At 40.0% G+C, this 134,091-nt stretch overlaps 3 protein-coding genes across 4 annotated transcripts; 1 reads left to right on the top strand and 2 right to left on the bottom strand.

Moving 5' to 3' along the window:
- Positions 1 to 17,920: 17,920 nt before the first annotated feature.
- On the bottom strand, positions 17,921 to 79,488 carry STXBP4 (syntaxin binding protein 4). The gene is given in 26 exon segments (XM_066332150.1): positions 17,921 to 20,821; positions 33,298 to 33,355; positions 50,096 to 50,226; positions 51,340 to 51,388; positions 51,889 to 52,006; positions 54,215 to 54,391; positions 60,017 to 60,082; positions 61,136 to 61,222; positions 61,879 to 61,991; positions 63,283 to 63,379; positions 63,874 to 63,956; positions 66,454 to 66,532; positions 67,526 to 67,576; positions 67,578 to 67,623; positions 67,625 to 67,673; positions 67,676 to 67,713; positions 68,078 to 68,184; positions 70,271 to 70,310; positions 70,312 to 70,401; positions 70,965 to 71,094; positions 71,705 to 71,811; positions 73,779 to 73,853; positions 74,626 to 74,695; positions 75,665 to 75,760; positions 75,954 to 76,027; positions 79,406 to 79,488. Coding segments are annotated over 26 exon segments (2,211 nt in total). The 5' UTR covers positions 79,474 to 79,488; the 3' UTR covers positions 17,921 to 20,709.
- Positions 79,489 to 84,948: 5,460 nt separating this feature from the next.
- COX11 (cytochrome c oxidase copper chaperone COX11) lies at positions 84,949 to 88,656 on the top strand. Its single transcript, XM_066332149.1, has 4 exons — positions 84,949 to 85,208; positions 85,274 to 85,429; positions 86,474 to 86,599; positions 87,099 to 88,656. Exons 1-4 carry the CDS (start codon positions 84,972 to 84,974, stop codon positions 87,279 to 87,281), a joined length of 702 nt encoding a protein of 233 aa, XP_066188246.1. The 5' UTR covers positions 84,949 to 84,971; the 3' UTR covers positions 87,282 to 88,656.
- Positions 88,657 to 89,472: 816 nt separating this feature from the next.
- TOM1L1 (target of myb1 like 1 membrane trafficking protein) lies at positions 89,473 to 112,411 on the bottom strand. 2 transcript variants are annotated; one of them, XM_066332152.1, is made up of 15 exons: positions 112,211 to 112,411; positions 112,045 to 112,129; positions 109,835 to 109,913; positions 103,740 to 103,889; positions 103,365 to 103,484; positions 101,774 to 101,881; positions 101,078 to 101,194; positions 98,075 to 98,208; positions 95,638 to 95,698; positions 94,161 to 94,275; positions 93,313 to 93,409; positions 92,776 to 92,854; positions 91,869 to 91,956; positions 91,524 to 91,596; positions 89,473 to 90,583 (listed from the first exon to the last, which is right to left on the bottom strand). In XM_066332152.1, exons 1-15 carry the CDS (start codon positions 112,266 to 112,268, stop codon positions 90,523 to 90,525), a joined length of 1,425 nt encoding a protein of 474 aa, XP_066188249.1. In that variant the 5' UTR covers positions 112,269 to 112,411; the 3' UTR covers positions 89,473 to 90,522. The 2 variants fall into 2 exon arrangements, with proteins under 2 accessions (XP_066188249.1, XP_066188250.1); XM_066332153.1 differs by lacking the exon at positions 91,524 to 91,596.
- Positions 112,412 to 134,091: the final 21,680 nt, after the last annotated feature.

The raw sequence follows: 134,091 nt of genomic DNA, 5'->3' as shown, positions 1-134,091 counted from the left end.
GTCCCAGCCGTGTCTAAGGGAACTGGCCGTGGGCTCTGCGAGCGTTTCCCACGGAGCTCCCTCTGCCTCTCTGCCGTGTGTCACCCCGGGGTGACAGCGCTGTCACCGGCACGAGCAGGGTTCTTGCCATCTCACAGAACCCTTCGGGCTGAAAGGGACCCCTGGAGGTCACCCAGTCCAACTCCCCTGCCCAGGCAGGGTCACCCGGGGCAGGTGGCACAGGAACCTGTCTAGGTGGGTTTGGACTGCCTCCGGAGAGGGAGACTCCACAGCCTCCCTGGGCAGCTGTTCCAGGGCTCTGCCATCCTCAGTGGAAAGAAGTTTTTCCTCACATAGAGGTGGAACTTTTTGTGGTTTAGTTTACGGCCATTTTTCCTTGTCCTGTTACTGGGCACCACCAAAAAGAGTCTGGATCCATCCTCCTGGCACCCACCTTGGAAATATTTATATACATTGTTGAGATCCCCTCTCAGTCTTCTCCACACCAAACAGGTCCAGCTCCCTTCAAACTCTCCTTGTAAGAGATGCTCCAGACCCCAAATCATCTTTGTGGCCTCTGCTGGACTCTCTCCAGCAGCTCCTTGTCTCTCTTGTCCTGAGCAGCCCAGGGTGGGACAGAGCACTCCAGATGTGCCTCATCAGGGTAGAGGGAAAGGGCACACTCTTCCCAAAGCACCCCAGGACCCCACTGCCAGCTCATGGTCAGCTTGTCATGCACTAAGACTCCCAGGCCCTGTTTTTACTCAAATGGGCCTTTCCTCCTCACTCACCATGATCCTCATTCAAGCACAGTTCACTTTCCATCTGCTCTGGACCTCAGCCCATGCAGGCTGTGCAAGAACTGCGTTCATCCCAGAGTAACTTCACCCTTCAGGTGCCTGTGGGCATCTATCTCCCTTCTTCTCATTTGGGTTTTCTTTTGATTGCATTTTGCAAAGTTTTACCATCTGTGTTTATTTGTGACTCTTTCTTCAAAAGTCAGCTTTTAACCATCAACAAATATAAATAATCATAAGTATTCACTAGAAGCAAAATAAAGATAAGTTATCTGCATAAACTGCCCAGTATTTAGAAATAAAAGCTGTCCGAGGACAGCTATGGTCTCCCTTTACGTATCTACTTACCACCTTATGTATCTACCATGTGTATGACCAGGAGCAGGACTCAGGAGTGGCTGGAGCTGTGCCAGGGAGGGTTAGGTTGGAGAAGGTTCTTCCCCCAGAGGGTGGTGGGACACTGAACAGGCTCCCCAGGGAATGGGCACAGCCCCAAGGCTGCCAGAGCTCCAAGAGCACTTGGACAATGCTCTCGGGCACAGAGTGGATTCTCGGGGTGTCTATGCAGAGCCAGGGCTTGGACTCAGTGCCCTTGTCAGTCCCTTCCAACTCGGGATATTCTGTAATTCAATGATCTGTTATTGAATCTGTTATTACAAGATCAGTGTCTTGTTAAATGATCTGCCTGAAACAAGCAACTGATCAAAGTCCAAAGTACATTCAAATCAATAAAACTGCATTGGCACAACCAAAACCATGAAGACTGGGGACTGTGACCATCAGGCCCCGCAGAACAAGTGACAGGAACGGACTCAGGGCATGGCCTGAGCAGGTCTTGGGAGAACCTTGGGATGCCACAGATGCCACATGGTTCACGACTGGAGCAGGGTGTGATAGCAGCAGCACAGGAGTTTTTAATTGTCACCTAAGCAAGGAAAAAAAAGCTTGGATTATTAAACAACAGTACACGTACCAACGTTGCCTCAGACAGCCAAATTGCTGGTTAGTGGAAACCTTTAATTACAAAGGTACAGATGAGTGAAACAAAGATTCGGGTGATTGCCAATCCATATGCACATGTGGTACAGAATGTTTCTTCTATACTGCCTAAAGAAAAAGACATACATTTAGGAGATATGATAAGCAGCAAAGACAAGTAAACAGAACAGAAGATGTAAAAGTAATGGGAGTATTGGGAAACACCAGTAACAAGATTAGTTTCGGATGGAAGCTCAACTTGAGCACAGCTACTTGTGTTTTTATGATTATTGACCCGACTCAACAGAAAGAAACAGCATTTTCAACACCACAGGACGGGAAACCTGCACTGCTTCATTGCTTGACACTGAATGGGGTAAATTATGAGTAGATCAGTGTAAGTGTGGAACAAAAGGAAGCCTCTCTGAGCACTGTGTCCATTACAGACTCTGCATTCCCAACATGCAGGAGCTGGGAATTTCCTGGATGAGAAAGCCAAAATAACTCTTCCTGATTTATAGATGAGCCAGCAAAGCTGAGCAGAGTACCTGAGCAGGGTGCTGGAGCTGTTACTTTCAGTCTCACACAACAGGAACAGTAATTTAACTCCAGCCATGCTACACAGGCAGGTTTCATCCCAAATAGCCCAAATTCCAGGCTGTCAGGACAGCGTGTTATTGTCCGTATGTACAAATTACTGATTTTTACTTGCTGCATTTTTCCAAAGGTGGCCCCCAATTCCTTCGTGCTGTTTTGACCACTGGATGACCCCACACGGTGCATTCCAGGTAAAGCAACCAAGACAAAACAGAGCTAATAATACACTACCTGAATTTTTCCATTTTTCCAATTGCAATACAATTTTCATATTCTTAGCTTACCATTCACCCATGTTTATTTTATGGCTTATGAAGGACTATGCAGTTGCTTAGTTTTTGTACTGAAAATATCTTGATGGGTGCCTCATTAAAAAAAAAAAAAATCTCAACCCATGCTTATCTATCTGCTCATGGTTGTTTCCATCACTGGGATCATTTATACAGCCTAAAAATCCGATTCTTTTCAAACCAAGTACCCAGTGCTTAATGTACCGTTATGATTTTATTTCTTTTACTGTGATTATTACCTTCAGCAAAGACAAGCTGCAAAGCCATTTAAAAGTCGAAAAATCTTCCTACTTTTCAGAGGTCCTTCTACCAAGGTGCACTAAGGACATGGTGATCCCCACCCTGGGCCATCGCACCTGGGGTCCCAGGGACACCGGCGGCCACTGCGGATGGGCTCAGGGGATGCTCAGCCGGAGCCCCACGGGCAGGGGCCGGTTTGGACCGCAGCGGATCCCCAGCAACGCGGGACGGCCACGGGGGGAGACCGCGCACCCCGACACTTGCAGAGCGCCGGCCGCGGTGCCGGAGGCTCGGCGGGGGAGGCACCGCTGGGTCCGTGAGGGGAGGACACGGACAAGGGACGGCGACAAGGACGCGACCCCGCTCCCCTCACGGCGCCCCCGGGGCCCCGCCCGCCGGTCACGCGGCGCGGGGGGCAGCGCGCGGGGCCGTCACGTGAGCGCGCGCGCGCGGGCCGTGACCTACTTTGGGCCAATGGCGGGGCCGGCGGCGGGCGCGCGCTCAGCCCCCTCAGCGCCCCCTCAGCGCCCCCCTCAGCGCCCCCTCAGCGCCCCCGCCACAGCCGGGCTGTCCCTGTGGGGAGCAGGCTGTCCGTGTGGGGAGCGGGCTGTCCCTGTGGGGAACGGGCTGTCCCTGTGGGGAGCAGGCTGTCCCTGTGGGGAACGGGCTGTCCCTGTGGGGAGCGGGCTGTCCCGGCCTGTGGCGGCGGTCCTGCCGAGGGCTGCTGTCCTGCCGGAGGATGGGCTGTCCAGGCTGGGAGGGATGCCGTGCCGTGGGCTGTTGCTCTGCCCTGCGATGTGTTCCTGCGGCCTCGGCGAGCAGCGGCTCCGGCCCCGAATCCATCATTGCACCCCATGTCCTCCCCACCTGCCGCCCGCCGCCGTGTCCCGTGTCCGGCCCCGGGGCACCGTGAGGGACGTGGCCTCGCTGGGGTAGGGCTGCCCCGGGCCCTCGGGAGCTCCGGCGGCCGCTGGAGCTGCTCACGGAGCGCTGTGGGCTTGGCCAGCCCTCGGTCCTGCCCTTGGATCTGAATCCGTTCGTCTCCCTTCGCTGAAAACTCAATAACCTCCCCCGCCCTGCTCGAAGTTATTTTAAACGCGTTTTACAAAGGAGGGACTGCAGGTTTTAGGTAAAAAATCTCCAGCACGGTTCATGAGATGCATTTTCCCCACTCTTTTGCAGCAGTTCCCATTCTCCTACACGTTGCCTTGGCATAGCCTGTAATGGAAATTGGGAATTCTGTTCTGAAATATCTCCTGGAAACGTGTCTGCTGGGTTTTTTCCTCATACAGAAAGTTGGAGTGAAAGTGGTTTTTTTAAGGATCCAGCTGACCAGTATATTCCAAGGGACCTACCTGTATTTTCTCCTTAAACATGGACAAAAGTGCGGCAGGAAGACAATGCAATAATCATAGCTCAGCAGAAATATGGTTACTGATAGATGGAGGGACACCCACGCTGGTGCTGGGAGACAGGTATTGTACAGTCAGCTTGTGATCTAGAACTCTGTGTATTTAAATACAGACTGGTCTAAAGAATTCAGGTTTTTCTCTTTCTGTCTCAGGATTAAATGGGAGCCAGTACTGTATATGCAGTGTGATAGAGCTTCAAACCTGAGCAAAGCTTGTAATCAGGTATCTGTATGGTCACAGCTGAACTGCTACTGTCACTTCATTCCCTGTTAAATATGTTCTGTCTGGAGAAAAGAGTTGCAAAAGTAGGCGGGCAGAGAACAAGCTGCAAGATGGAGAGGATAAATAATGCAGAACAAGTGTTCGGGTCAAGGCACAGGACAGACTGAAAAAGCAAATGGTTTACAGTACCCTGAATATGCACTGCTTCATCCACTGAGTGAATCTCCACCTCTGCCCTTTGGGAGCCAAAACAATGGATAAAAGGGTTGAGTGAGATGAAAAAAAAAAAAAAAAAGAGAGAGAGAGAAAAGCAAACACACCCCCCCCCCCCCCCCCAAACCCACCTCAAAAAACCCAAAAAACTAAACAGGAGAGAATCGAAGAGGCGTGATTCAGCCTTTGTTTTAGTCCTGATTTGTCCTAGAGCAGTGCAAGTTCCCAGGCTGGCCTCGCAGGGCAGCGCGTTTCCAGCTCTGTGACGCAGAGTGCGGAGGGCCATGAAAAGCCACATGAGAACGCTCAGATACACACACCCAGCTGAGCTGAGGAGCAGCAGCTTTTGAAGGGAAGGTCGAGAGACACCGAGGAGCAATGCCTGCTCTCCCCATCCCTCCTCTCCACAGAGGTTCTGGCCAGAGCCCTCACTTGGCTTTCCAAGTGCAAGCCACAACCCACAGCACTGAATCACTGAAAAATGGATGTTTATTGTCCCGGTGGGGTGCAGCTGAGCGAGCTGCTGGGGCTCCTCACAAGAAGAAAAATGCCTGTTGAATGAACCATGAGCCGCCTCTGCCTTTTTTTTTTTTTTTTTTTTAATTATTATTATTATTATTTAATTTTTTATTTTTTTATTTTAAGTTTAATTGAATGTGGGAGAGACAGGTTTGGAACTGCTTTTGGGTGATGGCAGAGGAACTTCTCCGAAGTAATCTGGGTTGGTTCCAAAAGGCATTCCAGTTCTCAGAAAAATAGGTATTACTAGTCATTGCTTATATGCTGTGAGTTGAAAGATTAATAATATTCTCTGCCAAAGTTTACAGACAGCTTTTACCATGACAGGATAGATCAAATACATGTTCTTGCCTGGGTAGCTGACCTGGTTTGAACTCAGTAAGTGTGCCTGTCAGTGATGACTGCAGTTTTGGAAAAAATTCTCTGCTCTGCTTTTTAAAGCCACCTTCCCCCTGTAAAGCATTAACCAGACTCTCAAGGCCATTCCAGGCACCTCGTGCCTTTGATGCTTTGGCGAATTATTTAGACCCAGTAGGTGTAGGCAGCCAAATGACAGAACTGGATTGAGACGAGAGATAAGGGAGTAGCTGGCCCGTTTTGCAGTCAGACCTTCCCCTGAATAAGGACAACTCCCAGCTGGTGCCAGTGGGAAAAACAACTTGATCCTTCCGTTTATTCCTCTGCACTCCATTCCTCTTCCTTTTTCACTCTTGCGTGCTTGCGTGCTGCAAAAAGACGGTTTAGAAATAGCTGTTCTTACATGCTCAGGCTGTTTGATTTTGGAATTTGGCATTGGTTTTACTGGAGACAGAAGAGCACCCACGAGCACAGAATAAAACAGCCCATCCCCAGGCAGAGCTGCAGCAGAAGGGAGGAGTAAAAGGTGCAGGAGCTGAGCATCATCCCCTCCTTAATCAGAGTTTCTATTGAAGTCAATGACCCAGATTTCTCTGACTTCAAATGGCTGCTTTCAGAGAGCTTGCCGGAGGCACGGTGCTGGGGAAGGTCAGGCAGAATTTCGCCTGAAGAATTCCACATGCATAGGCTTATCAGCTCGGGATCTGTGCAGCTTGATACTGTAAACCCGTGCTCTCTAACGAGCTCCCTCAAAACCACTAAAGTGATTGCTGCCCTGGGCTCCAGGCTTGCTAGGCTGCCCTAAGCTTGGGATTTCTTTCTGTGATTAGTTCTGTGGCATCCACCTTGCTCCCAGGTTGCCCTCTAGAAAAAACAAAATGCAGAAAGCACAGACCAGTTCTTAATCATACGGGTTTAAATTATTAAGAACCCAGAAATGTGATAAATGTTTCTTATCCTTGGCAGGAAAGCCTGACCTTCTGTGGAAGATTGGGAAAATTCCTACAGACAAAAATCGAGCTTCTAAACATAAAGGCATTAAAGTCATGCTAGGTCTTCTTATGAAAGAATTATTATAACAGTAGGAAGTGGTGCAGAAATGCACATTATTAACTGTATGCAGTTTGTCCTGCAGGTTTAGATTCATTAAATCTTGTTGATGAGACTGGGGGTGTTCTTTTCCTCCTCTTTTTTAATGCATTTCCCCTCTCCACACAGTACCTGAGCAGATTCCTGACACTGCTTCCAGCCCATAGGGCCCTTCCTGGGTACCCCAGGTACCCCAAACCGGGGCATTCTGCTAAATTACCACCTCTCTTATGGCCCATTTTATTCTATTTAAATCTCTCATCAGCAATTTCAGCTGGTAACTAGTTGCCATATCATACCAGAATATATTAAATACCAGCCTACCAGGATTCCCAGGTTTTTGGAAACCTACTTATGCAAATATCGATGCAACACAAAGACTGAACACTGTCTTAAGAGGCAAATGCACCCTGGATTTTGTGTGTCTTTATCTCCTTAGTTTATTTGATACAGAAAGTCTGATTTGACCTCTAAAGATTACTGTTTTAAAGGGCTTGGAAAAATAGGATATTAGTAAGTTGGACTTTCTTTAAATATATATTCCAACCCAGAATCAGCTTTATTGATGGATTTCAGTGGCACGGCTGGGTGTTTATCAGAAGGAAAAAGAGGTATTCTCCAATGAATGGAGTTGGCTTTGTCTTACCAGTGTCCAGGGTGATGCAGGATGGAGCAGCTGCTCACTGGGGACTGTGCTCTGAGGGACAGATCAGAGCCCTCCTGCCTCTCCTCTGCTGGAGTCAGCAGCTCTGCAGAGTCCTGGTGGCTCCTCTGCAAGCCCAGGCTCATTGCTTGTGTCTCCTGTGAGGACAGAGGTGCTCAGAGACAATGCACACTGAAAGACACACCTCGTGTTTGCCATTTCAAGCAGCGCTCAGCTTTGTAAAGTTTTTCTGCATTGAAGTGAAGTGTTGAAGTTAATTGAGATTAACATGAATACAATGATAGCTGGCAGCTGTATCATAACAACCCCTCAACATATACAGGCACAAGGAAGCAGAGCAGCCCTGCTGTTGTTTGTTGCTTTATTCTGCCTTTGACTTTTTTTTTTAATGCCATGATTTCTTTTAAAGTTATCTTCTCTTATCTGCAGCAATGTGGGTGCATAATTGACTGTATTTGGACTAAAGATATTCTTGCCTGTATGTTTTCTTGGCCAGGCATTTAGACTACTGTATGGAAAGCATCAGGCAGAAAGTTATGCAGAAAACATCAGACAGAACCGGTTTAATATTAAACCAGCTTTGTAATATTTTTATTCCCATTAATTTTTAAAGCCTTTAAAAAAACCCTTTATTTAATTGGCTTGCAGAATAAGTGGGTTTTGAAGGCTTTACAACTGGCATTTTCATAACACGTTTCTTAGGTTTGGGGTTTTTTGTTTGTTTGGGATTTTTAACTGCCAAAGGGCATTAACATACCATTTTCTATAGCCACCTGACAGCATCCATGGAGGGAAATAAAGATGTCCTCCTCCTGTATTTTCTCTTAAATGACTTTGACCTGGAGAATACATTATGTTGATTTGCATGAAAAAGAAGGCTGTGATCTTATTTTTACTGTTTGTTATAGTGGCTTCAAACTTATCAAAGAAAGAAATAGAGGGTTTTTAGATGGCTGCTTGCCAACAGCCCTAATCAGAATTTTAATGAGATTTTTGAGGCCTAAATTAGGCCTAATTAACAATATATAAAGCTAATGTATAATGCGATAGAAGGAAGTAGCCTACTGCATATAGGATGGGTTGTGATCTCTTTACAAATAGAAATGTTGAACAAAATGCACATTTTTATGCAGGTTTGAATATATGTAGTTCCCTTCTACTGTTATGCCTTATGAACAAATTGCCTTTGGAAAATATGACCCTCAACTTTATAACAACTTTGGCATCCCTGCAGGGGAATAATGCACGTTCTAATGGCGGAACCCCCTGTGTGGTTTTCAGTGACTGACACAGACTCCTGGGCCCTGCAGTGCTCCCTCTGCCATCCTCCTCTCTCCCTATGGCCCACATGTTCCCATTGTTTGTGGAAGAGAACTATCCTGGGACTCCCATTTCCCAACCAGCACTAATGACAGGGTTATATTTAGTCCATACACACTGTTTTTCTCTAAGCATTTAAGACAGAAAATTATTAACTCCAAAACGTCATCCTCAAAGCACAGCCTTGTTTCTGCCCCCAAAGGGTATTTTGTGCAGGGAGGGATGAACCAATAGGATTTTTCTCTATACAGGAGTTTGTGGTATTTATGGTACCACAATTCAGTTCTCTCTTTGTCTGGCTGAGCTGTTACATATAAACTATTAAAAAAAAAAAAAAAATCTTGAATCCCAGTTGCTCACATGAAGCTTAATGCAATTAAACACCTCCAAAGTATGGAATTGCTGCTTCTGCCTAAGTAAACATTTTTATGCACATACTCAGACCATTAACTGGGAACCCTCTTGCAAAGCCTCTTTCCAAATTTCGTGTCTAGTAAACAAATCTCATTTCTTTATGCCAGATAAATCAATACCTCTTCTGATTCATTTAGCTCATGAAAGATGACCAGCAGCAGTAACAATGGGGGCAAAGAGCCCACTGAAACATGCCAGAACAGGATGAATATAAACCCCAAAATAAACTCTGCCCCTCTCACAAACTCAGGCTCATCAGTTTTGTGCTGTTGGGCTAAAGTGTTCAGAACACTTGAGTGGAACTTTAGGTGCTGTTCCAGAACAGGTTTATCTGCATTATCTTGCATTTATCTGCAAAGCTGTAACCAGAGCTTACGTTAATTAATAGAATCTGCAGTTAATGAGGCAGTCTGTCAACTGACCATAAACGTTGAACCAACATCAGACACACTCCAAGGAAGCTTAAATAGCCATTTCAGATGTGTATTTCTTGAAGTGTTTAAATAAATATATTCACATCAAGTTTAAGGAAAGAGCCAAACCACAGGGCAGAGGGAGCCAGAATCATTTTGCATCTGTTACAACACTCAGAATAATGTTTGGGTTGATTTGTAGGGGAAATATTTGTTTTTGAGCTGAAATTTTGGTAACTCAGAACAGATGTTCACAGTGTTGAAATGCTGTCTGCCCATGCAGCTCTGTTAAATCAAGTGCTGTTATACATTTAAACTAATCTAGGGAAAAATTAATATACTGTGAAATCGCTAATCTTAACAACAGGTACATACTAATGGGATTCCAATTTAATTATCTTTCCATTTTATCACAATCTCAAGCTATACAATAACACCTGCAAAAAATTACCAGAGCAGTGAGATTTCATCTGGTTTGTGACCCTGAATGGAGAAGAAGTGTTTGTCTATCGCTATTTTTTTTTCAAAGTGTTTTCCAGTGTTGAACCAAATCAGCTTTCTGACTTTTTTACCACCTTCGCTGAGCCAGGGGATGTTTAAACAATGTGGAGGTTCTTGTAATATGAGAGAGAGTTATTTGTGCCTCCTAAAAATCATTAAGAATTGGGTATAATATTTTTTAAAGTCCTATTTCTATCTGTTAAAGACTTCTGACTGCAGAGCAGCCGTGAACGCAGCTCTCTGATTGACTCACACCCATCACCCGGCAGCCGGAGGAGTCTCCACCCTGCTTCCCTCGGCCGGGGGAGCAGCGTGGTCTGACACCCACAGATGGCTTCGCATTCTCCCCAGGGGCACTGAGCTCCCCAGCTCTGAGTAAATGGCACTTCTCTCACCTTGGAGAGGCTGATTTTCCCCTTTTTCCCTAGGCAGGCAAGCTGCAGTCTCCTCTGCAGCATCCTCCTCTCAAACATCCCGAACTATTGGCTGATGCCAATTCCAATCTGCCGGCAGAGCTCTGCCTGATGTCTCTACGAGGGCTGCGATTCCTTCTAGGAACTTTCAGTTATTCTAGTGCCGTGTTCTTCCTTCCCAGGAGAGATCTAGGTGAAGTGGTGTGCAGCTGTTTAATGGCTATCCCATTTGCAATCACCTCTTCCTCCCGTGCCATCGCTCTGTTTTAGTGACCTGCCCGTGCCAGGGGCTTGCTCCTGAGTGAAGCAAACATTTTGAATTATTGTAAGCTGGGCTCTTGCCCTTGTACCCAGCCATGTCCCCTCCCTGCTTTGGTGCCCTCGTGGCGTGGCATGATCCCTCCCTCAGCCCGGGATGTGCTGCCTCTTCTGCCGGGTGCGATATTCCCTGAGTGCTGCCAGCCGGGACAAGGGGAGGCAGAGCAGGGGGACTCTGGTTCTCTCCTCTTCCACACCAGTGTCTCATCCTGAGGATGCGCCGGGAGAAGTGGAGCCTCAAGCTTGTCGTGCAAACGCTGTACAAATGCAGATTTTACTCGAGTGTGCTCTGTGCAGGCAAGTTCGTATTTATGAGTCACCTCCTCAGCTACCATGGATACAGAGTCCCATCCGCTGGCTCCATTCAGCACAATCAGCCCCTGACAATTCTCTGTATTTGTGCTTGTACGACTCAGGGATTGTTTTTCTCCTTGGGGAACTCCTTTCTCTTTATCCTGGAGCCATCGGGCAGGGCAATGCCTCCGTGGCTAAGAAGCTTCCATGCAACAGAAACAAAACGACAGCTGCTGCAGACTTTTCGGCAAGAATTTTGGAACATTTCTCTGATGCTTTGCTCAAGCATCATTATTTTATCTTGGTCATTATCTAACTGACTTGTCAACTATTCTGTTGTGTAAATTCTTTCCTGGAAAATTTGTCCTTTCTGCAAGAAGCTCATATTGTCTTATTATTTTTATTTTATTGAGCAGGAGATAAAAAAGTTAGAAACTGTTATTTTTGAAGAGTAAAATTTTCTTATAATTGAAACCTTTATACTTGATCTGGAACCTTTATTTATTGAGACAGTTCAGTGCAGGCTGGTGCAGAAGCACCAGGCCGGTGACCTCTGCTCTCCAGCGCCTGCCACCACCTCCTGCATGACCTTGGATAAGTCACTGAGCTTTCATCAGTGTCATGTCTCTCTCTGTCCCTCTTTCCTGTAGGATCAGGCAGGGGGATCTGAAGAGGGTAACACCTGTACACCAGGTGAATATTTGCCAGAGTTAATTAACTGTGTGATTTCTTAGATATATAAGGTAACATGGCCTGTTATGACTTCGACAGGTTGCAAACGTCTTGTACACAGCAGCCAGATACTTGTTTCCAGTAAGAAGTCTTACAGCAGTACATTAGATTTGTCTGAACCTCACAGTAACATCCTTTTTGGATGAAGATCCTCCATCTCTCAAGCCCTTCACTGAGCTGCTCACAGGCTGCTCAGCAGTGTCTGCTCAGTAACAGCATCAGCACTGACCTCAGCTATTTCAGATTTCTGCACAAATTGTCTTACAATTGCTCCTCATAGGAAAACCGAACTGCTTAGATCCCAGTTGGATTTGGGGGTGTTGATCCTGATAGGTGCTGGTGGCTGTTGAGAGCTGAGCCACCCTCAGCCCCTCGGAGAAAGTGATGAATGTGGCTGGTAGGGATCCATCCTGGGACAGGGACACTGTGAGATCTGTCCTGCAAGAAAACACCTTGAGTGCTCTGTGTTGTGAGTAGGTGAAACTGATTTACTTAAGAGTTGCACTGAGGTCCTTTGGAAGTCAATCAAAGGCTTTGTTATGCTAAGATTAGTTGCTCTTGAGTAATCTCTACAAAGGCTTTCCAGCTTTATAATAGTTAACAGGAGATGCGATTTCTTTTTAATATTTTTAGCACTTCCCCTCAAAATTACAAAACTCAGGCTGGTTTTTGTTGCAGGTGCTCCAGGCAGAGGACTGCCTACAAGAATTGAGCACCCTGGCAGCCTCTCCCTGGCTCATGGAGTGAGGCTGTGACAGAGGATGGCAGGAGCTATTCTGAGCTCAAAGTCCTCCCTAATGTCACTTTCCTTTCATTCAGGCATGGATTTCTCTTTTCTGTTCCGCTAGCTGCTATTCCCTTTTACAAAGAAAGATCTCAGCTGGGTTTTCTGTAGCAGAACTTGCTCTGCTCAAGCCGTGTGTGCCAGCAGTCCCCTGGTTTTTAGATGCTGTTTTACAGCTGTTCAAGTGGCTGCTGTAAAGACCAGAGGGACAGCCTGGCACCAGGCTAATCCATCCAAATATTGGGTTTTTCAAGAGCAGTAAAATCTCACTCCAGCTCTGGATCTCACCAAAGCAGATGAGGTTTACTGAATTTTTGTGCCTCAGCGTATGGACGATAGAAGACAATGTTTGCCTGCCTTGAGAGCTGCAGAGGAATGACGGCGTTCCCAGGAGGATCAGCCTTGTTGGGAGCACAAGTGAGGCTTCCCTGGAAATGTGGTGCCATTTCAAGTGGAGACTCCGGGGAGAAGTCTGCCAGCAGCCTTTTCATCTTCCTGCACCCTGACTCATGAATAAACATAGGCGGAGAGGGAGGAGATGAAAAGCAGCCAGGACCGTGCTGCTGCAGAGCTGTGGATCTTCCCGGGCAGTGCCTATAAATGCATGCCTCCTCTCTTTCGGGGCTGCCCAGGGTTTTAGCAGGTGTTCCGGTGTCTCCCTGAAGGGAAGCAGAGCAGCCCATGGCACTCACGTGCTAAAGCAGCTCCCACTGATTTTAGGTCACATTAACAGCAAATCTGGGGATTTGCTCTGCTCCCTCTGCTGCCGCGGCTCCAGGCATCAGCCGCGTTTGATCTGCCTTCAAGGGAGGCTGGAATCTGCTTGAATCCCACTGTTACCTACAATTTTAACACGGACTCCACCTCCCCAAATTGTGTGAACTCGCACAGCGCTATCATGTGCAATAGTCTTAAAAATCTTGGCAGGTTAACTTTGAAGAAAATCTCTGGTTAGGCAGTAGTTCCTGATAGCAATTACCAGGCTTTTATCTGTAGCTGTCAGTACACTGTAAAAAGTGGCTGTTACTCCCATTTTATAGAAGAAGCAGATGTTCTAGGGACAACTGAATAGATTTAATGCAGAAATTGCATGCCTAAAAGGTGTTCTAGAAAATCCCATCATTATCACATGACTGATTTTATTCAGTGCACCCAGGAATTCAGATCTGCCGGCTGTGCTTTGCCTCTCTTATTTGCTTTAAAGCAATAGTTCTGAAGTTTTGTTTTGTTCCCCTGCTGAGACAGAGGAGCTGGAATGAGACTACTTTTATTTTTTTTTAGGCAAACTTTCAGGTATGGATTTATTCAAAACTTCCTGAGGTTTAATTTGGTTTTGTGATCAAGAAGCACAGAAGTCACATTTGTGAAATCCAATTAGGCTCCAGCGCTGGCAGAGACACATGACATGAGGCACGTACATCCATCAGAGTCCCTGTGCCTCTCTGCTTTTAAAGCCCTCAGCCTCCGTGGCAGAGCTGTGCTTCAGTATCTCAGGTATTTGGGATTACTGCAAACTCAATTTACCCACTTGAGAGCTATCAGAGCACAGTCCTCCCCTTGCAAACACGGTAGTGACAGGGAGAGTGAGCTGAGCACTGCTCTGCCTCAGGGGAGGGATCACCATCAGAACTGGGTAGGGCAGGAGAGCTGTAGATGGATGGATCCAAGAACAATTTCTGGATGCAGCAGGCACAGAGGGAGGAGGCTGAGCCATGGCCTTAGCTTTGGCAAGGAATTACAGCCTGCTCTGCACGTCTCTGCTCGTTCACCTCCCTGCCTGCAGGTGCAGCTTGTTGGTGCCTTTGCAGAGCACACTGGATTTTGGATCCAGAGCTTTCCACTACAATGAGCTACAAGTTTTCAGAGCGAGGAAGAGCTCCCCTGGTAACACTCCCTAGGATCCAGCTCCCAAGCTCAGGAAGGTGCTTATGCCCCTGGCAGGATGCTCCTGTCCTCACTCCAGCCTCACTCCAGCCCCAGAGCCCTTGGCTCACCTTTCCCTTCTGGCTACAGCAAAAAAAAGGAACTCAATCCTTCTCCTTACCTGGAGAGCTGTAATTTCCCTCAGCCACATCAGAAGCTGAATTGCTAATTCCTCCCATGCTCCAGGCAAGTGTCCCTGACCCAGAACAGCCCCCCTGGGAGCAGCCACTGGTGCTGTTCAAAACTTCAGTGGCTGAGTTTTCTTATAAATGAGAACCTGCATTTTTAAGAACGTGGTGAAATTACCAAGGCCTTTCCCTCTGGTTTCCTCTAAGTGGGTTAAATTGTGTATCCAAAACATCGAGACAAGAAGCAACAATAACAAACCTGGTCTGAAACAGACTTCAGGGGTTTGTACCAAACAGCCTCTTAGCACAGCAGCAAAACACTTTTCTGTTATCCTCAGCCAGCCACAGGAGTTTTCCTGTTAGTGAACATTTACTATTGATTCCATTTTTGGCCTTTGTATCATTCTCTGCAGGACTCTAAGTGGTTACTGGAAACAGCAGAGTCTGCAGGACTGGGCTGCTTCTGCCAGAATGGGTTAAGCATATCCATGGAGAGTTTAGGCTCAAGGGACTGGACTGCATTACCAAAGCTGAGCAGAGAAAGGAGTGAGAGATTAATTGCATTCACACAATTTCAGTTAATACCAAAATTATTTCTTTTGGTTGCATCTTCCAATTAGCCAAGTAACAAAACAACCAAACTTCAACAGTTAAGGCCTATTTCCTGATCCTCTATATCTTCATTATTTACAACACTTGTGCATTTAATTGAAGGAGTAATATGGTCTGAGGGCGCCAGGCAGCTCCTTACTGGGCCTCTGTGCTCCTGCTCATGCCATGCCATCAGTGATGAGCTTCAGCTTGGTGTCATAGCACAGCTGGCCTGCAGCTGGACAAGACAAATCCAGCCATAACACAAACCCAATTGGGTTCTAGAGAAGAAGAAGAACAAGTCCCTGGGTGAGCAATGATAGGATGGGTTTGGACTCAACCAGGGGCCTCAGCCAATCCTGTTCAATCCAGAATGCAGACATCTCATTGGCCAAGGGGCTGGGCGGGGCCAACACCCCGGCCAATCAGCTGTTCAGGCCTGGGAAATTCCAACCAATAGGAGAGGGATCTGAACAATAAAACACGGTTTGTCTCATGCTCATCCCTGACATGAGTCATGACTCTGTCCCCAGCCTAAGATTGGAACACGTAACTCCCACAGTGACTAATTACGGACCCTAACGATGGGTCCCCAGTGGTTTGGTTTGGAGATTAAAATGTGCAGCTCAGCCAGGGCCTGAGATCCCCCGTCCCTGGAGAACCCTGTGCTCCTGCTGTTCTCAGGAACAGTGGGGTTGGAAAGGAACAGGGATGCATTACCAGCCTTTGGAGTGAAAATGAAAACATCAGCAGGAACCCCAATGCTTTGCTTTCCTAGGATCCTTTCTCTTTCCCATATAAGTACTGTTACTGGTATATTTCTATTTCAGGCAAGAGACATAATTTTATTTCTTTTTCCATTTCAATCATGTTGTAATGAGTTCTCTTCACATACAAGAGCAAGGATAGTTCTTGATGGTAATAATAATTGGACCACAGGGAAATACTGCCTGTGGGTAGCTGACAGGCAGGGTTCTTCAGAAGAGATCAAGACATTTCTGATCAGAGTGTAGCTTTTGGGGGTCAGGGTGAAATAGTGACTTATCTGAAACAGCAGCAAAACTGCTGATTTTTCATGGTTTGCTTTTACCCAAGAAGCCCCACAATGAAACCAAAATTCCCCATAGCGTCTGGCTGGAGAAACTGGATCCTTCCTCATCAGGATGAGGGATCATTTCAGCAACCTCCCTCATTAGAGCCCTCAGTGAATAATAAGGTTCATGGAGCTGCATTCGAGTGTGTGCTTTGGAAAAATGCTGGACTAAATTCTCTGGAGTCTCGAGCGCCATTGTAAACACCAAACACAAAACTGTCCTGGCTGGTGTGCTGAGAATTCCTGAGCTGTGAGATATGGGCAAGGAAATACCCTTAGACAGCAGTTAACCCTGCACATACTTAACCTCAGCTACTCCTGGAAGTTGTAAATAGAGATTCTGATCATGGACATCAGATCAAACATGGCCTTGTGGCTTTAGGGCCAGCATTTGCAGGGGACAAACCAACATCCCAAAACATACCTGGGAGCAGGTGGACTAAAGATTTTTTTTTATCCACTTTCTTTAAATGATAGTTTTAATTAGTTTGGGTTTGACTGATACTGTACCATGGGGACAGAATCAGCATTGGTTATCAGATTTCAACTTCCCAACTTCATACTAGGAAACATGAGGCTCTGTTTTTAACAGATCTTTGGCCCATGCTATTTTTTTCAACTCTATTGATGATTGATACAAAACTAATTTCATCTTTGTGGGAAGAGAATTTAACAGTATTATCTTGTAATAAATATCTTAACTGAGTGCTGTGAAAATACCAACCTATTAAATCCATGCCAACCTTAGCCACTGTTTGTGGAAAAAATCTAGCATGAGCAATAAATAATCAAGCCACCAGAAAATATGAGCAGAGCCTGGATGGTACAACCTGTGATCTGGCTGATATTTTTAGTGGTACATGAAAACAATCCCTAGGGAAAGGCAAAGCTGGTTACAGAGGACAAAGGTGAGGCTTTAGTCACTGGTATTTGATTTTTGGTACACTATCACTGCAAGCAGCCAGGAGAAAGATTTACTAAGGTATTTAGGTACCTAAACATGCCTAGCAGCATTTATAGCAGCATCTAAGTAGGTTAGGTGCCTAATTCCCATTAACTCCACGAACATGTTTAAGCTGCTAAACATCTCTGCAAAGTTGGCCCCAGTGCCTGGGCTGACAGGTGCCGCTCTGTGTGACTGGGCTCACTCCACTCCCTGCAGGCTGCTCCTCGGGGAGTGTTGGTAACACACCAGGACCAGGAGCACAGGACTGAACAAAGGCTCCTGAGCCAGCTTAAATTTTTGCTGCTGACTTAAAATAGAGCCACACAGAATTCACCCAGAGCAGCACTTGCAAAAAGGCCACTGAATTTTGGAGCTTAGTTTTGGAGTCCTGTGTGTCTTGAGCTGAGGGTTAAGAATCCCATCAGTTCCCAGAAAATGAAACATTTCACAAGCCAAGCCAGAGCAGCATTTCTCGAGCTCCTGGAGAGCCTTGCCCACAGTCAGTCCTGCACAGCCCAGCCTGTTCCACAACCACAAATATTTTTCTTAGTGAATTTTCCTTTCCTTACCTCAGTGACATCAGGCACCTCCTGAGTGTTAGAAAGAGACTTAAATAAATGAACCAACCCACTCCTAAAGCAGCCTGTTACAAGAGGCATTTCAACAGATGGAGAATGGTATATGGAAGATTCATTCCAATATAAAGGTGTAGTTTTATTAATTTAAAGGCTGTAACATGCACTTTAATATCTTTTCCACTTCATTTTTTAAAATTCAGGAATAAAAATGAAAATTTGCTGTTTACAGTGTTGCATATGTTGACAGCTCTTTACAAATTCTTTTCCAAGTTATGCTAGAACCATTTTCTCAATATACAGAGTTCAGCTTAAGCAAAATAATTTTCACAAAACTATTTCACAGAAAGGAAGAGACAAGGGGAGATCAAGAGAAATAACCTAGGAAACAAGTATGCCAGTGTACAAAAATAGATTGGAACATTTGGAGATTGTAGGTAAGAAAATGTATTCTCAACCCCAGAGAATGTGAGCTGGTGGGTTATCTGAGGAGGGAAACACTCACTGGAGCAGCTGAAGAGGTGCAGAGATTTATTTCTAACATCTTTAATTTCTAGGCAAGTTTATAAGAGAGAGAGGAAGAGGCTCTAGGTTTGCGCCACACTCAGGTCTGTGGGTGGTGGCAGTGAGAGGAGCAGGCAGATTGTCCCTGTGCACAGCAGGCTGCACGCCTGGGAAGGACAGCATGTGCAGAGCTGTCCCCCTGCAGCTGATCCAGCAGAAGGACATCTTTGAGCTGCTCTCCATGGAGCCCCTGCTCGTGCAGAGCCTGCCTGAGCCACAGTCTCCATCCCTAAATAGCTGCTCCTCTTCGGAGCACTCAGCTGGCTGACACACAGCCACAAGCAGAACGAATCGAGGCAGCAAAAGGCAAGTGGTAGCTCAAACCTCTCCTGAGCGGAACTGGGGAGCAGGAAGCTGTGTGCAGGCTGGGTATCACTGAAGTATGAACAGAAAGTGCTGTCAAAAAGCATCCAAATGACTACTAGGCTACAGCAAATACCACAAGGAATTCAGAACATCATGTATCTTCTGTAGGTCATGAGTCTGAGCCATTCTGAGAAAAGGGATTTAAATAAAAATGTTTCTGGAGTGTCCAAGCCTGAAACTGAAGCACTGCTCCATCCCTTTGGTCTGAGTTCTCCAGGAGCACAAAGGAGGCTGTGGGGCATGCAGGAGCCACTGGAGCAAATATGGCTAAACCATTCATGTGTTACTGCTAGGAGAAGTTTTCTTAGAAATATAAGTTACTGTGGGTCTGCTGAGCAAGCTTTTATTCCCTAATCCACACCACCTGTGTAGATTCACAGATAATTTGGGTCTAACCTAGTTAAAAGTACAAAACACATTTTTCCTATTTGCTTATTCAATATACCCTGACATCGACTTCCTGCAAAGCCTGTGAAGGTCTCTTTTGTGAGCTTCAGGAAGAACATTTGGTGATGTGCTCTCCAGCTCTCAGGCCAGGCACAGGAGATTACTGAGCTGCTATTCAGAGGCCTGACTTGGATTTCAAAAAAATGTGAATTATTTTGGTTCAAAAGGATCAACCGTTCCAGTGAGCCTGACCTGGCACAGCTCTGCAGTGCTGAGGACAGAGCGTGGTCGAGGCACCAGAACTGCCAGTGAGTCTGCTTTTGATCTTCATTCCTCAGAGGACAAGGCTTCTTAACTCCAATGCCACACCTGCTGAAGACAGACCTCAAAAAATGTGATTGCAGCCTGTGCCTTCCTCTCACTGCCACGATCACCTTCTCCCTCCTGGACTGAAGCAGAGATAGAGATTTCCTTTGGCGTATCCATCAGTGCTTCTGCAGGTTCAGGTCTGTCTCACTCATTAGTAACACCCACCATTATATACACAACACACACATAAAGAGCCTCCAAAAAAACGTAGCACAGAATCATACATTTGACAAAGCTGACATCAGACACTGTGAATAATGAGATTTAAAATATCCTGTGCTATTGAGGTACACAGCAACCTGTTCATTAACTTGCACTAGCACCCCCCATCATTTCCTTTATCCTCTTTAAAACATCACCCATGTGTACAAAATGATTTTGTTCTACTTAAAAGACCAGCTCTGAGGAGGTGACTGATTTCTGCTGATCCTGGAGGTGGTTTCACAGGTTTCATTGTACTTGAAACTTCACAGCTTCCACTGAAGTATTTGATGTGTGTCTGTATCGGTTTAGCAGAGTACAAAAGTAGAATAATTTTCATAGTGCCTCATATTGTTGTCAGAGTATGATGTCCTCTAGGAAAACCTTCTTTTTACTTGACAACTTGTCACATTTCATACATTTTTCTAAAGCTCAACAACCAATCTTAATAAGTGTTTGTTTAAACAGTCATCAGGGCTCCAATATTTGTAATAAATCACTAAATTTCTAGTAGCAAAACTTATTTGCAGATTTCTCCCATTGAAATTATAATTTTCAGTCAAGTCATCTACATTATTCTCACTAGCATTGGTTCAAAAACCCCACCTCATTTTGCATCTCTCAGTCAACCATCAACTGGAATCTACCACCAGTGGTTCTGTTTTAAATCTCATGTTGCTTAAAGCTGTGAAAATTTCAGCTGACCTGGAAAGTTCAGCTTCAGGTCAGGGCAATTATGGGTCTTTGGGGAAATCATGAAAAAACTGGACTGAGCCTTAAGGTGAGACTGATCTCTGGCACACCAAAATGGGGCAGATTAAGGACTCCTGTGGCACCTGCATCCTTTGTAACACACATCAACAAACCCATGTGAAAACCAGCAGAACTTCCTCCAGCTTGGTGGGGAGAAATGTCACCAGGTACTACTACATCACACTGGAAAATAGGTAGGTTAAAACCTGTTCATCTTCTTACTAAGGGACTAAAACCAGACAAACTATTCTCTGTCCACAGCTGTCCTCAGCTCTTGGGCCCGGGAAGGTCTCTGATCCCATCCTCCTCCTCCTCAGAGCAGAGCAAGCTCAGTGCGCTCGTGACGGGATGGATCCAGGACGTTGTCTGTGTCACGTGGCTGAAAACCAACAAGAAATGCTATCAGCAACCCAGAAGAGGCTTACCCATCCCAAAACAAGGAATTCCAGGCAGAGTCTGGAGTTGTAACAATCATTAGGACACCTTCAAACACAGACCTGTCTTCTTGCTAACTGCAAGGTTTTTAAAAACAAAATGTGGAGTCTTCAGACAGCCAGAACCTGGACTGGAGGTTCCATTTCCCAGTGCAATGAAGAGAATGCCTTTGTATGAGATTCCTGATACAGACTGGTGACATTTCTTGTTAATTACTGGAGCTGCAGACAATTAACACAGCAGGGTATTAACATGGCCATCTCACTGGTTACAGCCTGAGGGAAGCAGGGTGGTCAAGAGCAGGTTTAGCAAATGTGGAATCATTGTCATAGAAACACACTCAGCTCTTTAGAACGTGAACCCTGGAAGTCCAAGGCCAGGCTGGATGGGGCTTGGATCAGCCTGGGATAGTGGAGGTGTCCCAGCCCATGGCAGGGGGTTGGAATGAGGGGGAATTTAAGGTCATTTCCACCCAAACAACTGTATGATTACTATTTTAGCATCATTAAATAATTCCTCTTCTTGCAGAAAGAATAAATAATAAAAAAAAGGTTTTTTACATGTCCTCTAGCCCAAATTCTGGACATGCTCCCACAGCCTTTACACACGCAATAAAAGGGCATCAGTGCTGATTTTTAAGGTTTAACTGTACACTTGACACGCAGGCTAAGCTGCTTTATAGTTTCTGGAAAGCTTCTGTGTGAATGGAAAGAGCTCAAGCAGGGCTCAGTAGGGACAGACACATGGACAGGTTTGGAGTCTGTGGTGAGAACACTGCACACCTTGTGAGTGGTGTGTGCATGTGAGCCATACTGTGTGTGGGCAACACACTGCCTCTTCTCCCTTCTGGAATAATGTGTTCTTGGGAAAGGAAATAGCTTCTTTTCACCTGAAAAAAAATTCTTGCTAATAAATTCACAGCTTTTATAGTCAAGTCAGTGCAAAGATTAATTTTGTAATATAAGTTCACTACAAGAACAAGCTGAAAAATATTGTAGGTATAATAAATGCCACAAAGGATGAATGGCTCTTCTTCAGGGTCCTGTCCCTGAAGCCAGGTCTGTGACCACTTTCCAGCTGCAATGGTTTAATTAAATTTGAAGGAACTACTCTGGATTTACCTTTTCAAGTGAGAACAGGTTTTGTCTTTCTCTGTATGAGAACACTCTCTTGAATAACTGATCACAGAAACAGATATATTGAAGTAGGAATTCGAGTCAATGTTCCACCACACTGAGTGATGGGTTTGGGATCACTGTTCCCATCAACATGATCATACCATTCCCACCTGTCAGCTGAGTGCACTGAGCTCACAATCAGTTGGGTGTGATGAGGATGATACTGTTCACCAAGAGGTAAATATGATCCTAGTGTAAATCCCAGCAGGAGCTGCTCTGAACAGGTAACCTGTGAATTCAGGCACTACTTCAACTGAGGCAATGCCTGAGCAAGGACCACACAAGAAAGACAAAGTGCAATATAAAAGCCATACCCTTGGTTCTCATACATTATAAAAAAAACCCAAAACCCAAACGAACAAAAAATCAATTAAAAAAAAAATCAACCCCCAAAGCTCCAGTTATGTGTAAACCAATTCAGAAGTACTCTTTTGTTGAGAGCAGGACTGGATAGATTCTGTTCCTTCTTTTCTTACAAAAATGTGCATTACTGGGGTTATAGGATCAGTTTCACAGGAGTTAAAATAAAAGGATAAATGAAAAACATGTTCCTACAGAAAATATACTGCAGCAGACAATGGCCACTCTCAAGGACAGTAATTGTTTAATTCTAAGAAAGCAAATGTACTTTTTTTACTAGGAATAAAAGCAACTTGCCAAACATTTCCAATGTTTACCTTTAGAAAGTCAGGTGACAGCCAACATGAAGAACAGGAAGAATTGTTTTACAATGTTTTATGAGAGACTTGTGAATAAAGTATGTGTAACCAATAACGTTGTTCCCATTATTCCACAACACTGGGAAATGTATGCATTCATATTTATATTATGAATATATTTACATTTGTTAATATGCTCAGAAAAATATCTTTGAGGCATATCTCTGTTTTTTATAATGTCAGGAAATGCCTTTTTTCCCCAATTAAAATATTCAGTCAGTGAGGCTTAGGACTGGAGATGTGTTCCAGATTGAAGTCTCAGCATGTGATTTATTGGTATAACAACACAGAACTTCTTCCAATACCTGCAGAATTACAGGAGCTGAATGAACTGGATTCCATCCATTCCACCTCTGCCAATGCAAGATTTACTGCCTCCAGCACTATTTTAAGTGCTTATATTGCCTACTTTTATCAAACCATTTCTGAGCAATCCATTGCTGAATTTAAATAAGAACAAAATGATTTTAAATTTTGTTTCTTTTTCCCATCTGACTTCCTCATGTGGCCTGCTGTGTACCTGAAGCCTTGGCTCCATTTTCTCCTCAGCATGCAGTATCAACCCTGTGAAATGGGAGAAACTGCACAGGAGTAGAACAGTTACAGGGAAAGGCATCCACAGGCCTTTGATGTATCCAAGTAAAAAATTCTTTGTAAAGTGTTTCTTCTTCAGAAGATTTTTCTCCTACATACTCCAGGGCCAGGAGGCAAATGACAGCATGCCCAACTTTCTGCTACTGCTCTAAGAACTTCAGTTTGCTCTCACACAAATTAAATGCACAAAATTCTCAGTGCAAAACTGAGGCACTGAAATCTGGGTTACGATTATCTGTATTTGATGGCACAAGATGGTTTCATCACTGGTAAGAAGGAAAAGAACCAGTTTTCATCCATTTTCAGAACACACGAGGCCCAGTTTTGCTCTGTTGTCAAGCTGCTGCTGCAAACGCTTCTGATTTGAACCCATCTCCTTTCAACTTGCTCTAGACTTTATCCCACAGGTGATTCTCTTAAGAGTTTTGGTTTAAACCCTTTGCCAAAATCCTTCCTAGGAAAAGAGCTCTTATAAATAACCATTAAGTCCAGATACCATGTCTCACATTGTAGACAGACACACACAATACGTGCAGATTATTTAGGTAGAGAATAAATGTATAAACCCTGCTGCTATTTATTTTTAGCTCTCCAAAAGTGCTGTGACTAAAGAGCTTTGACATAATCAGTCTGAAGAGATAATCCCAGATTTACTGGTTTGGAGAACATTCTTGTATTAGAAATGCATCCTCTCTGATTTGTGTGTTAGGGCCAGCAATAAAAAGTGAGAGGGAGTCCAAATCTACCTCTAGGTTTTGCTTAATTGGTGCAACTGGTTTGAGTATTAAAGGAATATTTGGAAAGCCAGCATTACCAAGTCTAAATTCACAACATTTTCCATTCGCAAATGTTCCTGTTCAAAAGTCTAATTTAACATTTTCAGAGCAATTAGCAACATTTAAAGAATTTTAGGTTTTCAAACAAATCACTGCTATCGGAGGGCAGCCAAAATTATTGCTAGAAAACAGAAACATTTCATCTGGAAATATGTCAGTAGATTAGTCTGTCTTTTTAACATTAGCAAACTGCAGGACAAATTTCGGAGCTTGGGAAAACAAAACATGAGAACAGAGGGATGTTTTGGCAAAGAAATAGTAGCAGATTATTTCAAATGCCATTATAATTACTCTCCTTATGGCTCTTCCTTCTTCACATGGAAAATTATTTCTCATAAAATTACAACCTCAGACAATCTTTTAAGAAAAGAATAACTCAAAAATTCAGAGAAAGGCTAATGGTAAAAATATCTGCACATTTTTTTTTAAATTTTAAGAATTATCAAGACATCTTTTTCACCTTAAATTGTGCTCTCCAGCCAGGGCCAAACTCTGGAGCCTAAGAGAGAATTGCAAAATCTTGCAGACACCACAAGTGCTGTGGGTCTCCTTGCAGGATGTTGAACTACAAACCTGACATGCAGCATTCTTCAAAGTTGGTTTTCCCCCTGCTTTTGACATGGGATGACATTCACAACACCTGGCTCAATGTTCCAACTGCACCAGGGTTCCTGAGCTTTAAAAGGAGCCACCTTGTGCAAGACCCATCTGTTTTGTGATCAGTTCAGGAGAGGAGATGCCACCTTAAGCAATTATTCAGTCAAACTCTCCTAATGAATAGGGACCCTTACTCATTAGAGGCTGAAAAGGATTTAGCTGTATCTGAACTTAAAAAGCCAAATTCTGGCCTCAGATGAACCTTATTCTTCTCTACCAAACTGAGGAGTATGGAGATTAAACTCTGCTCGTGTAAAACAACATAAACACCAAGTTTTCCTCCTTAATAAGCACACCCTATAAACTAAATCCACGTAATCCATAGTAGTAATTTTGCTAAACTTTTAATCTGCCTTTGCTTTTTGATTTCCCAGTCTTCACTAGCCTTTTAACATGCAATAGTGCTCAGCTGAAGAATACTGATTCTCGATGAAGCTGTTCCTTCTCTCTGCACAAAACCTTTGCAAAAGCCTGAGCCAGGGGCACTGCACACCCTGAGAGCTTCACCCTTTGGTGCTTTCACTGCTGCTATTGCAATAATCATTTTAACATGCAGCAACTAGCACTGCTAGATGTAGATGCAATGGGTTTGATGGGGACGTGCTCTGCACTACTCAGAAATAGATTCCACATTGTGCTTTGGTAGTTTTTAGACTTGCATGCATGTCCCCGTGGGAAGGGTTGGAGTTGCTGTGAAAGGAGTGTGTGCCATCTGCCAGAAGACTGGGAACACCAACTCCTCATCCCCTCCTTACCCGCTGGCAGGCACTGCTGGCTTAGAGGCTAATGAGGGCAATAACTAAAGGAAAATAAAGCACAATGCCCTTGAATGAAGATCCTGAAACTTCATGCTTCATACAGAGGCTCTGCCATCCTCCCTGCCTGCTCTAGCACATACCCTGTGTCACTGTCTGTGTGGACCCCACACGGCTTCACAAGATTTGCTGGAATTACTGCCTTTGGCTCTTGTTTCCAGGGCTTTCTGTTCTTGTTCCCCCTGTGCTTGGGACAGCCCTTTGCTTTGCAAGGATCCTTTTTCCCTTTCAAACCCACTGTCCCAAATTTCACACCTCAGAGGAGGTTCTCAGCTCTCATTCTCATGCTTCTCTACAGCAACTCTCTTAAGCCATGATCAGAATTCCTTGGGCATGTTTGAAAATGTTGTATAATTAGAAAATGTACAATCAAACACAGATCCTGCACGAAAGTGGAGCCATCCCAGCTTGCAGCAGCATCTTGAGGACCTTCACATCCTGGCAGGGAGAGAGAAATCGCCCTTCCCTATTACAGCAGGTCACAATGGAGCATCTACAGGAGTTACAGGGAGTTCTGCTCCTGAAGGCAGTCCATGGGGTCATGGCAACAGCTGGCCTTTAGTTACAGCCAGACTCCCTCACATGGCTGTGGAGGTTAGATAAATACACCAAGATTTGGGAGGCAGGATGGTCAAAATGCTCTAAGTGGGTTAATTCTAATAATGTTGCCCTCAAATCTCTACCAGCTTCTAAATCACTCTGTAATTGTACGTGGAGCTGCTGGTCCTGCACCTCACACACTTTGGGAATGCACTCTTGAACTACTCCTCAGCTTTCCAAAGCCAATGCTTTTAACACTTTGCTGTTGTCCCTTATGTATTTAAAGTTGGTATTCACTTTTTGTTTCTTCAGCTCTTGGAGCCAGCACACATCTGCAGAGCCAGCCAAGGTGTCTGTCGTGGCTGGAATCCCCTTTGGAAAGGCCAGTGGTTAGAAAGCAGATACTAAATGCTGTCAAGCACTGGAAAACTCTTTCTATTTTGAAGAGCTAATGCTGGGAAGATCTGCAAGGAATAACTTATTCTGAGCTGTAACTAAAGCCTTTTAATTTAGCGGGTAAGCAATTAGAGCAAAATAAAACAACTGAGTGACATTGATGCAAGTATAATCTATCAATCCATCAATCTTGACAGCATCTAAGGATGACAGTTTCCAGACATGATTCCTAAAGGCAGCTTGGGAAGGGTTTTTGCACTGCATTTATCAACATCGGATTATTTGAACTGAAACATTCATTTTTTCTTTTTCCTTTTCGTTAGAATTCATTTAAGCCTGTACCTTCTTGCAAGACATTTCAAAAGGAACATACAACCCCTAATAGTACCCCAGAAGATGCTGGGCAGGTCCTTGAAAATGTCAGTGACCTTAATTTTACTGGCTGTAATAAGATCAAGAGCACATGTCACCTCATGGAGCTGTGTCCTGAGGCAACATAAATATTTCTTGTATTTCCCTCAGGGACTGCAGATTTTGCTTGACTATTAATTAAAGATTGAGGGATATAAAGTGAAACCCCAGAAGACAGTCTTGCTATTTATTCCTTGATTAAACCGATTAAACCCTTGTCTACTCAGAAAAAATCTATAAGGCATTTTAGAGGGCAGTAATCACTAGGAAGAAGATTTATCCAGCCAAATAGCATGTGCTGCATCATTAAATATTGTCAACAATAAACAAATGGCCCAAACTAAAATAAAATCAGTAACAACAGCAAGATGTGAGCCACGGCTGAATCAGAACTAAGGTTTGAATGACAGCCCAGGCACTTCTCAGCTTGAAAGCACTACCTGAAATCTGTCTCCCCCAGTGTCAGCCAAGTGCTGTTCCTCTGGAAGTGCTGGTTTAATGTGTGCAGTTACTCACAGTCCTGTCTCTAAGTGAGCTGAGTAAAAATTCCGGTGCTGTGGATTTGCAAATGCATCAGAGAATGTTCAAGGCTTTTGTTTAAACTCCTCGTGCACTAAACTGACGTGAACCTGGAGCAGTGACTTTGCTCCGGATGAAGCACATCCCGAAAAACCTTGCTGTGTGCTTTGATCTGCTTCTGATGGCCCACCCAAAACCCAGGGAGCAAAATAATTTGCTTTCTTGTGTTTTCACACAGAAGAAATTTTAACAGATGCCTTCTGTGACAGGCCAGAAGCTGGACAGAGTGTGCAGTATTTGTGGAAGCTGAAAAAATGTTTCTCCATTTTGGTTCTTGATATTAAAAAACAAACAACCTCTCAGGAAAAAAAAGATTGCCCAACCAAAAGCAGCTTAAGGTCTTAACATTCTTGTATTACAAGCTCATGTTATCATAAAATCCAATGCCAAGTTTCCTAGTTCTACATCTGAGATTATTTTCCTTATAGTCATGCAAAATGATTTCAGTGAGAATCAGAGAAACTGAATTTCAAAAATTCAAGAGAAACATGTTGGGATTACCCAGATTCACATGGCTGCATCAGAAGGTGTGTGAACTGATGCTGAGCTGATGGATGGAGGCAGCTTTGGATCCCTGTACATTAAACAGCAGTAATAGCAGACAGCACTTCATTACTGCTCAGCCAGTACTGTTTAAATATTTGCTACTTCTTGTGACTATGTAACTATTCTTTATTTTCATTCAGGAGAATTTGAAGATGACAGGTAAACGGAAATATTTTCAAAAACAACCTTTTGTTTTTGTGTGTGTGTGTGAAATGTAATATAGGAAAGGTCCAAATTTTAAGAGATGCAAAGTAACTGCAGCTTTCTTTGAACTCAGTGGAACCGGCACTGCATGCCTCAAATTACCCATCCCTACCCACAAAACATCAGAGTTAAGATGGGGACACCTACAATGATGATTTGATAACTGCTAATTTTGGTGCAAGTAACTTGCCTACTGCTTGCCAAGGAGCTGGGAGCAGAGCTGGAACTGGAATCAGTCCAGGGGAATTTCAATTCCATGCTGAAATCAGTATGGCAGATCATGGGTTTTCTTAGTTTGCTGCTCTGAACTGACTGAAAATTAAGTGGAACATACAGAAGTTTACTTCTACAGAAGGTCTGTCATGATTTGAACTTAATTGATTTCTCCTAGCAAGGGCCATAACCTCTACTAGAGATAACCTGCAGATAACAGATAACCAGGATATTGTAATACACCAGAGTATTCTGGAATGAGCTGAACACACTTGAGTGTGTTGGGGTTTGCATCCTTCATTTATAAAGCAGCAGAAATGTGCAGAGAACATTTAGAAAAGGAGCAAATCTATATTTTCAAGTTACCGTGCAGTAAGTAAAATCAACTGTGATTTATTTTCTTTTATGATGACACCTTTAACTCTAGTGTTGTAAAACATCAGTGTTTACACTACAGAAGTTCTCCATCCATCACACATGCTCTGCTATTCTTAGCTCAGCTACAATGATAAACAGTTTCTATGAATGCCCAGTTTTCAGTTAAGTGAGTGGTGTCTCTTTCCCAAGCAAGACCAAAAAAAGTAGAATTTTATAGTATGATGTGTCTGCTTTCCAAGCAGAAACATGACTTGTTAGGCATGATTTAAAAATCCACTAGAACACATCATGTGTGGTTGTTATTAGTCTGTATTTTATAAGTATTGACTTTAAGCTTATACTTAACCTGGAGCAAATTCTCCACCTTCCAATGGAGGAACCTGAAGTACACAATACCTCCATGAGAAACTCCTGATTTTTAGATAAATTGCTGAAAGATAACCCTAAATGAAGCATTACTGTTTCCCCTTTGTTGTAAGACAGAAATCACAAGCCCTAATACATCTAAGGACAAAGATGCCAAAAGTTTTAAAATACTTGAGAACTTCTATTTGTCTTTTGTGAAAATTTAAGATAAGCATTTTTGAGGAATATAGCTGTTAATGTACAATATTTGGGAATCTAGTCTTGTTAAAATGCTAGAAAAACAGTGTTTACAGGGGCAAAATTCACAGCTGGTCCTTACAAACCACATACATATGCAAGTAGTGGGTGGGAGTAGGAGGGAGCATAGCAAGGGCCTACCTAATTTTAGGTGCCAGCCTCATGATACTGAGCTGCCTTATGTTAAAGGTGAACACAGTGGGAGGATGGAAGAGATTAACTAGAATGGGTTTTCTGGGGAAAAATTAGTGTGTCCCAGCTATTCCCTATTTACAAAACTTATCCCATCCTAATGCCTCCCAGCTGATTGTAAGTGCACTCACATTTGTAGATGTGTAGATGATATTTTATGAGAGCTCATTAGCCCCTTTTTGTGTTTCTGGGACTTACAGATGAAGTTTGGGACAGAAATTTCTATTAGAAAACCTGTCACTTAAAAATGCCTTTCTCAATCATCTCATAAGTAAAATTACTTAATGAACCTTTTTACCTTATTACATGGGGTCCCTTCAGTACACTGATCCTCCAAGTTCAAGACAGAGACTAGAAAAATGGGGGAGGATCTACAGGAGGGTCATCAAGATGATGTGGGGGTTGGAGAACTTGGCACAGGAAGCAAGGTTGAAGGAATTGGGTTTGCTCAGCCCACTCATGAAAGATGTTGGGCACAGACCAGAAGCAATGAGCACAAGTTGCTTCAGGGGAAATTCTGTCTAGATTAACAAAATAGTCTTCCCTGTGAGAACAACTAAACTTGGAATGGGATACCCAGCCAGCATAAAAAGGATTGAAATTCCAAATGTAAAATGGTGGTGGGAACAGGCACCAGTGCTTTGTTTCTCTTGATGGGGCATGAATCTGGTGCCAGGTGTGAATGGTGGTCCTGCTACATAAAAATACAACAGTGCTTGTCCTCTGTTATTTTAAAATACACCAAGTTATCTTTAAACATATCTGGGTGCAGATTCCACCTTTACTGCCTGGCAGGAGGGAAGTTACATTTGCAATGAAGCTGATCCCTATCGACTGTTGTAATTTTTGTCCTCTTGATTACTGTTAATTTATTTCATTTTAGTAAGACACTTGACCTTGCTTTTTTCCTAGTGCACACTGAGCTGTAACTCAGAGAGGCTTCCATTCCAGTTTGCTATTCCATGGTAAAGCTGTAAAAATTAGCTTAATGCCCAGCCCAGGCTCAGGTCACTTTTAGCAATCTGAAGGGTGGTTTCTCACACTTGCAGCACTGACCAGTCTGACAATCTAGTTCAGTGAAAATAATTTACTGAGGCTGAAATGATTTGCTGGATAAAAGTGGTGATTTCAAAAGCTGTCTTAAGGTCAGCATTCATGGACAAGATGCTGCTTTCCCTGGTAGGTACAGGGAGCTGCTCAGCCCCATGTAAATGTTTTATTCATGTCACTTATTCACATAAGTGGGTTTCACTTTAGTGTGTAACACAAGCCAGCTGGTTTGCTTCTTTTAAACTCTGATTTCTCATGCACCTCATATTGCTACACCCCTTCAGAGATATTTATGGAAATTTCACAGCAAGCTGTCTCAAGCTTATGTGCTATTAAGATTCCTTTCTGGGGTGTTTACTGCATTAGATTTATAATGTATAGATTTATGGACTCAGCTACTTGATAGCCCATAAAGCATGTTGGAACTGAAGGCAACTGCTAATTAAAAAAATATTTGATTGTATATTTGGATACAGGGAAGTGGGCTAGTGCTGAAATACCCTTAAGCCCCTCATGGCTTTGGCTGGGCTAAAAACGAATGAAAGGATTCTAAAGTAGAATAAAAGGATTGACATTCACAGCCAAAGGGAACAAGAAGGTTACAGCATTAGTACCAGGGCTGTGAAGTATCAACTATTCTGATAATCCCCATTTAAACAATTAAGATTAAATCCTACTGGAAAGGATCAGCTGATAAAATGGCCCCTCAAGCTAAGTTCCTTCTAGAAAAAGGGTATTTTCCATGTTGGTTTTCACCCTGAAATCTCCACCATTTGGTGTTAGAAACAAGGGACTGTGCACGTTGTGCTCCTTGCTCCAAACAGTTAACTTTAACAGCTGACTTCATATACATTACACAGTGTAGTAAGAGGTATGGATTGCCAAGCATGCAAACAGCCTGCCTTACACTCTGCAAAGGCATTTGGAAACTGTGATGAAAGCAAAACAAGGAAATAGTTAAAAATAATATTAATTACCGTGATGTGTTATTGAAATGCTCAATTAATTCCATTCTAATGAGCTGCATTAAGAACTCTAACACCACTTTAGTGTGGTGACTCCACACAGAAATTTTTAGCCAGTGGTCATAAAGGGTGATTTCACACCCTTCTCTGCCATTAAATGGAAAAATTTTCCTTGCCTTCCTTCCTCACAAAGACTGACAGGCAGAGCTTTTTAAGACAGATTACAGAAGGTAACAGCAATGGAAAACCTGAGCACTGTAACCAGGAGCAAATGAAAATAGTTACTAAGAGTGAGATCTGCAAAAATTCCCAAAAAAGCGTTTTCATGTGAACTCCTGAGTTCCAAATCTCTGGTTTCAGCAAGTGGGGATAAGAAACAAAACATCTGGTGCTTTCTGCAGATTAGGTTTGCACACCTAGAGTAGCTGAGATTCTACTGTTGCTAATAAGCATGTGGTTGTCACATTTGCCATGGTTCAGCATCCAAGTGCAGAGCTCAGAAAGTGTCTGCACATATCCAGCAGATCCAGCTTTCTGCTGAGTCACTGAAATACATATCTGCATGAGAAACACAGGAACAAAACCAAAAAACCCCCAGAGGAGATGCTTCAAGAATGTGTCATTTCTTCTGTTCTGATTCTAAATTTGACTTGCTATTATTGATAATACAATCTTCAAGCTCAGTTTCCTGTCACCCAGGTACAAACCCAGAGTATTACCAAGAAAAGAGTCCAGCATCCACCTTAACTTCCCAACTGTCCTATTATGGCTCCCTGCATGAACAGAGAGCCCAAGGGAACAGTGCTCTTTTTTAATAGCTGCTCTTGTATTTATTTCCATTGCTATGAAATTGGCTTTTAATTCACTTTCATTTCCTAAGCTATTTTTCTACTTTTTTTTTTTTTTGTATAAATCTCATGTAGTAACCTATATCTGTCTGCAAATAAAAGGCACCCTTTGATTAGAGCTGGAATGCAGGATCATATGCAATGTGTTTGGAAACCTCTGCAGAAAAAACCATGTCTGCTTTAATACATCTCGCTCGAGGCAGCACAGGGTGAGGCAAGGACAACTGAGCAGTGTGCTTGAAAAAAAAAAGAAAAAAACCCTCTGCTTTTCTTGGCCAGTTAATGCATCAACTTCAGTGTTATTTATATGACTTTTGGAAGAGTTTGGGATAAAAGTAATTTATCTGCTGCCCTTCCTCTCTTTTAGGAGACAGCAGAAATCCACCTGCAACACTCTGTGTTTCTGGCACCTATAAGAATTAAACACAGTGGAAATTTCAGCAGCTAAAATAACTTACTATTAAATAGATCATAATATATATGGAATGGAGGTGAATTATATTTTTCCCCATTTCCTTCAATCTTTAGAGGGAAACCCTCCCCTGTTATATAAATTAATCTTCACTATACTCTACAAAAATCAGTGCATACAGTGCAATGTGCAATAAATTTTTCCATTAATTCTAGTACTGAAAATGTGTTTAGTTTGATGTGCCTCTATTTCAACTGTGACCCGTTTCCCCCAGAACTACTCACTTGATGAAATATTTGATTCCATCAGCTGTATAAGCTTCTTCCCATCCATAAGGCAGACCTAAGAGGAGATAAAGAAATAAGAAGTCTCTCAAAACTCAAGTGACACAGAGAACACAGTTTTGAGATAGTGCAAGTTATAATGCTGTCATTTCAACCAATGTCATTAAACAATCATAAATCAATTCCTGCTTTTCTAACAGATAATAATATAAACAATACAATTTAACAAATACTTGCTGTGCCTCAAAGCTACTAGCTTTGATGATTTGATGATACATTTATTAACAGATGATATTTTTTGATAAGTATCATTTGATGACACTTCTGTTACTAGAATGATGACTAATACTTTTTGTAGGGTACTGTTCTATATTCCTTTAAAAATTAATTCTGTCCTAGCAAATTTTTACCTTTGTAATAACTGTTCTAAATAACTATTATAACTGTTATTAATAACTGTAATATTTGTTCAAAATTAACGTGTTGTAGAGTTTGAAAAGTGCTGGAGAAAGAAGCATCAGTCACTGTGTAAAAAAGCTCCTGCTTTTGTGATACTGTAATGTAAAGTACATAATGACAAGAGCAAGGTCCTGAAAAACTGTGGGGTTTTTGAGATTAGAAATACGTATTAAATTTAAACATGCAAGAAAAACTGTTCTTTGTTTTGCCTGAAACTCATCTCGAAATGTTAGTGTCTTAGGAGTTAAACTATTTTTGTTCATGTCCCAGTGTATCTCAAAGACCAGCTCATTAGAACCATCTGTGAGCCTGCTTTTGGTTTAAAACTTTTATTTGGAAAATGTGCTGGACTGCACGCACCATCTGAGCTTTGAAAGCTGCCTCCTCCCAAGGACTGCTCTAAGTGCACATGTTTATTTTTTTAATATTTTTTTTTAAGGCTGATTTTCTTCTGTTGTCACACCTTGGTCTCGAGTGTGATTCTTCTTAAAAGTCTGGAGAGGGATAACTTCAGTTCTCCAGTATAAACAGAATTAATTACAGCCACTGAATCAGGACTGGGCACACTGGAGCTGGTAAGGTATATATATATATAAGTATATATGCATATATTATATATAAGTATAATTCCCCTGGGAAGGAATTATACCTGTAGACATCAAGAGAGGAGCAAAAAGTAACCAAAACTCCAGAACTCAGGGAGGGAACTTGAGAACTGGGTGCACTAGAACAGCATCGTGATCAGTAGTACAGCTTGAAAAAGAAAAATCCCATTGGACTGATTTTTTTTTTTCTATCACTTTTACCCCCATTAGTCACTTATCTCAGGCTTCTTCCCATTTTCAGCTTAGATCAGATCTATACAATCTGCTCCTCAAAACATGCCACCCACCACCCTTCAAAGAGAATAATCCACAGCTACTTCCCTTTAAACACAAGGAAGCTGCTGCGTAGCAGTTCTCAGGCTCTGACTCCATTATGAAGGGAGGAAGAAAAGGATGTTTTAAGCTATAAATATGCTAGACATGCTCACTGGTTCTTCCTTCCTCTCCCATGAAAGATGGGCCCTTTATTCAGCATGGGTATTTTCTGATAATTTAAATGGCAATGGGATTCATTCCTCAATTGCTTCCATCTGTCCTGGCCTTTCCTTTTTCCTGCATGAAACATGCCTGTCCAAATAAATGACAATGGATTTGTTCAATTATGAGTAAAGGCCCAGCATCTCCTCTGTACTCACATGGATCCCCTACATCACCTGTTTAATTTATCAGTGATAATTACACTTTTTCCCACTGGTGATTTGATTAAAATTATGGCTTTTTTCCTCTTCTAAATGGAGAAGTGCACATAGGTAGCAATAAATGATGCTCTGTATCTTCCCTTACCCACTGAAGACTTCGCTTTTCAAAACCTCTGAACACATTTGGCACCTAGAAATGAAACTCTGGAAATATCTCCTGTGCTTTATTTGCCTTTTTGACTTTGTATGCATTAGATTGTGTATCCTATCCATTCTTTATATGCTTCCACATTCCACCTACATTGGTAGGTTTTTTAATGCTTTTATTTTTCACATTTTTACTAGTTTTTCAGTGCTGTTCCCTTTCTTTCCTTCCCTTTCAGATTTTACTTCTATTTCTTGTATTTCCCCTGGTAGCTAGGAAGCTCTCATGTTTTGCATCGAATTTCCCCAGACATCATCTCCACTTCCTCCAAGCTCACTGTCTCCATGAATCATTCATAAGCTGATCTACTTCCTCCTGCTTTATTTTTTCACACCCTCCAGGGTCAAATTTGTTGTCTGTCCCAGGGTCAAATTTGTTGTCTGTACCAGGACTTGTTTTGAAAGGCTGCTAAGCTCTCACCTGGAGCAGATGGGAGGTAAAGAAACTGAAAAAGTCGGAAAAAGAGTCTGAAACATACAGGATTTAGCCTACATAAACTCCAGCAATATCAGCTTTCCTGCATATTTATAATTTCTTGTGTGAACTGCTACAGTCTCTTTGATGAATCTTCATAAATAATATATTTGGCTGCAGCTGTCTGCATAGATCATCCTAAGAAATTACAGATTTACAGTATTTAAAAACTGTAAAAACTAGTTCATTTCAGCAGAAAATAAAGGGCTGCTTGCAATTCAAATACTTGTGACTATTTACCTTCTGCAAGGTAAAGAAAAGATAAAACTGCAAAAGCAATTGTGCATGCAAAAGGAAGAGCAGCCTCCTGAGAGAGAGCACTTCAGTCAAAAATACACAATAACCTAACCAGCATTTTGTTCTGAGTATATGTATTTAATTAGGGTTTAATGCCAAAGAAATGTCTGTAACTGTGAAAAACACAACCAAGGAATCAGTTGCTGTTGTTTGTGCCCCAGCACTGCTGCAGCCGGGCAGGGTCCCTGGGGACTGCTCCTCCTTCCCTGAGCTGCCTGCTGGGATAACCACTGCTTGGAGTCACACAGAGCTGAGAGCAAACGAAGCCCTGGGCAAACAGAACCTTCCTGATCCCTGAGAAGTGTGGAGCTCATCGATCTTCATCACCTCCTTGGCTTAACAGGACAAAAAACTGCACCAGCACTGACACTGTGGGTCCCAGAAGAAAAAAAAAAAAAAAAAAAAAAGAGATGAGCATCAGCCTGATATAAACCTGTAGGAAGTGACAGACATGGAAGACTTTGCCTGCAGCTCCCAAGAGAGAATGTGTGTGCTCTCCCTCAATAACACTGCACATGGCATGATCCCTGTGTCTCTAAAGGAAAAAGGGGGAAATACAGGTGTGACAGGAAAAGCCTCATTTTCCCAGGCTGTTATCAAACCTAGAAACTGCAGTGATGTAACTGGGTGATTTTTTTCCCCCTAAATAATCTAGTTAAAAATTATTAAAGAAAAAGATAAATGGAGATCAGCAGATGAAAGTAGTAAAGCAGATACGACAGCAGAATATTGAGTTGATTCAAAACTGCAGTCCTGACATCAAAATAACTGCAGTCCAAACCCACTCTATTTTGCTTATTTTTTGACAAAATTAATCAAAGGAAATGAGATATTTAGAGCCTACAGTAAGGAAAAAATGCACTGTGCACTAGGATTCTATCCAGATTTGGCCTACTTAGATGCTCCAAGACCAGTATGTCCTTAAGTGCTTTCTTCTGGCCTTGGGGCCAGAGTTTAAAACCCTCCTTCCACTACAAGCAGGCACCAAACATCTCTGATGAGCTTGTAAGGAGTGCTTAGGGACATATGCTGCTCAGAGGTACTAACCTCCCCCTAAGTGCTCTTCTGTGAAACACAAACTAATTTCCAGCATTGTTCACACCTTTGTTATCCACCATTACAAGGGTATCTGGCTGCAATTCCCTTCTTGTTATGGGTTAACAGTCAGTATCTGGAATTAATATAAAGTTTAAGGGGTGTAATATCTATCTGGAATGCTAAAGCTACACTGGACACATACTCTGTTCCACAATGAACCATTCTTTGATTAGCAACAGAAATAAGGATGTCTTTGTTACATATCCTTTTATGACTTTTTCAGTTGTGCATATTTTTTATTCACTAGAGTATGGGCCAGCTCATACCCCTTATTTATCTCCTGATAATTTATTTGTATTTAGTATCAGTCTAAAAAATTATGTTTTTTTTTTTTTTTTTCAGAAAAAGGAATTACCTGCTAAAAGGGTTTCTTATACAGAAGATTTGATAAAGGGCATGAAAACCAGTTTTCTCTGTCACTTGATAAATGTGGTTTTGAACTCGGATCTCTTTTCAATAGCCATCAATTTCAGCTCTTATCAACATTTAAACCTTCCTCCAGTGGCTTCAGTAATAAAGGAAAAGGTGTTAATTTAGATCCCCAAGGCCTTTGGCTCTTCTCTTCTGAGCTATTTAAGCAGTGCAAAGAGGATGGAAAGCTGAAGGTCTGATCTGCTGGTTCTAAGTTGCCTGGTTTTGGATTTCTGAGTGCTACTGGAATGTGGGAATATCCCAGGGATGAGCTATCCTGGTGTGAGACCAGCAGGGGAACTCCTCTGTGACTTATGTAATTTGACACAGCTGAAGCAAAAATCTATGGAGAAATACCCACCCTTGTTTGCCCAGTGTTCAGCGGGGTGCAGGCACTAAATGGACTTTTATTTTTCGAGGCCACCAATAATATGAGCTGTATTTTGCTGCTTTCTTGTGAATTAAATTATAAACAGGTTTCAGGAAAACAGCTTTCAGAAGTGAATATGCACTTCTGGCATTTGCCTGTGTGTCACTTTAGATCATTTCAAGTGCTCTTCCCAAAACCAAATATACTTCCTTTCATAAATAATACTCTGCTGAGGGGACATTCCATTCCTTTTTTTCCCATATCAAATTCCATTTTAAAGAAATCATTTCTTTTGTTGTTGGTCACTTAATAAAACAAAGATGGACTCAGCAGTCTTCTAGTGGAGACATCTGGGAAATAGCAGCAACTGAAACTTCTGATTTGGACTATGGTTGGCAGACTGGCTTGTGTCCCTTCAGTCTGTTCCTAGAAAACAGGCTTCAGGAACAGTATTTGACTTACTTTGGACATTTAGGGCACGGTGAAAGATGAGCTTGTGTTTTTCCACTGCCTATTAATCATAACATATTGACCCATCTATGTTGGCAAACTCATTAATCTTGGATTAAAACAATTACAGCTTACAAGTTAGAAGGAGTTATTAAATAGTTTGTGTTTCATGCTGAAGGATTACATGAACAACTTTTAGATCCTTTTGGTAATTCTGAAATTACAAATTGTTATAAATGTCTTTTTTCTATTTTAATACTTGCCTGTGAAAAGCTTAGTACAGTTAATTAGAAACAGTTTGAATACAAGAGCAATTGCAATTTACGAACAATGACCAATCAAGTGACTAAAATTTAAGGAAATAAGAATGACCTCAAACAGCTCATGTGGTCAGACATTAGTACAGACATTCTCCTCTCCTACCTAACAAGGAAGGAAATCCAAAGTTAGAACAAACTGCTGAGTGTGAGGTTCTTCAGAAATGAGTGAGAGCTACAGTCACCTGAGCAATGAGGCTCCTGTTACGTGTCTTTAAGGATAAAGAATTACCTTTAAAACTGTACCTTTTCAGAAGCTGAGTATTGGAAATACAACAGAAAAAAAAAACCCTAAGTAGATATTTTTCAGATAAAGACTAATTATCTACTTTCACAAAACTCTTAGTGCTGCACGTTCCAAGCAATTTGAACTGTTAACAAGATGAGAAGCAAAGAGAGGAACTGATGCTCATTTTAATTTGTGCAGGAGGTTAGTAGTAGTCAAAACAATATAAAGTAATCACCTCTTGGAAAACGTAATTCTTTAGCAACTTAGATCAAAAAAATCAAGCTTATTTCAATATGCTTTTAATCAACTGGCTTCCAAAGTCTTTCCACATCACACATTTGATAGTCAGATGCTCAAAAATGGATTTTGAGGAGGCCAAGATACCATGAAGCTACTTGTCCCTCAGTATTATCACATTCCAGTCATGGGTGCAATACATTTGTTTAGGCATTAGCTCAGGAGAGCATAAACCCTCAAAAGTGAGGGATAATGAAAGCTGGGAGGGGTTTCAGACCAGCTTCTTCTGACCAAACACTGGAATTTGCATGATCTGTTGCCTCTTATTATTTGCTTTTAAAAATGCATTTAACATACTGAGTATCTGACACTGATTTTTGCATTTTTCACCTACACTGCTTCTTTCTAAAATGCTACTGGCTGTCCAGTGAAAATACGAAAGGATGCAGTGATGAACCACTCCAAATTATTTGGCTTTCTGTGGTCTGTTGATAAGGTGGAAGTGATACAGAAAAATCAGAAAACTGCAGAATGCAGAAATCCACCTCTTTCACAGGAAAGGCTGCAAAGAAAAAGAAATCATACCAGTGTTCCATATCCTCCAGTGGCTCCCATCTGTTTAGTTTGCCAAGTTAAAGATGTTTTGTTTTATTTTAGTGTTAAAGGCTTCTGTAGCCAAGTCTCAGTTAGTGACACAGTGAGAGAAATGCAGTACCCGAGGATCACAGAGCTGGTTGTGCTCCCTGCTAAGGTTGAAAAATGGTAAAAGGATGTTCCCCATTACATTTTTCTCAGCCTCTTCCAGTTTTTTTTTTTTATTTTTTTAATGTTCCTTTCTATTAATTAATTGCAGACTTTTTTTTGCAGTTTCCCACTACTGATTGTTAACATGACGCTGTCCACTTGGGATGAGTCAAGAATGCATTATTGCTTCCACTGCTGACTGAACACACTGCAAGTTACAGAGTAATTTTTGAAGAATATTTGCATAAATTAAATTGAAATTAATTTTGTTTATACCTCTGAATCTTGAACTGCTGAAGAGAAGACAGGGAACACATTATTAATTCTTAAATTAGAGAAACAGTCCTTCACTGGGGAATTTTACACCAATGCCATGTAGGCTAAAGAAACTTAAATTCATGGAAGTACTCTCTGGGGGACATTCTTGTTCTGAATTGGTGCAAGCCACTTTCAGCTGATTAAAAAGAACCTGGAATAACCCATTCCTATTCCAGAAATACAAATCCCTGCACACAGGACATTCACTACTAGAACCAGGTAATTAGGAAGAGTCTGGAATACCTCCCTGTATGTCCCAAGAAGTAATTCTGTTTCCCTCCTTTCTTGCTCCCCTGATTCTTCTGTTCTGGAATTCAACCATCTCCTTTCCTGACTAGATCAACTTCTCTTGTCAGCATCTATTGTGCTATCCACCCACTTCCATCACTGTCAGCTCCCATTGCTCACTGACGCATGCGATCATTAAATGCAAGTTTAATTAGAAAGCATTCATTGGTAACAAATTAAAATGACTGCCTAAATTTAGAATTGAGCAGAAATTGTCTGAGATTTAAAAAGCAATAGTATTACATGATATGCCTTTCTTGCTAAGTAATATCTCACTTTTTTTGCACTGATGATGAAATTAAACTGCAGAAGGGGCTGGCACAAACCACCTACATTTGAGAGACAGAACCACTCTCTGCTCAGCTCATCTCACAGCAAGGACTGACCAAAGTAATAATTTTTCCTTTTGAAGCAAGAATTGTAAGAATACCATCCCTTTAGCCTGATATCAAAAAGCCTGTAGCTACACATAGGTAAAAGACAGGGTTTTAGAAATAATTTTAAATATTTTAGGAATAACGTTCAAAGTTCTTAAAATCTAAGGCAGATTTTCTTTTTTGTTATAAATCCAGAGGGGAAAAGAAATCACTAAGTGCCTCTATTTAGCATACTGAACTTCGACTGAAGTGTAAAAGTAAAATTTACAGTGAAAGGAAAATTTCTGTTACCAAACACGATACCCACAGCAATCACTAATGCAAGGCAAAGATCTCCCTCAGCTCCCAGTTAATGATCCATATGCCTCATGCCACGAGGTAACACATCTAGTGTGAGCCATAGATAAATCCTGTACCTCCTTTAGGTCTCCTTTACAAGCACCAAGTAATTACATTTTTCTCTAGCAAATTCTCCTCAAAATGCACTTTTAAAAAAGCTTCCTCTCTCTCATTCTTGGCAATCAACTTTCCTTGTACTTCTCTCCATTTAAATGAACACACTTGCATGCTGTATATGTCTGAAGAACTCTGCTGGCCCTCAGCTTCTCACTCCTACCTACTGAGGAGAAGTGAAAAAATGTGACAACTGCAGGAGCTGACAGCAAAGCCTACGAGCCCTCTGAGACAAGATGAGGCCTGACAGCTTCAGCACACACTGATTTCCCAACAAAGGGAATGCTGCTCATCCCCCTTCCCCTTGTCAGCATGAATCCAGATCTCTCAGGATGCTCAAAGAAAATTAACTCAGCACTGACTGCCAAAAGCACACACACTGCTTTGGATCAGCAGCACCGCAATGGTCACTTTGGTTTTGGTCACCTTAAATGGTCACTTCCCAACAGCCAGACCCACAGGGAGACACTGGGGTATCCACCTCTCCCCACAACCAGCTGGCTGAACCTGAGCTGTCCCTGCCAGTCACAAAAGAAGGATCTGGGACTGACTCCTCCAGGATAAATTCCTGTCTCACCAGGGTATTTTCTGTCTTTCAGACACCGATCTGGGGCCGAGACCAATTCCTGCCTCCCTTGTGTTGTATTTTCTCTGACTTGGGAACAATTTGCATCTCCGTGCCACAGAACTTCAAAGTTTGTTTCCTCACATATGTCAAAACATCATGCTATAACGAGGGATTAATATATCAAAATTCTAAGCATTTTGTCAACAGACATTAACAGAGAGACAGTTTAGGAAGTATTTACCATCCAGTAAAATTGTTGAATCTGGAGAGTTTTGACTTCAGTCTCCATAGTTACCAAGAGCAAATACAACTTGTATGGGAAGAGGCACAAAGTCAACTAATTTTTTCATAGAGGGGTCACAGTCTGAACTAAACCAGTCTATAGGCTTTTAATGAAGTTTTTTTCAGAGATGCTGGAAATTATCCTAATGAGACTGCACTAATCTTGTTAGGTCATCTGTATTTTAAGATATAATAATATCACTTGTTTTTCATTATTAAAATGTTTTGATTTGAAAGTCAGGACAGACAGTGCCTATTCAAAAGCTGACTCATCTTTTCTCATTAAAGGTAAGTGAATGGAGAGAGAATAATTTGCTTTTCTAGCAGCAACAACAGAGTTCTGAAATCTAGGTCACATTAAAGAACTGTCTTGAAAAACAAGTTTTAGACACTGAATTGTGTTTTTCCTTGCTGTGAAACATGGGGATTAACATGCATATTCAATCACCAATAAATCAGCATGCAAATTGTTCATAACTGATATTTAAATGTATTTTCTGATTTGATCAGGGTCTGAAATTATTCTGGCCTTATTAGTGTCAGCTTTTATCTGGCTTCTCTGCTTGTCCATAATTACTGTAATGTTCTGATTCTCGGACACCAAATTAAATAAGCAATTCTAGTTCCTGGGTCCTGTAACAACACCCCCAAGTAAGGCCAGTTAGGTGAAAACAATGTCATTCCTCACTCACACTCAATGAAACGTGGGTTTAGTCCAAGGAAAGGGAGTTTGGGGATAATTCAGGATTTAAAACCCATTGGTAAAAGGACCTTTCTTTGAAATGCCATTGAAAAACAAGATTAGAATTTTGCAAGGGCTTGACTTACTGGATCAAATGTCTGAAATAAAGAGGGTGCAGCAGAATAAAGACAACAGCAAAGTGTTGTATTCAAGGTGTGGATAATGAGCTGCCCAGAAGGAAGTGGGCACATCCAGGTACCTTTGGTTCTGGGAGTAGAAGAAGCCCAAACTTCACACAGCAAGTACCACGGAGCTACTGGGGAAAGGAAACACCACTTGGGACCTGGTGTGAGTTCATATTAAAGCAAACAAGCTTATTGCATTTTTGTCTCCCGCAGGAAACTCTCAAGTACAGAACTCAATACAACACTGATGACTTGGAGAGAAGTCAGAGAAATTCAAAGGTAAGGAAGTGGCCAGGAGGGACGTGGTGTAGAGAAAAATTCAGTGAACTGGTGTCATTTATTTGGGGGAACAGCAAACAGGGTAGAGATGCTACATGGTCTTCAAATATGTTAAAAAAGCTGCCTCTAAGAGTAGTGGGGGGTGTTCTTAATAACTTCAGGGGTCAAGACAAGTAGTAACAGGCCTTAACCACAGTGAGGAGGATTTAAGCCAAAGGAAAAGGTTTCTGCTGGCAAAGATAATTAAGGATAGCAATAGTTGGCCCACAGAGGCAGAGGGATATGCTAAACAAATACCTGTTTGTTTGAGCTAATAATAATTTGTGTTGCTAGAGGCACTTGGATGGACCATCTAATTGCTGGAGGTCCTTCCCAGATAAATCTTTTCTGATGCCTTGGTAGCAAACTACTGAATGCTACTTTTGTACACTTTTGTGTAATTTACATTACAGGCAGACATTTGTTCTGCTTCCCATTTGCAAGGCATTTTTATGTCTTGTGTTCACAGAAGTGATACATTTTTATTATATTGTGCACTGCAAAACTCTTCTCTCCTCTCCTTTGAAGTATTTCTTGTAAACCCAAGGCAATCCTGGCCAGAGAAACAGGGTTTAGAGACCATTTTTAAGGCTTGTGAAACAGCACCTGTACTCACACCTCAACATTAACACTAAAACCAAACAAAACAACAAAACCACAGCCAAAGGTGAAACAGCAAAAAGGTTTTTTTCTGGTCTTGTTTTCTCTTTTTTTGGTTATTCTTTATTGGATTTTTTGCTATAATTTCTATTAGCCTTGATTTGGCTGCACTGGCATAACTTATTTCTGTAACATCATAGGCACTGTTTTTAAGAACAGACAAGCACTTAAATATTACTATTTCATCAATGATGACACTACAGCTTAGCAGCCTCACTTATTTTATTTTTTTTATTTTTATTTTTTTAAGGTCAGGGATCACCACCCAACATCAAGACCTCTCCCAGATTATCATAATAAACCTTGCAATTGAAAAGAATATAAAAGAGTCCAGGTTCTGCAGACAAGCTGTAAATCAGTCATGAGACTTTTGCAGTTCAGTGGCTGATGACTGAGTACAGCCTGAAAAGCACGGCTAGAAGTCCAAGTTACCTAAAAAATATGTGGATAACCACACATTACAAAATTAATGTGGATCCAGCACACAGCACTGAAACTTTGCATCAGACCTACAGAAGTGAACTGATTATGTTAATGATAAAATGGTATCTGTTAAATGGATTATGTTATGATATAAAAGGCAAGAAACCCAACCCAGTAAAATGTTCTCAGAAAACTGAAAGGGACCCTATGGCTGTCTCTGTGCTTCCTCATCAGTCATTCCCTTTCCTAATGAGGATTTCCAGGTCACACAGGGCAAAGGTCCTCCCTGACACTGTTCCATAGTCTAGGAATTTTTGCTCAATAAAAAGTCACTGCATAAACATCACACACAGTAATGATAAACCAGAAGCAAAGAATTTTTGCAAGTCACTAATAAACCTGATGGTTACCAAAGGCTGCTGGGGAATAGCATCTCTAGTATAATAATAAATTCTAGTAATTTTAAGTTACTGTCCAGGAAGAAAAAAAACCCTGCTTTCAGGATTTCCTATCAATAAGACACTTAATCAGAAAAAACCCCCATAAATATTAAATTCAGAAGACTTTTGTTAAATCCTTAGGGTTTTGTTGTTCTTACCTATGAATTAGCAAGTCAGCTGCTTCATGACTCAAATTCCTTTCTAAAACTGGCGTGAAAAATTTAATCAAGGTATAGGAATCATGTCAATAAAGCAGTTTGTATCCAATTTACAGACTGGAGGGAGAATGGACTTGTCTCACAGGTCTAGTGCTCCCTTTTCAAATTATTTTTTATGCACACTCATTTTAATTTCATTTATATCATAATTATTTTGAATAGATTATTTCATTTCTTAAGTGGAATATTCTATACAGTATTACATTTTTAAGTGGAACATTTATTTTCTCTTGCAATGAAACATATTCAAATTCTTGGGCAGATTTTCTTTTTGAAATTACAGTTCTGTGAACACTGTCAGAATTACAACTCTTCATTCTTATTTACCATGCAGGCAAAATTGGACATTTAAATGATTTCCAGAAAATTAAAAGTCTTGCTGTAAGTAAACAGTTATGTAGGAAAAAGCTTTCAAATTCTTGACTGCATCCTTGTAAAATTATATTAAATATGATTGGACTTTTTTTTTCCCTGAAGATTACAGAAGCCATTTTTGCTGTTATGCAACTTTGAATTTTAATTTTTCTGCAAGTACATAAGTTGTTCACCTTCAGGTTTCTTACTGTGATCTGATTTGCAATGTATCTAAAGAGTTGCAGAAAAGTTATCAATTTTTAAATGAAACATTCCCACTTTCAAAACAAGGCAAAAGTTTAACAAGGTCTGTAATACAGTGTGAAACAGATCCACTTCTCATCTTGAGTATATTTGATATTGTTTATTGGAAAAGTTAAAATAATGTAATTCTGAGATTTATATATTTTCTTTTTAATGTCAACTCAAATCAGATTCAACAGCAAAAAGTTAATTGAATAACTTAGTATTATTACTTTTGACAAAAATAAACTATCTTCCCATTAAGTATTTTTATTTGGAAGGGGAAAAGAAATCAACCTTGAGGGACTAGCAAAACTGAAATTTTCATTTGAATAAAACAACTGATAAATTCTCTTCGGGAAAATTCACTTCTTCCTTTTTGGTAAAAGTTTCAAAGGAATAATACATATTAATTTCCCTAAATTAATATTTTCTAGAGGAAATATTGTCTCAGGTAATGTTTAGCAGACAAACATAAGTTTTTTACCTTTAAAGCACACAGCACTGATATTAATTCTTATGCTAGGAAAAACTATTAAAAAGGGAGCTGTACAGCTGCATTCAGAACATACTCTGTATGATTTATCAGGGCTCTTCTATTTCTGATGTCAGTAATTCACTGAAATATTTGTGGCCTTGCCAGAAGAATGAACACACTGAGTTATCTCTTTATTTATCATTATGCTGCTCCTTCCCAATCAGCTCTTCCAGCGAGGAAGGAAAGGTACAGTTCTAATTTATCAGCTGAAATGATGTCAGAGGTATTCCCTCAATGCACACTCTTTCCACAAACTGCACCTGGCAGGAAATAATTTTGCCTAATACTAAAAATACAAGAAGGTCCTCAATATCAGAAGGCAAACTAACAGTAGTTAACCAGGACATGCCTGTCCATGCCAGAGCTACAGCTGGATTTTGGTGTACAGGCATAACGCAAAAAGGGAGGGGGAACAGCCCATGTTCTGGCAGATGAACTACAGCCAACTACCTGCACAAAGTTACAGCACTGCTGTGTACATAAAGTACAAGATTCAAGAACAGAATAGCAAAAATGTATAAATAAGTAGTGTATAATAAATGTATAAATAAATGGCATTTATTCTGTTGTAATAAACGAACACACCAGGCCTGCAACAAACAAAAGAAATATGAATAATTAATAATATTGGCTCTTTTCAAAATAGCAAAATTGTTATTTGTGAAGCCTTGCTACTCTACTCCATAGTTTAGCTGCACCCACACTATCAAGAGAATGGGAAGGGATAACTGACACTTTCCTGACTATGAGATGGTTTTGGAATTTGAACACAATGAAGCTGAAAAATCCCTAAACTGAAGAAATGGATAGATCCAATATTTCAGCTCTTAATGCTGAAGATGTAAGGCATTGCCCAAAAATCAAAAGCAATTTAACCATCAAGAGAACAAGCACTAATGGATGCTGAGCAGCAGCAGTTTCTAGTCTCTTCTTTTATCTAGACAGCATTTAAGGAAAATGAATATAAAATCCAGGCAACTAAACTTCTGCCTGCAGGATTTTCAAAATCAAATGCATAGTTACTGGCAAGATCAATATGAGTAAATTAAGTAGGAGTTTTGGAATCTGTATTAATTTGGAGATCATTTGAGTGAACTCCATCATGATTGCCTTGTGTCAGATCCCAGGCTGAGAGCAAAGTAAAGGAACATGATGGGATAAAGTGGCTCAAAATTCACTGCTTGAGCTCCCACTCAGTGGACAGCCTGGTTTCAGAGCTGGTTTCAGCCTGGTTTCCTGGATGTGGATGGTTGGGATTGGGCCAACTGCAGCAAGACTGTATTTTTGGACAGAAGTTTCAGAGGGAGGAAATTGGCAGCCAAAATACTTGAAAGCTGTGTTATATGAGTGCCCATTTCGAAATGCTGATTGCCTGCTCTTTGATGAGGAGATAAGTATGTTCCAGGGTTAATCAGATTTTGGTCATTACCAGTACCCAGTATATTCCTTTTCTAAATTTGTAATAGAAAAGAAGAAAATGCTATCTCTATTCTATTTAGCATGATTTGCACCATATGGTCTACTAAGTGCAGGCAGCAACTGCTTTTAAATGCTGCAGTTCTTCACTGAGGCATTATTATCCTTTGTATGATGAAAGTAATTTCAAGTGTTCACGAGATGCTCACATTCTGTAAAGCAGAACAGCCTCTCAAGGCTTGGTTCTAAAAATAGCTTACAGTCTTTAAAGAAGATGAAGAATGGTTCTTTCAAGGGATGAGCTTGATAATTCTGTTTATTACTTCATTATTTGCATTTTGGGAACTGGAGGGTCCTGAAGTAGTAAGCCCTGGAAAAGAAGCTGTTGGTTTTTTTCAGAGTCTTTGCTTGAAGAATCACCAAAGAGCCTTCACAGAGCTGTCACTCAGCCTGCAGAGCTGAAAGCTGATCTGAAAGCAGTATCACAAGGCAATATATACTTGAAGATTTTCAGGAATACACTGAATGTCTTCAAGCCTCTTCCCTCCGGCAAAATGTCAGGCTATTACAGAGAAAGGGTATAGTTTGTGTGGATAACTCATAAATATGTCATCTTGACCTGGCTGTCAAGAAAGGTTTTTTAAAAGGAAGTAGTTTTCTGTTGGAAAAACACTCTACAACCTTGTCTTGGCACTCAGACTTTGTTTCACATGTTATTGTAAATGAATCAAAGAGGAATTTTGGCTGGGGCTCCTAACTTCGTATTTACAAGAATGAAGCAAATAATGAAAGAGAAGTTCTATTTAGAAGGTAAAATGTATCACAAAGCTTGCCCAGCCAGACATTCTGATCCACTAAGCAACCTCAAAAATATTAACTCCAGTTCTCACTCTAAAAATTCAATAACAAATTATTATGTTGTGGACACCTTCCTGGAAAAGGGAGACCCTTCAATCTGCACTGTAGTCTCTATTACACTTTTCTCTTTGATAGATTTTATTTATGAAATGCCACATACACAAGAGCCCCCCTTTCTATCACAGCCCATCTGCAAGAAAATTTCAGATCGCAAGGAAAACATTTAGTGAGAAGCTGGCAGAGAACACTGCAGACAGAATGCTATTACATAGTTCCTTTGCCTTAACTACTCTTTTTTTTTTTTTTTTTTTTTTTTGGAGGGAGAGGGAGAAAAAGCCAGTGAGGTTTAAAGCTTTAATCTCATACCCAAGCTTGTCAGAGCCCAAATCTATCTGTAATGCTCTCCAAATCAGAATGAACTCAGAAAGATGACGTTCAATCTTTAAATCCTTCTCTGCAGATCTATTTTTAATTCTCAGGTTCATAAAATGGATCCCTGCTGTGGCTCCAGAGCTTTCTAACATGTATTCTACCTATTATGTTTGACATAACCACATGTTAGAATCCAGCTGCATTTAGAACCAAAAGTTTTCTTTGCACAATTTCCTGTGTAGTGTAATAAAACCAATTCAGTGTGACAGAACTATGACTATCATTGGTGGAAAACCAATTATCTCCTCTCCTGGTTGCTGTTGTTCTTTTCACTCTACCAGTAACTCTAAATCTAATATTCTGGGCACTTTTGAACAAATCTTATCTTCTTATTTTGCTTTCTTTGCCACAGAGTAATAAATAAATGCTTCAGAAACAAAAATTATTTTTCACATCTTATTTTCTCAACAACCATTTTTTCAGTCTTGTTCTATATTAATTCCTAAACAGTCAAAGCTATTAAAATATTTGATACAATAATTATGGGCAACCATAATTAACCCCCTTTCCAAAACCTCCTGTGATGTACCCTTTCTGTTTCATTTTTGTAAATCAGTCCATTTAAGCTGGATTAGAACTGACATGCCTGCTAAACTATAGGCAAATACCATCAAAATACACAATCATTTCAATGATCTGGACCAGGAATTATATGATAATTCAAAGCTGTTTCTTAGATTTTCAACTGATGCAGTTTATTACAGTCACTCTCATAAACTACCATCATTTTCACCAATGGGAACAGATTTCTGTTCATGACCTGAGGACATACATGGATATCTGCAAATGGAACTGCTGCCTACATCCACTCCCTACAGCAACAACATCTTCATTAAAACACTCTGATACATGTTCATGTAAATCCAGCAGAATAACATTTTGCAAATATTCCAGTATGAAAAACAGAGCATTACAGTAATGAAATTCTGCTAGTTTTACATGATTCTGGTAATCTTCATATTCCTTACTTTGGCATTAATTATGTGCTTTAAGTTTTCCTGTGAAGGAACGTACTCTGGAATAACTTTATACTCTAATTATAGTTTGATGAAGATGCATCCTGAGCTGACACTGAACCTGCTCTGTCCTTACATGCTAGGAATGATTTATTCTGCCAGTTCACATCCAATTTTAAATGAAATTATCCATCTTCTTGGCTGATGAACTGATACCAGACTTCAAAGCACACAGAGACAGACACACTCACTCACAATCTACTTCCAAAATGGCACGGACAGACTTGGCAAGGTCCCTGGCTTCTGCTGCAAGAGCTGCTGTGACAGTAGGTCCAACCCTTCCCAGACGAGCCAGAAGTGCTTTAGTGGACAATGTTCTTCTGTCACTAAGATAATAAAAAATAAGTGTTTATTTGTGAGATGATAAATGAAACTGCTCCTTTTAATAAGGTAAACTTGTTTTGTTCTCACTGTATGAATAAAAAAGATTCTCGCTCCCAAATCAGTGAGTTTGCCCCAGCAGCAGTCCTGGCTGAACAATGAAGGTATTTGGGAAGTTCAATTCAAATAACATTCACAACTCAAAATGCAGTGTCAAGGACTCAGTGGGTGTCAGGAAAGGAACTTGAATAGAATTTTCATACCAGCATTTAAGAAGGGACACTGCTTCAAGGGACCCAACTCTTTATCTTCTCTGCTGTTAGTGAGTCAGTTTGTCATCTTCGCTTAGTATTTCATACTAATTAATCCATTCATAAAAATAAATTCTATGAATTCCACAAAACAGACAACATCACTGTTGTGTGCAGTGCCAATGGGAACTGCATCTCACTGATTATCTATGATAACCTAGTTGGTCTGAGCCTGCATAAGTTTTTGAAATAAAGTTCCAGTTCACTTCACTTAAATACATTTGATTTCCTTGAGATCTGTATTGAAAAAAAAAACAACTGCAGGAAAGAGACTGAACAATTTTACTGTTACATAAATATTAATGGAATGCTATCTGGGATGTATAAGCACATCATGCCAATTTTCTGAAGGACTAAAGACTGCTTAAATCTTCTTGAATATTTCCAGCAGCTTTTTAAACAAGAAAAGTAATAAAATGTAAATGGATACACATTTTATCAATTTATTTATATGCTACTAGATTCATTGTGATGCAAAATCACCTAGGAGAATCTAAAAAAATATTAAAAAATTATAACCCACTGTTAAGGTTCCTTGCATTTTAACTAATCCTCAGTACATTATAATTACTTTATGGAAACATCCAGATAATCATAGCTATGTAATTACTAACTGTTTTAATTTAATTCAGAGGTTTTTAATGAAGCTGTATCCTGAAAGCCTAATTTATAATTCATGCCATTCCCTCTCCTTCAACAAAATGTTACTCAGAACTATACTGCAAAAGTATAGAAAAAACAAGGCAGTTTTTTGAGACTCGGAAACAATAGTAGAGTTTTTCACTATTAATTTGCCATTACATTTACCTTAAAACTGTTGAGGAAGTAGAGTTATCTGAAAGTATTCATGCACAACCTGTTGGTCATAGTCAAGAAGTTAACAGTTTATAAATCACACAGACAAAAAGTTAATACCTTATAGTTTGATGTTCTATTTGGGGGTAAGGGTTTGATTTGCAATTAAAGAGTCTAGAGTCTCCCAGCTAGAAGTTCAAAAGTAAAAACCAAAATATTATAACACCTTTAAACAAAGTAAATATAACAACAACACTTTTTTTTTTTTGTTGGTGTTTCATAACATGCCAAAGAATTTCAAATATTAGCCTTTTTCTTTGAATAGTTCCAGAGAAATTGATAGAGTTTAGGTGGAAAAGATTATCTGATCATTCTCATTTGTCCAGTATAGCAAAACACAAAGATAATGTAACCTCTGGATCTGTACACTTATAATCTGTATTTCTAGCAATGAAAGGATCTTTGCAAACTAGTTTATAGCCATTTTACTATGCTCATTCCTCCAGACATCAACACAAACCTTTTCCCAATAAGGCATGTTAGAAATGAAAGGAAAGTTACCTCTACAAATTGTAAGCAATTTTTCAGTGGCCACCTCAAAGGTCTTCCTGGCCGACTCTGATTTCCGCAGCTGGCAGTCAAGCACTGTAACCCTCTTTCTCAGGTCTTGAATGTTCTCCTGGGAAAGGTATTTTAAGGCTTTTATTCTGTTAATTTTCCTCCTCTGGATCACACAGAGACGTGGTGTGAACACAAGAGCGTTTGGAATGTTTAACACGCATTTTTCTACATTTCTGTAAAACACACAACTGGAATGCCTGACCAGCAATCAGCTCCAAACTGCAACAGATTTTGGCAAATGATAGAAAGGTAAATTAAATTGGAAGATAACAAGAGGATGGGGCTGAAAATTAAGAGAGTTTGAACTGATTGATGAATGGAGCAAAAATACTAACCTGATGGTGACAGTATCTCTCGGCATAAACCTAAACAGCCAGAACAAACTCAGTCCTCTGGTTTGCATCCGTACATCCTTTGGCCAACACAGTAATTATGGCACATCTTGGAGGAAATTACCTCCTAGGAAGTCTCTGCATGCACTTGTATAACCTATTGGATCAGTGTTATGCATCCCTCCCTCCTTCAGTACAGAAGATGTGAGCCCTGTTAGATCCTGCCCTGGAGGCTTTGGGTTTCATTAGAGTCCCTGACACTGTGTCCTGTGACAGGATCACGAGTAAAATCCTCACATGTACCTGGGCATGTCTGTTTAGCTCAGCTGTCTGCTGGACACAAGATCTAGAAAGATCTCTCCAAAATATAGAAAAAGCACTGTAGCTAAAAATCAATTTTATGTCACACTGCAGGTGATCATTCTGAAAGCCCACAACCTACTCTAAAACCCTTACAAAATAATCACCAAAAGCCACTTCTTAACTTCACTGAAGTAAATAATTTGTTTGTAACACTATACAAAGCAGCAGAATCATCATCACCCTGAATGTCAAAGAATCTGTTGATTCAAACACCTTTTTTTGGTAATTTCACTGTCCACTTCTGAAAAAGCAGCTGAAGACCTCCCTCTTTCACACTCAAAACTGAGAGGACCAATCTGATTTTTATTATCGACATATGTTATATTCTGTTTAGTGAGTGTGTTTTAGGGGAAGATTTACTTGGGCATTAAAAGAAAAGAAAAAAACCAGACAGGTGTGACCCTGCCTGAAACCTGGTGCCTGTAACTGACTCCCCTTTTACAACAGCATGAGACTAAAGGTCATTATACAGAGTTGGGACCTACTGAATCCTGCTTCTTTTGGGTGAGAAATGCACAGATTCAAATCTCCACACAGGTATTTGTAGTACTCAGTCAGGATTTCAGGAACTCAAGCTAGAATCTTGGGAACAAACTTCCAGGCAAGTAACTCACACCCTCTGAATTTCTTAAAATTTGGCTATCTAAAATCTAGAAAACAAACAGTGCAGCAAGAAAACCTGACAAAAGATGGGCCATCTCCCCCAGATGTTCAGGAAGAACATCCAGAGTGTGATTCAGCTCATCACTCACAATCAGATGAGAGGAATTCCTCCTGGGAGCCACAGGGACTTGCTAAACTGTTCTCTGCAGGCTATTTTTACCAGAGAGCTTGACTTTACCTTCTAATGTCTTGAAATATTAAATTAATTCTCAGTATGAAATAAGGCATTATGGTAGGTTTTCTTCACCAGGTCATATGCACATCCATTTTTTCATGAGACAAACAAGGTAACCTCACAAATGTCAACTTGCTTGCTAAAACACAAGTCAGGAATTATTGTGAAAAAATTTTGAAGTGCATCAAATATTTTATTTCTTAGCTTCTTCTGAAATGCCTCACCGGAGATGAAATAGATTTAAAACATAAGGCTCAATTAATTTTATTTTTTTTTTTTTGCAGGATTAGTAGCATTTAAATGATCACCTTGATTAAATCTAAATTTACTTTAGAACAGGACTGGACTTTACATAGTTGTTATTTGCCTAACAGCTACATAAACCTGAAGGCCATTTTCACATGAGTACAAAAGCATACAAATAAATGCAAGGTGTAGCCTTTAAAGACAATATATCTGCAGCCCAGAAACTATTCCATGCTTAATGCTTGAGATGTGCCATCTGACCTATAACCCACATATGCTGGGAGCTCCTGTTTTTCCAGCCCAAAGATGTCTGGATAAAGGAAGCCTCAAACACTCCACATTACCCCCTTTGCTACACATCATCCCAGTTATTGAATAATACAAGACAAACAGTGACCTACTTTAGAAAAGCAGATGAAAAGAAAATGAAAACAAGATACATGACAACAGCAAGGAAACCATGGTAACTCCAGCAGGCTTTGCTTACTTTATTTTGGCCAGAATGCTCAGTGAGCTGAGCCTTCAGCTCTCCAATTTCAGCCTCTAACAGGCGAATCACTTCCTCATAGTCCATCTCCATTCCCCGGGCCTGCCTTTGTGCAGCCTCTGCCAGGTGAATTCTGCTTCTCAGGGCTCTTGTCTCCTCCACAGCTGCCTTGGCTTCCTGCAGGTTATAGAATTCAGTGGAAAAGTTACAACTCCAGAGACCAAAAAGAGCAGATTTAGCTCACCAGTACTGTAGTTGGCATCAGGGCTACCTGCCAGTCTTCATGGTTAGAGGGTTCAATTGCTAATTTTTAATATATGATGTGCAAATGTATGTACAGAGACATGATTTTCTTAATAAATTAAATAAAATGTTCTATAATTACTAAAAATCTACTTGAATGACGGATTTTTTTGAAATGCACCAGATGCTGTTGATCTGCCCCACTGCTTCCATACCAAAAAAGTACCTAAATGAGATGTTACTTCATATCATTATTATTGCCTGAATTCACACTTTAGTCACAGCTCACACATCTTGCAGATGGACTTTTAATTCAAGTATTCAGTCTACACTCTTTTCAGAATCAGTACTTTTTATAAATTCTATTCTTCTGCTTAGTTCCTACTCCTATTATGCTCCTAATATCTTGGATTATCACAGAAGAGTGTTAGATAAAAATTTTATATATAAATAACGTACAGAAAACAGAAAATCATAAACTATTCGCTTTTAATTCAGTTAACATAATCCCTAAATGTTGCAAAATTTCCTTTCAAGAAAGATATTGCTCAGTTCATTTTAGGAGTGAATATGAATTGAAGTTAACTTTGATTAGTAATTAGAAAGCCCAAACTAAAGGTCTGTACAACAGATGAGTTTACACTCATCTAGGAATAAAACAAACTGCTCACAAAATGTACAGACTCACTGGCACCAAAACCACTAAACCCATCTTTTCCCTCAGCTATTAATTAATCTGTAGGAAAAGTCACTTTATTTCAATTTTCCAAATAATTAAAAGTATCAGATTTGAATATACAAATCCACAGAGCTAGAAGTTTTTTGTAGAAGTTTCTCAGTTAAGGATACTTAGGTGAATATTCTATTCCTAAGAAGTCTATCTATTCCTAATAGGTCTACCTATTACATCTTATTATAATAATTTTATACTAGTTGGGAATGGAACTAGAGGGAAAACAGGTGGGTGTAGAGGAGAAATACACTATGAATCTAACATGGAGGAAATAGCCTTCTAGAAGATACGTTTGAAATTGCTGCTCATAAAAATCCTAGATGACCAGATCTTCCTGTTTTGTGGAAGAAATTGCATATAACAGGTGTCATAATAGAAATGTCTACAGAGGTCAGTTAAAAATGCAGATTTAATTCTTTCCTAACACAGAAGCATTTGTTCTGTACAATCAGTATCCTTCAAGCCAGGTTTTTCCTATACTTTGGGATAATGTTCTTTCTGTAAAATGATCTACCAATCTCAGCTTCATATGACTTTTAACCTCTACACTGTTAGTCTTAATGAACAATATATTCCAGGCTATAAATCAGCTAATGTCAGTGACATATAACCAGTACATCATCTTCCTTATCTTTGCAATATAATACCAATTTGGATGATGGCCAGGGACATCCTGGACTCTCAGAAAATAGAGCAGTAGAAGAAGTAACCACACATGTGGAACAGCAAACACCATTAGTGAACACAGGCAACATGGTGTTGTATAATTTCGAGGTTTCTGTTACAGGGCACAAGCACTAAGAGATCCATTTAAGTGACCTTTATTTGGACAGCAAGTAGAATGATTTTGCTTTTTTCCTCTGGAAGCATTGGAACTACACAAGGACCTCCTGCACCTGGAAACACAGACTCATCCCAAGCTTATGCTCCACGTGTGTGTAACTCCTACCTCCAGTGTCACAGTTGTGTGTTTACAGCACTAAGAGCAGTTTGAGGGATATTACTGCTCACACTCCCTGAAAGCACAGCCAATCAACCCCCCTGCAAGCTGCTCGTGGCACTCCTTTTTCCTAGAAACAATTCAGGGAACACAGGGACTTCTTAGAATTTATCAACCTACAGAAGGAGAGGTCAAAATTACTGCCTTTGGGGAGGCACTTTCTTGCCACTGTAAGAAACAAAAGGAGTCAACAGCAAGAAGTGTTTGGCCCTGCTGCTACAGAGGATGAATTGGGAACCTTCAGCAGCAAAGGCGTCCTTGGGAAACAGGCTGGAGGTGGGAGAAAGACTCTTGGAGACAAAGTGAAAAGATGCTCTGACGTTAGGTTTGACTAATATAAATGAACACAGAGCCTGAAAAAGGGTGGCATCTCAAAACCCACACTTAGGAATTATTAAATAAACTGACATGAGAAAAGTGAATAGAAAATTGCTATATGAAAAGGGAGGTCTTCATTTTGAAAGAAGACCTCCTTGAGATAAAGGTTTAATCTCTTATAATCCAGAATTGCCTTTACTCCTCCATTGTTTTTTCAGAACCCCAGTTGTTGAATATTAATTTCTCTGTAATAGCAGACTAAGTATGACCAGATTTTAACAGTGAAAGACCTAAAAGGAATAATTAAGGAACAATGGCTTCTTACATTACAATGAAACAATTACACACTACAACTGAATTAGTAAAATCGTCTGACACACCAGAGCTGTTTGCTGGAGCAGAGGGCACAAAGGGAAATGATTCTGTCAGGTTTTCCCATTCTCCAGTGAGGACACAGTGGGTCATCTCACCTGGCAGGATAGAGGGCCCCACCAGTGAAGAACTGATGGGTAACATCCACTTCAGCAAATGAGCTCTTGTCCCACTCAAATATATGTCCAAAGCCAGGCTGGATGGGGCTTGGAGCAATCTGGGATAGTGGAGGATGTCCCTCTCCATGGCAGGGGGGTTGAATGAGATGAGCTTGAGGTCCTTTCAAATCCAAACCAATCTAGGATTCTAAGACAAAACAGGCAGGGGACCTGCAGCTGCTAATATTTCATTATGTAAACACCTCATGGGACCCATTGTCCTGATCTAGTATGAAACCACTACAACCAATAAGGAACTAACAGCTGGAGGAGAGAAGCTGAATCCTTAAAATGCAATTTCAAGCTACAGGTTTCTTCCCAAGCCAGGTTCTATTCTTCCTTGGATACATTGAGTGTCAGAAAGTTTTGTCCCAGTTTTATTCCAGCCACCACAACACCAGAACTAAGATATTCTTTTAAACCACATGAAAACTGTAGCTACAAATCAACTGTACTTGTTGATTAATTCTACAAAAATTGTATGTTGAAATCATCCTTTGAAAGAACTTTGAACAACTTTAATATGTATTAAAATAAAAAGCTTATGAAATAAACCCAATGCTTCTTTCAGGCAGGGTGAAATCAAATTAAATACTGCTTCCAAACGAGCAGCCATTCAAAGCCCCTCTTTTCCCCTTAGAGAAAACAACCACAGGGTAGCAAATCTCAACCCTATGAACCAAGTCCAGGAGTTTGGGATACCACAAACAGTGTCTTATCTCTTACAACCTCTCCCATTTCCTGTGTTTAGCTAGGTGCTGCAGCTGACAGAAACTGCCCAGAAAAAGCTGTAGTACAGAAGGGATCATTCAGGCTGAAATACCCCAGGACTCTCAGGCAGCACAGGATCCAGTCCAACTCCTCCAGGAAGACAGAAGACATCATTACAGATTCACATCATGCTCTTGGCAAGACTTCAGGTACTCAAATTGCCTTTCTGTGTTCTGTGCCAATTTCGCTTACATATGATTTCAAGGAAGCCCCAAAGATACAGTGCTATATCACACTTCAAAGCAAAAACAGATGAATTAATGAACTTGAATTGTCACATACCAGTATTAGAAAATATTACTATCTCACTGCAAGTTTAGCAGCATTTCTAATCTTAGGAGTTTATTCATGCTGTTAGTTACGAGTCAAGCACTGTTTAAATGAATTGGTACTAACAAAGCATGTTCATTAACCAGAATATTGTACCCCTGTCTTAATGAATCTGTAATCTCTGCCAATTCACAATTAGTAGAAAAGAGAAATAACCACAAAAGGTAACCCTATACATGTGTGGTAACTTAAATCCTCATTTTAAACCTTGTTTTTTCAGGAAAGCAGTAATACTTCAAAAATCTTTAAACGACATTGAAGCCAGAAGACATTAAGCATAGACTTAATGTTTGCTTTGGTTGTTTGTTACTTTTAATCAGGTCATTAGGGCTCAATAATGTACTCATTAACTCCTTTCACTAACCAGCTCAAGCAGGAATGCACATCATAAGTTAAATGGCAACTTGTACTATAGGAGGCCTATTTTAAAAAACCTTATCACCATGAATCTCAGTAACAATACTGGTTTTAAATAAGAGAAATACATGTAAAATAATATATGGAAACCACTTGAACATGTATCAAGTATAAACAGAAGAAAATGTCTATTAAAAGCCCACTTATATGTGCTAAAATAGATCACACAATGCTATAATTATATCTAATTGATTATTTCTCTTTCACTTCACGACATGGAACCCTTTCAATGCCTACAAGACCATCTATTTGTCCCTGGGAGGTTTGCAGGGCAAAGCTGAATTTCACCACCACAAGACAATACCTGAGAAAAATAAAAGTGGGAGGACCTCGAGTGGTGGCAAATGGGCACTGCTGCCACTTAAAACATCTTAAATCAGCCCTATTCAAGGCTGCCTTCCCAGGAAAAGCAGGTTTGCACAGGGGATTGTACTCTGTAATAGCTTTAGTCTGGACTAATACACTGAACAAATGTCTGGTCTAGAATAACAGTCAACCCATTAGAGAATGGGAACTTCAAGTACATTACTGGAACAATCTTTCAGTTAAATTTTATCCAGAAGACAACCCAATCTATTTCCCACAGTGTACAGAGGGAAACAACACAATACTAATAAAAAAAATCTTCAAAGCAAGCTTTCGTATATTTGAGGAATAAAAGGTGATAATGAAGGTGTTCAATGTATGTTATGAGCAAAAATATAAAACTAATCTTAATACATGGGATTTTTAAACTTTATCTTGCATTTTCACATGACATCTGTCTTGAGAAATCTGTAAAGACTAGGTGCAGCAGTAAAGGAGGCAAGAGAAGCAGCCAGCTCATTAGAAGGAAAAGATGACAGGGTTTTCAGGAGAAAGAGGGAACAGGAAAGTTCCTTGGTTTTGAATCCAGGCTATAAATGCATGAGACTTAGATTTAATTGGGAATTTCCTTTAAGAGACCCAGGGAAGCCAAATACTCTGATTTATTGGCTCATAATTATAGACAGATTTGGAGGCAGAAACAAGACTTTCCTCAGAAAACCCTGACTACAACTTTTTTTCCTGGTAATTTCTTTCACATTAAAGCCTGGCTGACATATAAAGTAGTTAATGTTAGGACTGTAAACTAGGCAACTGTTGCCTAAGAACAGCAAAATCTCTTCAAGAACACTTAAGACTAGAAAGGTTCTACCACATCATTATCCCACTTCATTGATCTAGCTGGTCTCAGGGTTCCTATCTCAATTCAATGGCAGAGAAATAGAATACTGCTCTAAAAACTGAAGGATCAATGCTCCATTTTTAATCAAAAGCTCTGCAGTAACACAAGAACCACTTTGTGCTGAAATCAGTGTGAAAGTATAGTCTATATGAGCAGCATGTGAAAAAGCACTCCTTTCTCCATTCCACAAAAAAAAAAAAAAATAAAAAATTAGAAATTTTAAATAATTATAATTTTTAGAGACTTCACATACTTGCTTGACTACTTGTAGCTGCTCCGTTAACTGTTTCTGTAAGTTCACAGATTCAGACAATTCTTCCTGTTAAAACACAAAAAAGAATAAGTTTGAAAAAGAAAGAGGTTTGGTCCTAAAGCAATTAGCTCTTTCAAAGCTACAGATAGCAAAACTTAACTTCTATCAACAGCTTTTATAAAACCTGTGATAAAACCATCTCTAAAAGCTAACTTTTCTGTGAGTTCATTGATGCTGTTTAAGTTTCTTGAGTATTTTAGAATTATTTACTGAACACTTCTGAGATATATGTAAAAGAGTGTAAGAAATGAGGCAATTAATTATAGATTGATCATTGCCAGTTTTCCACATCAGCAATTTAGGGACTCCTGGTCAGTATTCACTGTGCTCAATGTAAATGGTGTTCTTTCATTTCAGTACAAAGCTCTCAGAAGAAGAATCCTTGTGCACAGAACAGAGAACTAATCTCTGGTCATTTCAACCCAATGTTTCTGTAATTTACAGCAAGAAATTTTTTGGACCAAAGGGTAATTTTTTAAATTGTCATCATCCCAAGCTCAGTATTCCTGTCCAAGAACCAGAGTTATGTACACTAAATATAGAATTTCCTATTTTATGGTTTGTTAAAAAAGAAATTCAGGACCATGAGAATGTGGTAGTAACCTGGGGTATTAAGAAATGATATTTATTGCTTTAAGACTTGGGAATTTTGTAATGTCTGGGAAAATATGTATTAATTTTGCACACAGATTAATTTATCCTCCAGTTCTGATTCCTTTCAGAATTATCAGCATGCACTCAAACTCTGCAGTTACTAGCATCACACATTTTTAAATAAAATTTCCATGCAAATCAGTAATTTCTCCAAATTCACTTCTGTGAAATGTCGGCTTAGTCTCATTTCTCTATGGATCAGATTAAAAAATGTGTTAGCATTTAGTATAATGGCTAAAATTCACTGTCTCCACAAATATATTGTAAGCAATCTTCAAACATGATTAGGACTGCCATTCTATTATCTAGAAAAACTGCAGTTGAAATTCCAACCCCAGTAAATTACTATACACACTCAAAGAATTAGTCTCTTGAATAATTTAAAGCAAATAAAAAGTAAGTTACCTTTAATTTACTAATTTCTTTTAAAGCTTCATTTCTTTCTTTCTTCAGTTTTTCCATATCATCCTCCAAGGAATCACAGGTTACAAACTGTGTATACAAATACATAAGGTTAGAATGTATTGCTAACTGTGTCTTCCATAATCTTTAACATCTTATATTAAAAGTTCTTGTTAATAGAATGAGAAGAAAATCTTAATTTTAGGATGATTTATAGATCTGAAAATGCTAAAAATGTTCAATAAAATTTTAACCAACTTATCTTCCAAATGAACAATTACTTTTCCTTTTAAAATTTATTAATAAAGTGCTTTTTAAAGTATACATCACCCCTTTAATATGTTAAATAATAAGGCATTCTATTTTAGTGTTCATATACCAAAAATGTCATTTTTAAAGTTACCTCTAGAATAAAATTATATTCACTGGAGCAGTAACTCAAATCACTGAGCCCAGTAATTGTTTCTCACTCACACATTTGCTTGCAACAATCCAAATTTTATTCAGAAACCTCAGTAAATCAATGTTGTCCAGACTTACAACAAACCACAATTTAATTACATTAATTGCTCTCTGCAAATTAGGCTGCTTAAAAAAGGCTTCACAGAAACTAGGTTATCTTAAAGAACCCCATGGTGTGGAGCTGTTTTAAACATCTGCCCAAGATCTGGAATTATTTTACATACAGTAAACTCTCCAATAATCTCCTCCCAGCTCTTCACACACTGACCAGGCACATATTTTACCTGTGAGTCCTGTAAGCTGGAAACTTCACTGGCCCCAAAGGTTACACATTTGTGGCTATCATCAGTTGCATCTGAGTGCATGGACAAGAGATTCCTTGAAACTTCAACAAAATCTAAGAAAAAAGCAATTCAGATTTTGTTGGTGTAGTCTGGAAGATCAGTTTAATAACAGATTATGGAAGCAACAGAACTGCCAGTATCACCATGAACAGCCACTCTGATAAATGCAGTGTCTGCCCTTCAAGCTTTCTAATGGGAAGAAAGAAAATCAGAGTGATATCTACCCAGAGAAAGTTCTGGTAAAGCTGGTAAGAATAAAAATACCCAAACTCATTGTGGAATGAAATATCCTCAAATCAAATTGTGAAGGAGAAAAGCAAAAAAAAAAGTGAGTTTGCCTTCAAAGTACCTGAGATGTTCTGCACTTGGCAGGTGTCTGTGAAAAATGAAATAAATCTGCACACCAGCTACACACACCTGCCTGTACCAATGTGTTGACCTTACCAGAGGAGAGAGGAAAAAGGAAAAATTTCCTGCTAGCTCAGAGCTCATGGTTTCCTTTTCAGGCCCCTTTAAACCCCTGATAGAGGCTTGGTAAAATTGATGTTGACCAAGTTGAAAGTTTTAATACAAAGAGTTCCCCATGCACAATCAACATGACTTGGATTACCCATACATTTTGAATTAAAAAAAATTGCTAGGCTATGACAGAAAGGTGGAAATATAAAGGTCAGTTTACTCTACATAAAATCTGATAAAATATCCAATATCTTTCCCAATGAAGATACTTTTGAATGTTTAAGTACAAAATACTATTTTTCACACACTAGTGTTTTCATAGACTGGAGGAAAAGTGAAATTTCCATCAGAACCATCATGTCTCTCAGTTTCTGAAAAATATTTTTAAATTGCAACAGCACCAACTCATTCCCATCAGAATTAGGTTTAGCTGGAAGAATTGTGATGGTCACCTTGCAAACTTGTTTCTATATGCAATAGTTGAAATTGAAATAATTGAAATTCTTGCTTCCCACTTACTAAAGTTAAGTGATCCATCAGTTATCTTGCTTTAAGAAGCCGGTTCAACCATCAAAACTCTCCCAACTAATTTTTGGAAAAATTACAGTTCCCTATTTTTGAACAAAAAATGAAGGATTTTGTGAGCACAAAATGAAACTCTCCTAAGGCTGCTCTTAATAAGATAAATTTGTGATTTGCATTCCTATTACTTAGCTTCAGAACTTCAAGCTTATTTCATACAGTAAAATAAGGTTCTTGCCTCAAAATATGATTTTATTTGCAGCAGCAACCCAATAATGACAAAAAAATATATATTAATGGTTATTATCTATCATTTCTGTATTGCTCCTTTTATTATTTTCTATGGTAATTAACAAATTATACCTCCAAAAGACACTGTTCCTTTAGAATCTTTATGAAGTTGCTGCCTTAGGGCTTGCTGCTGATCATCTGTGAGCTGAATCCCAAGATAATTCAGTGCCTGGAAGGAAAAAAACTTATTTTGGAGTGAAAAAAGAAAGGACTAAGGATAATGACTGCAGAGACATGGGGGAGTAATTAAAGAGCTACACTTCAAAGAGCCTTTGTATCCTGGTACACTCTCACTGACAACACTTTTATTCCAGAGCCACTCAGTGACTTTTCCTTCTAATTGAGAGATGTTCAGATATTCTTTAACCTTGAATACAGATGACTGTAATAAGCAAACCCCTTTGTCCTTAATAACTGCTTTAAAAAATCCTGAGGGGATGTTCTGATTCCAGAAGAGTTAATCAGTAATTAGATTAACAAAAACAGTAATTTGCCCAATATGTAAACCGAAATATTGGCCTGCAACATGAAAGCACTATCCAAATAGAATATTCTGTGTGTCATTTATACCTTAAAGTTTGTCAGCCTATAATATTGTCCAGATGTTTTACCTGCATCATGAAAGGGGAGGAAGGGAGAACTCAGAAGATTTTAAGTATTTACCCTCTCCAGCTTTTCTGTTTTGAGATGAATACTCAAGTTCTTTCCTTGGGGCTCATAATCATCATTCTGGATGGGACCAATAACTAAGAATAAAAAAAAAAATAAAGTAATAATGATGTAGTGGTAACTATTGCTTTGAAAAAAATTGTTCTGAAGCTCTGTTAATCAAGTGGATCCCAGCTTGGCCAAAAGACATATTAATTCTTAGACTGACATATTTTTTAAAGGACATAATTGTAATCCACAAAAATTATCAATCATGGTATCAATCCTTCCACTTTTTTTTTTTTTTTCATAAAAAAGTGACAAGTAGCAAATTAACAGAAAAATAACCAGGAATACTTTGAGTGATCCATCAAGCATATTGGCTTCTCCTTGTGGTATTTTCTCTTCTGTCAGAGATACACAGACCTTCAGGAAACAGAAGGGAAACACACTTGTGAAATTCCAAGAGAGACCTCCAAGACACACCCTCAGTGTAACTGACAGTTGCCAAAAGCACATGGAATGATCTAGAAAACACTGAGGTAAGAGAGGGAATGACCTGTTCCCAAACATGGGCTGTTGTGAGGGAGCTTAGGCTGAACTCCTCTGGCCCCTCAGTACTTTTTCCTGGAAGGAACTCTTTCCCAAGAACTCCAGTGCATTAGGCCACCATTCATCAGCACTTCTACCCTTATAGTCAGAAACACAAGTTTGCATGGGTTTTTTGACTGTCACTTGGATTTTAGATGTAGCAATAAAAAAAAAATCGTTCTTTGCACTCATTATTAATAAATATAATGTAAATTTAATTCTTTATTTCGTTAATAGATTATAAAGGTACTGAAACCAAACGCAGCATTTGACAAGTAAGGATCTTGCAGTTTAAGATTCTCTCTAGAGGAACAGAAGGAATCACAGAGAATTCTTTTTTTTAAATTTTTTTAGTTTCACAGTGTATCTGTTTCCAAGCTCAAAGTAATTTACATACTCTTTACATGCCAAAAGCATAAACCAAAATATCTTGAAAATCTCTGACATTAACACCTCTCACATGCATAATAAATTCTGAAGACAGTGGGCTAGAACCTTGGTGGAATTGGCTCAAGTTCCCTTCAGATCAGAATGACAAAGCCTCATGTGTGAGTTTGTGCAAAAACTTCTCTAAACGATGGCCGATTTTTTCATAAAGTGCTAAAAAAAAAAGAGTATCTCATCTAAGAGATGCTTTAATTTTTCAAGGTTATCTTTTAAAGTTTATCCTTGAAAAAGGGCAGCATGAAAGATGTGGCAGATTTGACAAGGGATGTTGCTGTTAAAAAGAAGAAAATGAAATATAACAAGTTGCAGTACAAACTGGAGCTGCTCTTCTACCTACATTCTTTAGATGTGTTCAAAGACTGTCCCCCTTCTTGGTGTCTTCAACAAAGAAGGTCCTGTGTACTGAATTATATTAACCAAGAGTTTCATATATAGAAAACATTAAAAAAATAAGACCTTTGTCTCATTTCTTTGTTTTAGTTGTAGTGTTTTTCACGGTCAGTTTGTAAAAACTGAGTGATCATGAATCTAAATGACCTAATACAAAATTTCACCAGTTTCAGCAGCCCACACTTGTCAGCTCACCCTTCAAGGAAAGGAACCAACTGGTCAGATTTGCAATACGGACCTGTTTCATTTTAAACCTGAATATCTAATACGGGCTATAATAAATACAGGTACAACTTAAATAACACAAGTGGAAAAACACCTGGAATGAATCAGATCCTGTTATTTGTTCTTTCTCTCCTCAGTAATTAGACATGAAAGGTGAAAAGCTAAGCTTATACTTATTGCTACTGCCTCAAGAACAAGAATAAAGTTCAGGTCTGCACAGAGAAATACTGAACAGAGACAATTTTAATCAGTGTGTCAATGGGGATTCCCATTATTGTGTCACTCTTGCATTTTCAGTGTTTCTAAATGCAATATATTTGTTTCCCACAAGAATTACAGTTGTTCAGCTCAGCTTTGGTTCTGACCAAATTTCACACTGTTTTTCCTTAAATCTTGTTTTCAAAATAGATATTTAGAGATGTGATCAAAGTGACTCTTGTCCTTGTTGGAATGTCATGACTCTAAAAGACAAATATACAGGATATATTGTATTTGTTATTAACTGAAGAGCTGTTAAGAGGGCTGCATATTATTTCTATTCTTTCAATATGCTGCCCTGATTTAAGCAGTAGAACCATGCAAGCAGCATACATCCCCAGAATTTCATCAAATCAAGAAGCACAGTTTCTATGGCAACCTAATCTTGATCTATATGTAAGTCTTCATTATATGGTTTCTACCGAGTCTATTATCATTACTGCTGTATAGCAATGTTGTGATCACTCATTTTGTTTGCTTTCAGCTGTTTATTAGAGACAATGCAAATTATATTTGACAGAAGCTACTAAAAACTCATTGATCTCAGTCCTTTATTTAGGAGTATAAAAACACTGCAATGTTCCCTTTTTTTAAAGACTATTGAGTCTCATTACGGACTATGTTCTCTTGACTGTTATTGAAAGAAGAAGGAAACGGGTGGCAGGGAATTAAATCAGCACTTACCCGTGGCAGACACAGCAGCAGGATTGCTGTCCAGAGCAGTAATTGGAGATTGCTCTCCCATCTTGACTCCAGTTTCCATCTACGAGAGGAAATGAAAAGTCATGAAAGACCATTTCTAAAGCAGATCACAAGCCAGACCAGAAATACACATTAATGACAAAAGGGACAGGAAGGGAGACTGGGGAAAGAAGAAAGGGCTGGGTAGATCAAAAGAAACTCCAGGAGAAAAAGAAAGGCATGGGGTGGGTGGTGGTGAGAAGGAAAAGCATTGGAAAAAAATCAGATCAGGCCTCATCAAAACCTTGGGTTTTGAAAATCTTCATAGATTAAGCACAGGCTCTCTAGCAACCCACTTCAATGTTTTATCCCTAATAGGAAAAGAAAAATCGGCAAGAATTTTAAGTACAAATATAAGAAGATTTGAGAATCACCTGTTTTGACTTTGTGTTTGAGACATTTTATCGTCCTCCTTCTAAGACAATACTTGATTCGCTTTAAAAATATGATAAACTGAAAATGTTCTTTTCAAAAAATTGAAAGATTAAAACATCAGTTTTAAAAATCGTCTTTCCTCATGGTCAACATTACTTCTTTACACTATGGTGAGCTTTATGAATTAAAAACAATTGCTGCTTAGCCAAAAGAAAGGGGGAAATCCCACATACTTCTAGGACTTTTTTTAAAAACAAAAATCTCATCATCACAGAGCAAGGTGAGATTGTACTGTACTCACACATGTGTGGTAAAAAGGGAGTGTTTTTTATCTCTGAAATAGGTATATACTATATCTAATTCCCAAACTTCAGAGAAACAGTAAAGGAGAACTTGGTATCTAAGAACACAGTTAAGTGCTTTTTTGTTTTCTTACCCCAAGGTCAACTAATTCCTCTCATCAGTGTGGTTTACGCTCCTGTTATACAACATGGTTGTTCCAAAAAGTTTTGATATTCCCAAAGACAATATTGTGCAGGAAAATAGACAGTCATTTTCTACTAAAATGGAAACTCAATTACAATTAGGAGAAAAGCAAGCATTTGCTCAGTTTGTTCTAAGAGGAGTAGAGTACACTCACAGCATCTAGAGGGAATGTTGAAACCAGCCTCCCATTAGGAGAGGGAAGAGGACGCAAGTGCTGCAGCCTGTTGCTCTCCATGGCTAACAGAGATGTTAAAGGCTGAAAGGATGCTGCAGATTCTCTGGATGACTGGGTATGTTTTCTTCCTAATAAAAGCTATCTCCCACAGATTTTCAAACCTAGAACTAAAATTTTAAAAGTTTCAACATATAGTATATTTCTATTATTCATAAAATTATACAAAAATTAAACGTTTCCAAACACAGTGTGTGGGTTTATTTAATTATTTTTCTAAAAGGATGTCCTGTTACCCATCATTACAAAGACAAATATTATACTTTTTATTTAAAAATTAAAGTATCATAATTTTACAGGTCTAAAAGGTGCACTTGAGTCTTTTCTATGAAATAATATTACAACGGAATATTTAAAAAAATTAATATCTCTCATTTCCTCTAAGGACACAAAACCACATTTTGCATTAATCTGATCATAGCTACCATCTATTAAAGAATTTTGGATGATTGGCTGTTTCACAGTATCAGATACCTCATCTTTGTTCTGTTGATTATACTTTTTGCCTCTTCATAGGAGACTCCAATCATGGACTCTTTGTTGATAGACACAAGCTGATCCCCAGGCTTCAATCGTCCATCCTAAAATAACAAATATAAAACCAAACCCACAAACTTTATATGAATTGCTAACACCACAGAAAGAACTGTATAGTCACTGCAATTGGACATATTCCCCTGGTTCTATTAGGACAAGAAATATCAAGAACAGTTCTGCATTCTGCCTATGCTTGACAATATTCCAGAAATAAACAGATTAAACAATCATCCCTCACCATTAAAGGAGTCATTATAAAATTCATGAGAGAAAGCAGACCTCAGAAATTGTATAAAGAACTTTGGGCCCAGCTAAACATTTCTGTTAAAAATAAACCAAGGGAAAAAACAACAGATTTTACCAGCAGCAACCCATATGACTTTAGGAAGCTTCTTTACTAATTAATTCAGCTCTGAGCTGGATTAATTTGTATTTCAGAAGCAAATGTTCATGGCAATATATGGAACTCTTCAGACACTCACTACCCATGTCAGTGAGAAAACCAGATTGGTCTATTAGAACTCCGCAGTCAAAACCATGACAGAAATAATATTATCAACTTCATGCTTCTGTTGAATTAATTGCAAACTCTCCACCAGAACAAGAACATCTCACATTTCTATCTCAGAGACTCTAAGACAAGACTTTAAACATGCTGATTTCTAAGACAGAGCTTTCTTTACTCACATTGTTAACAGAGCCCTCAGCAATTTAACTGGAAATTCAAGCAATTCACCTATGGCTACAGAGTTAGTTATGACATTTGTCTAATGTAATACACATCGAATTACACAGAACAAGTGTCTGCTCTTCAGCTCCTAAGGAATCAAACACAAAATCAATCTATGTGGGGAAAAAAAGATGTGTACAGAAGATGAAACATAGGAAATAAGTAAAATACCTTCTCAAGACCAGTATAATTTTACCTACTTAACACCTACATCCCATAATTTTAGTTGTGTTGCTTCAAACCTATGCCAGCACTTTACTACCTTTTTTTTTTTTTTTTTTCCCGCTTAGTGCTCTGGTTAAAGAACAAAGCTGTAGATATTTTATACTGCCTTCATTCAGCATGTCCTAATATCCATTTCAATGGTGCCCTCATGTGGCAGACGTTTAAAATATGCTTTCTCCTTCAACTTCCCAAACAGAATAACCAGGATTGGGAAATTACCTCTATTATTGCTAATATTAGAGCCTACTGAAAATTGATGTCTTAGTTTATTGATTATGTGTGATAGGCTTTAAATTACATAGTGAGAAAAATGTTTTAGAAGCCACAACAAAATAGGAGAAAATAATGAGGAATGATTACCATTTATCTACTTAAAGAGGTCTTTGAGAAACATTGCATTTTTTATCTTCCAGTTTGCATTTTAGAATTAAACTTAAGTCTACAAAAATTCAATAGCAAATAGTTATAAGCTGCTTGGGGATGAAACTCACTGCTCATGAATTGAGCTCATCCCCTCTTGCTGGGCTAGAGGCAAAAGCTGGTGTCTACACTTCCAAATAACCATAATTACTCAGGATGCCAGAGGAGACACTTGGATAAACAGTTCTGTGTACCTGAACCAGGCAATTACATTATTTATTTCATTTTTACACTGACAAATCCCCCTGATTTACATAATGCATTTGTCACAAATTAAAACAGTAATCAACACCAATTCATACATTTCATTTGTACATTTCGGAATATTTTTTTCCTAATTTGCCTACACGATGATTTCCAACTGCAAGGATTCATCTAAATGAAGTCTCAGGGAAATAGGATTTTTTTTCAAAATCCAAGAAAATAAAAAGGAGGTGCAATCTGTAGCTCTGTCCCATCCTTCCTGATTTACCTTGCATCATGCAATCTCTTACCAAAGTTGGTTTTGTACCTTCTCATACATAAACTGAGGAGTAAGAGCCTCCTTTACCTCAAATGAACTTATGAATAAATTTTCATTACCATGTAACTCTTTTACAGAGCAGTGAGATAATTCTGTTAAAAGAAGGCAAGGAGGAACAGAAACACATTTTGTATTTAAAATATGACTACAGATGTAGCATACCAAAGCAAGTACTAAATTAAGGCAAAAATACAGGTGTCTGAAGGGGAAGGAAGTGGAAAAAGGCCTTTACCTTATGGCAATCACCACCAGGGATAATTTCTTGAATATACCAAAGGGCCTTCATTTCTATTAATTCCTCCCACAATATTCAAACCTAGGCTCGTTCCTTTGCAAACAGAGATAATCTGAAATGCACTGTCACTAGAAATAAAAAAGAAAGAAAAGTAGAATTACTTCACAGAACCAGATTATAAAGACTGAAGCAATAACCCGTCATTATCTTACAGGTTTTGTAAATATGTATTACAGTAACAAATAGAAATAGTGGATATTTAATCTCCGTGTTCAAATATTACACTATTTACAACAAATCAACTTCTGACCATTACAAAAAGAATTGATACTCTATTTTACAAGGCTAAAAACTCCTCTCTCTTATATAGAGAAGGGATATATACTATATCCCAAGGCTTATGGGAGTATCTGGGTACACATAAACCAGGAACATTAGGATACACTAAAAATTCACTAGGATACACTAAAAAAATCAACATGATTAATCATCTTCTACCACATATCAATAAATAAATAGAAAAATAACTTATTAAAATGGACAGTCTGCAATGTTGATGGTATTATGAGCTACAGGACTGTAAGTCAAAAAATAAACCCAAACTTTAGCACTTAGTGCTCTACCCAAATTTTCCCTGACCAGCCAAATACAGCATATCCTGCAGATCCCACAAGAGAGTTTTGGAGATTACTTTGGAAGCTTTGGGGATGGTGGTGGGACACAATTATTTCTGAGGCTGCTGGTGGTGATATCCTTTGGATGCAACTGAGGACTCTGTGACCTTGAGGATGACCCAGAAGAAAGGCTGTCTATGGATTTTGCTTCAGAAAAAGAAATAATAAGAAAAACAAACAAAAAAATAAAAGTCACATCTGGGAAAAAGCACAAAATTTCAGCTCATGAAAGTCAGTCCAGTAGGACTATTTTTATATTAGAAAGCAGACAAACTAAGCAATCAGACAAGCAAAATAAAGCCTGCAGAGAACTAAGAGCCACCCAGGGTTCCAGGAATAAATTTTTAAAACATAACAAGTGATTTTTTCCAAATTTGGTGCAAAATACAAAACTGACTAATCCCCCATGCTATATAAAGGCATCTTAATTAGGCAGTAATTCCAGTAATATTAGAATTTATAGTGTTCTAGATCGAATTTTTACTAGTGTTTTGTGGCACATTTCAGCTACAAATACCAAAAACTTTTTACATAAATCATTAATTAAAACTGAAAGTAGATATCAGTATATTTATTTTAAGAGCTGGGAAATCTGACACACAAATTCCTCAAGGTACATGTGTGTTTTGTCTGACTTTCAGCCATTTCCTCTAATACACCTCCCCTCAAATAGGGGATTTTAAGTACAAGTTTCTACTCCACCCACGGCTGATTTTTGTCCCCCAGGATTATTTCAGACTGGAAAGTGATCTCTCACCAGCTAACTGATGTGTTGGAGAAGTTCTTGCAGAGCTGGTGCCACTGTGAGAGCCATACTTGTCCATCAGGTCATGAAATTCTTTCCGTGCCAATAAAGAAGATTTTCTTTGTCAGGATTTGGTGTTAGTTTGAATGGACCCTGTGAAACCTGCCCTGCTTGTTCCTCTTCAGAGAAGGAAGCTCAACCTCCACTGAAAGAGGAAAGCCCCATCAAATGGTCAAGAAAGGCAAAAAAAATATAATATAATGCATAATAAAGATGGGAAAACAACAGACTATGGATGAAATGGACTGCTGGTAAAAACAGTTTTATTTTAACCCTGCTTTACCCTGAACTGCATAACTTAAAAACTTGTAATACAATCAACTATAGATAAGACAGTGGTACTACCAAGCTCCAGAACAATTTATTTATATTAGAGGGAATCAGATTATACACCTATAGCATACTCATGTTTTAAAAGAATGCTTTTACTTCAATTACACTGAACAAGAACCCAGAAAAACTGACAAAGATGTGGCTCCTTTAAAACAAGAGGACAGAAGAAATATTTATTAACTACCAGAAGCCAAAAGCAGAAGTTTTTTGCAGACACCAATCATATTCTAACAGACTGGCAAAGATGCACATCTTGTGTGACAGGCATTGAAGAGAATACAAAAATACTTGATTCATCTGATATTGAATCCAGCCTAATTTAAGAAAAAAGTTCATAATCTGAGCTCTGATTACCTCAGTGATAACTGATTTAAAAGATTATAATCTAGAGTGATGTAAGTCAGAAACATCACCAAATTAACAGTACAGAATTAGTCAGAGAGAAAAGAAATTAACTGATTGCAAGGAGAGTAATTCCCAGGTAATTCCAATTTGACTTCTGAAGGTTATTCAAAAACGCTGGATATACTATTTTTTAAAAAGAACGGCATTTATTGTATAATGCTGGCCCCACGGTACACACATAAACACAGCTGAATGTAAATTAAATAATATTTAAGCATAGAATGTAAAGTCACGAGAAAAAAATTCACAGGCAGCTGGTGAGGGACTGGATGGAATGGCAAATCCTGCCCAGGCCACTGCACTTCTCCCCCGGAGTGGTTAAAGGACTGACGGATTTTAATTATTCAAGGAGTTTACAGGAACTAGGCCAGTATGCTTTAGATAAAAGCAGATTAAGAGTGGACCTCACATATATTAGGCAGCCTGAAAAAAAGGAGAGATCAGAGGCTACTGAGTGATTTAGATGTCTGTCAAATACAAAAAAAAAAAATAAAAGAACAGAAAGAGGAAGCTTAACTCGGACAAAAGGCTAAAGGAATTTAGAGAAAAAAATCCTTTATGGGGAGATTACTCTGGAAGTGGAACATCCCAGGACAGGCAAATAACAGCAGATACTCTCGCAATGATTTTTAAATATAGTTACATAACAGCTGTTTCCTCCTGAGATTTAAGTCAAAAGGGGATACAGACCTGGATTGCCACATTGCTGATGATTCTCTGCCAATATTGGTTTATATGCTTAATTTTCAACAGTCAGGTTAAAGCTATATTTAACATAAAAGTCCTTAAAATGAATATACTTTGGGCTACCTGCTGCAGTGAACAGTTTACCCTACTTATCTAAACTATTCAAATTCATTAGAGATTGAAAAGCAAACTTCTGTGGGGAAAAAACAAGGGAATCTGCCTTTTGTCAAAACACAAAACCAGTTTAAATCTTACATTTTAGTGGGAGCTCTAACAGAGTCCTCATTTTTCATTATTTTAAAATGTGAGAAGTATTTCAAGAACTATCACAGCAGATAATTTAAATGGTTTTAGCTGTAAACATAACATTACAATCCTCCTCTTTAAACTGAAGTTGGTCTGAGCTTGCTACTTGAAGTGATTGATGCAAGTGATCTCAGAATGAACTGGTATCAAATATCACGCAGAAAATGTGACATGTGGTGCAATTCTGCAATTAAAACTAATCTGAAATAAAAACAGATGCAAGCCCACCCACCCACCCTGAGATACAGCACTGGATTTTTATAAGTTTTGAGGTTAAAACCATTTTTTCTCTTACTTTGCTTCTTCATCTCTAGCAACGAGCAGAGACATGTGATTAGAGGCTGAGGCTGTTCTCAAGATGTCAACAGCCCTAGATGGGGAAAAAAGGCCAAATAAATATATCAGGGGGGTGGCAATAAGTGAGCAGTGCTAGAAGAGCAGGAATATGGACAAATTGCTAAGGTATGAATAATTTGCATGCCCAAATTCAGCAGAACTTAAAGTGAGCACTGGGGATCAGAGCAAAAGACAGACTGTGGTACATCTGCTGGCAGCAGTAAACCAGGACTGATCTCTCTTTCCCTTCCTTCTGACCCATCCCTCCTTGGGCCATCCTGCTGCCTTCCTGAGCCTCCTTCAGAATTAACAGCCCATCCCAACAAAAGCTCCTGACTCAGAATCTCCCTCAGCAATACAAATGGCAATTTTCCTTTCAATTTTCTATCTTCATCTCCAGCACTGAAAGCTGCACTGATCTTACAGATCCAGCTACAGAAACCAACTACAGCTTTTTCTTTCCGCTTCATTGTGCCATTACACAATTGCTGCCATCATTTACATTCACCAGTACTGAACCAGCAGAAAGCTGTATTTTAACAGCTTCTACTGCTGTTTTCACACACATTCTGCAATCTGTGTCATTAAGAAATGAGGTGATTCTGGTGTTACAAAAGCACATAAAGTCCTTCACTTTTCTACAAGAGTTTTGCTGAATCAGATTTACAGGAAAAATGACTTGGGAGTTGAACTCCAAGGATCTCAGGGAAGTTGTGCTTTTTCAGTCAGTCACTGATAATGGCCAAACTAATCCATGTATAACATTCTGAGCTCTAATAACCATTCAGGAATCAGTACAAACATACCTTTCGTTTGTTACTCCAACCAAGTTTTCTCCATTGACGTCTAAAATTAGGTCCCCAGTTAGCAAGCGGCCTTTAAGTGAAACCAACAGTGATTGATGAATCAACAAGAAAATGGTGAACATATTGCATTAAACCAGGACTTTTCTTTCAATTTTATGTGACTTAATGCATTACACAACTTTGTGACTGTTGGCACCTGATCCGAAGATAATTGACATAAGAGTAGAAACTAGAAATCAGGCTTGTTAACAACAGAATAGCCACTGGAAATTACAGTCATTTAGCTATTTGTATTACTTACACACAGCATAAATATTTTTGAGACTAGAATTTGTACTTCACAGTTGTGGAACTAATTTTTATTTAAATCTTGCTCTTAACATTATTTTAAGTTACCACATGTAGATATATTAATGTTTTAGACATTAGTAAACTCAGCTAGAAGATTTTTTTTTTTAGAACCAATTCCATTTTTTAGCCTCCTGAAAATCTCAAGTTTAGGAACCTGAAGTCAATTCACATCACTTCAAATGATCATTTTTCACAAGACAAGATGGAATCTCAAAAAACCCCATACAGAGACCTAGAACAGAAGGCTGTAGCTTAATTGTTGCAAACTCTACCAAGTGTAATTTCTTCTTTCCATACTGATCTTAATCACCAGCAGACCATCATTAAAAAAAAAATTATCAGAATTAATTAAAAGTATTAGTTCTATACAGGAAACCCCAGTCTTATACCTTATAAATTAAAAGTGATTCAGCATCGCAACACTTATTCAACAGTGCTGAAAGACTGCCAATTGCCTTCACCAGCCATATCTAGATTTGAACACATTTTCAAGACCTGAGTGTATTAAAATCTTTTTCCATAAAGGGTCCAAATTTCATCTCTCTATCTTAAAGTATACCAAAACTTCATGGATGCTGATTAAACCATACTATTTTAAATATCCTTACCCACAAAGTAAAATAAAGACTTCTTTTGACAGCTTTTTATATGCCGTGTTTTTGTAGCCAAAAAAATTAAAATTACTTACTATCTACAGCAGCAACCCCTCCAGGTAGAATTCTCTTTATGAAAATCCCATAATCTTCTGCTGTTTGTGCCCGATAACCTCCAATAATTTTAACTCCTGAACAACAAACAAAAGGACAAAAGTGAAAAATTGGTCATTCCACCTGCTGTGCTAAATGTATTTGCAGTAAAATCCATGAAAGCCAAATCCACTTTCCTGATACCAAGTATGAGCTGGCAAAGCTCACCAGGTGTTTTTAGGTTTGGTTTTCTCAGAATTATTTCTCAGAATAATGTGCAGCCTTAGTTACCTAATCCATTCTGGCAATCAGAGAAAGAGATGCGGTGAACAGCTCGATTAATTCCATGAGGGCCCATAATGGTCCTAAGGAACGAAATAAAAGTCATTAAATTACAGAAATGTAGGTAGAGCTATGTTAAGAGAAAAGAAATTACAGTGACTATGTTTTCAACTCAAACACAAACCCAAATCAGTTTTCTCCATTGACAACTTCATGTTGTTTGGTATCTCTGAGCTACGACCTCCACAACCAAAAATCAATCAACTCATCACAAATATCAGATGAAAAGGCACAATAAATATACAGAGTTTACTTTCTTTTCCCCCAAAGCATGTCAGGTTGAACTGTGAATCCCATTTTGAGTAATAAAAGGATTGTGATTAAATATAAACAAAATTCCAGAAGCTGGTCCATCCTAACATTTAGGCATGAAAAACCACACCACTGTAAAATCAGTCTTCATCATGCAAGAATATTTGAACAAAAGAACAGCTAAACCAGTGCATAAAATTATTTCCTAAGATATCTAAAATATAATTTTGTGGCTATTTATGAACATAATCTTTTCCCAAATCTTCTAATTTCTTCACTCAACATTGATTTCTTTCTCTGTTGTAAAAAGGCTTCTTTCTGAACTCTTTTCCCCTGATCCTCTGTGTACCATCCCCCCCAGGGAAAACACCAGGATGGCACTCAGAATTGTCCAAAGGAAGACAAATATTTTGTAGGAAGTTGATCACGCAACAGAATTAAAAAAGAATACGAAGTAAAATTAGTATTTTGAACCCCAAATTTACAGTTTCATCAGACTCATGACCAGCACACTGCTCTGAGAACACAGTGTTAAGAATGCCAGTAAATCCAGATTACCCTTTACTAGGTTTAATTTTCATTTAGATGAATTATTGGTAAAAAAAATGTGTTATGGCTCCTTTGTTGTTTCACTGCCCCATTTTTGGAGAAGACACGTCAGACCTCTTCTAGAAAAGAGCAGAAGCACCACTGAGGTTCCTCTGTTTTGATCAACATATTGCTCTACATCAGATAAAGAGTTGTGTTTTCTAGAGGGTGCTAGTGAAATGGAACAAGAATTCATTATCAGGGTGGGAAAGAAGATCAAATTGGAGGACACAGTGACCCAAATCCTTCCACACAACCTAATCCAGCACAAGCCTGAACTCCATGCCTGAAACTGGGTATATCTGCAAAAGCCAGAGTACGTTATCAAAGGTGATGTGCTAGAAGGAAGAGAGATCCAGAAGGTCAAAATGTTCTTAAAATTCTAGCACTGGCCAAGAGATTCAGCTTCTAAAGAACGTCTGAAGTCCTTATGGTTTTGTAGAAGAAAACTGGTTGAGATTTTTTTTTATCAAGGTATAAGCACTAGCTCTGAAAAGCAACAATTTCCCAAACCTCTTATTTCCAAGCTATTTGCAAAATTAGCTTTTGCTTTAGAACGGCTGGCCACAAGAAGAACCTAATAATTCTAATAACAATTAGAAACAAAAAGTAAATCTATGCTTCAAGCACTATAATTTTCACTGTAGTATTTCTTGAAGTATTTGTTTCACAGGCTGTAAAGAAATAATGAGACCCAGTGTATTTGGTGTGTGTTTGACAGGACTGCACATGACCTTGCCATGATATGTCACAGCATAAAGTGCCCTTTGTAAGGCTAAAAATGAATGAAACTGCTTTTACTTAATCACAGCCTGAAAGGAAGAACTTATCACCAAGTCTGATATTTCTTTAAGTATACCCTTTGGACAATCACCTACTCCATGACAAGGACAGAGCATTTTGCATTACTACCCACTACTGTCACTGCAATTATCCCATGAATTTGTTTTCAGGCTGAAGGACAGCATACTAGTCATGCTTTGTCCTGACTTGTCTCCATCTCTGAAATCTTAAACAAGGTACACTGATCTATAAAATAGGCAATTATTCTACTGTTCTCTCTCTTGCTTTTTGCTACTACTGCTATTGGTTTTGCTCGACCATTCCCTCTCAGCAGTTTTCACATAGCAGTTTTTTTTGTTAAAATTAAAAAGCAAGAACGAAAGTAACTTCAAGCTCACACAAACTGACACGAAAGTTTTACTTTTGTGAAATCTGGAAAGATCAAATCTCAGACTTTAGGTCTGAAGTTTAGAGTTTGCCAGAAATTCTAGAACCTCTTTATATATACCATATAAAACAATTATGAAATATGATCAAATCTAAGAACAGGACAATTAGAAGGAAAGTATCTACATTTTCAGAAGTAATGAGCAATGCTTTCAAAAGAAAGATCCTAATGAATTAAAACGGACTATGACAAAGAGGATACAGAGAACACACAACTAGTATACACAGTGAAGAGGAATAGATCTCTGTAACACTGGAATTGTGATGTTGCCACCTAAAATTAGAAAGAACCGCCACTTTGGACAGCCAACTTTTACAAGGTATTCAGGTCTGTTTATGCTCTAAAGACTAAATCCCTCCAGTACATGCAGTTTAAAATTACTTTATGACATAAAAGTAAAGAAAAAGATTTTCAAATGCCCCAAATTTGTTCAGCATATCACATCTAGGTGACTTTCAGTGTTAGGGGTTTTTATCTTCAAGTCAAGTTACTTGTTGTCATAGTTCTAATAAAATAAACAGAGCTTTAACAATTTCACTGTTTAATCAAAATGACTTAGATTCAGTCATTTATCCAACATTTATTTTATGTCATCACTTTTAATATTCATGAAATGTTAGAATATTTCTCCCATACATTAGAAACATGCAAGTATAAATACAGAAATAGGCTCCTAAACCAGCTGGCAGTAGTAACAAAGAATAATGCAATGCTCTTTGCAGAAAAAGATGCAAATTAAATAATCAGATGTTGCTACTTATTTTTTGAGGTCAGGCAAAAGTACTTTTAAGCAAGGTTTTAGCACATAAAGAAGATGTGAGGCACGAGATAAAAAACAAGCAAAACTCACCAGAATGTACACTATAACCTTCTTACACTAAAAAATACTAAACTCAACACTCCAGCTGAAGTCATGGAATGCTAAGAGACTTAAATGTACAACATTTTGTGTAGATGCTCTAGTAAGGGCAATTAAAATGAACCTGTTTCTATTACTTTTTAGCAGCATACACGAGGAGGTTCAACAAGTTGGGTTTTATTTTTTTTAGCACTTATCAGAACATACAGCTCCAGATATTCTTCTGATCTCTATTCCTTAGAAATTAAGTTATTTATGTGCACAAACAGAATATTTATCTACGTTTATCAATGGGAGAATAATACACTTTGCTCACAAAACACATATTACTTGACACACAAAAATCTAAATTATCAACTGTGGCTGTTGATGAAAAAGCTGAAAATGCCCACAGCTTTCAAATTATCTTTCCTGTACTTTGCCCAATTACAGACTAGAGCAATGCCCTCAGAACTGAATGGTTCAGCATACCAGTATAAGAGAGAGAGACCATCAAAACGCTCTGGTTCATCTTCAGCCCCTGGAGAAAGCAAGGACATCCTTCAGCACAGCAGGAAAAACAAGGACAACGCAACCAAAACACACTGGAGATTTCCAGTTCAGCCGGATAAGGTTATGAGCAGGATGATTTCTGCTACCAACTAAAAAACCCAAACACAGAGCTCCAGCTGAGCGTCTCTGCCTACTTAATCTTCTCTGAAAGCCTCTGCGTCACATGCACTAATTCACCTAGAGAGGTAATGCTGACTTTTTCTCTCTTTGAAACGGCCATTTAGAGCAACTTTAAAAACTGATAAATGCAAAGGAGAAAATTTACTACACTGTGATTAAGCAATCTAGATCCAGCAGCCAAAGGCAAATGCGATGATTAAAAACAACTTATTCCCTCCTGTTCTTCTAATAATTTATTTACATGCTCCCTTCAAACAAGGTCAAAAGCAGTAACTCATGACCTTTCTAAAGCAATCTTCCTAGCAGACTGGATTATGCACAGCCACACAAAAGGGAAAGCCAACAAAGCAGACTGAAAGTATTAATGAAACAAATGCCATTTGTTATTACTTTTCATTCTCAATCACGGTACTGGCTTGTGCCATGATCTAACTTAGTTTTTAGACTTCCAAGATACAGTCAAAAGCCAACACAGAACTTGGGTTACATATTTTCTCTAGAAATGGAAGCTGGCATTCTTTTCTGTGAAAGGAAATAAATTTGCCAAATTTATGTCATTACACTGAGAATAATCTTGTTGAAGAAGTCAAACATATCACCCCCTTTCCCAGAGGCCAGACCCCGTGATAGGAGATTTGGTCTTACAGAGAGATGCACATTTTCAGAAATTCTGAGCGTCGACACCAGTTTGGTTAATGAATGTTTGCTTCCAGGCTTGCCTCAGAAGAAGTACCTCTACTACTCCCACCCTCCCTAAAGATCATAACAAGACTGCAGCTTGAAATGAAAGCCAACTACCCTGTGTTCACTGAGGGCTTTAAGTAGAAAGGTGAATCCTCTCTAGCCAGGAGCAACCCTGTGATCAGACAGCATCTGTCAGGTGTGGAGGTGCAGCAGGAGGGCTCAGCTATGCCAGGAATGCAAACGCTTATCTCAGGCACCTTTTTTTTTTTTTTTTTTTTAAAGCTGCAGTGACTGTGGTTTCACTAGCAGATAATCCTTCTGGGGAAAGGATCCCTTTGCTGAGAGACAATGTGCCGAACAGTTTGCAAATAGAGAATGGTCAGTCCTGAGAGCCTGCAATGCACACACAGAAAGGGCAGAGTGACCAACCACAGATTAAGGAGCAGATCAGAGATGGAAATGGGAACATAAAGCAGCCTTCCCAGTTCCCAAATTGTGTAAAGCCTCACTGGCACAGTGATCACATCCATTCAGAGATGAAAATTTGCCCCTCTGTAGCCTTTTCTCAGTCAGCTCACTCTGCTGGTGTTACTGGCATTACAGAAAAGCCATTGATGTTTTAAGCCTTATATCAATTAATTTGCTCTAGGCAAGGTTACAGAAAATAAAATACCAATAGATTTTCTCCAACAAAATGATCTCTGTTCTTACCACCAGTGGAGTTCAATTTGTGGTATCAATATCATCAGCATATGACAAAATACATCACTCAGACCAACAGTGTCACATTTTCTGCTACAGAAACGCCACAATTAACACATGGCTCAAGGCTCTGCAATTTCCTTGTTAAAAAGCAAAAAAATTCATTTTTATTAAACCAGACACGACAAACTTCTGAACAATTTAAGCAGATATAAATTAGTATTAGTCTTATTGCTCTCATTTTATTAGTTATTACCACTAGTACATCACTTGCTCAGAAAATTGCTCCTCCACCCCTTCTTCAAAGTAAACTGTGCTTTGTTCAGCTTCCTGAAGTCCCTGCCAAGACTTCTATCCCTCTTTACCTACAAATTCTGTTGCTGTGCTGCTTTTAATGAATAACAGCATCATTGCTTCTCTTTCAAGTCCTCTGCCTTTCAGGAACACGCTCAGAGGAACACAAATTACTTTTTACTTCCAGAAAGATCTAGGAAAATTCTAACACAAAACTCCATGAAATTTAAAAATAAGGAAGACTAAATTTTTAAGAGTTATTTTGTTGTTACATAGGATTCCATTCCAAACAACTGGAAAACTATTCCATTCTGGCAGCATTTATAATTACAACTTGTCTTTACCAAGGGAAATTCTGCAATGCTTTAGCAACTGAGATGGAATACAGGATAATTCAGCAGATGACAAAAAGATCTGCGAATCTTTGGAAGTTCGATTCACAAGATCTTTATTATAAATAAACCTAAAGCCTTTTACAAAAGTCCTATACAAATCCATTATGTAGCCTTTCAGCTTCACCAACCCTAAGTTCAGATTTTAAGGACCACATGCACAGGAATGCTGTATCACACAGCATGGATGAACACTCAGTGTGACCCATCCAAACCCACGCATTATTCAAAATACATTCTGCTGATTAGGTTATAGAGATTAAAAGAAAACATGTATCATCACACAGCAACTGTTAAGCCTGAAAAAAGCTTGGGCAACGTTGTAATTGTAGAGAAGCATGAATGATTTGAGGCTTCTCCCTGCACAGAGAAGAAAGGTATGATTTAAAGTTTAGGTAAACCTCAGTTAACATATAACCAAGTCTATTCTTGGAAGCATTGATACCATCTCCCATAAAAAATAAAAGCAGAGAAAATGACAATCTGCCAACAGCATCAGCTGAAGTGCAGTTTTAGGTGCCTTTCCTATTTACCTCTAATGTGAAAAAACACCTTTGGAATACAGTGAGCTAGGAGCTACTCATGTAAACTACTCACCTTTCACATGACTCTAGCATGCCACAGCTGTCTGAAAGACGTATCTTTGTGATCACATATCCTAAATTTCCATCAGACAAGCAGAGTTTGGCTTCTTCAGGTCCCAGTAAAAAGCAAGTTAGCTTTTTTTTTTAATGCTTTGTGGTTTTGCTTTTCAAAACAATCAAGTTATTTATGAGGTGGCATAATTCTAAATCTGTGTTAAATTGATATCTTCTGAATACTCTTTGCTGGATTCTATTGCACAAGTACAGAAAACATGGTAAGTGCAGCAAGAGCTGCCTGTGCCTGGTTTTAATTCTGGTTTTGATGACAGCTTTGGCATGGCTATTTGGCAGTTTGGAAAGGGTCTGCAGTTACACTTTTCAGTCATGACTGAATCCATGTTGACATTTAGATTCTGATCCAGCTCTTAAGTGGATAAGATTAAGTTTCATAGAATTAATAAAGTTATTTTATATCCCATGACATTGGTAAAAATATGATGGTTACTGAGTACTACACATAAAATATTAAAGGTATAGAAACAGAGTATTCTGAAAAAGTAATGGACTGTAATATAAAACCTCCAGTCTTATGCTACTGCAGGTACCCCAGATGTACAAAGTGATCTAATATACAAGTATTTTTCATAGTTCAGAAGCATTACATTAAGAAATCTCTATGCAGGGTTTTATCTCTACAGAACTAGTCCTAACCAAGTGGTGATTAACTTAATGAAAAGCTTAAGGGACATTTCCTCCCCTATGTGTAAATTCACTGGTGTTGGTGTCAGCTTTTCCACAACATTACTGCAGACTGCCTCAATATCAAAGTTATTTTCCTTTAAGACTTCATCAAGACAAGATCCTACCAATGAAACTGCAAGAATTTTCATATTATAATCCAGTAATTGTATTTCTGCATCTAGAGAAAGAAAGTACTTACTCCTCTGTATTTGTGAGGGGATCTGCACTGGACATCTTCTTAGAAGCACTATTAAAGTGAAAGTTCAAAATGAAGAGTTCTGACACATGAAGAACAGGCTCCTACCCAGGATCAAAACTGCTGAAAAAAAAAACCAAAAAGAAAAACCACTTTCTGAATTTTACATGGCCATGTTTATATTCCGACATTGGAAACAATTGTATTTATTACTAAGTAGTTGAAATCAAACTGGAAGAAGACAACTGCCAGGACAAAATTGATACAATTCACTGGTGAAAACACTTAACAACCTGGACACTGCTGTAGTAGCATGGAAACATTTCACATGCTAACTCTGTCTTAATTTACAAGGTAAAAACTAGGGTAAACCTGAATTCCTTGTGATTAAAACTTCTAAAAAAGGAAAAAACAGATGACAATTCTAGGATGATGTCGTGCAACACCAAAGATAATTTTTTCCCACTGAAAGTTACTTGGAAATGGAATGGTGTTTTGTGTGTCTTGTTCTCTCATGTTTTTTTAACTTATTCACTGGTATTTAGTGTCTCTGAACTTCTCACATTAACTACTTAGGACAGGCCAAAACACACAAAATGGGCTTACACACCACCGATGTAGCAAAACCCCCAGAAATTCAAATTGTATTTTTATTAGTACATACAACAAGCTGATAGGAAATACAACAACCCAGGATGTACTGAACTACAATCACTTCAAAAACTGCGACAAAAGCATTACTGCAAACCAAACCCTGTTTGTATCAATAGTAGCAAACCTTCCTGACCTTGTGAGGTCCTCACATGCCACAACCCAGAAGAGGTTTTGCTAACTAAAGGATAAAAAAAAAAACAAAAAAAAAACAGTTCAAAAAGGACACAGGGGAAACACAACAATAGGCTACACTGAGCCTTTACCATTCCCTTAGTCAACGTGGAAAATGAAGCAGTACCAGCCTTGTGTGATTCACCTGAATGGAACCACCACAGAAGAGAGGCACAGCCTCAAAAGCAGTAAATTCAAGCATTGCTACAGCAAAAACTATTACAGTGCGTGGCCTCAGCCGTGTGAAAAACGACTGTTTGTGACTTTGCCTATGGTCAGGTTACTGCTATTGACTTACAGCGCTCGCTGCCTTCGCAGCGTGCCAGCCAGCATCTGTGCCTGAACAAAACCAGAGCCCTAGAAATGAAAATGACATGAAGCAAAGCACCGGGGGAAAAAGGAACAAACAAACAAACAAACAAATCCAACCGGTGTCAAGTGTCCACAAAAAGGGAGAAACTGCACGGCCCTGGAATGACCACCCGGAGCATCCCCGCGCCCGTCCTGGGGCCGCCAGCACGGAACCTGAGGGATAACAACCAGATATCTGCGGGACTTGCTCATCCCTGTGTACCGGGTACCTGCGGGACCACCTACCCTCCCGGTGCCCCGCTCCTGGCCGGCCTTTCGGTGCCACAGCCGCCCGGCACAGCCCGCTCAGCGCGGCTGCTGCAGTTACCTGGCACACAGCCCGCGCCCGAGCCGTCCCGCCGGCGGGCGAGCAGGGGACACCGCGGCCGGGACCCCCGCGCCCGGCGGGCTCTGAAGGGGCGCGGCGGGCACTGATGCGATGGCGGCTCGACCCGCCCTCGCCCTCTGCGTTCCCTCCTCGCTCCCGCCCCGTTCCCGGCTGCGGCCCGGCCCCGTTCCCGCCCCGTTCCCGGCTGCGGCCCGGCCCCGTTCCCGCCCCGTTCCCCGCCCGTCCCGAGAGCCCCCGCGCTGCGGCCATGGCGCTGTACGGGCTGCGCTGGGCGCGCTGTGCCCGCGGGCTGCGGCTCGGCGCCTTGGCCCGGCCCGGGCTGTGCGGGGCCCGCGGAGTTCGGGCCTCCAACCCCTTCACCCGGCAGCAAGAGGAGGAGTGGCGGCGCCGCAACCGCTCGGCCGTGGGCTACATCTTGGCGGCGGCCGTGGGCATGGTGGGGCTGTCGTACGCGGCCGTGCCGCTCTACCGCCTCTACTGCCAGGTACGGGGGGCCCGCGGCCGGCGCCGCTTGGGCCGGTGCGGTCTCTCACTGCCCTTCCCTGACAGGCCTCCGGGCTCGGCGGGACGGCGGGCGTGGGGCGCGACGGGGAGCGGATCGAGCGCATGGAGCCCGTGCGGGACCGGCCCATCAGGGTCACGTTCAACGCCGACACTCACGCCAGCATCCAGTGGAACTTCAAACCGCAGCAGAGCGAGATCTACGTGAGTCAATCGCCTTCTCCCCGCCCGGGGCCCGGCACACGGCGGGAAGAGGCCTCGGAGAGCAGCCGGGCCGACTGTAACCACTAACCCACAGCGCCGCTGCCCCTGAGCAGCTCCGGGGATGGTGACCCCAGCACCGCCCCGGGCAGCCCTTCCCACAGCCCGAGCACACCAACGGTGGAAATGTTTGTAATAGCTGAAGGGAATCGCCCCTGTCTCATCCCAAGGCCAGTTCCTCTGGCCCTCTCAGTGCAGGCACGGCACAAGGCCCCATCCCACCTCACTACACACTCCTGGCAGTAGCTGTAGAAAGCAGTCAAGGTCTCCTTGAGCCTCCTCCTCTGGACAGTTAACAACCCTAAACACGTTTTCTAGAAATTTCACCAGCTTTACTGCCCTTTGCTGGACATGCTCCAGCACGACGATGTCCTTTTTACAGGACCTTGTGTGTAGTTGCCCCTCTGCACCCCATTAAGCTGTAAAAAGTTATTGAAACTTTTGTACTTACTGAAGTACACACTTCATGGTATATACATGGTATGTACACTATATATATACTTAAAAATATATAGTATAACAGTATATCTAAACCTGTACCGTTTCTCCTATTACCTTGTCCTTATAGGAGCTTTTTTATATTTAAAAAATCACAAATTAACTTTCCTGTTTCAAATCGGTTCTCAAAATAAGGAGTCATGCTTCTTAATAGTTTCTGAGTCCAGTACTGAAGGAATAACCTCAGAAATTAAATGCACACAATATCTAAATCTGCTTATTAAAAAAGCTCTGTGTGCTGTTGAACTGCTGATAATAATAGAAGACTCATGCAAAATGGGTAAGATTAAAAATACATAGAACAGTATTGAAGCTATTAATTTTGAATATGGGTGAATTGCACTTAATCAAAAATAAGTGTGAAATAACCAATTTGAAAGAGTAAAGAAAATTCTAGATAAAGTCCAAAGAACTTGGTTTTGGGGGTGGAGGGCTGCAGTGGATTAAAAAAAAAAAATAAAAAAATCACTGTACATTTATGTTACACAGGTGGTACCAGGAGAGACCGCACTGGCATTTTATAAAGCAAAAAATCCTACTGACAAACCAATAATTGGAATCTCCACCTACAACGTTGTCCCCTTTGAAGCAGGACAGTATTTCAATAAAATACAAGTAAGTGTGAACAAAGCAAAGATTGCATTTTCCTTTACATGAATGCAAACAGTTACCCATAAATTGCATTTTAATCCTGGACACCATTCTTTGTATGCCAATGTTGTAAGAGAATACCTTATTTTTTTCAAATGATAAAGTGCATCAATTCCTTCTTAGCCTTAGTGCCCTCACACCAAGCTGCTCATGCCTTCAGAGTGGCTCCAAAATCTGTGTTATTTAGTATCACTCTGAGGGCAGGTGGAATGATGTGAGCTGGCCTGGCCCCTTGACACCTTTACACACTTCATTAAAAGCTAATTTATTTTTTTCCTATATCACCACAGTAACAGAATTGCTGTCCTGTTGCTCATCTTATTGATCCTTCTCAGGATTTTAAGGGTGTTACATGGAATGAGAGTTTATTTTAAACCATGAAGATTTCTCTCATGTTGGCAAAGATAAAATTTATTGTCAGTATTGTTGTCTATTGTGGATTTTTTTTTCCTACCACCTGCAGTGCTTTTGTTTTGAAGAACAGAGGCTAAATCCTCAGGAGGAAGTGGACATGCCTGTCTTTTTCTACATTGACCCAGAGTTTGCAGAGGACCCTAAAATGGCTAAAGTTGATTTGATCACCCTCTCTTACACCTTCTTTGAAGCAAAGGAAGGACAGAAGTTGCCACTTCCTGGCTATCAGTAATGGGCTTTCTCTACAAAATGTACCTTCTGCTACATCTGAGTGCCAGTTTTGATGCCATTCTTCCTTGGAAGAAAAAACTGTAGGAGTACTGTACAGTATGAAATTAAATTATTAAACCTCCATGGGCACATGCTGTTATGGAAGTATATGTATATATATATATATTTTTAAAATCAACTTACTGTATCCCTGTTTCTTAGGGATAGTATTTCTTCATCAGACAGTGGAAGGGAACACACTGTTCCTGAAATACAGAGGGTCTTCCCAGGCCATCTTTTTGTAAGATGTCATCTGAATACCGCAAGGGAAATTTTTAAACCAATGTGGAAATTAAAATCTTCGTTTAAATACAGAAGAAAAAAATCAGTTGATTAAGCATCTAAAATCCCATTGCTGGCTCCAGAAAATAACTTGCATGTTAATTACTTTAGAAAAGGTAAGCCCAGGTAATAAATGAAGGTAATCTCATAACTAAACAAGTTAGACTGTTATTTATGTGTACCCTCACTGGCACAGGAGATGATGATTCAGAAGGTGATGCACACTCTCATGTTATTACTGAATCAGTAGTTAATTTGGTAAGAGCAGACTGCTCTAAAACTGTTATCATGAAAACAGTAATTTAAACTTAATCACATCAGGTCTGTGGGCTGGTTTCCATCTTATTTCCATGTTGTGTCCCACTCATTTGTAGGATCTGTGCTGCTAATGAGTGCTCTTTGCCTCTGCAGAGGGCTCCACTCTGGGCACCTCCACAAGAGTCAAGCTTGGCTTGTGTCTGACGTGCTTTGAGGGGAGAGCAGTGTATAACAACTGCTCTGAATTGCAGCTGAATGAACAGCATAGGTGTTTCCCTCAAAATGCACCATCAGCCCATTCAGAGGCTGAGTTGGCCAGAGCCTGCCCAGCAGTGCAGCAGCTCTTCAGGGGGACTCACTGTCTACCATCAGAACATGTAAGCCTGTATTTATGTAACTTCTGGTCATTACCTGTGGGTAGGTCTAGGAACACTTCATGGCTGCCTTGCAAACCAGGAGCAAGCTGCAGAGCAAGTTCAAGTAACCTGCTCGTTTTCAGACAGAAATTACTATCAGCCAGTGTTTCTCTTCTGCTGGGTCAGGTCTTCCTAACCCTTCCAGCAGACATCTAACAAAGTAAGGCTGATGTGGCTAGCTTGGACTCTGAAAAGGCAATAGGTATCTCAGAAATAACTTCCAGTTACTTAAGTCTCAATTTACATACAGTAATTCAAAACCTGCTTTTTTGAAAATAAATGTATGCTACCGTTAAGTTATTGTACCAATTACTTGTGTTGATTAAACAGATTCTTGACGACATATAGGTCTTAATTGTATATTAAAGACTGAAAACTTTTCATTAATCTCTCTAATGGATTTTATCCAGTAGAACACGCGGAGCCCACACAAGTTAAATACATCTGTATGAAGATAGCAGCAAGCTTTATAATTCCAGTCTGCTTCAGGAAAAAAAAATTAACATCAAGAAAAATGTTTGAATCCAGGCTAGGGGAAAAAAAACAAAACCAACTTCTTACCTCAGTTTTCTTTAGTCCGTTGTCCTTCTGAAGGATGAACTGATTATGGCAGTACTCCACCCATTGCTTTATTCTGGCCACATTCTTCAGAAGAGGAATATCCGTAAAAATATGGATTTTCCCCTTGAGTTTGAAAGCCCAAACTTGCACTGATGGTGAGCACATTCCCTCTGTAGCACAGGCTCTAACCTTGGTAATGAGCAATTCCCTTCCATCGCTCTGTGACCACTGTGCTGCTTTAAACACGCAGAGGTTCTGTCAGCAATCGCCCATCATGGATTACACTGGAACAGCCCAGTTTGATTTGTTACCCTTCACTGTGGGGGTTCTGCCAATATAACCTAACTGTAGGGGAAAATTTAAAAATCAATCCACCTCAAATCCTATTTTCAGCTGTTTCCTCAGGCAGCTGTCCACTGCAAATTTGCAAGGAAATGCGAGTAAAGCAACTCACCTTTTCACCTTGCTTAAAAAAACCCCAGAATTCTTCAAGGTTGTGTTTTGGATAGATGCAAGTTTTTCCAATGGTCCTGGCAGCAAACTGCACAGATGCACACTAAAATACTTCCACAATGCTACCTACACTTATGTTTCAGGGAATACACAAATACAGAAAAACTTCGAAGTGATGAGAGGTTACTTCTCAGTAAGCATTTGCTTTTATTTGGAGTTTTATGCTACAAAAATTGCAAAAGCAGCTGAGAACTTCTTATCCCTTAAACAGTTAACATAAGGAATGTTTAAAATGCAGTTATTTCACAAAAATTAGCTTATCTGGTATGAACATGAACTAAGTTCTCAAATTTTGTATCGGCTATAAATTCAGAGAACTACACCTGTTAAAGTGCACAGTTATATTCAGCATTAAAATAGATAAGGCACTTACTAAAAGGAAACAGTTGTTAACAGGATTAAACAACTTAATTAATGTGTAACTATTGCTCATCTGCATTGTAGATGATTAATTTTTCCTTCACCAGAACAATCTCTGCAGGGCAGGAACATTGAAAGAAATAATTGATCCTCCCTCCAATATTTACTGAGTAAATAAAAGCAACAACAACATAGGAACAAGCAGGTCTTTTTCTTGTTCTGTTGATTATGGATGACAGCACTTAATTATGGATGACCCAGCTTAGGTTCTTCCCAAGACAAAAATCCAACTATACTGCGGGTTTTTAAGAAGAAATTAAAAAGGAAAATCTGTATTAAGGATGTAGGAAAGTAACACTGCACATCTTCAGACATCTATCAAGGTGCCAATTCTAGAAAAAAAATACTTATATCTCAAAACCCTCTTGCAGATTTTTAGGGAGATGAACATAAGCAGTGAGGCTGAAAGAGAAACTGGATTCTGCAGTTCCTGTGAATGTAATGTCTTTTTTGTTTACTTGTGCTAGGTGTCAAGTGTTACTTCATACACAGGTGAATTTGGAAGTCACATTTTACAGGCCCCCAAAATACTTTAACCATGCAAGTGACCTTGAAGAACACACATCTGAACATTTAGGACAAATTGTTCAGGTGTAGAGCCAAGTAACTCTTCAACTTGCACACAGCTTAGTACTCCAACACTAATTACTGTGTCAAAATGCAAAACCTCTTCTGTTATTCACTTGTAGTTACAGGAAGCACTGCACAGGACCAGCACCAGAGAGTGTTCAGGAAAGGATTCCACCTCCACCTTCATTCTGTGTTCTTTTTAACTTCTGTCTTCAGCACAGCATCAATCTCTTCATAAATAGCTCTGAAAGAGGAGAAGCAGCGTGACTCCTACATCACATTTCTTTCTGACAAAATGCACCAGGGAAATCCTGCCCGAAGTTTACAGTGTAGTTTCTCTTGCAGGATGCCCAGGTTTCCCTGGAAACAAAGAGCCAGCCCTGCTCTGATGGTCTGGTTGTACATTTAATGAGGAACCTCTGGACATTGTCACTTTCGATCAAACAAGTTTGGGAACAGGACTGCAAAACACAAATGGCAAGTGCACCACTGTGCAAGTACTGCACTGGTAAAAAAAAAAATAATTCCAAAAACAAAGGAAGATTTGTTGAGATTTCCCTACCTCAAAATAGAATGGCTCTTTAGAAATAAGTTTTGTATAGATAGCTCAATTTTTTTTTTTTTACAATTTACTGTTAGAAAGGGGGGGGTTCTGCCATCTGTTAGGTTTTGTATTAGTCTGCTGCCTCACTGTTTTGGTGTTCTGGAGAGACACAGCATCCATTCTCTTTTGTAGTTTATATTTAAATTAAGGATTTTTTTTCATATGCAGTAGAAAAACATTCTTTTAAAAACACGACTGCTATGAACAGGAATTCTTTTGGTTACATTGTTCCAGAACTACCTATGCTGAAGTTCAGTCAGCTTCCTCCAGCAGGACTCTTGACCATATTTTCTTCACCTTTCTGTATCACTGGATAAGATTTTAGTAATTTTGATACAGCATTACTCCTCCATTTTTACAGATGCCAGTTAATGAGCACACTACAGTTTATTCCTTAATTGGCTATGCCAGAAATATTGGAAGAAAACATGCAAAATGCAACTGCTGTGATTTTTATCAATGATGCAGTCAGTCAGTCAACTCAGCTTAAGTAAAGAGGTCTATTTTTCCTCTCAGAAGAAAAAGCCATTTTGCCTTTGATACCTCAGAATTTTAAAATTCTATTTTAAAAGTTACTTACTCAGTGGGAGCCAAGGGATCGAATTCCATTATTTCATAGTAATGAGATGACTGTGACTTGCTCTTTGATGTAGCTGAAGAATAAAGACAGGCAGAAACATTCAGATTTAAATGAGAATGAAAAGCATGGTTACATGTTTTTTGTGTCTTCCTGAAAGTAGCACATTATCTGCTATGGATTCAGCTGGTTTACATGCCAAAATGAACAGATGTGTAATAGAATCCATGAGCAACACGGCTTTGTCAATGTTTGCTGCTGTTCCTAGTCACTGACAGCACTATGTAAAGGCCTTAAGTTCTAACAAGAAAATTAAACATGAAGGAGGTGATTTGCAGTATTTATTACCTGCTGGTGATGCTCCATTTGATGGCACAGTCTGTCCAGCCTGCAGATTTATTGGGTTCAGAGGCACTGGACTTAAAAGAGTCGTCAACTGTGGATGTCAAGAAAACAATGTATAAACAGATTGTTCTATGAGAATTGGTTTTACCTAACTTACATAATTTCTGACTTATCTTTAAACACTGACTTCTGCAGGTAAAATTACAAGGCAAACAATTAGCAACCCAGTTAATCTTCTTTCTCCACACAACCCTCAAAAGCAACATTTAGTGTTCTGTAGCACATTTGTATAATTTACTTCTGGGTGGCTTGTTCCACCACACAGATTCAAACATCTGCTTTTATTTGCAGTTTAAACTAAGAACTGTGCATATTTGTTTGGGGGCTGCTTCTCATCTTTTCTATTTCATACTGCCTTCATGACATTATCTCAAAGTCCCTTCAGATTCTTTCCATTCCTTCTGTCATGGGTGTTTCTCTGCAGCGTGACATTTGTCCTGCACTGTACTTAGGGTTTAAGTGATTTTTTGGTGGGCTGTATTTTTGTGGGGGCTTTGAGGTTTTTTGTATGTTTCTTTTTAATGTTGTATTTCAGAAATAAAGTACACTAGAGTAACATCATGGCAACAGGAGGAGATCTCAGCTTGCTTTGCATAGCAACGAATTAAACACAAGTAACAGAGCAAGTGCTTTCTGCAAATTCCCCTGGGATTGTGCTGGACCCAAGGGAACAGGCTTTCACATTAGCATCTGTGGCAGCAAAAGAGGAAAGTTGACCTGGTCACCAAGCAGAAAGGGCCACAGAAGAGATCTTTGCATCACACTTGGACAGCAGTTGGGGAAAATCCAGAGGTTCTCATTTGACAGCTTCCAGACAAGAATGATCATCCCAAACATGAGTATTACTCACATTGCTGTATATGTTCACATTGTTATATGTGTGTCCAGCTGGGGTGCTTAAACTATTGTTTTGTGCTTCAGCTGCAAATCTAGGAGAGAGCAATACATTGAATGTGAGTAAGAAATTATCAAAACTGTTTATTCTGATTTTTCCATTATTCTGATTTTTCCATTATTTTTCGGCTGGTCTGTCTTTCCTGTGTGTCACAATTAAAAGCAGCATGGGCAGAAGGACCAGTGTCCCATGCACATGGCCTCTTCTGTCCTGAACTCTTTTACTGACCTGTTTCATGTTTCTCCCTTTCCCTGCTGAAAGTCAGGTACATTTATGTCTATTTATGACAAAATAGTGATGCAGGCATAAGTGTATTTTGAACCCTCTCAATGTCTAGCACAGAGGGAATTTTCACTTGTTTTACTGGGCTAATATGTAAAAGTAGTAGATCTGTGTCCTTGGAGCTTCCTGTAATTCATTAGATGGATTACAGAGCACTAAGACCCCTAAGGATCTGTTACCATTCTCATTCCTTGACCACAGACTACTCACAAGGACTGATGAGCTTTTGTAGGAGTTGCTGAATCCAGCTGTGGGTAAATTGATGGATGAGGCCTGGCTTTATCTTCAGGGTGTGCAGATAGGCCATCTGAAATTCAAAACAATAATTAATGGTAATTTAAACATTATTATGCAAAAGTAGCTACTTGTAATTTGAACACTAAAAGAGTAAAGTTTTTGTTTGGAAGGCCTATAAGGAGTCTGAAATGAATTGCTGTTTATCACATGAAAGGCAAAGTTTTAATGACTGAAAAGTCTTAGATCCAAGATATTCATCTCTATATTTAGAGCATCAGCAGCACTCTACACGATAAATACCACTTAAAACTCTTATCACTATTTCTAACGGATTAAAATGGAATTCTAGGGATTTATTCCCAGGGGGACATTCAGACCTTTAACTTTAGTAAATGGACTTCTCTAAAGCAGGTAAAGGAGGCGCTTCTGCAAACAGTAATTCAGGGTACCTGAAGCCAAGTCTTTCTAACGCTCCTGAAAAAACTCCTGTTTCTTCCTGCCAAGTCTACAGAACAAGCAGCTACCAGAGTGTTTTACAGGCCTCACTGCAGCAGAAAACAGAGCAAGTTCTTTTGCTCAAATCCATATAGAAGGGGAAAAAGATTATTGCAAAAAATTACAGGCAACCTCGTAATACCTTGCGGTTTTGTTCCTATGGACACATTTCAATTCTCCTTTTAAGAAAATTTAAGGAACATCCTTACAGTTAAGGAGTATTTTTGTTTTCTTTCTTACAAGGAACTTCTTGATTCCTCCACTAAGCTCTTGTGGGTTTGTTTTAGGGAATTAGAGTGGAAGGGAAAGGGGCATTCACCACTTACTTCCTGAAGGAGACACTGCAGGGTCACTTTGTACCACTGCAGACACAGAAGATGGAGAATCTATAGAGAGGCCAAGCAGATCACTTGAGGGAGCAGATGGCTGTTTCCTGCACAGCTTAACATTTGAAAAAGAATAAGTTACTTGGGGTTTTTCCCAGTGTTTTTTTTTTTTTTTTTAAGGAATTTGCATAGCTTTAAACAAATTGCTGTTTTCACAAAATACAAACTTTTAAAATCTTAGTATTAAAAATTGTTAAGTATAAGAGAAGATCAGGACTCTGTGTGTGTGAAATATAGCTAATGAAACAAAATATGCATGTCCGAAAAGATCAATTTCAAAAAATAAAGAAAACCAGGTCTGAAGTAGAAAACAGAAAGGACTCAATTCTATAAAGCCATTCTGAACTTGTCTAGATACAGGTTTCATATTTATCTTCTGATCGATCCTGTACAACTCTTTTCATACTAACTTATGCTAATGAGATTCGATATGTACTCAGGAGATTGACTTTTTTTTCCAGTCTCATTTTGGATAGAAAAAAAAATAAAAATCAAAACCACAATTTTTCCAAGGACATAGAAAAGAGTTCCCTTCCTTTCTTCCGTGAATGCGTTGGAATTAAAAACGTAGCTAGCCAAAGGTTTAATAAAACCACATGCTTGAATCATACAGGTTTGGTAACACCAGATGAAAAATAAATAAATGAAAGATGCATTTTAAACTCAAGAGTCTCCTTAATAACATAAAAATGCACAGACTGCACCATTTGAATTACTAACTAACCCAACAGTTCATCCATTAAGCAAAACCATCGACGTACGTAACCAGAATGTAGTAATAGTGGCTTTTCAAGGAAAACAAGACCATCTTCTACCTTTTTAGTAATTGTCAGCAGTATTTCAGCATTCACAATGCATTTTTATGTCGAGTCCTAGATGACTGCAAAATTATGGCTTAGCAGAAGGTGAAATGTGCAAAACTACTTTGGGCAATATAATTAACAACCATAATTATCAATCAATAAAAGACAATCATTAAAGATTTGCTACAAGCCATTATTCACAATTCAGAAAAAGCTTTGACTAAGGAAAAAAAAAATCAATAGAAGAATTCTCAAAGTGCAGCAGTATTTCAGTCTCTAGATCATTAACAGAAAAGAACCTATGTTTTCTCATTTTTTGCATGGCAGATAATTGTGCTTAGCTGAAGAGGCAATAAACCAGCATTTGAATAGGTCTCTCATTTTTCATGCCCAGGCTTTCCTCTTAGATTTGACATTATTTGCTACTTTAGTTACATGAATTTGCATGAAATTCTGCAAGTGAGACTTTAGAAAAAAACAGTAAGAGTAGTGTCAGTCTGTAGTCTCCTGTCAGCTAGAGAATAAAATTCTGCATGTATCAGAAGTGCATTTGCACAAGGAAGAGCAAAAGAAATGTCTGCAGTCCTGCAGTTCAAGACTTCATCCTTAATTACCTCCTCCCGCTCCCGCTGTATCCTCTGGTTCTCCAGGAACCGAACTCTGTTCCGCGAGAACCTGTTGAAGGTGCACAGTTAAATGTTCATTCTTACATCCCTCTACAAAACGTGCTTCAGAAGAATATGAAACCAGTTATAATCAACTTTTGATTCTTGAAAGACTCCAGAAGCACCAAACAAACACTGCAGATGCTGTCTTTGGGGCACTTGTCTTTATGGGCAATCTGACTCCCATTATAGGGCTGGTATCTCTTGCACCAACATCAGCTGGTTTGTTCCTGGCCCCATGTTTGGAGACAGCCATCTGCTTGTTCCTGAACAAAACCAAGGCTCCTCTGACAGTGCTTTGTCTCTGTTCATACCAGGCAGGTGAACGTCCACTGTGCCAGATCCAGCTCCTTCTGACCTGAACACTCTTCCAGCTGAGCCCCAAGAAACCTTCTGTCCTCAGAGTTTTGGGCATTCCCTCATGCCCTCCCAAGACAGACCACACACCTATTCTGGCACACAGCCCTCTCATTAGTGCAGGCTTTGCAATATTTTTTTAAAAAATGGAAACAAACAAAATCTATCTGCATAAATATGTATGCACTAGGAGTGACAACAGTGCTACTGTGGGTCCAGAGCAGAGCCACATAGGCTACACTGAGCATCCAAAAGGTCACTGTGTTTCAGCACCAGGAGCCCTGAGTTATATGGACAGATGTACAGACAGTTTATCCAACTGCATTTGCTATTCAGGGTCACTGTATTAGGGAGGCCCAGAAAAAGAGTATACATGAATAAAGAAACAGTGGGAAAAAACCTTTCCAGCTGTAAAGCAGAAAGTTATTTATCTGAAATCCAGGAAGGATCAAGAAGCTGCAGAGACACTAGAGGGAGGCACTGTTACACACATGAGCTGTTGGTTACACAGTGGCGATTGCTCCGGATTTAATTTGGATTTTACATTAATAATCTGAAGCAGAAAATGCAGCATGACTCATCCCCCAACAACACACACAAAGTGAAGCAGATGCAGCTCTTTAAAATCAGTTGGCCCTTTACACACCACATTGTTCAGAGGGAGGTCCAAACAACAAATCTTCTGCAGCACAAAATTAACCAGACACATTTTTATCCTTATCCACTCTGAAATGCAATGGATCTGCACTCAGGAAGACCAGTACCATATAAACCAGAGCATTACATTACTAGAATACAGTAGTTTTTATTCAAATTAATCACTCTTTCCATTACTGTGTCTTTAGTGAGGAATTTGTTGAAGTATATCCAGAAGCTTCTATTCACAGTTTGAGGTTCCTGGCCCTCAATATTCATCACTTGTAACAAAATGTAAGCCCTCATCTGACTTCAGTGGATTTACACAAACGCTGAATAAAATTTCTTTTTTGCTTATTAAAAAGGAAAACCTCCTAAAGGAAGAAGTGAGCACATGGTTCTTTCAAAACAGCTGCTGTGAAATCCACCAACACTACAGTAGACAAGATTTAAGAGTAAATGAAAATTTAACGTTGTCATGATTAGGCCCAAAGTTTATGGCTGACACCTAATAGAATTAGTGATATATTCAGTGCAGCACTCCAAAGACAATTAAGAAAAAAAAAAAGATGGCTAAAGTCTATAAATTTGCTAAATTTAATAAAGAACAATTGCACTTGATGAATAATGATTCCTAGGACACCTTTTAGCCATGAAAGAGATCAACTTCTTAAGATGGAAGAGTACCTCCTGTTAAATCAGAGCATTCTCCATGAGTATACTCGTGATATTCTGGGAAACAACACTGGAATTTTAAGTTGAAAACTAATTTCAGTTTTGCCAGCATCCAGTCATGCTACCAGTGCTATAACAGACAAATAACCCAGGATGTCAAGAGGAGTACTGCTGTGCTTTCATGTGTGAAAGAAAGAAACATTTTCTGCTGTAAGACAAGCAGAACAGTATGTTTCAATCCAGCTGAGAACAGCAAGCAGCTCTCCTAAGCGTGCAATGAGGCAGAAGGCTGCTCTATGGCCAATTCCTGCAGTAAAACTGTCAAAATTGTTTAGAAAGAAGGACAAGTATTCTTTCCTGGAAGCACAGACACTTAACAGAGATAAGCACCAGCACCAAAGGATTTGGAGCAGCTGTTGACGAATTCACTGGACTCTGCCAAAAAGGGTGTCAAATTCCAAATTATTTTTGTGTGCCTCTATCTGATTTCCTGCCCATGCTGTTAGCTTTATGGCTTTATGCCACTCTAATGTTTCCTAACTACTCTCCTGAACCATTTCTGAAGTGTTTAGGAGGCAGCAAATACATAATTTTCTCTTTTTGCAATCATATTTCTTTTCTGAATTTAAGGATAAAATCTGTCTCCATGGGGAGGATCAACAAAAGTGCATTTATTCAGGTAGGATTCCAAATGTGAGGAGAGAGGCCCTGCACTTACCTTTCATGTCCCAGGAGGACATTATTCAGATCTTCATTTACTTGTATTAGCTCAACAATCACATCTTCATTCTCCACTGTCACCAACAATTCCATGATCCTCTCCTGCATCATCCGACAGGTCTTGTACAATTTCTGCCCGAGGCAAAGGAAGGAAAAAAAATTAAAAACCCTAACTGTGGTCTCTCGGTGTGTCAGTTCTGGAGATGAATGATAAGACACTCAAGCACTGCAGAATCACAGGTAGCATTCCTTAATTTACACAAACCACCCGGGTACCAACCATTGCAAATAGAACAATGTCCATCATTGTTGGAGATGTCTTCAATCTCTTCAATACAGGGTCACAGCTCCCACTATGGCATCACTCCTACACAACCCCTACATCTCAAATCACCTTCGTTTCTAAAGATATATGTGTCTCTAAAGCCTAAATTAAAAATTGCAAAATAACAAAGACCCCTCCTGAGTGATGTAGAGCCAATGTGATTTGATCCTGCTTGAAGCTGATTAAACTCAGCAGGACACTTGGACATAATCCTGTTCAACGTCTGCCTGAAGAAAAGACAATATTAGTCTAAAGGTCAGAAGCACTCTGTGACAAGTCTCAAGCTCCAACTAGTTTAAGTGGGAAGTCTGGATAAACTTAATCTATGGATTTTTGAGAAAGTAACACAAACCTTAGAGAATCAGCAGATAGGAGAATTATGAGAGTTTATTAGGCAGAATTTTGCATTATTGCCTGGTGAAGTGAAAGACAGTCTGTTTATATTACTTCTCTCTGCAGATTTTGCATGTTCAAAGGAACAAATTCTTTAGCAACAGGAACTTTAACTCAGCCAGCATTTTTTCTCTTTCACACTGCATTTGCAAATGCAGAGTAGCTCTGCTTAAAGAAACAAAACAAAACAAAAAAGGAGGAGAGGAAATGACTCTATTTGCACACTACTATTCAGAATCAAAGTGGTCTGATTTTTCCTCAAAAAAATACAATACTTCATGGAAAGCAATTATTTATTTTAAAAGAAATTTGCACCCCTTTGCTAAATCTGTGTCAGGATAGCAGAGTGCTGTACATTTCAGTACTGCATCTTCACAACCCAGGATAAAACACACAAAAAACATGGGTTCAGCCTAATGTCTGTAACTACATTTAAAACCTCTGTAACATCATATTTTATTACCTGATCCACATTTTAAAAAAAGTGTATTTCTTATGACTCCATTACACAGGCAAGTGTCAATACTCAAGAGAGAAAGGAATTGAGACCCTCATTTCAGACATGGATTTGTCTGAAAACTGGAGTTTTACATTGAGCCAATACATCTGTGCTAATTCTTACCAGCTGCTGATCTGCACCCAAATTCCTGAACATCCATCCACTATCTGTTCACTATGTCTATTCACCAGTACAAAAGTTTGTTACTCTTCTTGGCTGATCCTAAACTATTCTTTAACTACAATTATTGGCCAGCACACTATTTCCAGTGAAATATGATATCTTAAGCCTTGTCCAAAACAGGGTGGGGAGAGAGAGAAGCCTGGCCACTAATGAAGATAAAGAACGATAAACACATTACACAATGTGTAACAAGGTGGTCAAGTTCACCTTGTTACAGTTTTTATCAAGGGACTCCAGAGAATCTGAAGGACTAAAATCAATGTTTCAAACTCACTCAAAGTCTAAACAAGCAGCTTTTTCAATAAAGGATCTTGTTCTGTGACAACAAAAGTCCAATCCAAGCAATCCAGGTGGGGCAACAAACAAAAAGAGAATATTAAGAATAGTTCAAGGAACAGCCTGGCCATACCTGGTGCTTTACACCACTCCATGCACAGGCAAAAAGGAACAGAAAGAACAACAGTGAAAGGAATGAGTTTTCATTCACTCTCCCACATATGGAAACTCCACACCCTGTCCTCAACCTTTTGCCAACAATTTTATTACTGGGAGTGTCAAAAAGAATCCACTGGTTTACTGTGGGCAGCTGAATCTGTGCACCCACATACAAAAGTGCCACAGCAGGAGACAGAAAATAAAAGACAAACTTTTTCAGTTTCTCAACCTTGTCATGGGCTGAACAGAGATGGTCAAGCCTAATTAACCTGTGTATACTGCTGTATATTCTCCACAGCACTCAGTGAGGGTTCGTTGCACAGGAAAGTTTCTACACTGAGCAGGAGAAATGCACTCGAGGCTTGCAAAAATTAGATCAGTTCTTCAAAACACTAATTTTGGCAAAACTGCCAAAATGCTTCCTCATTGTAGCAGTTCGGAGGTAAGGTTAGAAACAGAAGGATGTGGTAGAAGTTTTTTAAGTTCTTGCAGACAACATAAAACCGAAAAGCTTCCATTAACATAGGTCACTACTGCAATGCTAAAGTAATACTGTACTTTGAATTTCTAAACTGGAAAAGGCAGCATAAGCACATAATATCACAGAAGGAGCATGTACAAGTTCACTGTCACATCATTGGACTATTGCAATACACTTCCTTTAGGCTACACTTTAAGAGCACAGAAATTCCTCTGTAGCACAGCAAGCTTCCAACCTTTGAGGTCACATACATAAAGCCAATGCTTCATATTCTTTACAGGCCCTCAGTCTGCCTCTAAGGGACTGGTAATAACAAAGAGAGCCCTGCAAACTCCAGGACGGATATGAGAGTGACACTCTGTCATCATCTATGCTCCAGCTGGAATGTTCTCGGGGCTGTTTGACAGAACATGCTCAACAGAGAATGCTCCATTATGAAATTCCTTTGCCACTGGAATTCCCTGGAGCTTAAATTTGCATTGCAAGCTGTATTGTCCTTTCCTGACTATCGAGATGTCAAGGGAAGGTGAAGGAGATGAAAGAAAGCTGAGCAAAATGAGAGACAGAAACCTGGTGTTGGGTTCCATTTGTCAATCTGAATCCAGATGTTAAAAAAACAAGATATGACACTTTAAAAAGCAACTATCAACAAACCAATAGCCCCTATGAATGAATTATCATGTACCTGTAAAAGATTCATATCATCTGGATTTTCAGAGCCAGGAACATTTTCTTTCAGTATTGATGACATGACCCTCACATTCATTTTTGCCATATCCAGTTCACTGTACAGCTTCCCAATCTGTTGGGATTCAACAGGAGAATATTGTGTAGCTGAACAGAGCAAATAGAATAATTCTTACCTCTAATACACACTTTCTTTCCCATTAGGTATAATATGGACTTAATTAGCAATATTTCACTCTGGTAACATGCCATGGAAATGAATGGAATTAGTTCAGCTTTTAAATGTGCACTCAAACTTTAAGATCCAAGCCTGATAGCACAACTTGTTTTCCTTGCAATTAATCCCTGCCACTGATATTACTGTTCCTCCTTATAGTTACAGGGCAAGCAGGAATGGAAGAGAACTGTCCCTTCCTTCCTCCTTTTTATAATAACCTCTTCACACAAGCCTTATGTGAAAGTTTGGCTTTCTCGCTTATCTCTGAACAAGCTTTTTTCACTTTGCGTAACAGCGTTCTAAGATGTGATTAGATATCCACACACTCGAGTAGTAAATCCCACAAACCTAAGGGCAGGAACCCAGAGCTACACCCTGTGAACTGAGGGCCCCTCCAGTGGCCCCCAGGCTGCTCAAATCACACTCTCACAGCCCATTTCAGATGGACCCACCCTCCCCAAAACTGCAGTGTCGCACCTGCTCCGGAGTCAGCAGCAACGTTGGGCCTGTGGGAAGAGGCAGCAAGGAACGTTTGGCAGGACTGGCAGAGGATGGGGATGACTTTGCACAAGGCTGGGGTGGAATCTGTGAAAACACAAAAGAAACAGAGCTTGGGTAGAACAAAATTCCAGCAGGCATCCTGCTGAGAGAGGAACATCTCTCAGACTAAACAACTGGGCAGGAGCTTCCTCATAATCAGCACTCCCAGGAAATTCGTCGAGCAAGACCTATTTACAAAAATAAATCTCATGCCTATTTTGGCATGAAACGAGGCTTGGAAATCAAATATCTTTAGAAAGGGTTAGCAAGTAAGTTCCATCAAAGGATAAAGTGAAAATGGCTCAAAAACGGGCTAGCAAAGAATAATTAAGCCATACAAGAGCAAAGAGTCCTTCCCAGAGTGTCCCTGCAATTTTGCAGTGAAGAACAGTTTGGAATGTGATCACACTTGGAGGCAGTAGAAGGGCTGGAGGGCTGAGTCTGGGTCTCCATTAAAAAGCAGGAATATCTGAGAAAGCTTCACCTGCACTGCATCTGAACAGACTGCTAAAAAAATTCAAATGTAAACTCAAGGCTGCACTACACACTACAAACCTTTCACTTCCTGGAGACTGAGGTAAAAACTCTGTTCAGGTCTGGTGAGACAAACAGAAGGTTTGCCACTGATTTTAACTGGCAAGTACATGAATTAGACAAAATAATCTCTAATGTACTAAGTGAGGGAAAAAATTAGTATCTATTGAGAGCATTCTTCACACAGCTTGTTCAAACAACCTTTAAGTACACGAGCTTTTGTGTACTCCACTATTCAACCAGCAGATCAAACCCAGAATAAATCAAAATTATTCCTGTCTGCAGTGATTACAGAAATCTAATTTTGTAACTGCAAGATTCCACGCAGTGATGGATGGCTTTCACACTGCCCAAAGCTCTTGTGAAAATTCTTCTTCTTAAAAAAAGAAATCTAGAAAGAAAGGCATTAAACCATGTACCGTATTTTCAGCTGCTGTACAATGTTCAAGCCATACTTATATTTAATGTCCTAAATGCCACACAATACTACCTATGACATAGGCTTAAATAACACTTACTGTGCAAAGCTGGAGAGATACGCAGACAATCATCTTTTCTTATAGATTTCTACATCTCTCCGTTTAATCTTCAAGATGGATGATGCTCTTATTCCAACAGTACCTGTTTTTGTGAAAACCTTACTCATTTTTGTTGAGGCTTTCAGAAGCTGACAAATTTGGAGCACTAAGCACTCATTTATTTTAAAGTAAACAGCATGCACAAATCTTTGAAAGTCTCAAGACAGAGATGCTTCATTTCTGAGAACATACCCATGAATCTGTACTTGGAAATGAAATAAACTACTATATAGGTCAGGTTTCTTTGTTGGTACCTTCGCTGTTATAACTGAAACTGATTCTTGCGCACGTGCTTAAATAATCTGGTCATATTCTGCCCTGAAGCATTTAAATTAAAAAAACCCAGATCAAACATGCCTTCTGTGTCCCATAAAATTAACACATCCCATTTCTGAAGTGTCCTTGTATAGCCTCACCTTAGATCGACTACTGCTGGTGTCAGAGGATGGAAACTCCACTCCTTTCTTCAGCAATTCTATGTAAACTTCTTTTACTTCACTCACATCCACCATCCCTCGAAAACCTCGTGCCCAAACCTAGTTTTGAAATATCAGGGACAGTAACATAAAGGGTCAGTCAGTGGTCAGACAAATGCTTTTGAAACTTGTGGTCCTAAAGACAAATCATTCCCTTCTTCCACTCTGGTAACTCTATTCAGTGTAACAGGACCCGTAATAGCTCCAGGGTTAAGGTCTGCTTTCAGAAAAGCATCCCAGGACTTAAACAGGCTGCACAATTAAACATTTCCCACATGGCAGAGACTGTGAACACCCAGTTTACTCTCAACTCACCATGATAAAGGTCAGGATTTTCTCCTGCATGTCAATGGGCAGGTTGTATCTTGGGTTCAGCAGTTTCACCAGCTTATCTTTGCAGAAATCCTTCTTCACAGCTAAAGACTGGAATCTTGGGCCACAGTTCTCCATACACATCTCAAGCAGCTGCGCACACAAAAAACCTTGTGTTACACAAAGAACTGGGGGGGGAAAAAAACCCACAACTTGGTGGCTTTTGTTTCTTTTTGTTTGTTTCAAGGAGTTATGGGGAAGAGTAGGAATGGATATGAACAGATATGAACTCACTAGAATGCCTGATGAGGTCACCAGGGAAAGAGCAGCTCCCTGTGTGCTCTGTTATACCTGCAGAGTCCAAAGGAGCTGTGCCAGCCAGAGTGACACTGTTTTTAACAGAGGAGCATAGTCACACTTGTTTCTATGTCACAGCACTTACTGAACATAAGGTACCTTAACAGCAGGAAATCTCCCTATATGTTAAAAAAATTATTTGCATGGGTTCAGCAATAGAATTAATTCACTGCCTAGTACATAGGTACCCTGGTGTGACAGATTCTGAAGGTCTGCAAGAGAAGAAATTCAGACTACTAAATGTCTATCCTCTAATCTGCCCTGTAAGTGAGAGACTAGTGATAAAATAGGAAAGAAAAAATTCACCAACTTGGAGCACAATTCCTGCATGCGTTTCAAAGGTCACATTGATTTGAAACAGATGAACTGAAATGTTCCAATTGTCAGATTCATCTTTATGAAGGAAGTCTACTTCCAAAACTCTGCATCAAGTGCTTAGAGTGGGATCCCTGCAAGCACCATGCCTGCCCTATCAAACACAGCAGGAGGTGGTAGGACATAATACTTCTCCCTTGTACATCTGGAGGTGGCTGATTACAATTCCCATTTTGCAGAAGGGATGTCAAAAATTGCCATTACATCCCAGTCACCTGGAACCATGAACTTGACATGAAACTGGGGTGAATCAGATCAGGTGCAGAATCAGGAACAGAACTCATCTTGCCTGGCCCAAATCTGAAGATGGATCATGATCCACACAGGGAAAAATGGTCACTCTTGTACTTTTTTCTCCTCAATTGTAGCTTTATCTTCCCTCCCAACATAAGAGGGAAGATAGAAAGGTGAAAGAAAAGGGCTGACATTAACAAAAGGCTTCAAAATGCCATGTGTTTTGAGACAAAAGTTCCTCTGAATCATGTAACAGACAGGACATATTCTCAAAAGGATACACATACTTAAAGGGATGATATTGTGATCTCAATAAAAGTAGGTTAAATATACTTTCCTATTCAGAGCAGACTACATTCACTAAATGAAATCATTTTAGTAACTCATTTTCCAGCCTCAAGACTCAGGGATTTTTCTCTCAGTGAGGTCAGAAACTTACAGAAGAACAGGTTTAAGACCGGAAGAAAATGTATTGCCAAAATGAAAAGAGGGTGGATTGGCAGGCTGCTGTGCAAAAAGCTAAATGAAAAATAATTACAAAAACATCTTGGCTCAAAACATTACTTTTCATAGAGAGGACATGAAACCTACACTAATAAGCCAAGTCATTTGCCTGTGCAGTACTTCAAAGATGCTTTGTGTAAAATATTTTCAACCCAGTGCATGGGAAACTTGTTATACTACTCCCTACTATTAATTCCATACTTAGGGGACTGAGTATTTACCTGCTGAATGAAAGTACTGAATTAATGCTCTGGATCCTCCACTCAGTTATGCCAGCCCAGCCCACTCACTCAGGGTAAAACTAAGCTGGTATAAGAAAACCAAGAATTTGACTCAATTATTTTTAAGCGGACTAATAATGAAAAAGCCACTTTCATGCTAATAACACCTTTCATTAGAATTTCAGTATGAGTATTTATCCTGCAAATGGGACTCCAGTGCAAATAGGATTTCACAGTCCCAAGCAATTCCACTGGAAGGAACAGATCCAAGCTGGCCAAGCCAACCACTGCTCCACATAGCACAATGGAAACTCAGCAGAAACACGTTTTAATGGTGAAACTGGCAAATTAACTTCAATCAAACCATTAAAGTTCCTGTCAATGACAAACAGGATGTGAGAGGTGTTGGAATTGAGAGAGCTGCTGTGTTCCAAGATAACTGATCTAGGAGATCTGCACTGAGCAAAAAAAGGCAAACTGTGTAATCCAAGGCCTCTGCTTCACAGGATTGAATCACAGAACTAAAATGATGAAAGCATCTACAGAGAGGTGAAGCCAAAATGTGAAGCAGAAACAAAAAACAGGAGAGGTTGGTGAGTATAACAGAAAGTCAGCCATGTTCCTTATCAACAGAGTCCTCACTCAGATTTCAGGACTCACTGCACATCTAAAGCAGCCAGGTTTGGTCCCTAAAGCTGAGCAATGGGCACAGCTTATGAGGGACACTCCTCAGACCCAAGATGACTGCAAGAAAACCCAGATTAAAAGTTTGCTTCTTAAAACTTCTGACTCAAGGGGAACAAGCCATTAATCCATCTCCAGGATTACACTCCACTGAACACATCCTGATGCCTGCCCAGCTGAGGTTTGGAAGTGCAAGATGTTGTTTCCAAGGCCAGCATTTAAACCAAACCGGTATGAGCAGCTCTTTCAGCTGCCACTCACCAATTGCAGTGCAGGGACTGGGTACACTTTGATCAAAGTTCAGCATTTCAAAAACACTCAATTTTTAGAAGTCTTGTGTTTTTCAGATTTCACATTTCAAACGCTGAGATTTGGATTTCTTTTGCCCCCCCACTCAATGTCCTCTTCTTCTTTATCACCATATACCATAAAGTATAATAAAATAGAGTAGTACTCTTTTAATTGAGGAGCTGGAGGACTCTCTCATGCTTTTGTTTTTTAGATCCTCTGCTTAGTGAAATATTAACTTAACAAACTAAAATCTGAAGGCCACATATGACATGGTAAATCTTTTCTGCTTGGGAAAAATTATATACAATTAAAAGGAAAAGTGAAAATATTCTTAGGAAAAAATACCCATCAAAATTTAATTCTAAGCAATTATAGAATGGCTTATGTTGGAAGGGACCTTAAAGATCAGCTAGTTTCAATTCCCCTGCCATTCACTAGATCAGGTTGCTAAGAACCTCATCCAACCTGGACTTGAATATTTCCAGGGATGGGGCATCCACAGTTTCTCTGGTAAAATTACTTCCTGTAAAATATTTTCCAACAATGTAATACAGAGGTGAAACAGTAATTTAATCTTAAATTTCTGCCCACTGCTTTGAATGCAGGAGTGAGAGGGAGACATTCACTAAAGAATTTCCCCATGTGCTCTTCAGTTCCTATGATCTTACAGGTATCAGAACTGGGGCACTGCAGCAAATGCCTTACAAAACCAAGGGAGATCTATGCAGGCAACTGAATAGCTGTTTCAGTACTCATTACATAAACAAAATTTACGTATCTAAAGTCTACCAGCAATAAAAAGGTCAAGTAACACACACACAGTCTGTTGGAATCTTGCCTGAAAGGTCTAATCCTTTCCACTGTGATTGCACAACCACCAGTGCCAGCCCTGATCTCTCAGTGTTATCAAAGGCTGGGCATGAGGCAACTCCATGGCCTGACACAAACACCTCCATCCATGTGACTCCACAGGATCTTCAGCACCTCAGAGCACCTGAAGCCAAGCCTCAGCCAGCACATCATCCAGCTGGCACTCAGCCTTCTTCCTCCAAGTAAATAAAGCATCATCCAAGAGTGAGGAGGAGGAACACACTGTTGAGATTTAACCCATCTCAGGAACAGAATCAGGGCTAACGTGCAGTCGAGCTGCTTCCATGAAGATTTTCACATTGCTCTCTGTGTGTATCCTCTGGGAATGAGCTCCTTAAGCTGCTTGATTAGAAATACTAAAGTCAAGGATGTCAAGGTCAAATAGACAGAAGTGGATCAAAGCGCACTTCTAAAGAAATGTGATTTGTAGATACTCCTTAGTTTGATCTAATGCAGGTAGGAGAGACAATCTGATGTAGTCTCAAAAGCTAGAGGACCACATTTACTGTAACAAATACAGGCACTAACAGTTCATCCAAAAAGAACCCTTAATTTTGCAAAACTCTGGGAGGAAAACAATTTTTAAGAGATGAGAGTTGCACAGGGAGGGAAGGGCTTGTGTTTTGGGAATTGAAAATTATTTCTCTTTTTCCATTTGCAATGAATTGCTGTTGTCATCTAAGCATTTCAAAATGGAAAACAGGAACAATTTCATTAAGGGAATTAAGAAGATAAAAACAGAAGATACAGCACATAGGAAGAGTGATGTGGGAAAGGTAAAAGCCACACATGGCCAGCAATGAGATCATCAAAGGAAAGATTTTACACATGCTGAAATTACGGCAGTACTGGTAAAAAAAAAAAAAAAAAAAAAGGAAAAAAGCCAGAGGGAGAAGCAAAGCATAGAAGATCTTACATAACAACTGAAACTGTAAAGAGAGAGAGAGTTAGAGGAAAGGCTGGAACTTATTCAAATAAAAAAAAAGAGTACACAAGATTAAAGAATACAGGGAGAAGAAATCTGCAAACGGAAAACAGCAGCTGGGCTAAGAGGATGGGATTGTCTGGCAAGTTACAGATGTGCAGGGGAGTGGGTGAGGACAGAGAAAGGGGCTGGAACAGGACAGAAACTGCAATCCCATCTGAGCCTTGCACGCTCCATCTGCAACATTATGAGCTTCCAGGTCAGTGTGATAAAGTTCTTCCTTGGACAGACCTGGAACAAGATCCTTCTCCCACTTTTCCACACTCAAAAGCTGTAATGTCACCTTGGGTATACCTGCACTGTAAATACCCAAGGAACAGCTCCCAAACCTAAACCCTGGGTTATCAGCAGACTGTGTCAGATAATCAGAACAGGACCTTGCTGCACCAAGGGCTGCAGGAGACAGACTGATACAGGGATTGCAGGTACAGTGGAAACACAGTGTTTCCATTATGCAAACACACAAAAATGTGACTCACGAGACAGTGGAGGAGGAAACCAGGGAAGGAGTGCGGAAACGGAGTGAGCTGAAGGTCTATATTGACACGTTTAACAATTATCTGCATCTCCAACTTGTCAGGAGACATTTGGGCAATTGCTAAGCGACCTACAATTTGGCACTATCTATCACCCATCTTTTTTAATCACTTCTCAGCACATCTTGATATAGATAATGGTTTTGCACAACAAATACCAAACCCATGAGTAATAGTACTCAGCGATGCAGACAGGCCTCTAAAACCTCAAAAAAGGAAATGGTGAAGAAAATACTCCTAGCCAACTAACAAGACTAAAATCCTTAAGAACTTAAAATACAAAATATATGACTCTTGCCACTCTTGCACTATTGGTAGTCAAGAGTAATTCAAGTCAGAAACTCAGCGCTTAGGACAATATTAGAACTTCCTGCATTAACATACTCCAGTAAATCTTAAATTGACTGAAATCACAACAGCTCCCCAAACCCTGGGGCAGCTCAGGACCACTGTCAGATTCTAGAGGCCACGTTATGTCAAGTGAGGATATTCCCAGACACTCCAACCTTCAGCCACAACACCTGAATTTCACACAGCTCACCCTGCCTCTTGTTCCCTTACTTAACTCACCATGGTTACATTTTCCTTTAAGTTTATCATTTATATGTGATAACATTTCCTTTTACCAAGCAGGTATCACACATTCCACCACGCTGCACACTGTGTTTAGTTTTACTAAGATGAGCACCACAAGGTGAGTAATAGGATGGTCAAATGCAGCTTTTATGTAATATCCTAACCTCTGTGTCTTTCACAAACAGGTGGGGCTCTCACAGAAGGCCAGTGACTAAGAATTATCCCACTTTTACACAGAACAAGTTAGCTCTCTCTCTCTCCCCCCCACTCCAGAATTTGCATCATCCAGGAGTCCATGGAATGCCAGCAAACCATCTGATCTGCACTGTGGCAGTGCTGTACACACAAACAACAAAGACTGAAAACATCCTGGAGAGTTGTGTCAGGGATAATTTGCATGCCACCTTATCGTTTAGGCTGTTTACCTTCTTAGTGTCTAATTAATATAAACATAGCTGTACTTACAGACAAGGTAAGCCTGATCTCCTTGTGGTTACAGTTTTTTGAAAGCTTCTTCTTCAGTGCTTTAACAGCATCTTTAGGCCTGTGACAAGAAGTAGAAGAGGAAAAAGTTACCAGTGAAGTTTTCTAGTTCATCATTTCATCCAAGAAACAAAAATACCAGCCTGAGATATGGGACCAAATCCACCCCTGTGTTTACACCCACATAAAACCAGAGCAATTGCCCCATTGATTTCAGCAAAATCTCTTCAGCACTGAAGTAGAGCAACAAAGCAGTAAATCAGGTTTGTTACTGCAGACTGTGCATTACACCAGAGACTCGTGCAGAGAAATAAAGTTATTCTCCTCTCCAAAATCTGCTCCAAAATGATATTTTTCCACTGTTGTACAATACAATTACTTATCTAGCTCTAATTGCCATGAAAGGAACTATCAATTGCCAGATGTATCAAGAGTTGACTGGTAGCTTTCATGTATGATGCAATTAGAAAATATTCTCCTGGGAGTGCTGTCAGGAGTAGGGGTGTCATGGATAACTTCCAATCTTATAATTGCAGGATGCACTTAACTCATCTGAGTAATTACCACGGATGGATGGATGGACAACCCACTTCAGCCCAGAGACAGGGGCATTTCTAACCCAGCCATTTTCATTTCTATATATACACCCCATATCGTTTAACTATCAGCGTAGGAGGAAAAGGGAAGATGGTATCAAGGTTATCACGTGTGGGAAGAAGTTTTGCCTCATTAATATGGACTAACTATAGTGTACAATTATTAGGGTCAGCCCAAAGCTCATGATCAACATAAACAAGATGTCCTAAGGTCTCTTTAGGATCTCTCTAGAATCTAAGATGGAGCAATAGGCCCAAATACAATGTTTCACTAAATAGAAAAAATAAATCATTGAAAGCATTTCAATGAATGGAGTTTACCATTCTTGCATATCTTAGTTTGATGAGACGTATACTTCATAAAAAACCAGAAGACATTTCTCTATTTTTCTTAATCCTATGCCATACCCAGGCACATCAGTCAAGCATCAAGTGATAGATGGGAGCATGAGAGTGAAGTTTCCCTTGCAGAGGGCTGTGCTACAATTCCACTCCTGCTTGCTTCCCTCACTGAAGCATCTGGAAATGCTCCGGTTAGGAGCTGGATATTGCATTAAAATAACCATTTGCCTAATTAGATGCAGAAGTTCTGCTGCTCCTACTATCCTGTTACAGACTGTGACTAGTAGTAGCTGCCTAGGAGGAAGTCACAATGAGTTCCTCTGCAAGCCTAAGTCGTGCACAAGAGGAAACAGTTTATTAAATAAAGGCTCTGTTGCATGGAAACTTTACATAAAAACTAACACTGAGGGTCAAAGCTGCTGTTGCTTATGGCAAGAACCAGAAGGAAGTAATTATTATTAACATTCCAAGCACTAAGAGCCACGGGTGAGAGTGTGGAATCCAAAACAATGAGAGGAAAGAAAAGTTGATGCAGAAAAAAAAAAGACACCTGTGCAGAAAGTAAGCCATACCTCATTATTCTGGAAAAAACTCTTCAGGTAGTGTTAAATATACCACCGCTAGAATGAATTCTAGCAATGCAATGGCAGACCTTACATGAGAACAAGTTTCCTTTTTTCCCCTTTTTACGGAGGAAACGAGGACGCTCAGAGCAGCAGGTGGCTGAGCAGAGCTGGCTGTGGCCGCTCAGTGGAAGGGACCGGCTGAGTCCCGGGAGCCCCGGGGACACACCGGGCCGGGATGGAGCCCACGGCACACGGTCCAGCCCTTGCTTCCCCCGGCTGAGCGGCACAGCCCGGCCCAGGCACGGCACGGGGGGAACGCCACGGCTAAAACCGAGAGTTTTAAATAGCGTTATAGACACCCGAGTGCTCAAAGCCTTTCTCCAGGTGCCTCTGCAGAGCACAGGGTACCCGTTCAGCCTGCCGAGCAGTACAGCCTGTACAAAACACGCCACGCTCAGGTGAGAAACCTTTGTCACCGCCTTTCTCCAGCGTGTGTCTACGGGGAAGAACCTCCGAACCTAATCCCCCAAAATCCCGCGCCAAGGCAAAGCTTTTCCTTGGGAGCTAAAGCTCTCCGTTCCCTGCGCTGTTCTGTTTCGGGTCACTCGGCACAGCTCCGGCCGCTCGATGTGGTCGCCGTGCCCTGGAGCCGCCTCCGCACCGCGCTGCCCCCGGCCCGCTCGCTCACCCCTCCTCTGTGGCGTTGATCACGTCGCAGATGTGCATGAACTGTCCCCACTCCTCCGTCTGCAGCGACCCGAGCGTCGCCCGCTCTGAAAGGCCAAGGGGAGCCGAGGGTCAGCGCTCGGCGGGGACGGACGGGGCGGCGCGGGGGCACCGCTGGGGCTACTCACCGACCAGGCTGCCCACGGCGGTGCCGAACGGGTCCCTCGGAGCCTTGCCGAAAGCCATGGCCGCTGCCGGCAGCGTCCCGCGGGCTCTGCGGGGCAGCCCCAGCCCCAACAGCCCCAGCCCCGCCGCCGGATCCGGCCGCTCCCTCCCGCCCCGCCGGGCGCTCCCTTCCTGCGCTCGGGCGGGGCCGCCTCCAGGTGCTGCCGCGGCCCCTCGAACCCGATCCCGGCACCGAACCGGCCCCGCCCCGCCCCACCCGGGCATCCCCCGGGATAGGGCTGTCCCGGACACCCCCCAGGACACGGCAGGGATATCCCTGGGTCGGGCTCCCACCGGGGGCATTCCCCGGGATAGGGCTGTCCCAGACACCCACCGGGACACGGCAGGGATATCCCCGGGCCGGGCTCTCCCGGACACCCACCGGGACACAGCAGGGATATCCCCGGGCCGGGCTCCCCCAGACCGGGGATCAGCGGGGTCTCGGAGGCTGATCTCGGTGGCCGGGGGCTCCGGCAGCCCAGGCGCCCCCGGCAGAGCCGCACGGACGGCTCAGCCCCTCGGCCTGGCCCGGACACAAAGCTCCCACTGACATCCCTCGGTCACACAGCCACGGGCTCGTTTTCCTGCCCCATGGGCAGTATTTAACCTCCGAGCCCCCCGCTCAAAGGCAGCGGCGGCTCAGCTGGCTCCCGGATGGGATTTCACCGCTGAATCCACGGGGAACTCGGCGTTTTGTGAGGCAAAGCTCAGAAACACTCACAGAACCCCCTCTGCTGCTGGTACCACGCTGCACCCGTGTGCAGACACAGTTTAAACCTCTGCACCCACCGCTACACAGCCCCCGGGGCTGCCCCTGCAACTCTGAAAAACTTAGGTTCTTTCCCGATCCGCGCATTTAAAATGAATACACGCTAAGATCTCAAAGAGACAGGGAAAAAAAAAATCCCAACGGTGCTTGCAAGTGACATTCACAAAATCATCCTTTGTGTTGTGCAGGAGCCACTAACGTTCCTCCTGCCGCACACATCTGTGGGACTTTCTTGCTGCAGCTACTGTCAATGACTTCCATTGTGTCGCTTCATCACGAGCCTATCTCACACCTGTACAGTACCTGGGAACGAACAGGGGATGGATGAAAATGAAAATCTCACCTGTAATTTTTGTTGGCTGAGAGTTGTAATTATTTCAGTATCAAACACACACGGAATCATATTAAGCAGCCTTTGAGTAGAACTTAATGAGTCAAACAGTCAAGAAACGATATAAGCAAATAAATGATTTGCCTGACATTAGAATTGAATGGATTAACAAAGCTCTATTTGCACTTTGAGAGAGGTTTTTTTAGGAGGAACTAATCTTACTTTCTTTTGTGTTTTGTACAACTCTGTGGCCCCATCTACTGGACAGTTTTAACGTAAACGCAGAAAACCATAATTTTTGGTGTTCCTGCAAGTATCTCTAAGAAAAACAAGCTATGAAAGAACTCTTAGGCAAATTGATCATGTACCACGAATGCAGGAGTTTTTTTCTTACTCATCCTGTAGTAAATGGGTGGAATCCATCGTGCAGCCCACTGAGGCTCCATTTGAGACTGTTCTAATGAACACACCTCGATTTTCCACACTTCTGTTATCCTGTTATTGGGCTAAAAGCCAGACACCAGCTGTCAAAACAGGACTCTGTTTATTCATTCTTGTTCACAGAATTTTGAAAGACATCCTCTAAACTTAGGTGTTCAATTCATTTGCTCTTTAACACTGGAACTAATGAGGGCCTGTTTAAATAAGCTCTTGTTAAACCTGCAATGTGAGTCAGATCTTGTTTCAAAGAGCATATTTAATTGAGCTGATCAGGGGAAAAAATTCCAGTGAAGCATTTTTTTCATCGGAATTTACTGATTAAAAGTTACTCACTGAGATCAGATTTTGGTATAGATCTGCAAGCTCCTAGTGGGCTTCAGGTTCTGCTTGAAACAAAACCTCTCTGGCTCTTCAGCCTTCTCAGGGCTGGAATCCTTAGAATTCATGAGCTAGTGGTCAAAGAGTCCCAGGAGAGCCCTAGTGCACTCCTTGCAATTTAGTATTATTGAAGAGATACTATTACATTTAATTATTACTATTAATGGACATTTTCTGCCTCTTTAAGCACATAGAATGTGTTATAACAAGAAAGAAGGAAGAGGTTAAATAACTTCTCTTTGCAAAATGTTTTGAAACAAAAGTGTTGAGTGGCATAGCTTCTGTCTGTCTCAGATAACATGTATTATACCACTATAAGGAGGAATGTCAGTGTGGTTTCATTTGTACCAGAGATTTTGATGATGTCAATTATGAATAAAAAATTCCAAATTGTTATAGCTATTCAGAGATTCTTTTTTAAATTTAGTTTTTTGGCTTTAAATTTCAGAGTTATATCTCATTGATAAATTTCAAAAATCACACCTTTACCTTATTTAGGTTTCAGTCCTGTTCTCAAAGAATCCCATACACAGAGGGCATTGAGTGAAATACTTGAACAGTTGTCATTTATAAACTGATTTATGGTATCGACCTGTACCTGCTTTTATTTGTGATATGAAAATTAAAACTATTCTGATGATTTTTTGGTTTAGTTTAAAAATGAAAGATTCTTAAAAGGCCCTTATTCATCAGACTTCCAGTGAGGAGCTGCACAGTATTCTCTCCTCCATCTCCCAAGGGCTGTATTTACTCTCATTGCCTGCACCAGAAGCCTATTTCAGTGTGACTCTTCCTTGTTATCCAGTACAAGAGATGCAGAGATGCAGTTGTTGGGAATCTCACTGTGGCTCATTAGACCAGATGCTGGTTATGGCTTGGTCTGGGAGCTTTACTTGAACAAAAAGCTCCAGGGTTAAATCAAATCCCTGGAGAAAGAGAAAGAAAGAAAAAGAAAGAAAGAAAGAAAGACAGAAAAAGAAAAAAAGAAAGAAAAAGAAAGAAAGAAAGAAAAAGAAAGAAAGACAGAAAAAGAAAGAAAGAAAGAAAAAGAAAGAAAGAAAGAAAAAGAAAGAAAGAAAGAAAAAGAAAGAAAGAAAAAGAAAGAAAGAAAGAAAAAGAAAGAAAGACAGAAAAAGAAAGAAAGAAAGAAAAAGAAAGAAAGAAAGACAGAAAATGAAAGAAAGAAAGAAAAAGAGATAAAGAAAGAAAAAGAAAAAAAGAAAAAGAAAGAAAGAAAGAAAAAGAAAGAAAGAAAGAAAAAGAAAGAAAGAAAGAAACAAAGAAAAAGAAAGAAAGAAAGAAAGAAAAAAAAGAAAGAAAGAGAAAGAAAGAAAGAAAAAGAAAGAAAGACAGAAAAAGAAAGAAAGAAAGAAAGAAAGAAAAAGAAAGAAAGACAGAAAAAGAAAGAAAGAAAGAAGAAAGAAAAAGAAAGAAAGAATAGGAAAGAAAAAAAGAAAAAGAAAAAAAGAATAGGAAAGAAAGAAAGAAAAAGAAAGAAAGAAAAACGAAAAAGAAAGAAAAAAAAAGAAAGAAAGAAAGAAAGAAAGAAAAAGAAAGAAAGAAAGAAAAAGAAAGAAAGAAAGAACGAAAAAGAAAGAAAGAAAGAAAAAGAAAGAAAGAAAGAAAGAAAAAGAAAGAAAGAAAAAGAAAGAAAGAAAAATAAGAAAGAAAGAAAGAAAAAGAAAGAAAGAAAGAAAAAAAAAGAAAGAACGAAAAAGAAAGAAAGAAAGAAAAAGAAAGAAAGAAAAAGAAAGAAAGAAAGAAATAAAAAGAAAGAAAGAAAGAAAGAAAAAGAAAGAAAGAAAAAGAAAGAATGAAAGAGAAAGAAAGAAAGAAAAAGAAAGAAAGAAAAAGAAAGAAAGAAAAAGAAAGAAAGAAAAAGAAAGAAAGAAAGAGAGAGAAAGAAAGAAAGAAAAAGAAAGAAAGAAAAAGAAAGAAAGAAAAGAAAGAAAGAAAGAAAGAAAAAGAAAGAAAGAAAGAAAAAGAAAGAACGAAAGAGAAAGAAAGAAAAAGAAAGAAAGAAAAAGAAAGAAAGAAAGAAAAAGAAAGAAAGAAAGAGAGAGAAAGAAAGAAAGAAAAAGAAAGAAAGAAAGAAAAGAAAGAAGATAAGAAAGAAAGAAAAAGAAAGAAGAAAGAAAAGAAAGAAAGAAAGAAAAAGAAAGAGAAAGAAAGAAAGAAAGAATATGATGAGTCTTGACTTACGTTTTCTGTAGTAGGGTAAATATTAAATATATCTTATCCACTGGAAGGTAGAATCCTCACTTTGTCTCTCACAGGAAAATTCACAAAGAAATACAGACTCCCTTAATCTTAAATTACAGGAATTATAGATAATTTTCTCATTAATAGGATGCAAGTGTTGTGTGTATGTGTGTATATAATATCTATCTATCTATCTATCTATCTCCATATAAATAAATAAATATACTGCTGCATAAAAACAAGATCAAAATTAAAAATTAGGTATGAACTTCATAATTCAGATTTATAGCAAACTAACATATGAGTAGTTGAGAACTTTTCTATCACCAAAGGAAAGTGGCAAACAAGTGGTTCTCATTTAAGCTAACAATAAACAATATATGAATTTGCCAAACTTCTTTTTGCATTAGAGGCTACCTGAAGAAGTTCATTTTGTGGGAGGGCCTTTTGGAATTTGAACAGTTGTAAGACACACTTGCCCAATTAAATCAGGAATGCTTTTTGAGTTACATGGCACTGGCGCACAGCAGGACACTGAGGTTACACATGGTACTGTGTGCTACAAGTTTAGTTCACTTTTGTTTTCAAATTATTTAAGTTCATGAGAAAAATTTCTTACATCTCACTTTGAGGTGCACCATAAATTTCTCTGCCTTCAATGAGAAAGTTTGGAAAAACTTAATTCGTGCACTTTTTAAAATTAAAAAATTATTTGATAAACGATGAGGTCTTCAGATTGAAGTTTTCATCTCTAAGTGTGCTGAAATGCAATAAAACTAGAAATAATTTTGTCTGTTGTTCCAAACCAAAAACAATCAGCCAATACCCAAATCCTTACATCTCTAATATGTGCTAGAAGAACTTGAGCTACAGGAATCAACAAGCATCAAAACCTGAATCCAGCTCATATTTTCACTACCAGGAACAATCTTGATTAGTTGGGCACCATTGCAATTATCAGCGTGGAAATCAATCCTGGATGAAACACATCCTCAATCTCTGCCCATTAGCAGCAGGTATGGCCTTTACCAAGAAGTTCATTTTTCTCTTTGTGACACTCCCACTGCTACCTGAAGTGCAAAACATCTCCCAGGAAGAGCTTAGTTCAGCACTGCTGCTTCTCATTTTCTCAGTGCTTAGAGAGAAACAAAAACGAAACACAGATCCTTTAAAAATACAAATACAGAAATCACTTTTTTGGGCACAGCATCCGAATTAAATCATTTCAGCAATATTTGATTGCCCGCAAATAGTTGTATTGGCTACTGGAACAAACATCCAAAAGCTTCATGGACTGGAAGAAACTCTTCACCCATAGAGCCCTGATTCCAATCCAAGCCTTCTCCAAGCCATGCAGCCCCTCACTGCTCACACAACCCCCTCCTGTCCTAATTAACCAGGAGTCTCAGCTGAGCTCCCTGCTGGATTTTAATTACAGCATTATTAATTCATAGGGGGGGAAAAAAATTGACAGATGTTTCAGGCTGGTTGTAGCAAATTAAAAGGCAGGTGCTTGGCAAAAAAAAGCTCAGGAATGATTAAACGAGTGGCGGAAGTTTAGCTGCTTTTCATAGTACCAGTTACTGTTCTGCAGTGCATGGGGACTTCTCCCCATAAAAATAACAATTGTGACAGGTTTGGCTCTGTTTTTTAAAAAAAGCTTATAAATGTATATACTTAATTTGGTTTTTAGGTTTTTCTGGGGTTATTTTGCTCCTCTGTTGTCTGAAAAAAACCCCACTATTTTTTTAGGTTGCTAGTTTAAAGGAATTTTGTGATGCCAAGGTAAACAATGGAACTAGTTGGTTACTCAGCAATTATTACACTGAGCATCTCTCATGAAGAAAACCACTAATTTTCATCTCTTATAAGGGATAACAAATGTCATAACTAACAACTTCAATCGCCTGACAAAGCAGTTTCAAAAGAAGTCTGAATAAAATAAATGCATTACAGCAAACACAGGCAGGACCTGAAAAGATGCCAAGGTCAGGATTTTAAGAAAAACAAGACGAAACTAGTGCCATTATTCTGAGCTCTCCATCAATTATTCTGTTCCATGGGAGTCTTTATCTATGGTCTCAGCAAGTCTCATCCATCGTGGTGACATGGAGACTGTCAGGTGAACTGAGGGAAGAGGCTTTCAGCAGAAAGTTTAGTCATTTGGATGCAGGTTCTGTCTGCTGGGGTGGTTTTCTGCTTTAGAAGAAAAAGCTACAGGTTGTGCTTTGTGTTTTATTTTTTGTTTTGTTTAAACTGACATACATGTGCAATTTATGGCTCCATCCTCTTCAGAAATCCATTCTGTGTTTTTGTCATGTGTTAGTTCCATATAAAAATGAGAGAGTGTTGGGATTTCCCTAGAGTTTTTTGGTTTTTCTTTAACAAAACAACAGTTTAAACTATGCTTCTCATCCAAGTGTATCCAAAAATTATTCAAAGACCAAAAAAATCATTAGGTTTCATTTTGAGCATGCAGAACGAGATACACTGACAATTTCAGAACTAGAATTTTGGACAGTTTTGATTTTGACAAGTCAGTATTTGCTCATCAGGCGTGTTTTGTTAGAAAATTTTCCCATCAGCTGCAGGTTTTATTACACATTAATTACCTCACAGCTAGGAAGTGAAAAACCCAACCCAAAACCTCTTTCCACTAGTGGAGACAGTTATGGGGACCTGCCAAAAGACCCCACTTAAAAGGCAGTGATTTTCCTCCTATTGGAGTGCAGGATGTAGAGAAAATTTTGCAACTTGTTTAATGGAAAGAATCAGCCATTTATCTATCTGCCAGTTAATAAAATAAACAAATAAATGCAGATTTTAGTGCTGTAACTCAGCGGAAGCTGAAGAACATCTTTCCCTGTTTCTAAGGGAGAAAAATGTTCAAATGGGTTCTTAATCTGGACACAGAAACAAAGGCTGCTTGTGGTTCTGAGTACAAAGGATTCAGATTTCTTTAACTTCCACCACACCTGAGTGTGGTCAGTGCAGGTGGCTCTGACCTGTGGGGCTGCTACACAGCCCCAGCTGTTAATCTGAGGCTCACAAATCAACACTTGTGGCCTAAATGGAGATTTGTGGCACTGTCACCTCTGTGCCATCCTGAGCCTCCAGCCTGTGGATGGAGGAGCACACATCTTTCTCAGGGAGTTCCTTTGCCCTGCACGTTTATGGAAACTGTTGGATGATGACCTGTCATAAAGCCTGAGCTCCCTGAAATTAGCTTCAGTAAGGAGAGAAACTGCAGAAGGTACATCCTCTGTATCAAGGTGGAATTAGTGCTGATTGCTGCTTGCAAACTCAAGGTGAAAGTCTCTGAATCTCTGTTCAGAACAGCTGTAAACCTCAGAAGGCACTCCCTGCTTTGGCTGCACCTCCACACCGATGTTTTTGGCAAACAGTGCAGTACATTTTACTCAGGCAGCTGGAGCAGTGGTGTTTGCAAGACCATGAAGCTACAAGTAATTTAATGTTGTGTGAAACACTTATCATTATATCTAAAAGGCACAGTTCATGCACTGCAGGAACCCCACTGCTATTTCCAAAAACTAAGGATGGTTTGGGGTTTGGGATGCACTGTGCATACTCTAAGAGACAGCAAAAATCGTTTAGACAAACTGGAAATTTCTGCTTGTCTGTACTTCATCTTTTTCCACAGCTATCTCTGAGTAATGATGCAGTAATGTCAGCAGTGGAGGGTTTTTTACTGAAATATTTAATACAGAAGGGTATCAAAATTATTTGATGCTTTGCTTTTTCCATCATGGTCAACATGTCAGAAATCTTCCTATACTAGACCATCACACCAAGTCTGCTGCTGCTTGCATTTATGGTCACTCCTGAAAACAGGCAGTTCTTCCATCTTTTCTACTAATTCAGTACCCTCATTTTTCCTTGCAATGACACTCATTTTTATGCATTCCTTACTTCTGATCTTGTGAGCAGAAAGACTCCTAAATGGTACAGAGAGGACTCTGCTCAAAAAGAAATGCAGAGTTGAACTGTACTTTGCACTAATGCTTTCTAAGCACCACTGCTGAATTCTGGTAGGGATTTACCCATCCAGTACAGAAGGAAAGATGTCTGGGGCTCTCCCTGCGTGTTTGGTTCCATACAAAGGCCAAAGCCAGGAGCTATCCATGGTTTGGTGCAGGCTGTTCTCATCACTAAGGACAGCCCTGGGCTCCCACTGACACGCCTCACTGTCTCCTGACAGCCCTACTTTAGGAAGCTTCTGAAATCCAGCAATAAGTAACTCAAATATAAATTGCCACACTTCTCTCAAATTGAGATTTTTGTGTCAGAAAATGCTCCTGAATAGTCAAAGTGGATATTAATACCTGTCATGGGTCAAATGGGAAGAAGGAGAGAAGATGAGAATGAAGAAAATGCTATCAAGTGTAACAGGAAGCAAATAACTTTTTAGCCCATGGTGAAATGTCATTTGATAAGGCAGCATCCTGCAGGAGAGAAGCATGAAACTTGTTTCCTGATGCACTCACTCCATGCATGCTCACACACTCCCCTTCCTCAGACACTTGCCCTCACATATTCTGCAGAATTTGGGCCAAAACATTTCTCTCATTTCACAGAAGGTTTACCATATATTCCTTATTTCATTTAATATTTCCTTGCCTTCTTTCTCAGTTACTTTTGGCTTCTAGAATCTTTGTCATGCCCACTTCTCCAACCTTTCTTGTGGCAGAATAGTCCCCTAAAGTGTTTTCCATTCACTTATTCCTGGAACTATGCCCACAATAAAGATTTCTTCTGTAATGAACTGAAACACAAAGCTACCAAAAAGGCACTGACACCATTGCTTTTTTGACCAGTTGCTTACAGAGCACCTACACCCAGGCTTTGCATCACTGCTGTGGAAGTGCTTGTTCTGCAGTCTTGTCTGCAGGGCAGACCTTTCCAGACTGGCATATCTGCACACAATTTCCCCTGAGACAGCTGCACCTGTATGGATCAGAGATCAGACCATTACCCCTGAAGAGCTCAGACCTTCCCACTGCACTCACTCGTAATGCACTCTGATGCTCAAGCTTTCAGCATTTATAAATCACAGCACCTGTCAATTTTAGCTGCTTAGATGTTCCCCATTGCTACAATAATGAATACTTTACACTCCTTAATCCACTTACCTTTCAATCCCACATTAAAATCCTGAAGCAAGAATAGGAAGATTAAATGTTGGAGTTGTTAATGTCTCCAAAGTCCCTCTTCCGATGGCTATTTCCAGAGAACTGATGCTTGAAACATGTTCTCAGCTGTGGCTTGAGCAGAGCCTGCGAAATTTTACTTCCATGCCTGCCCACAAAGCCTTTTGCCATGACTGAACTGAACTGCTTGGCCCCTAATTTCCACCAGCCTTCAGGAACAGTAAGAAACTGGTGCTCTGCTGTTACTGTACCCAGCAACAGAGGATTGTCACTGGAAATAAACAGATTTATGCCTTCTTTCATAGAATTGGCTTCCTAAAGCACATAGAAATTGTGTGAGGATGCTGAGAGTGCCTCCTTAGTATGCAGCCACTCTGTTTTTAATTGAGCCTTTCTCTCTTAAGCATCATATAGGAAGTCTGAGCATCACTGGGATTTAAACTTTGCTTGCTACCTGTAAACTCTTATTTTTATCTAGATAGAAGGAATTTGGCCAAAGTTACACGGGAGACCTGTTGTAAATTGGAGAATTGAGCCTAAGCCTCTTATATCTCAGAGGAGCAGCCTGACTGCTGCTTTCAGAAGAGCTTCAGTACATTACACCAGCTAAGTGTCTGGCTCAATCACTGTTCTGTGGATTACCAGAGGGCAGATTAACTGGAGTCTATTGAATTTTTAAAACATAAAATAAATACCCCTATAAGCTTTTAACAGGTTTCTCCTAGCAAGGTTTTGAGGAATTTCCACCTTCCTACATCTACATGTGTATAAATGCACAGAAATTGATAGCACATGAACCTACCTAGTAGTAGAGCAGAGCCTTATAACATTATTTATGGCTAATGAAAGGCAATGTCATTCCTGACATCCCAGATAAATCATGTTTTCCATTGCTATACACAAATGGACTGGAATATAGTTAGCATTAAGTCTGCTAGGCAAGAATAGCCTCAGCCCTTTCAAACTGGAATTCTCTAACCACCCATGAATGATAACATGTTGTGCAATTACCATCAATTTTCTGACTTTGTGGGGAACAGGGACTGAGAGCAAGGCAGACATGTCACTGATAATGGACACAGGAATACAACGAGAACACACTGAGATCATGCAGCAACAGCTGAATTTTATTATTGGTTGCCCCCTTATAAAGGGGCTTCAAATTTCCTGTGCTTACACACGTGATTGGATAAAGGTTTTAACTCCGCCCAGCTCACTGGCCAATGAGATGGGTGCATTCCTGGTTCAAAGGGATTGCCTGAGGTCCCCTGTTTGTATTTCAATCTGACCTATCAGGAACACACCTGGGGATTTGTTAACTTCAATTTTCTAACGAGCTGGGCTGGTCGAGTTGGTGTCTGCTAAGCCGAATTCTTTGTGCAGCAGTAGACCAGCTACAGCTGTCACATTTCTCCCTTTTCTTTTTTCAAAAATGCAAGGTGTTCTCTGTCATCCCTCTGCAAGGGCATTTTGCAAGCAGGATGACAGGACAGCATGATGACACAGATTACTCTCCCTAACTCGATAAGCCTAGCCCCTCCCAGCCAGTGATGTATCCCACATATCATTGAAGATGTTGCATTCATTCCCAGGAGCCCCCAGGTGGAACCACCAACAATACAAATTTTCAAATTGTCATGCCTCAGGCTCATTACTTGAAAGTTATAAACTTGCAACTTTATAAACAAGAAACATTTCAGCTTTAAAACCCTGACAAAACCAACCAACAGGGAAAGCAATCTGTGTTAGTCCAGGTCTATGATTCATATCCTTAAAAAGATTAAAAACCCTTAAATAAATTTTTCACCTTAAAAAGGTCACAGATCACTGTGTAGCAGGTGCACAAGTTGTTTAAATCACTGTTCCATGATGTCTGCTGGAGCTTCATCAGGAAGATACTGTCTCTGGTCCCAAGCAGGATGTAGGGCAGGATGCACACACTTGGCAGGTATCCATCGTGTTCTGGTGTCTGTGGAAACACAAGCATATCCATGTCCCCACATAATAAGGTCCCAAGGACCTTCCCATTTATTAGTTACAATATCTTTTTCTTTAGATTTAGGTGATTTGACATCACTTGATGACTGCAGTGATAAAAAAGTGGATTCTGGGATCATTCTGGTAGTGTTAAGTGATTCAGGGTATGGAACAGCTTTTGCTACTCTGCTCTGTGGGGTTTCACCACACATTCCCCTCTTCTGTTTATCTAAAATGTGTTTTAGAGTGCCAGGTGCATGTTCTACTATTGCCTGTCCAGTTGCTAAGTGGGGAATACCAGTCTGGTGTGACACACCCCAAAGCTGTACGAATTGTCTAGTTTTCTGTGATGTATATGCAGGTTCATTATCTGTTTTGAGGTTATGAGGGATACCCAAAGCAGCAAAGGCAAGTCACCAATGTGCGATGGCATCCCGGCCTTTTTCTCCTGAGTGAGCTGATGCCCATATGGCAGAAGAAAAAGTATCAATTGACACGGGCACATATTTTAAACGTCCAAATTCTGGGATGTGTGTGACGTCAGTCTGCCAGATTTGTAAAGATTTTAAGCCACAGGGATTAACTCCCATCTGTGGTGGTGCGGTGTGGCCTTGGCAGCCAGCACAAGTATTGACTGTGTTACGAGCCTCTGTGGTCAATAGCAGAAATTGCCTCTATAAAGCTCAAACACCTTGATGGCAGAAGGTGGGTGAGGCTTTTGCTTGTGCCAGCATGTCTGGCTGCAGTGCTGTCCAGGCAGGGTGATCTGCTGGTGCATTGCCCTCTGTAATAAAACCTGGGAGATTTGTATCACTTCTGATGTGTAGGATGTAGCACAGGTAATTTCTTGTTTGCGTGGTATGCTACAAAGTTGTTAGTAGGCCAAATAATTGTGCACACCAGCAAGATTATCGCTGGTTTCTCAGTGTTTAACATCAGTTCTAGTTTTTTAAGTAGCTCCTGTGGCAATGGAATACAGATATAATAAAGGAAATTAATTCTACTGCAACAACGTGAAACAGCAGTGCAATAAATAGTGAGAGGTGCCACAGCACAGATGCAGCACACAGCACACTGGTGGTGCTGAGACTGCTCCATGGAAGACAAAAAAGGGGAAACTTTCCACTGCTCTTCTTTTAATCCTTTTCTTTCTGAGGCCTAAAGCCAACCCCAGTAGAGCATAACTAATTACACCTCTGATATTTAGCCATTGTGTGGCTGGTGGAGCCCTCACATGTGCCAAAGTGAACTTGCTGCAAGTAACATCCCAATACCTGCACACTGGTGTAAGGGAATTCCTTTCAAAGCCTCTCTGTTCAACAGAGACCAACACCTTTATGTCTGCACACTAAAGCTATATTTAAAAGCATTTGTTTAGAACTTATGATTTCAGCTGCTGCTGCTGACTAGCAGGTCTGTTCCAGGAAGGCACAAACCTGCTGTGCAAAAGCAAGTGCGTGGTTACAGTGCCATGTCCCTTCACAGATTCCTGATGGAAGTCAAATCTAGTGGAAGATCTACTTCCTGTGCACAGCAGGATACTATTCAGGGATAGAAATTCCTGATATTTCTTGCATGTTTCAAACAAATGGTAGATTGAACCATTTTGATTAATATGTATTTGGGAAAGAAATCATCTCCACACACTTCAGCTGTGTGAGCAATGAAAGGACATGTGAAGAAACCCTTTACTCTTCTTTAGAATCCTGGCAAGAACTTCAGGCTGTGCTTTTCATTTTCCTCATCTCCCACAGGGTCATGTCCACCTTAAATACATTTCATATGGTCCCCAGACCAGGAGTCTTCTGCAAGGTGTCACCTTCAACTAGCCAAAAGAAAAAAAAAATTGGAACATCAGATTATTTTAGTAATTTCTTTTCTGTAAGCAATATACTTTGTGTTGCTGGAGAGAAGATTTAGTCACATTTCTACAAACCTTTCTTCCCACAGATCATCAGCACAATTGATGAAATTTGTCACAGGCATTTCTCCTATAGATAAACCAGAGTGGAAGGCAGGGTTAATTATATCGCCTTAAGCCACAGATTTTCTCTTTTCAATAACATTGCAGTTTTCTTGGGCTATTAAATACTCCTTACAGCTGCTCTCACCTCACACTGGTTCTTTGGGAAGTGATGCTGGAGATGCTTTGCTGGAGTCCTGGCAGCCACGTGGATGTTTGCAGGCAGGCAGAGTTGGCCCTTCCAACCTCTGCTTCAGCTTGATGATGGTGGTGAAATGTGAATCACTATTAGCCAGACAATGTGCATATATCCCTCATTAACTCTCTTTCTGATTGTGATAAATCCTCTTTAAATTAGCATTAAAATGCCAGTGCTGTAAACATTCCCCGTTCCTGTTTTGTCTCGTGGGAGGATGATGTTTTTCCAGCACCAGGAATTACTATTTAATTACTTCGCTATTTAACCAAGATTAAAGTGAAGACTTGTAGGGATCATGTGCACGCAAATAATATTATAAACAGATCCCTTTCCAGAAATAATCTGAAATTTGCAGAGGAGCACTGTGTCAACAGCCACAGCAGAATCAAGGAGGAGAATTTTTTGTGATGCTGCATGTAAGGAAGTTGTTGTGGCTTGAATATTTTGTTATTTAAACAGATGGATTATAAGTCCAAGCAGCAGCAGAACCAAGCAAGTAATGGAATTACTCTTTGGGGAAGGCTCAGTGCACATTCTTAAACAGGTTGAATATTAGGCACAACTCCTTAAGAAGTCTTCTTGGAACAAAAGCCAAATTTAAATTCTGAAGTTAATTTAATAATGTAGAATACATCTTAAGACTGCTGGGCCACAAGTTCCCTCAACTCATTTGGTTTAGGCTTTTTTTTTTTAGTATCTAAAGTTGGCATTTTGCCTTGTACACATGTTTCTTTATCTCTTTATTGCATTCAGTTTAATATTTTATTCCTGTTTCAAATGTAATACATTTAATACATTTATATAACCCAATCTCTCTGGTGATGTCAGATAAAACAAAAGCTGCACACAACACAAAGTCTGCTTCAGAGCTGCCAGGCACAGTCTCCTATTGCTGCAAGCAGCAGCAGCCCTGTCACCAGCTGATTCCTTTGCTGAGGAAGATTTTTTGGGTTTTTTGGAAAGAGCTGTTCTGCAGCATCCCTCTAAACTGCTTGAGCAGAATTTACAGCAGAGAACAGAGACAGATCCAGCCACGTTGTTCCAAGCCAAATTCAAGAAGTGTCATTTGGAATTTGTGGTGCTTCCTGACCTTTTGAAATTGTTCCCCAAGCAGCTGCAGGAGGATTTAACAGGCAGATTCAAGAAATGTCAAGTCAGCAAAGGACCTCTTCTGCCTCTCAGGAGCTGGGGGTTCTCCCTGCTGCATCCATGAGCATGCCACAAAAAACTCTCCCAAAAATCTTTAAAGAAGGACACTTTTGAGAAAAGCAAAGATGTTCTTCATGGCCTTTTTTCTATATGGCTCATGATGTCCCAGCTGCAACACTGGCCACTCTTCAGTGCTTCATTAAAATGGGTCTCTGTGCTTCATTAACATCACTCAGACATGGTTTATTCCTTTTTTCATCCCACTGCTGGAGAGCACCATGTGAGACATGAACTGCTCTGCTTTATTTTCATGGGGTGCATGTGCTTTTAGGATTTTTTACCCACAACTCTGTATTCAGTGTGGAAAAGATATTCGGAGGTGCCTGGTGGCTTTTGATAGGGAAGATGGAGAAGTCTGAGGGAATAATTTACTCTCAGGACGTTGCTTTGCAGCCTCAGACCAGCAGCCAAAAAAGCTCTGCCTCCTGCACCAGAGAGGGGATGTTACCTTGCACCACAGAGGGATTTGTGTCAGGAGGACAAATCCACTCAGGTCAAATTCTCCAGCCCAGGAGCTCAGGATATTTTGTAATAAGTCATAGCAATGTCTTGCAGCAGTAAAACTAAATATTTTTATGGCTCCTGGGAAAACCTGAGTATATTGACATGACATTGTAAAGGTAAATAACACAGCAGTGCAAAACCAATATCAGGCAGAGAATTGTACCCTGTTTACACCAATATTCTTCATCTAAACAACAGCATTTTTTTTGTTTCAAATGCTATTGACAATTAACCTTTTGTGCTCATGTGTAAAAGAAATGGGAGTGAGGAAAGAGAGAAGGTTTTGCCTAACATTGGATGCTCACTCATATGCCAAGGGCCAAACACCCTTCCAAAACAAATCAAGCAGCAGCTGTATTATTATTAAGACCTGATTTGCCAGACACTGAAGTTTATATCTTACTTGTATAATGTTGAGTATTGTTTTATGTAGCATTTCCATGTGACAAAGCTGATGAATGTCAGACTGTCTGCAAACAAGAAGGTGCTGTCACAGGCCACAAGAACATGTGGATTCCTTTAGCTACACTGGGAATGGCAGCCCTGTGTTTAGGAAAGACTGTGTCTTTCACTCCCTGTGGAGCCTTAGAATTGGGAAGCAAAGTTGGAAGGAAATGGATACAATTGATCTGGCACTGAGCAGGATAAAATAAATGCCTGGAAAGATGGACTGCCCACACGTGGCCATGTGAGATCCACTGTTGACTGGGAAAGGCTCTACTTGGACTTTAGGAAGTGTGTGCTCTCTCTAAGAAAAGTCACTGCAAGCTCTGGTGGATTTTGCCACAAAGAAAAAAAATAGAAAAAAAAATATATATCAAAAGCACCAAACCATTATTGATTTTTATCTTCCCTTGACTAAAGGCTGTGACAGATCCAAGTAGTCTTTCTTTTTTCCATTACCATCTCAAATCCTGGAAGGCCAGACATCTGCACAATTGGTGTAGGTGGTGGGCTCTGTGCAGAAGCTGCTTCACTGTATAAACCAGGGTGAAATGATCTTGCAGTATTTCAGACTATGACCTTTCAAGTAGACAGACCCAATGATTTTCAGTCAATGCTCTCTCTGCTTGATTTAGAAGCCCATTCAAAATGTAAAAAGGCCAGTTCATTGTGGCAACTCGTTATTCCACTGTGCTGCTACATCCTGATAGATAACAAATGTGACCTTTGCTACAGAAATAGGTTGTTGTGGGCAGTAAAAGTTCACTTTGAGTGACACCATGAATGCTAACTTTCCTGCAGACAAAGATGGCATGGGGGCAGAATTTGCAATCAATGCCCAACTTCACAAGCCCACTGAAACCTGTGTGAGAAAACCTCTGCTGTCTTCCTATTCCAACAGCCAGGACAGTGCACAGGAGCCTTAGGCCTTAGTTTAGTGTTCTGTAAGCCCAGAAAGAAACCCACAAGTTACTTTATTTTTGTTTAATGAGGTGAGGGTCACTTGAAATTGAAAAAAAAAAAAAAAACGCAGCGAGCTCATTCTTAGATCTAGAAATGCATTGGCCAATTTCTTGGTGTCAACATTGAAATTGCGTCCTCAGAATTCTGGCTGCAGCTGATGATGGTGAGCCTTTAAAAGTGGAAATGTAACTCCATGGGAAGTTCAGCCTTGAAAACAATGTGCTAATAATTTCTAAGGAATGCACTTATTATGGCAATTTTCAGTGGTTTCCTATTCAGAAAATTAGTTCCAGGCATAAAAATTGATTCTTGCTATTCTTCATCCCATCAATTTTAGTATAATACTATGTATATTGGTAAAATGAGATATTATTTACTCTCAGGATTTTTTTCAACCAGGCAATTAAACAAAAGTTTGGATAATCCATTTAATGAAGTTTCATAGAAGAAACAATAATACTATTTAATACCTATCAGAGTCCAGAACATATAAGCACACAGAAATTGCTTCTCTGTTCTTCATTTCCATATGAAATCCAGATACTTCTGTTCCCTGCCTTCTAAGAGAAAACAAATAAATCCCCTGAGCAAGCCATGGGTGAAGTGTGACCATAAATTCACCCACAAGAACTGATGTGCCAAAGACTGTCCAGCTGAAGAACACACTCGCCACCACTCTCCAAAAAAAACAGTATACAAACTTACCAGGAAGTTAAACATTTTCCCTAAGAGGAAGGTCTTCGGCATTCTGGAAATGATCACTAGTGTTAGCTTTTTAAGGCTTGTGTGGTTACTTGAAAATATTTTTGGCTACAGTTTCATTTCATATTAAGTTGATATTTTCATTTATACACATCAATGGTTTCTATCTTCTTAGCCCAGCTCTAGAGCTGGTCAAATCATGTTCTCATTCCACCATTTAAGCAACTTTTAAATTTTGATTGAAAAATCAATAGCTTTGTGAACAGCTGAAACACTGAAGTTTGATTTCTAGGAATGTGTGCCTTGAAGTTTGGCTCTTGTTTGGATCCTCCAAGGGTTAATGAGGATGGTGCTCCTGTGGCAGCGTTGGCGTGGTGGGAGGCAAGTCCTGTTGAAATGTTGAAGTACTGAAACCCCAAAATTACTTAAAAAATGACATCCTTAATAACCACAAGACTCAGTTGTCCTTCCTGACATAGTGTTGGGATGCTCATTAAGCACTGGTCATTACAGTAACCCTGCTGCCTTGCTAAAGTGCTGCTAAAAAGAACTATTAACTTGGCTTCCTCCCAGACCAGCTTATTCCAGGAAGTTCCCTCTGTTAGACTTCTTGTTGTGAGCAATCCCTTTTAATCTGCTGACTTGGATCTGCTCTAAGGCCAGTATTTTTGGGGAAGAAAAAAAACCATATGAGAAGACGGAATTTTCAGCACTTTTATTTCCCCTTGCTGACAGCCAGGTGTGCTGTGTGAATAAGACCCACAGAGCTCTGGGCTGGATTTCCGAGGTGTAAGAGTGATTTAGGAACTCAAATCCCCTCAATGCTCAATGGGTTTCTGCTCCTATCAGATCTCTGCAAACCCAGTCTCATTCACTGTCCTGGTACACTTGCCCAGACTCCTCCGGGAAGCAAGATGTACATTAATTTTGTAGGTTAATGCTGCTACTTTGAGCTTGGAGCCTGATTACAAGAGGAATCTTTATTCCAAAATAATCTTCCATAATTTAACACCAGATTAATTAAGAAAGTGCATAATCTTTGCTACTTTTGCTTTGTTGAAATCAGAGTAATGGATACTTGCAAAAAAATGATCAGAGATGTAAAATATCCTATTGAAATATCTAGCAGGATACCTACCTAGCAGGAACCACACTGAATCTGGCTTGGGCCATGTCTCACAATTTGAATTTCAAATCTCTTTTATTTACTCCAAGGAACTCATCAAATCCCAGAACTTCTACATTGCAAAACATTTCTAAACACCCATTAATCTATGTTGAAACAAAAACACAAGAAAAACACATAATGTCCTGAAAATAAAAGAAATTGGGTATGAAAATTGTGTTTGGTATATCATTTAACACTTCTGTTGTCTTGCATTTTCAATATTGCTTCATGGCAGGCTGGTGGCAGTGATTCATTACATAAAATCAGAACATTACAGATTAAATTAAACATTACAGGTTTAATCCGGAAGCATTTGTCTTGCTGACAGGGAAGGATACTTCAGGTCACTGAGCCACTTCCCTGAAACTGCAGGAAACTGCATCAAACACATAAGCTGGAAATATCCTCAGCAGCTTAACTCCATTCAGCTCTGTAGCACAGATTTATCAAAGCCTGACTATCCCACAATAAAATAAAATCTGTCAGAGGTAAAGAAAAGCCTCTAAAATTAATCTATGCTGCAAATCTATGTTATAAAACACAGCCCAGAAGTATTGACAATGCACCAGGTCCTGGCACTGGCACAGACTTTGTGGGGTTCCACAGAAGCAAATATTCAAATCAGAAATGTCTGGTTAGTAGAAAACCCTGAATTTATGGGCAAGACATTCGTATCTGTATGTGTTGTCTTCTCTGCAGGGTCATTTAAAAAATGATAATCACTTGCAGCCTTTTTCATCCAAGCTTCAGTGACCTCAGTGCTCCTGAGAACAGCCCTCCTGCCTTCTGTGTAACACACTGTGAACTTGAAAATGTTGCTTCATGTCTCTGTGAGTGATACCTTATCATGTCCATGTAATCTCCAATGAAGGAAAACCCACACCTTTCAAGAGTCCAGAACTGTTACGTGACTGATTTTGAGATGGTGGTGATGAGGATGAGTTGAGCTACTTTAAACTAAGCATCATCTCAGCATCAAGAATTTGTTAAGAGCCTTTCAAGGAAGAGCAGATGGCCTGGCAGAGAAACACTGCTTACCTGTAAGTGCCCTCTTAAGCTCTAAGAGCATCAGCTGCACTTCACTGGTCTAGAAGATGTCCTTGTATAAAATGCATATCCAATTCTATTTGTACAAGTCTCTTTTTTCCTGAGCTGTGTTCTTCTGTTTCTTGGTCAAGTGAAAAAAAACAACAACAACCTAACAGAATTTGTGAAATGAGCAAAGGGAAGCACTCATCTGGATCTATTGTCTCACCAAAATAAAACTGAATTGTGTACCCAGCTCCAAAGACTCTTTTGAAGAAGGTATGTACATATAAAGAGAATTGTATCCTATAGCTAACTTTCAGAGAAATCTGTGCAAGGGTGAGTGTAATCGAAATAAGTTATTATTAATTTGAGCTATTTGGAGTTCTCTGAAGCTTTGCACAGCTTTTTGCAAAGGCAGACAGAAAACTGATTTGATTTGGATGACCATGATCTGCCACAGGTGAGTGTTGGTAAAGTCACCTTTCGAAACAGGACAGGGCAAAAAAACCCACTCTAAACTCAATGAACCCCTTCCAGACCTCATTGAGAACAGCACTCAGTAATTCACCTGTGATGTGTCATGTGTTTGTTCATTGCAGTCTCTAAGTATTTCTAATACCATAAAGAATTGTAAAGCATTTGCTGTGCTTTTAGAGACTGTTATCATTTAACTACTCAGACTCTGGTGAGTAACTAGAATTTGAGGCTGACCAGCAAAAAGACCCAAGGTGTTACCTGGTTTGTCTGTGGGCTCCTTCATCGGGGGACAGCTAAGAAGAGAACCAGGAAATCCTGGTTTACAAGCAGGTGCTCCACACCACCAGATGCAGGTTTTTTTCTCCCTTCAGAGGCTGCCAACCAAATGTATGTGTAGAAATAGTTATAAACATATCTGCTGTGCATTCTCTTGGGTTCTCTCTTCTTTTTCTCTCTAAAACTCTAAAAGGAAAAATGCATTTGGAAGGGTGATGTGATTATGAGATGAATTTCTGATTAGAAGTGTAATTCCCTTTTGATGCCAGCCAGTGGTGTTCACACAGGCCAGATCATAAAGACGTGCACTCAGCAACCTTAAACCTCACCAATTTCTCAACTGCTATTTGAAAGTAATGAAATCCGTGTTTTAATTTTTAATATTTTAATGCCTGTTCTTATAGCCATTATATATTTTGGGAATGAACAGCTGAATCCATCATCCTGTCTCCAACTGAATCTCCAGAGGTATTTTACCTGAACCTTGATGCATTTTCTCCCTCCTACACGGACTTGCTCTATTTTCACTTTTTATAACCACACTGTATATTACCAATAAGAACATTAACTCATAAAAACATTAACTCATTGGGGGAAAATTATACCATGAGAGTGCATCCAACTCCCTGTGTATTTTGACATTCCATTTAGCAAACTGTGTTATCATTTTAAGAGTGAGTCATCTCAGCTTTGAACCACTGCAAAGGAAGTAGAAGACTTGTGAAGAAGAAAATGTGAATACAGATACATGTATTAAATCTGTTTTAAATTGTGTTAGAACAGAGTGTCAAAGGACAGAGCTTCATCTCCCACATAAAGGACCTGGATGCTGAAATACCAAGGGTCAGCTCTCATTGCAGGGCATTTGGTTGGACAGCAACTGGTGGAGTGGGTGCCTGCACTAGAAATGCCTCAAGAAATGTCAAACTGAAACCAAGGAGATACAAACGAGAAAAATTTTTTAATGAACAAATGAAACAGCAGAAACTGTTGGAAGTTTTGATGTTTCTTCTCAAATCCCATGTTAGCATTAGCACAAAACAGATGTCCCATGTTCCAAAGAAATGGCAGGTTTGGCACCTCTTCACAGTTCGAAAATTGAATCATGGCTTCAAATGCAGAAATGGAGCAACGTTGCTTTGGCTGGAATTGGATCTGCAAGTGGCACCAGCTTTCCTTCCCTCACTGCCATATGGGCAACTGCAGAACAGGTTGCTGCACAGGTTCCTGCTGAATTATACTGGGTCAAATTGTGGTCAGATTAAAATAATATGGAAGAGAGGGGAGGGAAAATAAGAAATTAGGAGTAGAGACAAACTCAGTGTTTTCCTGCAGTTCCAGTTTCACTGGCCAAATTGTTTGAGATTCAACTGGATGTGAGTTCAAATAAAATAGCTACTTTAATTAGGAGAACTCTCAGTCTGTCTGAAATAACACCATGTTCTGGACAGAAGATCAAGAGAGACAGAAGAACTGGAAGAATTGTCTGAAGAGAAGACAACCCTGAGAAAGGCATAAACAAGGGAAAATAACCCTTTAGATATACCACAAATATTGGGGAGGTTTTCTCCTTTTCCTCTCCTTTCCCAAGCCAATGACATTTCAGAAGATTTGGTACAGAGTGGTAAAAAAACCCTTCTGTCA

This window comes from Sylvia atricapilla, chromosome 18 (assembly GCF_009819655.1).
Source record: "Sylvia atricapilla isolate bSylAtr1 chromosome 18, bSylAtr1.pri, whole genome shotgun sequence".
In the NCBI taxonomy this organism is placed as follows: Eukaryota; Metazoa; Chordata; class Aves; order Passeriformes; family Sylviidae; genus Sylvia; species Sylvia atricapilla.
The sequence above is the reverse complement of the archived record's forward strand: the minus strand, read 5'-3'. Positions and strand labels throughout refer to the sequence as shown.

Bases quoted from the DNA above. Each gene is read 5' to 3' on its own strand.
- COX11 (XM_066332149.1), top strand. From the start codon at position 84,972: ATGGCGCTGTACGGGCTGCGCTGGGCGCGCTGTGCCCGCGGGCTGCGG. The intron at 85,209-85,273 runs GTACGGGGGGCC...CTTCCCTGACAG, and splicing joins TCTACCGCCTCTACTGCCAG to GCCTCCGGGCTCGGCGGGAC. The intron at 85,430-86,473 runs GTGAGTCAATCG...TATGTTACACAG, and splicing joins CGCAGCAGAGCGAGATCTAC to GTGGTACCAGGAGAGACCGC.
- TOM1L1 (XM_066332152.1), bottom strand. From the start codon at position 112,268: ATGGCTTTCGGCAAGGCTCCGAGGGACCCGTTCGGCACCGCCGTGGGC. The intron at 93,410-94,160 runs GTAAGTGGTGAA...TTTGAATTTCAG, and splicing joins TGCAGTGTCTCCTTCAGGAA to ATGGCCTATCTGCACACCCT. The intron at 91,597-91,868 runs GTAATAAATACT...TTTATTCTTCAG, and splicing joins AAATGGAGCATCACCAGCAG to CTACATCAAAGAGCAAGTCA.